The sequence below is a fragment of the Canis lupus genome, chromosome 14, assembly GCF_048164855.1.
Source record: "Canis lupus baileyi chromosome 14, mCanLup2.hap1, whole genome shotgun sequence".
Taxonomy (NCBI): domain Eukaryota; kingdom Metazoa; phylum Chordata; class Mammalia; order Carnivora; family Canidae; genus Canis; species Canis lupus.
In genome coordinates this window covers 4,516,019-4,660,197 of record NC_132851.1, presented here as the reverse complement: position 1 = coordinate 4,660,197, position 144,179 = coordinate 4,516,019, and the positions used below count along the sequence as shown (strand labels likewise).

Below are 144,179 nucleotides of genomic sequence, written 5' to 3'. Positions count from 1 at the left end.
TGGGCAGCCAGTCTGGAAAAGATGAAACTGGATCAGTACATGTGGATAAATTCTAAATGGATCAAAGATTTACATGTAAAAAATCTTTTAAAAACCTTCAACTTTCTCTAGGAGAAAACATAGATGAATTACTTTGTAATCTCTGCATGTAGAGGATTGTGCTAATCATGATTCGCCATCCAGAATCTATCAAAGAAAATATGTCTTTATTTATTTATTCATGAGAGACACACAGACAAAGACAGAGACACAGACAAAGGGAGAAGCAGGCTCCTTGCGGGGAGCCTGATGTGGAACTTGATCCCAGGACCCCAGGATCACGACCTGAGCCAAAGGCAGACGCTCAGCCACTGAGCCACCCAGGTGCCCCACAAAGAAAATATTTCTGAATATGACTACATATCAGTCAAAAATTTAGCAGAAAATAATAGCAATGACAAACAACAAACTGAAAAATAAAATTGCAATACAAAGGATTAATTTCCCTAAAGTGTAAAGAACTCCTGGAAATCAATAAGAAAAAGATACAAAAAAATTGGAATGTGGGCAAAGAACGTAATTACAGCATTCAGAAAAAAAGAATTCTAATAAGGCTCTTGAACATTTAAAAGATTCTTAATCTGACTCATAATGAGAACAGATGGACACTCATCAGATTAAAAAAGAACTCAAAAGTTTGACAACACTGTAGGAAAATAATCACTTTCACACAATTCTGATGGGAGAATAAGATGCTACAAACCCTGTGGAGAACAATTAGACATTATCTACCAATAGTATGAATATATTTGCCCTCTGACCTCTAGAAAGTTATCCCACAGCTTATGTGCACATAAATGAAATAACATATGTATAAAATTATTCATTTCAGCATTGTCGGTATTAGCAGAACATTGGAAACACCCCCAGCAACTAGTTAAAAAGTCAAAAATTTACTTTTTTTTTTTTAAGATTTTATTTATTTATTCGGGAGAGATGCAGAGAGAGAGGAAGAGACATAGGCAGAGGGAGGAGAAGCAGGTTCCCTACAGGGAGCCCCATGGGGAGCTCCATCCCAGATCCCAGGATCACAACCTGAGCCAAAGGCAGATGCTCAACCGCTGAAACACCCAGGCGTCCCAAGTCAAAAGTTTACTTTAAAAAATCTATCCCATGTCCCACCCCAGCCCCATCCTCAATTCTCAATTACCAGAAGCTTTAAAATTTGCTAATTGGTTTTTCAGATATTTGCCTATATATGTCTCTTTTAAAATGTTTATATTATTTCTCAAATTTAATTTTAAATTATTTTCAATTTAAGCATTATCTACTGATTTTCTAGTATAGAAGGGATTTAGCTCTATTATATATCCTCCACCTCTAATGCACACACAGAGCTATTCAGTATTCACTTTCATTTCCCCAAATGGTTACATTATAATTTTTAAAGATTTTATTTATTCATGAGAGACACAGAGAGGCAGAGACATAGGCAGAGGGAGAAGCAGGCTCCCCATGTTGGGAGCCCCATGCGGGACTCAATCCCGGAACCCCAGGATCACACCCTGAGTCGAAAGCAGATGCTGAACCACTGAGCCACCCAGGTGTCCCTTTATTTTATTTTTTAAAGATTTATTCATTTTAAAGAGAGAGTACATGAGCAGGGTGAGAGGCAGAGGGAGAGAGAGAATCTTCAATCAAATTCCATGCTGAGCACCGAGCCAAAAGCAGGGCTTGATCCCAGGACCTTGAGATTATGACCTGAGCTGAAATCAAGAGTCAACTGCCCAACTGACTGAGCCACCCAGGCACCCCTTTCTTGAACATTTTTAAATTTTTTGCTGAAGTTAATAACTGCTTTGTTTTTCATTTGACCATTTCATTTTCATTTGACCATTTTTAGTGTATTTATTAACAATTTATCCCCCAAATATTCAGTGTATCATAAATCTGAGATCCTCTATCAGTTCCTTTTTTTTCCCTAGAATTTTTCCCTTCATTCTTTTCCTGTGTGCACTTGTTTCCTGCTTCATAGCATCCATCTTAAAAATCTGTCTTTACTATCATCCTGAGTATTTCCTTTGGTCACTCCATCTGATGTGTTGGATCCATTCATCCATGTGTTCTGGATCCCAAGTCTCCTAGATTTGCTTACTTATTTTAGTAAAATACATTCTCTAGTAGATCCTTAAGAAAGAGTACATAGAAAAAATTTGAGATACTGCATTTCTGAAAATGTTTTCATTATACTTTTCACATTTGGTGTTAGTTTGGCTTTATAAATCAGTTCAGAAATTTGTTTTCCAAATGCTCCATTTCCTTCCAGCATCAGTGTTGCTGATGAGAAATCTGATGTCATCCTGTCTCTAGTCCTTTGCTGTGGTTTATTTCCTCTCTCAGGAAACCTCTCTGGAATCTTAATTCCTGATGTCCTGAAATTGCATGATGATATCCCTTAATGTGAAGTTCTATTTTACAATTATTTATTGTGTTGGGGCACTCATGAGATTTTTTGGATTATTTCTTTGGTAATTTTCTTTCCTCAGTTTTCTTTGTTCTCTCTTTCTGAATATGCTATCAGTGAATGTGAAACTCTTGAATCAATACTCTCAATTTCATATTGTTTCTCTCCTACTTTCCGAATCTGTATCTTCCATTTCCTTTCTATGAGATTTCATTAATTTCATCTACTAACCTTTCTATTGAATGTTATTCCATCATTGCACTTTTATTTATTTTTGATTTTTTGGAGAGAGAGAGCACACAAGCCAGGGGAGAGGCAGAGAGAGAAGGACAAAGAGTCTTAAGCAGGCTCCATGCTCAGTGTAGAGCCTGACACAGGGCTCAGTCTCATGACCCTGACTGAGATCATGACCTGAACCAAAACCAAAAGTCGGATGCTCAACTGACTGAGCCACCTGGTTCACTTCATCACTTTTCATTTCTAAGTGTCCTTTCTTGTTCTCTTATTTTTATAAATTGGCAGTGCTTTTGATTATTTCTGCTCCCTGACTTTTTTCCTGCTTCCTTTTTTTCATTTGGTTTCTGTCTTTCATGCAATCAAGCTGCCCATCCATGTTAAACATCCAGCTCTAGTCATTCTCAAATGTTGGAGTTTTCCAACTCCTAAATAGAAGTCACTTGTGTTTTTTCAGACTGCTGATTTTTTAACAAATAACAACATAAGCAATACATAAATGTATTCTCATTGTCAAAAATTCAAACACTATAAGAGCTCAGTCTTATAAGGGTGGCTCAGTCAGTTAAGCGTCTGCCTTCAGCTCAGGTCATGATCTTGGAGTCCTAGGATCAAGCCCCACATCTGGCTCCCTGCTCATTGGAAAGTCTGCTTCTTCCTCTGCCTTTCCCCTTGTTCATGTTCTTTCTCTTTCTCAAATAAAGAAAGAATTTTTTTAAAAATTCAAACACTATAAAAATATGCTGAGAAAAATGTAAAAGTCCCCATGTACTCCCACTCCTGTTCCTAAAGGTAACCACTGACAATAGTTTGGTGTGCCAAGATATTTTCTACCATAGAGTTTAGATTGTGTGTGTGTGTGTGTGTGTGTGTGTGTGTGTTCTATTTCTTTGGACTGCAAGAGTTATTTAATTGTTTTTAAAGATTTTATTTATTTATTCATGAGAGACACAGAGAGAGAGAGAGAGAGGCAGAGACACAGACAGAGGGAGAAGCAGGCTCAATGCAGAGAGCCTGATATGGGACTCGATCCCGGGTCTCCAGGATCACGCCCTGGGCTGAAGGCAGCGCTAAACCGCTGAGCCACCCGGGCTGCCCGAGTTATTTAATTTTGTAATTGATTACCCAACATTTGAATATTAGGAGATCATATAAAAATTCAGATTCCTAAACTCTCTCTAAAAGATTTGAAAATTCTGGCAACACTGGACCCGTATACCCATATTATGAAGCGGCATCTTTTCTATAGTTCTGTTAGTCCCTGCTTGGCCTGTGCCCACTCATATTACTTGCCGGGATCCTTTAAGCATTGGAGTTAGTGGTGCCTTGGTTAAGGTGTTGGTATACACTCTGAAAGTTGTAACACGTCCATCACTAAATAATAACAGGATAGTCTATCAGATCATAAGAAGATCTGTCAGATAGGAAAACCTAAAGGGGAAAGGCCTTCTCTTACAATGGCATGGGAATGAATGGGATGGAATGGATTGGACACCAGATCAGTGGAACTGTTGGACATGGAAAATAAGATGGCTTATTAACTGCTGATCCCTGAGTATTTTTTCCGCTAATCTTCCCCAATATAGATTCCATGGCTGCAAAATACACTTTCTGACTTCTACATAGAAGAATAGGTACAAGCTGGAGAGCATGTGAGGCAGGAAGCAGCAGACATGTTGATCTGCCAAAAGGAGAGGAGACACTAGGTATGAGCCGTCACCATGGCCATTGCATGAATGGCTGCCACTTACCCTCATATAGCTGGTTACCAAGGCTGACTCCTCATACTTTCTCTCATCAGGAACAGGACCCACTGTGCCATTTTTCCCTAAACAAATGCAAGGAAGCTTTTGGTACATGTAGCTCTGATCTCCCTCCATAATCCTATTTCCTCTCGTAGATAGCCACACACCCCTTCATCCAAGGCAAATCATGATTTTAATCTCCGATAAATGGTAAAGAATACAGATTTTATGAACCCTTTTATATTAAAAAGGGTTAAGGAGAATCTAATAAAATCATTTCTGTGGGTGGATACTTAGCTGTAAGAATACATTACCTATTTGTCAGCAGAAGCAAACATCTCTGCCCCATTTTAATTCACTGCTATATAGATATATTTTAGTGTTCCTTTTTTAAATTTTACAGGTGCATGGGATGGCTTGGGGGAAAAGAGATTGGCCAGACCTCATCATTTGTCTATAGAACACAGAGCAAAGGACCTTGAGGTCTTCCAGTCTCCAATCTAGTAAAGTCCTTGTGGAACATTCTTCACAGAAGAACAGTATGACCCCTGTTTTTGTCAGTCATCTCCCTACCCCACCTCCAACCTTTCTTCCTCTTTCCCACCAGCCTCCCACCCAAGGGTCCTAGAAGCAGTCCCCCATGGGCCCTTGCTCTGCAACCTGTACAGAAATCACAGAAACATTATTACAGTCATAGTTAATGTTTATTTTCTTGCTTCCAATGAGATATTAGCCTTTTCCTCCACTAAATTGCTTCATGATACTGTACTTGAGAAATGACAGGGTCATCTTTGGTCACATTTTCACCCTCAGCAGAAATAAAGGGGCATTTAATGGACAATACAGATGAAATGATTCAGGCTCCCTCCATAAACACTGTTTTAGGATGCAGCCAAGGAGAAAAGAAAGAGAGAGGAGTAAGGAGACAAATAATATGATATTCCTCTTTCTTCTCTCCCAAATTAAATTTATTCCTGCCCTGCTTGCATCTAATACTGCTATCATAATTTCTCTTGGATGCTTCCCATTATCACATAGAAAAATGGAATTCTGCGCCATGATTGAATCTAAATACTAAAATCATTTAAGATACACTACTCCTGGGACATACAGCAAAATGTAATAAGTTTCTCAAAATGTGACCTAATTATAACTGTCCTTTTAAGTTTCATTTCCTGCTGGGACCAAATGTCTGCAGTTAAAAATAATTCTTGAAACAGGTCCATGTTGCCACAAAACTTTTCAGAGTCACTTAAATGTTATCCATATACCCAGTTGATTTTTCTCCTCTGTTCCTATGTGATAAAAGCCAGACATCCAGGAGACACAGGAGGCCAAGCTACACTTCAGGCAGAGAACATGCTGGGCCAGAATTCTCACAATGGAAACCTTCCCATCTGCCTGGTTACCACTGTTTCACTGACACCCCGTGCAGCCATGACCCCATATCATAGGGCCTTGAATGCCAACAGTCCACCCATCTCTTCGTACGGCCTCAAGAGTATCAGGCTCCTATGCTCCGAGCTTCATTCTCATTTGCTGCCCTGAATGGTCTTTGTGAAGCTCAGGCCTCAATCCCCTCTCCGTCTCCATGGTCCATAGTGTTCACTCTCTCCTCCTAGTGCCCATTTCAGCCAATCTCCATTTAGAGGCAATACTGTCTTCCTAAACAGCAAAACCCCACTCTCTGGCTGGCCAGCTTCCCATTGCTTTATTCGTACTGACTCTGATGGACCTGACTCCTGACAGTGGGGTTTTCTAAGGACACTTCAGAAGCTGTTGCTTTTTCAATGACTCCATTTAACTCTCTCTGAAAAGGAACTAAAAACCAGGACTTTTGTGATCTAAGGCCACACACCTGGAAGGTTCAACACACATGCTCTGAAGTCAGACAGACCTAGGTTTGAATTTTAGCTCCTCCACCCATGCGGCTCCAGACGTGTGCTTGAACTCCCCATGTCTCAGTTTCCTCACCTGTGAAGTGAGGATGATAAAGGAATGACTTTATAAGGTTGTTGTGAGAATTAAAATTGATAAAGAATGCCAAGCAGTTATCATAGAGCCTAGCGTGTGGCAAACATTCAATAGATAAGAGCTCTTATTATTAGAGCATTTGAAAAAATAACTTCTTCCAGCTAAGATAATGCCATTAGTACAGATGCTATTTCTGTTGTCAGAGGGTGCCAGAAGGATTCAAGCCAAAGATGGCTAGAAACTAAATTACCTTAGTCCTCTGGATGCTCTTCCGTCTTGATCTCAGCTCATAGGAGAGGTAAACAGCCAAGCAAAGAGGAAGGCCACAGCCAGGTTCATACCCAAGAGGCCTGGGTAAGAACCCACAAGCAAAGACATGCCATTTCCAGGAGCTTCCCCAACCTGAGAAGAAGTAGTTGGGTTTTATATGACCAGATACATTTTCATTTTTAATTTCAGATATGCTCATTTGTTCTGTGCCAAATGGTATCCCTGGAGCCCTCACTGGGGTGGTGGCGACCAGGTGATGGGTGACCGAAGCTGGATATGTAATGCCAAGTCTGATGTTGGGAGCTTAAAAAATGATACAGACAGGCACTGAGAGCTCCCCACCCAGTCCTGGCCAAAAGCACTGCAGGCTTCCACCAAGAGAAATCAGAAGAAAAGAAACAAAAAAAGAACATAGCTGGCTGGGAGCAACAAAGAACAGGCAGGCAGAAAGGAAAGCTGCGGGAAGCCCTGTTTGGCAGTGAGCACAACAGAGGCCAGGAGGCAGGAAGAGAGATGGGGAAGGGGAGAGAGGAACCCAACGGTTCACCTGCTAGGTTTCTACACTGACCTGGGTGCCGTAAGAGCTGAGTCAGGAGATCTAGGCTCCATACAGCATTTGCTCCTGGCAGCGTTTCTGGCCTATGTATAAGGAGATAGTTGATTTAATGTATGATTATAGAGCTCACATGTAAAACAAATGTAATGGGAACATGAGATCCTTCCATTAAATATTCAAAAATGATATTAATAATAATGAGTTTCCTGTAACCAGCAAGGAGTGGGCTGATGGATGCTCAAGCTTTCTTACTCTTTCTTCAGTTTGTTGGAAGAGCCCCCGGGGCCGAGATGCACTGTTTTACATTGCCTTTATTGGCTTGCCGCCCTTCTGTGTCTCACTTCCTCACTCTATCCCTGTTCTAAGACCACAAGTCCACAGTCAAGGTGGTAGTTGCACTCCCTCAGAAGGTTTTAGAGGACTTTGCCTCTTCCAGCTTCTGGCAGCTCCAGGTGCTCCTTGGCTTATGGCTGTATCTCTCCAATCTCTGTCCTCATCTCGGTGTGGCTTTTTCCTCCTCTGTCCACATCTTCTCCTCTCCTGCCTCTTCTAAGGACACTGGTCGTTGAATTTAGGACTCGCCTAGATAATCCAGGATGATTTCACTATTTTTTTTTTTTTTAGAGATTTTTATTTATTCATTCATGAGAAACACAGAGACAAGAAACACAAGACAAGAAACACAAGAGACACAGGCAGAGGGAGAAGCAACTCAAACCCCGGGATCATGACCTGAGCCAAAGGCAGATGCTCAACCACTGAGCCACGCAGGTGCCCCCAGGATGATTTCACATCTTGAGTTCTTCAAATTAATCGCATCTGCAAAGACTCTTTTTTCCAAACATCACATTCACAGGTTGTGAGGCCTAGCACACCAACATATCTTTTTGAGGCCACCATTTTGTTGCCATTTTGTTGTCAAATAAACAACTCACATTCGTTCTCAGGCTTTGCTTTGCCTAGAACTCAAATAAAGCAAGCAGCCAATGAAATACAGGTTATCTAGTCTGTACCTCTATCCCCAGGCAGGTCAGACCAAACAAATTGCTTGTAAAGCTTATCAGACCTCAAAACTGTACCCTCAGGGTTTAGCATATAGTACCTGGCGCATAGTAAGACTCAAAAAAATATTTGCTGAATGAATAAAGTCTCATCATCAGATTCCCAGGTAGAGAAATGAACTTTAGGTTTTTCTTTAGCTTTGTTTTCAACACCTTTATTAAGGCATACTTTACATGCCACAAATTTTATCCACTATAAGTTTACAATGTGATAATTTTTAGTAAATTTATAGAGTTGTACAATCATCACCACAAACCAGTCTTAGAACATTTCCATCACCCCAGAAAGTGCTCTATGCTTGTTTGCAGTCAAACCCCACTTTCAATGCAGCCTTAGGCAATCCCTGATCTGCATTCCCTTTTCCCTTTCTGGATTGTTCACATAAATGAAATTACCTAATATGTGGTCTTTTGCTTCTAACTTCCTTTGTATAGCATACTGTTTCTGAGGTTGATCCACCCGGTAGCATATATATCAGTAGTTCATCCCTCATTGCTGAGTTGTGTTCTACTGAATAGACATGCCACGTTTTGTTTAATCCTTAACAACTGATGAGCATTTAGACTGGTTCCAGTTTGGAGCTATGATGAATAATGTTGCTACAAACATTCACATACAAATCCATGTATAGTCATATATTTTCATTTCTCTTGAGTAAATACCTAAGGGTGAAATCTAACCTTTTATTTTGAAATTTTTCAAATCTATAGGAAAGTTTCAAGAATTGCGCATTATAGGACATTCTTTAGCTTGATTTGCATTTGGCAACATTGGGCCATATTTGCTTTATCTCTATCTCTGTGCCATTTGATAGAAAGTTGCCAACATCATGACACATTGCCCCTGTATACTTTACCTCCTAATAATAAACCCATTGTCCTACATAACCACGATACCATTGTCACAGCTAAGACTTTTTTTCCCAACTATTTTGAAAATTTCAAAACTACCAAAAAAGTTGAAAGAATAAGACACTGAAGTGAACCTCAGCTTTGCCACTATTTTCCATATTATTGCTTTTACCTTTGTTTCTCAAATCTTCTCACTGTGACTGCACCTAAAACATTTGCCTTGGGCCGTCCTTGGTGCACCACCATGGAACATTCCTGACTTGTCACACACTTACTCCTCCTTTGTTTATTCCCTGTGTTTTCAGGGCTGTTTCACAAGGCTCCAGGATGCCTCTAGCATCTTGTCTTGAGGGATATTGGAAAACCCTCAAGACTTCCCTCACCTCCTCCTGGCTCAGATGTCTTCTTCTCAATGACACCTATCCTCCCAATGCTACTAAAAATCTCAACCCATCTCTTCCCTTCACCAGTATTTCTTAACCCCTAAACTATGCAGTAATTTTTCCCCCCAAAGTACCTATCACCTTTTAACATAACATAGAATTTATGTTTTTGTTATATTTACCCATTGCCTGTCCCTACTACAACATAAACTCTGTGAGGGCAGAGATGTTCTTTTTTGTTCATTGCTGTATCCCTAGGCCTGATTTTAGTGCCTGGCACATTGGGGGATCAATAAATACTCATAGAAGGACTGGCCGGATGATGCATGTATGCATATGCATGGGTGTGCATCTCGTAACCCATCACGAGGAGCAGCGACAGATTGACCCTGAGCCAATGGTCTCCCATAGGCAGCAGCGGTGGGAAGGGATCTGGGGTTTAGCCTCAATGAAGCCTTCAGAAAACCACCAACCAAACTACCAACTTTAAAAACTGCAACATGAACAACTCCTCCCCCAACTTCAGTAGAACAGACCAGAACTTTCCAAATAGGAAGTCTCCCAGTGCTTTTCTGAAGAAAGATATTTTTTGCCTCAGAGAGCAACTGCAAGCAAGTAAGTCTCCAGAGACCATAAAAGCTGGAAATCCAACCCTGGATTTCCGGGAGGAGGCAAATACCATGCTGTGCTGCCCCCCTGCCCCTCCCAAAGGCCCTTCCTAGAACACAACACACACCTGCCCCTGGCATCCAGGTCAGACCTCCTGGCCATCTCCACGTCCATCCTCTCCCGGGGCACACCTGACCCAAGGTAAGAGAAGCCAAGGGACCAGTTCTGCCTGACACAAAGCCAGTCTCATTCTCACTCCCCAGAGCCTGAATAGGAAGGAGAGGGGCCCTGCTATCAGCAGGACAGATGCTGAAAGGAAGCTGATAGAGGCTATGGGTCAGAGGTGGTGCTGGGGAGGCTGTGAACAAGCGGAAATCATGAGGAAACACAGCGTGGTAAAAGCTGTGAGAGAGGAAAGCCCTTCGAGGAATAGCAAGAGGGTGATGAATTCCACAAATCCCTGCCCCTGAGGTCCCTCCAGCTGCCCCCAGATTCCCCTTGATATTGGGTTCCAGTGTCTTCAAGGCCTGGCTAGTCCACAGATCCTGTATTCCAGAAGTCTCCATCACCCTCACTGCTTTGCCATTTCTTCACCACAAACCTCAGCACTTGAACTAAGCTGAATGACCCTTTATTCCTGGCAACCCAAAGAATCTAAGTAAAATAGAAAGACCTGAGTGTTTGTTGTGCATAAGAGATTACAGGGGAGAGCAAAATTCCTGGAGACGGCGTCTCCACTCAAGGAATTTACTGCTTACCCCTGTGTTTTTCTCCACAGCAGACATCCTCTTGCAGTGCTCTCCTGCCTTGTTACTCAAGATGTGGTCCAAAATCCACCCGCATGGACATAGCTTGGGAGATGGTTAAAAGGAGAACCCAGGCCCCCACCCCAGACCTATTCAACCTGGTAAATTGTGAGAACATTAAAATTGTTTAAGGAGCACTGCTTCCCCGCCCCCGCCCCCCCCCCCCCCCCAGATAATTGTCCCAAACCCATTGTCCCAGTCACTGTTCCACTCTCGGGTTTCCATCTGCCACCGATTTGATACCCAACGTCAATAATTCTATGGGTATCAAAGCTATTGTTTAACATGTTTGCCTGTAAAATGCAAGCTTCTTAAAGTTGTTTCTTTGCCTGTATCCTTTAGGTGTCTTTCATTAGATTTTTGTCTTAATGCTGATTTGTTTTTTTTCAGAGGTTCATCCTGTTTTGGTAAAACCTTGCTAGATAAATTCAAGGAGTAAGGGAGTCTGTTCCTCTAACCTGTTCTTTACAACTGTAGATGATCCCTAATGAGCATTTTAACTACATTCCTTCAACATACCGTCATCCTTGACAAGTATCTATAGTTCAAGTTACAGCATGTTTTCATCTCAGAACACTGGAGAAAGAAAAACCTCATCAAGAGATGAAACATCAAGAAATAAAATGAGACTATTTTTTCCAGGAGAGATTCATGTTTGGGGTTTCTCAACCATCTGCCCTGGAGGGTCGACCACGTGGGTCACCTGCAGGGCTGGGTCAGCCACACCCACCCACCTTGGCGACCCTGCCCACAGACTTCAGAGAGGAGATCCCCAACAGGACCAAGCTTTGAGTGCACCTTCCTCCAGCCCTCTGTTCTCCTGTGTGCCCTTTATTACTCTTTTCTTCCTCCCAAAATATGTACTGAGGGCTGACAATGGGCCACTCACCATGCTGGATGCTGGAGATGTAGCCCCGCCTACCTTGTAGAGTCTTCTAGCAGGGAAGAATGCACAGCTAAGCATCAACAAATCACTTCCTTTATGAGTGCTATGTAGGAGACTCACAGGGTGATAGGAGAGTGAATGAGGGCACTTGACCCTGCCTGCAATGGGGGATGCCTTGAAAAAATTAGGTCTGACCCCAGGCCCAAAGGATGCCCAGTGGTGAGCCAGGCAAAGAAAGAAGAGGGGTCTTCCTGTTCCCTGACTGGCCTCTTTACCCCTTCTGTCCGCCAACCAAGTACCCCTGTTCCCACTTGGCCTCTTGGGGTGTTGACCCCACACTGACCTTGCCCAGTGCCCTGTGGTGCTTGCAGCTCCACAGCCCCGGCTTGGACACTTGCCTCTGTTCTTGTCTGTGTCCGACCTTGGCTTGAGTCATTTTCCACCCCACTTCTCTGGTATTGGTGCTGACAGCTCACAGGATCCCCACCCAGCAGGGTAGCAAGATATGTGACGGAATCACTTTCCTTAGGTTATTAGAAAGCACTTCTTTCCAAACAATTATGTTTTGCTCTCAGGACAAGAACTCAGGGCTTCATGCAGGGTTTCTGTCTGTGGTGGTCGTACAGGAAACCAGGACTGACACAGCTGTGTCTTCTTAGTGTCAAGCATCCCACTGGGGCTCAGTGGCATGGTGAGCAGGACCATGTCTGCTGGGCTGGGTCAGGTGGCATCTTGCTGGTGCTCTCACTCAGGCTGATGGAGATGCAGTGAGTGATCCCACACACTTCTCTCCAGGTTAGACAAGCAGCTGCTAGATTCCTCTCTCACTCTGAATAAATTCAGTTGTTTTGCTAACCTGACTATAACTTTTTCCAGAATGTCACAGGCATATTTTGGGGTTTCTGTGAACAGGTGCTGCAGGAAACACGGTTCATTTGTTTATTAGGATGTAACCCTGTATTTTAAAAAACAATTGGAAGAGGAAAAATGACCTATCCAATGCCTTTTGCTTTTTTCAGCAGGCCCTAAGCTCTGAACAACTGCTATTACCTTTAGTTTACAGAATCTCCATCTGGTTAGGTACTTTGATTTATGTTGGCTGTAATCCAGAATGGCTGATTTAGTTTATTTTAAGAAACTTTTGACATTTAAGAATTTAATTGGAACAATCTGTACCGAGAAATTTTTAAATGCAATCTAGGATTAAAAGATGTTCTTCAGAGTATGTTAGGGTTCTGGAAGGGAGCAGGGCTCTCCACACCTGGATAGTCTTTGTACTTCAGAAGTTTGTTCAAGGTGTAGCAGGAGATGGGGCATCTGGCTGGCTCAGTCAGTAGAGCATGCGACTCGTCATCTTGGGGTTGTGAGGTCAAGCCTCAAATTGGATATCTAGCCTACTTTTAAAAATTAGGGGGAAAAAAAAGATGTGGTAGGTTGGAACTTCCACCAGTGCTGAGATATGAACAGTCTAAAAAAGACTATTCGGATTCTCAAATCCATTCTTTAAGCTAATGGAGCTTTGCTGGGGTGGACTATCTGCCATGGACCAGTTACAGGCAGATGAAGAGCATGTGTTTTCTCCTTTCAGATAGCTCTCATTGTGTGGGTGGTCAGGCCTAACTGGGATGGATTCAGGAAATCTGTCTCATTCTCTTAACCAAAGTTCAGGTTCTCCTGTTTTTTTTGTTTTTTTAAAGATTTATTTATTTATTTATTATAGACAGAGAGGGAGAGAGAGAGGCAGAGACACAGGAGGAGGGAGAAGCAGGCTCCATGCTGGGAGCCTGACGTGGGACTCGATCCCGGGACTCCAGGGTCGCTCCGTGGGCCAAAGGCAGGCACTAAACCATTGAGCCACCCAGGCGTCCCCGGGTTCTCCTGGTTTTGAGAGGCAGAAAGACTTGGTTCTGAGTTTTTCCACCCTGAAAACTGAAGTCATGACTGAAAGTTCAAGAACCTACTATGGTTTGATACTCCCAAGAACAATCCTAGCTTCTAGAGATTGGCCTAAACCTCCAGGGACATTATGTACAGTCCCCAGAATCCTTAGTACTTTGGGGGAACTACCATTGCTCTATGATCCCTAAAATTGCTATGGCCTCCCAGCCTCCAAGAGTGGAATGAGAAAGAGAGAAACCAGGGCCCTTCACACCTAATAGATCCTAAGAAATTGGAGGTGAAGGCACTGGGTGGATCAGTCAGTTAAGTGGTCAACTCTTTATTTCAGCTCAGGTCATCATCTCAGGGTCCTGAGATCTAGCTGAGCCCTGCTTCAGGCTCTGCACTCAGCAGGGAGTCGCTTGGGGATTCTCTTTCTGCCCCTCCCCCACTTGTGCTCCTGCACACAAGCTCTCTCTCTCTAAAGGAAAGAGAAAGAAAAGAAAGAAAGAAAGAAAGAAAGAAAGAAAGAAAGAAAGAAAGAAAGAAAGAAAGAAAGAAAGAAAGAAAGAAAAGAAAGAAAAGAAAAGAGAAAAGAAAAAAAGAAAAGAAAAGAAAAGAAAAGAAAAGAAAAGAAAAGAAAAGAAAAGAAAAGAAAAAAAGAAGAAAAGAAAGAAAAGAGAGGCTCCTGTTCACCAAGCTTTAATTGTGGCCTCCCAACTATACCTCTGGCCCCTTCTTCTCTCCCAAATTTCACTTTTGCTGCCAGGTCTCCCTTATACTCTACTCCCCGTTTCTGCAAATGGTACCCCCATCCTCCCAGTCACCATCTCAGAGTGATTATCCAGCTCACTTGGTTGCCAGAAGACTCAGTGATTAATTGCAGTTCTTGCCCAGTTTCTTAATCTTTCTGTTTCTCAGTCTCATCATTAAAAAAAAATCTCTCATAGGGTTTTTACAGAGAGCCTTAGATGTCAAAACTTTGATCTTTATTTGAGAAAGAAAAAGGAAAAGATGTTAACTTTTTCTAAGCACCTACTGTGTATCAGACTCTAAACATTTTATATGGAAGCTTTAGAATTAATTAATCTAGTCCTCCCTCAGCTTTTCAGCTGTAATTCCTATTATTCTCCTGTATATATCTTACTCCAGGCAGACTAGACTATTCTTTCTTACCTGAGTAAGTTTGAATTCTCTCCCAATTCTTTGTCTTCTTTTTTTTTAAGATTTTATTTATTCATGAGAGACACAGAGAGAAAGACAAAGACACAGGCAGAGGGAGAAGCAGACTCCATGCAGGGAGACCAATGCGGGACTCGATCCTGGGACTCCAGGATCACACCCTGAGCCAAAGGCAGGTGCTAAACTGCTGAGCCACCCAGGGATCCCCTTTGTCCTCAATCATACTCTTCTTTTACCTGGAACATCTCCTTTCTTCAGGATGAAATCTGACACATCTTTTAAGATCCATCAGTAGTGTGCTGGTAAATATTTATTAACCAGTTCTGTGAACAGAAAAGAGCTTGGATTTGTAGCGTTTTGCCAATTTTTGTGGTGTTAATACTCCCACCGAGGCCAGTTTCAAGCTACCAACCTGACTTCAACTGACTCACAAAATTTCTGAAAATTTCACTATCAGTTCTCAGAGACCAGAATGAGCTGGCTCTAGCACACCACTGGGCCTACAGTGTCAACTTTCTCGATACCCCCAATCTGTAGTCTGCTCTCCCTCCTCTGAACCTTGTTAATAATTTGTACTCTTTCATGAAAAGTATTCTTCATTGTATTATGGCTGTAACGAGTCCTTGCTATCATTAACTTTTCAAGGACATGAACCATGTCTTACTCATCTATGTTTTCAGAGTAATGCCTAGAACAACAGTGGTGTTCAATAAATATTTGCTGCATTAGACTGATGATGAAGATTATCACTAGGGCCTGACACACGGTTGTGGGGAAGATACAATGACATCATACATGTGAAGTGCTTCCCAGAGTGGTTGGCCCAGGGAGTGCTCAAGTAGTGACAGCTAATTTGGCTATCAGCTGTGGCTTCTTAAATGAAAGGAACACAAATTTTAAGAGCTAATAGTGGTTCTCAACAACTCCTCCAGCCCAAAATACACACACACATTATAATCACCTGAGGAACTTTAACAAATCCCAATGCCCAACCCAATAAATCAGTCATCAGTATTTTAAAATTTCCTTAAGTAATTTTAAGTTACTGTGCACCAAGTTTGAGAACCACTATTCAATATGCTTCCAAACCTTTCCCTGGCTGATGAGTCAAAAGTGCTAAGAAGGAAAGAGAACCATCTATCCCTTTAAAAATCCTCCTGTTCACTAAATAATTCCAGTAAATAGAAGGAAAAGTCACTTGCAGGATTGCCTTATTTGGTGATCATGTTGGGTGGAGTCACCTGGGAGTGGAAAGGCTGAGAATGAGTAATGTAGGCTTCTGTAGGGGCAGGAGAGAAATACCTCTTTGTCAGCAAACTCCTGTAAGTGAAGTTTTTCAAGCTGAAGAATTTTGGAGGCATCTCATTTAAATGAGATGTGATCCTTGTGATGATTTTGTGCAGATTACACCGAAGTAAACTATTTCAGTGAGCAACAGTGTATTCTAGAATTTTGTTGTATTAAAATAACCGAGCTATTCAGGGTCAAAATGATTCTCATTTTCACATTTGTAGTATGAAGATGGACTCCCTTTAAATCAAGACAATAATGCATCTCTATCTTCGAGAAGTGAGTATTGCTTTCTCCTTCAGAGTTGGCGAAGCTAAGCTAGTATGAAATCTGATTGATCCAGGGGATCCCTGGGTGGATCCCTGGATCGAGTCCCACATTGGGCTCCCTGCAGAGAGTCTGCTTCTCCCTCTGCCTGTGTCTCTGTCTCTCTCTCTCTCTCTGTGTCTCTCATGAATAAATAAATAAAATCTGAAAAAAAAAATGAAATCTGGTCCAAAGTGAGAGAAGGATGCCAAATAGGAGCCAAAGAGTCCTGTCTTAACCATTTGACATACTTCATCTTTTATGGATATTTAGCTGTTGTGGTTTTGGCATCTATCTCTCATGTTAAAGGTATTCACCAAAAAAAGAAGAGAAAAATACTTCAAGAGAATTTGATCTGAAGCAACTCTGCTTTACTAGGTTTCTTCCTTTGTTTGTTTTATGAGAATGATAGCCTGGTAGTTCATTTTAAAGGAGGGGGTGGGGGAAGAGAAGAGTGTGAGTGTAAGAGTATGTGTGTTACAGAGTCAGATTTTTAGAGATCCAACATTTCTTTAATGCTTCACTATAAATGAGTCTTTTAAAAATGATTTTTAAAGATTTTTTGAGGCATTAAAGAAAATGGAAGTGTGAGGTGGCTATGGAAATTGCTTTGAGCAGCGCCATTGGCTCTGTTGGACCACACCAGATGCTTTTGCAAGAGCCATGTTTATTCTACTCTTAGTCCAATTTGGAACTTTCTTATAGAGACTCTAGATTGTCTTTGAAATAAACATTTTTAGCTATGCTATTCAGTGGATTATAATTCTTTTTCTCCTATGGCGTATGCATAGAATATCATTTAAATATGTGGATTTTTTTTTTTACTGTTAAGTAAAATGAGCTTTTAAAAGAAATCTTGGCAGAACCTCAGATTTTAGATCAAGGCTCTGTAATACCATAAGCCCTTCAAATTCATGGCATCATCAGAACCCTGGCTGCTATGTGAATCACAGCCCCAAAACAATGCCTTGCCTTCCTATTACTTTTTCTCTAACAGTATAAATTTATGAAGGACATGTATGTCTGATATCAACTTGCAGTATATCAAGTTTGTTCCAAAATATTACCACCAGAGACTACTGAATACTACTATGGGTAGAGCCCTGAATCAAGAAGTCTACTATTACCCTCAAACATCATAGTGATTTCAAATTATGTGAATAAGTTACAATAGGATAGAATCAGACTGACTGAAAGATATAGCAGATTCTACTTGTTGTGGCAAATCTGAAAAGAGACAACAGCAGTAGAAATAGAAAATTTCAAAGAAAAGAAAAGAAAATTTCTATCTTCAGGTCTTACACATCATTCTTTGTCCTTTGCACAAGAATTCTGACGTAATCTTTCAGCCAGGCTGGTGATATGGCCATGCAAGGAGCATCTCAAAGTCCCCTTTTCCTGCGAGAATGGAAAGGGTTGTATGAGTTCCTTGGGTTCTTTAAAATCTGGGCCCTGCCCAGAATCCTAGCCACAGAAAGCCCCATTTTATAGCAGTGAAATGATGATAAGGATGATAAACCAAGGTCCAGTTTGGTTGCAAGGATGAATTGAGACTAGGAAAAGAGGGAGGGGACTATTGTTATTGTAAAAATTGTCTGAAGAGGAGAAGGGCAATGGATGGGTCCAATTCTCTGAGTGCCCGAGTCAGGAGCTTTGGAAGTCTCATTAACTGGGGCTACTAAGGAAGGAAGCATTTAATATACTAAAAGAGCAATTTGCTTGCAAATATACCCCCATTTTAACCCTGGGAATACCTAGACAGAAACTGGCCCGTTATTAGGTGTTCACCTATTATGGAAGATGTTAAGATGCCAAAATTCTAACCTCAGGAGATCTGGCATCCTATCAGATTTACAACAAATAAGGGCAGGATACCTAATGTCCACACGTGAGAGAAAGCCATGCTTATCAGTTAAGACTGACTTCAACTGCATAGAGCAAACAAATAACATTGGCTTAAAAAAGTCAGAAGTTTCCTTCTCTCTCATCCTGTAAAAGAACTGCTCTAGGGCTGTTATGGCAATTGCATGGTCTCAGGGACCCGGGCTCTGCTGTCCTTGGCACATGGTTCCACCTCACAGTTCAAGATGGCTGTTTGAAATCCACTCAACGGGAAGGAGGAAGGGAAAAAAGAGGAGATAGAATAGCTAAGGGCACATATCAGCTGTCTTTTTGGCAAGTTTTCCAGAAACTACCTTCCATTCATATTACTTGGACATAATTGAGTCCAGTTAACCGTATACAGCTGCAAGGGAGCTTGGAAGACAATGGTGTTTACAACAGGTGATCATGGTCAGGTTAAAAACTGGAAGTTCTGTTATGAGCAAGAAGAGGATAGATGCAGAGGTGGGAATCCAGCAGTCTGTCACAGTCTAAACAATGTCAGTGCTGATATTCAGGGTTGAGAGGCTGCCACAGGTAAGTGGAAAGCCTAGAATCCTAGTCAGTGAAAGGATTTAGCTTGAGGCCTAGGTCCTATCTCATTTCTAGCCAAGTATCCAAGTGACTTTAGTAATGTTATTATTTGTGAAATAATAGATACGCCATGACTAAAAACTAAATGGTGTGACACTGAACATTATAAGCATATAAGATTAGGATTAGTTTCAAGTGTCTGCTGAATTAATTACCTGATATAAAGCACATAATATATGAAATTAGACATAGGGACACCTGGGTGGCTCAGTGGTTGAGCATCTGCCTTTGGCTCGGGTCTTGAGGTCCGGGAATCAAGTCCCACATCAAGCTCCCCACAGGAAGCCTATTTCTCCCTCTGCCTATGTCTCTGCCTCTCTCTCTGTGTCTCTCATGAATAAATAAATAAAATCTTAGAAGAAGGAAAGAAAGAAAGAAAGAAAGAAAGAAAGAAAGAAAGAAAGAAAGAGAAAAAAAGAAAAGAAAGAAAAGAAAAGAAAGAAAAGAAAAGAAAAAAGAAATTCAGACATATCCACAGGAGCAAATAGAATGGTCAAATCTTTGAGTTGAAAGGGACATTCAAAGATGTCAAATTCAACTTCTCTCCCAATATAAGAAACTTTGCTGCAGTAACCCTGACAGACGGTCCCTTGTCTTAAACTTAAGCACTTTTAGAATGTGTTATTTTGCAGTTCTGTTGACAGACAGCTCCAATTGTCAGATAGTTTATCTGTGTAGCAATCTCAAAACTCCTTCCCTTGAACCCCTGTCTCCTGAAATAACAGAGAACAAAGCCATTCTCTCCTCTTCATGACAGACCTTCAACTATTGGAAGACAGCTCTATGTCACCCTGTAGTCTTTTCCCCTTCAAGCTAAATATTCCTGATTGTTACAACTGTTTCTTAAATAACCAGGTGTCCATCCCTCTCACCATCTGGATATCTCTCCCTAGATCAGCGTTTCTGGAGCTCTGTTGACTATGACCCACAGAAAGAAATGCATTTTACATCTCATCAATATGCATGTATATGCGTGTAAGTGAAGCAGAAGTTCCAGAAAACAATACCCTATCATGTTCTGTTTTACTTTTTGAAAGGCTAGTTGCTGTCCGCTAAGTAGATTTTATACTCACTCATAGGTGGCAACTCATAGTTTGGAAATCACTACTCCAGATGTGCTCTAGCCTGTAGATATTCTTAGAAAGTAGTGCCTTGATACAGCCAACTGATTTGAGTGAGCAAAAGGAGCTTCTACTTCCCGAGCCCCAGACTTGGTGTCTTTAAGGTAATCTAAATGCACTAACCTCTAAAGTCACACCATGACACCATTGGCTGAACATTTGAGTCAGTTATAATTGAGTTTCTCCATATGAATAGCTTCCAAGCCTACTTTCTCCCACCCTCTGCTTCAGCAATTGATTTTTTTTAACCTAAACACAGAGCTTTAATTTAATCCTGTCAAACTTCATCTTTTTTAGTTTCAACTTTTTTCAATGTTTCGAAAACTTTTTAGATGAGTGTTTGTCATCAGTCTGTCCAACTTTACAGTATATCCATGTTATATAAATAAACTTTCCATAGAATATAGGGTGTTTTCTTATGGTTTAGCTCTCAAAGATTACTGTTTACCTAAAACTCTGCCTCTATTGTAGCCATTCATAAACAAACCGTTGAAAAATAAACCCAAAAGATAGAGACCAAAGGTACTGGACAAGAAATAACATTTCTGAAAGGTGGAACTTGAGATTATTATTCTTCATACAGGTTTTCTACTTCAACTCAATTTAGATAGCGTCTACCCATTATGCAGCAGGAGGATGCCATCATTCTTCAGCTTGCTTCATTCAATTTATGAAGATCAAATATATACAGGCATACTACTAAGGCTTGGGGAAATCCTCACCCACCCCTGAAACCTAGGAGAGACCAAGATCCTCTGATATAGTGGCTAGGAGGTAAAGTTAGAGCAAGTGTACAAGATCTTCGTTCATGCATTTACTCATCTATTTATTCAAAAGATATTTGCTGTGCCAGACACTAAGGAGCGGAAATAGAGAGTCCTAAACCAGGCTGTGGGGTGTGGGGGGCAGAGGAAATGAAAAGCGGGGAGGTCAATCATTTTCTATTTAGGGAGGAGGCCTCCTGCACTTGTTAGCCACGAAGTCTCAGTGAGCTGGAGAAATAAGGCCCTTTATTTATTTATTTAGTTATTTAGTTTAAGATTTTTATTTATTTATTCATGAGAGACAGAGAGAGAGAGAGAGAGAGGCAGAGACACAGGCAGAGGGAGAAGCAGGCTCCATGCACCGGGAGCCCGACGTGGGACTCGCCCGAGTCTCCAGGATCGCGCCCTGGGCCAAAGGCAGGCGCCAAACCGCTGCGCCACCCAGGGATCCCAGGGCACGGTTTTAAACACACTGATTAGAAGATATTTACTTCGCTCATGTCCAGACTAGGGCTGTGATGAAGAAATCAGAAGAGGTGGCCTCCATCTGCTCTGTGGAGGACACTGGCTGTCTCCTGGGGATCCCGCAGAGCTTCGGGGCAGCTTGAGGATACTTAATGCATTTGCTACTTGTGAGTTCTAAATTCTCATTCAATCAATAGGAGCTAAAAGCGCTGGCCAGAGTAAAAGAAGGAATGAAGAAGTAGAAATGGAGGTGGCAAGAAAGGGAATGATCTTTGATCTTCACTCTAAGTCCCAGACTCAGACCAATGGAAAGTTTTTTTTTTCTTTGTTCTTGATTTTTCTTTTCTTTTCTTTTTTTTAAACTGACAGGTTTGTTTGTTGTTTTGTAGGTTTTTTGGTGTTTTTTTTTTTTTTTTTTCCAATTAGGTAAAGCATTCTTCACCGTCCAAAAATTCAAAAGATTCAAAAAAAGAGGAGTGGTCAAGTTTCCTTCCCTCTTCACCCTCTGCCACCCCATCTCTCTTCCTGAAGACAACCAATGTTAGTTACTAGGTCTTTTTGTATTTCCAGGAATAGTCTCTGCACATACAAACATATGTATACATAGAGAAGCCCACATCCTTTTTTTTAGTCTAATGGCTGCCTAATACACAGATAGTACTTTCTTTTTCCTTTTACAGAAATTTACCATACCAAAAGGGGAAAGGCATTTGTAGGTTGAAGAGAAGAGATTAGTCTTCAGGGAATAAGACAACTAATGGATATCAAGAAGGGGGGGTGGGGACGGACCCACCCTGCTTTCACCATTTCTATATCTCAGCTTCTCAGGTATAAAAAAGAATTTGTAGAGAAAAAAGTATTAAAAGGAAATATTATTGGCTCTTCTTCAAGATGTTTACTAAAATCCTTGAATTATAAAAACACTTGCAATTTTTTGCTGTCAAATAGAAAGAAAACATGATAAAAGGACACCAAGTAGAGTTATACTTTACTTAAAATATTATGCAAGCTTGAGAATTCAGAAAACTACACAAGTCTGGATACAACCTTCAGAAATATTAACAATCTGTACTGACAAACAGAGCCATCTAATTTCCTCTTCTATGCTACCAGATTGATGTAGAAACCAGGGAAAGAATGTTCAGGCTGAAATGAATAGAAAAAGCATTATTAAATGGGTAACAGAGTAATTAAAGCATGAAGCCTATACCTTAAGATAATGGTAATGGTTTTTTTTAGCTCATTAATTGGGTAAGAACAATTTCCTTAGTGACTCTCAGATATTTGAATATGGAATACTTTTTACTTTGCTAGAAATAGAGAGTGGAATTATCATGGAGCTTGTAAAACAAATAGGTTTTAGCCACCAAAAGTGTAATTACAAGTCAGAAAACCCAGGATGAATTGGTCCTACAGAGATAATTTTTTCCTCCATACTATAGAATTCATTAAGACTCATAGAGAGAGGGTAAATCTACCTTCTACTAAAAGATTTCCATTTCAAAACCTTTTCACCACATGCAAAAACATTTCATTACATTTGGGACACAACACGTTTTTACATGATTTATTATTTATTTATTTATTTATTTATTTATCTGTATCGAACGTGGGGCTCTAATTCACAACCCATGGGTCAAGAATCACATGCTCTTCTGACTGAGCCAGCCAGGCACCCCAACATGTTTTTGACGAAAAACATTGCCCAGCTTGTGGGATCATGTACCTTATTCATCATATCTGAATTCTGATCATTTTTGGCAATTTCTAAATATCAAATTCACCCTCAAAGTGAGAGAATTTGTCAATCTGATAATATTCAAAAGAAAGTGCCATAGACTCAGAAAGTAATTCCACAGCACAGGAGAAATTTCAGAAATATTGTGAGCTAAGTCTGCAAAAAGAAACATGGGGTGGTATCATGTCACTATCTCCCAAGATATCTTGAAGGGGACTTGCTCAGTTAAGTTCTGAGAGATTTGCTATAAATCAGGATCTTTTTAAAAAAATATTTTATTTATTTATCCATGAGAGACATACACAGGCAGAAACATAGGCAGAGGGAGAAGCAGGCTCCCACCGGGGAGCCTGATGAGAGACTCAATCCCAGGACCCTGTTATCAGGATCTGAGCAGAAGGCAGGTGCTCAACTACTGAGCCACCCAGATGCCCCTATAAATCAGGATCTTAGCCTTATAGTCATAAGTTATAAACTTTGGGAGGCCTGGGTGGCTCAGCGGTTTGGTGCGTGCCTTCGGCCCAGGGTGTGATCCTGGAGACCTAGGGCTCCCTGAATGGAGCCTGCTTCTCCCTCTGCCTGTGTCTCTGCCTCTTTGTCTCTCATGAATAAATAAATAAAAACTTATAAATAAATAAATAAAATGGATGAGGTTATAGGGGATTTTATCCTCTATTCCTTTAAAGTCTACTTCCTGCATTTTCCACAATGATTATGTAATATTATGGTAATCAAGATCAAAAAGAAGTTTAAAGCTGCAAAAAAAAAAAAAAAAAAAAGGTATGTTCCATCTTCACATGTATTTCTTTTCCCCTGTGTGGAAGGATATCATCCTAAACATTTGAGCTGGTTCAGGTTCCACTTATTGTTTGTTCTCAGTAGCAATTTCCTAAGTAAACAAGAAAACAAAATGAAAAATAAAAGCTAAAATACAAATCACCTTTTTGTAACATAGCTTTCCTTCTGCCTCTACTGCAAAGCAATCTAAATATGCCTTTACTCTCCGATTTTAGTATATGTGCTGCTGAAGCGACCACTCCCTTTACTCTCAACCTTTGAACCCAGGTGTCACCTTTGGTGTTTTCACTAAGGGGGAAATGGTCTCTGCCAGCCACTGTAAGCTTCTCTGCCCCCGCTCCCTTCTTCTCCCCCGCCCCTAGGACTTCAGCCCCTTTCCATTACCCATTCCCCCATCTCCATTTCCAGTATCCATCCATACCGGATATTTAGAGCCCTGAAGGGTCCTCTGCCTTTTGCCCAGGGAGTAATTTCTGCATTTTTAACCAATCCTGCCAGCCATTCAGGATAAACAGCTATTTCAGAAGGTGGCCTCAGGTTCTCCTTCCGTCTTGGTGGCATCCCTCTGAGGCCTCAGAGGCCTCCCTCGGGGGTCTTTGACACTGAGGGGGGTGGGCGCCGTTGGGGAGCCGCAGCTCTGGCCAGCTCCCCGGGCCCAGACACTCAAAGAGCAGGAAAATGATTCCAGGCCGCGTCACAGGGCACCGTGTTGACACCAAGGTGCATGCTGCCCTCCTCCTGGGGGCAATTCCCAGGCCCCTTTCTGCCCCCGGCGAATCCGGTAGGCGCAGCGCGGGAGTGACCTGGAGGAGTCTGCTCCGGCCCTTGGGGAGCGCGTGGCCTGCTCACCAAAAGCTCAGAAAGGCCGTGACTCCAATTCCAGTTTATCCCGAGGCGCCTCGGGATATCTGGGGACGCGCAGAGGACCTTCTCCCGGCCTCATTAGTAAGGAGAGTTAGTTGTGCCTTTCCAGGGCCCGGTCCGGTTTTGATCCAGGAATTTGGAATCTTGTACCGGTTCCGGCCTCTTGTTAGGAGGCTTAGCGAATCCGTAGCCTCCTTGCTCCTTGCTCGGCTGTACTGGGTACACTAACCTCGCTCTAGTTCCCAACTTACTTTACTACTTTTATTTCTTTACTGTCACTTCTCTTGTTTCATTGTAGCGTCCTTACTTGTCTTAGTCTTTGATATTGTATGTCCCTTTTAAAATTCCTTTTTTTTTTTTAAGATTTATTTATTTATTCATAAGAGACACACACAGAGAGGCAGAGACACAGGCAGAGGGAGAAGCAGGCTCCATGCAGGGAGCCCGATGCGAGACCCGATCCCAGATTCTGGGATCACTCCCTGGGCCGAAGGCAGATGCTCAACCGCTGAGCCACCCAGGTGTCCCCCTTTTAAAACTTCTTAACAGGGACGCCTGGGTGGTTCAGTGGTTCAGCGCCTGCCTTAGGCCCAGGGCATGATCCTGGAGTCGGGGTTTGAGTCTCGCATGAGTCTCGCATGGGGCACCTTGCATGGAGCCTGCTTCTCCCTCTGCCTGTGTCTCTGCCTCTCTCCCTCTCTATGTCTCTCATGAATAAATAAATAAAATCTTAAAAAAAAAAAAAAAGAAAACCTCTTAACATCTTTCTGGGGACAAAGTAGAAGATCAACAAAGCCAAATCAGTTTTTAAAATATCTGTGTTAGGGGTGTCCATTTTTCTGCTATTTCTGTCTTCTTATCAGCATCCCCCTAAATCCAAAAGCAGATCCCAACTCCATCAGTCTGATTATGCAAATATCTTAAACTTCAAAAATGTGGTATTAATCCAATTATATATACATCTTTAGCAGGCAGGGATCAGGTCAGCTGAGGCAGGCTGCAGCAGCAGAAAGCAGGAGGAGCCTAGGCTGGGAGTTTTTCGTTTCCAGCTCTGCCGAGCTCTAGGTGTTTGACCTTGGGCAGGGCCCTTCTCTCCGGATCTGTTTCCTTGTTTATAAAATGAAGGGGTTGGACCAGGTCACTGTTAAAATCCCTTCCAGCTCTGAAATTCATTGACTCTCTGACCCACTGTGGGCGCTTAATAAATAACAAGCACACTCACAGAACCTCAAGAATGACTTGTGTTCATTCAGATGCTTTGGTCAACAAATATTTACTTGGCACCCATCCGGAATGTGGATGTGGCTGCGGTGAGGGACAAATCAGAGATGGACCCCTGTGGGTCCCGCAGAGGCTCCAAACCTAACCAGGAGACTTAGACACTTGTTTGTCCTCACTGTCAGAGGATGCCAAGTTTTTACACGATCACTAGAAGCTGAACCTCCTTGCCAACAAAAAGAACTGAAGGCATGGGGGGGGAGAAAGTAGTATTCATGAGACAGGAAGTTATTTACCTTTAGAGAAAAAAAATCAGGGGATCCCTGGGTTGCTCAGCGGTTTAGCGCCTGCCTTCGGCCCAGGGCCTCATCCTGGAGACCAGGGATTGAGTTCCCATGTTGGGCTCCCTGCATGGAGCCTGCTTCTCCCTCTGCCTCTCTCTCTCTCTCTCTGTGTCTCTCATGAATAAATAAATAAAATCTTTAAAAAAATATGGAGTAGAGGGGGATAGAGGCTTTAAAAAATATAAAATCAATGGTTAATTTTCATACTCTATAAGTCAAAAAGAACCTATTTAAGAATATGAAAGACGTTATGGGTAATTTAGTTTTGCCACAAAATTATCACGCTTGGTATATTTTGCCTTTAAAATTAATCATTGCTAATTATAAATGTGCTGATTTTTGTTCTAAATTGTTTGCACTTTTTAACACACATGTAATTTTAAGCCGCTGATAGCATCTTTTAGGGTTTGCCAGTTCATGAGGAACTGGAGCCAAGTTAAGAATAAGCCATCAATACTATAAAAAAGCTGTGTCCATTAAGTGTCCCATAACTATAAGAAGTACCCACCCATTTTCAGAAAAAAGGCTGAGAAAGAAAGGAGGAGAAAGCCTGGCCAAATATAACCTTTTTCCATAAGCAATCTTCTCATATTCCTTGTTTTTGCAAACCGTTCAAGGAAGAGTTCTTAGTTATAATTGCTGCATTTTAATCATCTCAGGGGATCTCAAAATACTGAGGATTTCTCTTGGGACAACGCATCTTTACCTTCCTAAAGGCCATATTGTTGCATTTTTCCTCATAAGTATTGACAGACAGATGCAGATTCCTGTTCATGTTTTAGAGGGTCGATGTGTCAGAGGCAGAGCTGGACAAAGAACCTGTGGTCCGGATGATGCAGAATTCTAGACCAGGGGGATCCCTGGGTGGCTCAGCGGTTTAGCGCCTGCCTTTGGCCCAGGGCGCGATCCTGGAGTCCCGGGATCGAGTCCCGCATCGGGCTCCCTGCGTGGAGCCTGCTTCTCCCTCCTCCTGTGTCTCTGCCTCTCTCTCTCTCTCTCTCTCTCTCTCTCTATCATGAATAAATAAATAAAAATTAAAAAAAAAAAAGAATTCCAGACCAAATATCTGGACAAATCACCTGAAAATCTTTTCTTGTCCTGCAAAATGTAAAACCATATCCCCAACATTAGTGGCCACATGTGCTTTGTAATTAAAACAAATTCAGGAGGACCATAACTCATGCTCATGCCTTCTGGCCCAGGAGCTGTGCAGCACTCTGACTACTTCCTGCTTCTCAAAAAGCATTTCGATTTCCTTCCAACCTTCCAAATGGAAATAAACTTGAAGTCTTTTTTTTTTTTTATTGTATCCATCAAGGTCTTTGCCTGAGTGATAGCTGGCACAGGGGCACTTGGCTTTACACAAGACCTCTGGGAGATTAAAAAAGGCTGGAGTCACTTCCATTCTTTGAAGGTCCAGGTCTAATTGTCTTTTAATGGAGATGTTCAAAGTAGGGTAAACATATTTGGTAGTTTTTTGCAAACGCTTAGTTTTAATAAGCTGAAACTCTTTTTTTAAAAAAATATTTTATTTATATATTCATGAGAGACACAGAGAGAGGCAGAGACATAGACAGAGGGAGAGGCAATCTCTTCGCAAAGAGCCCCATGTGGGATTCCATCCCGATGTGAGATCATGACCTGAGCCAAAGGCAGAAGCTCAACCCCTGAGCCACCCAGGCGTCCCAATAAGCTGAAACTCTTAATGCGCGCGCGCGCGCACACACACACACACACACACACACACACACACACAAATACAACGCAGGGCACCTGGGTGGCTCAGCGGTTACGCGTCTGACTTTGGCTCAGGTTGTGATCCCAGGGTCCTGGGATTGAGCCCCATAGCAGGCTCCCTGCTCAGTGGGGAGCTTGCTTGTCCCTCTCCCTCTGCCTGCTGCTCCCCCTGCTCGTGTTCTCTCTCTCTCAAATAAATAAATAAAATATTTTTTAAAAAATATTCCATAAGAAATAATAATATAAATAATAATAGTGATGCAATAAAAAAAATAAGTCTAGACAATTGCAGAATTTATTAAAATATTACTTTATAGTACATAACTATTGGTGCAGCTTGTCACAGGGCTAAGTCAAAGTTGCATGAAGATTATTTTATTTTAATCCCATCAGGCTTTTCTATGACCTGTACTTTTAACTTCAACTGAAGATAAAGGCGAAACATTTAAACCCAAGGCACCAGTGCAATGCTTCCCACCCCCCAATCCCCACCTTTGAGTTGTGGCATAAAATGCACTTTCATTTTTTTTCTTTTTTTTTTAAGACTTTATTTATTTATTCATGAGAGACCAGAGGGAGAGAGAGAGGCAGAGACATAGGCAGAGGGAGAAGCAGGCTCCATACATGGAGGCCGATCTGGGACTCGATCCCTGGACCTGGATCATGACCTGAGCCAAAGTCAGACACTTAACCGCTGAGCCACCTAGGTGTCCTTAAAACCCACTTTCAAGTCTTCAGGCCCACTTGCAGACAGCATCCCCATCAGGTATAGATATTCTAAAACTAAGGAACTAAAATGTAGCCGCCCTAAACATAGGACTGTACCTCTCCTATCAGTTTGCTAGGGTTTTAAATGACATTGTTTTGGCCTACGCATTCTTTTCTTTTGAAGACAGCAGCTCTCCTATGAATAGCTTTTTATGTTCCTTATCCCTTTCTTGGATCTTCTGTAGCTCTGGAGAGCACCCAACTTGATGATGTCACAAGGAAGCAAGTTTGGGCCATGCAGAGAGCATCCTATTGTGGTCATCGGCAGCTCTCCTTCCTGTTGTCAACCATTCTGTTCAGTCAGCAAACCAGTCACCTCTCTCTCCCTGTCTTGTGCAGGGTCTCCCACACTGATAGCTGATATCTGCTCTCTTTCTGACTTCTACTCTCTGTGAAACAAGCTAACCAAAAATACGTTGGGGTGTTGATATCTTATAAACTGTGACCTCTCTATCCGTTAATCTGTAAATATTTTGAAAGATAATACTTGGCTGATTGCTACTTAAGCAGATTCCCTTCCCCAGTCATAGGCTAACTCTAAGGGAGACTTTTCTCAGAGTCTGTCTGCAAGGCAAACAGTATGTTGATCTTAATAATTAAAGCATTTCCTGCCAGGATGCATTTTCAGTTTGTAGGCTGTAAGTGCTCCAGAAAATACAAATTGGTCTAGTCATTACCCTTCCCTCAGCCCCTGAATCAGTGATGGACCCAGGAACATTTTTTATATGATAGCATCAGATATTTGATTTCTTGAGACTAATGATTAGATGCTCCTTGCAATGATGCATTGAAGAAAAAAAGAAGAAGAAGAAGGCAGCTGTGGGAGTTCTAGATCGAGAAGTACACATGGAAGAGATAAATGGATGGATGTAGGATTTTATTCATTGTAAGGATCTCACAATCACATTTTAACCTGTTATTTTGTTGAAGATACAGCTAAAAGTCTTATGAATATCTCATCTTAAACTGTATCTTATCTTTTTTAAGTATGCCAACACAAAACTATTTTTTTTTAATTTTAGGGTGGTTTTCAGGGAAAAAAATAAAAATAAAACTGGGCAAACGACCATAAATGGCTTCCTTTTATATTCTCAGGTGCTCTGCAGCTGCCCTCCTGTGAGTACCCTGGAGTTCTCATGTAGTGAGAACTCAAAACAAGTCAGGGCGAGGGTCAAATTCTGACCCAGCAGTCATTAGCAGTGAGACCCAGAGTACATTACTTGGCCATCTCATGCCTCTACTTACTCCTAGAGCTTTTGGGAGAATGAAAGAAATGAAAATACCTGGTTTTCCTGAGATAAATTTGTTGCAGACCGTGCTAATCCCCATTCCTCTGAGATGATGAAGGTTCTAGAGAATGTGAGGAGCTTCTTTGATGGTCTCAGTTTAATGTAATGTCTTAAGGGGAGGACAGAAGTACCACCATGAGGAGGAGCCCTTGACATTTTGTGGTGGGCAATACGGAGCACTTACCAGTGCCCACCTATATTTGTCTTTCCATCCCTCTACCTGGCTGCCAACTGCCACCTACTTCAGTCACCTGAGTTACAGGCATTTGACATCTCTTTGCTTCTTCTTCCAGGTTAACGAGTGGTCAAAAAGTAGGAGTAGTTTGTGCCACCATGTTCAGATAGACAAGAATTCTCAACCATGTAAGACGGACACTAAATACATTCAAAGTATCATGAAGTGGTCTTTTTTTTTTTTAAAGAAAAAAAGATTTTATTTATTTACTCATGAGAGACACACACAGAGAGAGACAGAGACACAGGCAGAGGGAGAAGCAGGCTCCATGCAGGGAGCCCGATGCGGGACTCAATCGTGGGACTCCAGGATCACACCCTGGGCTGAAGGCAGGCGCCAAACCGCTGAGCCACCCAGGGATCCCCTGAAGTGGTCTTTAAAAAGAGACCTCACCCTTGCTTTTTTGACTATTTTTGTGCAAAGCTTTCCATGTAGACCCAGTAAAATTTCTCATTTGTTTATTTGTATGGTCCACTGCTAACTTTCGTCAGCAAGGACTTGTGCTAACCCCATTGAGAACCCACCATGCCCACAGTCATTGCACTTCCTGACCCATCTGTCACAGACAAGTTTTGTCTAGCAGGTGTTCCTTTCCAAAGTTTCTCCTTCTGATGTCAAGGACTGTGAAGATTACTTGGGATCGTTGTAATAGGTGGGAGGAGATATAAGCTCTTACTTTCAGGAATAGTTACAATCAGTCAAAAATAGAAATAAATTGGGATTCTCTGCCTTGGGTTCCCTAGTGGAGGCTGCTTCTTCTCCCTGTTCCAAAGTCCTTTCTCCAGCTTTTTGAGCTGCATTAGAGTTAGGATCTGTAGGTTTCTCCTATCAAAGCGTTGGCTTTTTTTCTACCAATTCATTCTCTTCTACATTTTTCTCTGTTGTTTCTCCCTTGTTTCTGTTCATCACTTTCTGGTCTTTTTTTCTGATTCTGGCATTATTTCTTGCCTTCTAATTTCTCATTTCTCATCTTTTCCATAAAAGGAATAAGCTTCATCATTGCTGACCAAGTCTATTTTTTGTTCTCTGTGGGCTTCTGCTGTAGCTCCATTCAAAACTGCCAGTGTACAGTGGGGCCTGATAAAACCATAGAAAGCAGAGAACCCACCCCAAAAATAAATAGTTACTTCCTTCTTGGAAGGGCCTTTAGTAGTACAACCAATACATCTTTCATCAAAACTGTGAAGGGCAAACTTTTTCCATACCAAATGAGCTCCATGAAACTGGACTGCTGTGTGCAGTCAACAAATACTTCTTGAGCCTCAACAGGGCCAGACAGTATGAAAGGTAATGAGTCCAAGACACTTACTGGTTTGGTGTCTGTCCTTGTGAAGGCAAGCACAAAGGTACATCAATGACACCCCTTCTCCCACTTGTCCTACCCTTTATGCACAATATTTTCTCCTACCACTTATCATCATCTGATGTGTCTTGTATTTTACCATTTTATCATCAGTTTTCCCCCAACTAGAATGGAGCACCATGAGACAGGGATTTTTGCATTTTGATTCATGGCTGGATCCCTAGCACCTGAACACTGCCTAGCATTTGAAGGTCTCAAATATATATATGCTGAACAAATTAAATGCAACATGATGCATGTGGTATCAGAAATGTGGATGAAGTACTATGGAATTATAGGAATCCACTTGAAATTAAGAGTCACTGTGTGTGTGTGTGTGTGTGTGTGTGTGTAAATCAGATCCAAAGGAGCCCCAAATGGGCTGTTTACTCAGTGGGGAGTCTCCTTCTCCCTCTCTTTTTGCCCCTCCCCCCACTGCTCATGCTCTCTCTCAAATAAATAAATAAAATATTTTTAAAAAGATAAGATTCATAGAGAAATTTGATGCTTTTGGGTTTATGTAAGTAAAATATCAAAGAGTTCAGAAGAGGCATAGTCATCTGGTGCCAGGTCAAGATCTGTATAGGAGAGGGAAATGTGACATTTCCTACCCTTAGAGCTCATCGAGTTGTGTTACAAATGCCTACATTTCATTTAGAAAGAGGAATGGGGAGCATTCTCAGGGCTTCCTTAGAATACGAAAGGCAACCAAGGTCACAACTGTCAGAGGCACTTGGGAGAGGCCTAAAAACTCAGCTGTGAGGAGTCCTGGTTTCTTTCCCACTTCTACTATGTGACCTTGAGCATGTTATTTTACCTCTTGAGCCCTGCTTTCTCAGAATATAATAATATGGACCTTGTAGAGGTATCCTAGAATTAAATGAGGTAATGAATGTAGTTTTTAACACAGTATCTGCCTTTAAGCCCACAATAGAAAAGTTAGCTATTCTTATAATAACTGCGGTCACAAGAGGGAAAAACAGCTCAGATATGGATGCCACAGGGCGTAGGGACACCACATTGCTAAGGGTATATATGTAATTTCAAGTAAGATCTAAACTACTTCCTCTCCCCCCAGCTTGTTATTCCTATACAAAGTGACACTGAATGCAACATAAATATTAATATCTCCTCCCATTCCCAAACTTTCCCAAACCTAGTAAGAAACTGAGAAGAGAGAGACCACGCTCTCTTTTTTTCTCCTGCTGCTGAGCAGCTAGGATGATTTTCTTCCACTCAGAAGACAGTTGTTACCTAGGTGACAATGCCATCATCCTGCTCCTCCCCTCACACTCACACCTTTTCCACTCTCCATTACTTCTTCTGTAAAAGCTTTTAGCAGAAAAACTTGAAACCACAATTTTACAAGCTGCTATAGCCATCTATTTAAAACATTTTTTTTCTTTCCTGAATGCATGCAAACATATTTTTTAATATAGTGAAGAAAACACCTCTTGTCTAGGGCAAAAGAGGGGACTAAAAAAAGCACACATTGAAAGAGAAAGAAAGAAGGTGCTAGAAAGCAAGAAAGCCAGCAGGTCCACTGGGCCTAGGTGAATTTTTCTGGAGGTTGACTTCCTGGGGTTGAGTGGCTTTGTAAATTGGTGTTTGACTTCTGAAAAAAAAAATTGGGGTCCAAGGTCAGACTTGACCTCTGGGTCTTGCCCTGTGTGGACTACTTGGGCACTAGATGAAATTTTGATCCCATAAGGTAGAGCTCTTGCCTGTCCTATAAATTTTAGCTTAAGCTTGTCATCCTAGAGCAAGGTTTCTCAACTTTGGCACTGTTGCTATTTTGAATCAAATAATTTTTGTTTGGGAAGCAGTCCTGTTCATTGCTATAAGATGATTAGCAGGGATGCCTAGGTGGCTCAGCAATTAAGCCTTTGTCTCAGGGTCTGATCCTGGGGTTCCAGGATTGAGTCTCACATCAGGCTCCCTATAAGGAGCCTGCTTCTCCCTCTGCCTATGTCTCTTCCTCTCTGTCTCTCATGAATAAATAAAAAAAAAAAAAAAAAAAAAAAAGATGATTAGCAGAATACCTAGTCTTCACCCATTAGATACAAGCAGCAACTTCTCCTCCAATGCAATTGTCACAACTAAAAATGTTTCCAGACATTACCAAATGTACCCTGGGGTACAAAATTGTCTCCATTTAGAACCACTGCTCCAAAGGAAGAGAGATTAGAGGGATGCACAATACTTGGGTTCATAGCTGGTACAGAATTTTATAATATTTTAAAAATATTTGATTTATAAAACTCTAATCAACACAAATCTTATTTCTCCCCACCACCAAAAATAAGTGCTTAGTTAAGCAAAGTACACCTATATAAAAACAATCCTTCCTTATGGAGCCTGGCTGGCTCAGTTAGTAGAGCATGACTTTTGATCTTGGGGTCATGAGTTCAAATCTAACATTTGGTCTAGAACTTACTTTAAAAAAAAAACAAAAAACAAAAAACAAAAATACCACAATCCTTTCTTATACGTAAATGGCCCAGGGGTGCCTGAGTGGTTCAGTTGGTTGAGCAGGTAAGTGGCAGACTCTTGATTTTGGCTCAGGTCATGATCTCAAGATTGTGAGATGAGCCCCACAGTCTGGCTCCAGGCTCAGCACTTAATGGGGAATCTAGTTGAGATCATCTCCCTCTGCTTCTCCCCTACTTGCACTGTCTCTCTCTATCTCATAAATAAGTAAATCTTTTTTTAATGGCCCAATTAATACATAATTGTTAGGTTTGAAAAAGAGACAACACTATGACCAACTCAAGTTCAACCTTAGGATTTAAATAGAATATTGAGAAGGCAATTTCTCCCATGAGCCTCCCTTTAGAACAGAAACAGAAGTTGCTCTTACAGAAGACCAGTCCAAGAAACAAGTCTTCCTAGAATATGTATTTGCATTTCCTGTTCCCTCTAGCTAGTAAGTTTTCTCCAAAGAGCCATGTGTCTCCCTTGCTTACTTTCTTCAGGTATCTGTTTAAAGATGTCCTCATTAGAAAGGCCTTCCAAGACCAACCTTTAAAAATAGCACCTTCCCCAATCTGGCATACTTTATCCTGGATGGCACTTCTCACTATCAGATACACTGTCGATTTCATTTTTCATTGTTGTCTGCCCTCTCTGCCCCTAAAATGTCAGTTCCAGGTGATCAGGGGTTTTGTTTTCACCTTCAAGTAGTGCCTCGCACTAGATAGTTCTCAGTAAATATCTGTTGAATGAGCCTATGAATAGAGGTGGTGAGTGGTGGGCAAGGAGATGCCTGTCAGACCCAAGAAAGGCTCAAAGTGCTCCCCTGGGATGGGAGACTTTTCACTGCATATTGTATAGTACCTTTTTTTTTTTTTTAAAGGACCTTTTGAGTTTTGAATCCTGTGAAAATAATAGCTACCTAAAACAATTAAAATGCAAAAGAAAAACACTTTTTTCTGCTTTTTTCCTTTCACCAAATGGGGCAAATAATGCCTGCCCCACCATCTCCACATTGCTGTACAGGAGTATCCTACACTCGAGGTGTTTTCACTATGTCTCATTTACCCCTGGTGTAAAACTGACTTGCGTTTATTGTTTGCATAACATAAAATGACAGATTGTTTTAGATCCTCATTCCTCATTTTGAGAGCCTCTTGGCCTCTTTTAAATCATGCGTCGGTGTTTCTTCAGTTTTTCAAGTATTTTCAGCCATATAAAAGCAAAAAAGAAAAAAGAATAGCAAAGCTATCAGTATGTGTCATCTGCAATTATGAAGAGCAATTATTTCAAGCATGTTGTATCTACTTAACTTGATAGCTGCTTTCTGAGAAAAGTGAAGTGTAAATTCAAATTTTGTAAATCAAAAAGTTTAAATGCATCATGGACACATTCTAAGATGATCCTGTGGTGAAAATATTTTTACTTTTAAAAAAATGGAACAAAAATCCTTCTACACAGCAAATAATTATTCCTGTGGTCTTGTGATTTATAAGATGAAATATATATTTAGTCTTTGTCCTGCGTTTCTGCAACAGAGCTTCTAAAACTCTTGGAATTTCCAAACTGATGAGAATGTCTTTTGTTATATTAATAAGGTGACTTTTGGACTGTACCTAAGGATGGGGGCTGGTTGCCAGGGGAACCAACCTAGAGATCAGACTATTGGAACTTCTAATCCCACCTCCCTGATTTCCAGGGAAGGGGAGAGGGGCTGGAGGTAGAATCCATCACCAGTGGCTGATGATTTCATCAATCATGCCTATGTAATGAAGCCTCCTTAAAAACCCAAAAGGACAAGATTCAGAGAATATGTGGTCAACACATGGACATTTGGGGAGAGTGGCATACTCCCAGAGGGTGCAGAACCCCCTTGATCCTTTCCCCATACCCTATCCTATGCATTTCTGCCATCTGGCTGTTCCTAAATTCTCTCTCTTTATAATAAACTGGTGATCTAATAAGTGAAAGTTTAAGCCATTCCAGCAAACCATTCCTTTTCTTTTTTATTTTTTTAAAGATTTTATTTATTTATTTATTCATGAGAGACAGAGAGAGAGAGATAGGCAGAGGGAGAAGTGGGCTGCATGCAGGAAGCCTGATGTGGGACTTGATCCCGGGACTCCAGGATCATGTCCTGGGCCGAAGGCAGACACTCAACTGATGAGCCACCCAGGCGTCCCACCAGCAAGCCATTCCACCTAAGAAGGGTGTCATGGAACCTCTGACCTACAACCCATTTGTCAGAAGCACAGGTGATAACCTGAACTTGTGGCTGGAGTCTGAAGATGGGACAGAGCAGTCTTGTGGAGGTGAACCCTTAACACGTGGAAGCTTCCAGTACATAGTGTCAGAATTCAGTTGAATTGTAGGACATCCAGCTGATGTCCAAGAATTGCTTGCATGGTGGTATGGGGGGAAGCTCCATGCACACTGGAATTTGGTGTGGAACTGTAATCCTTTATTCTATCTGGCTTGGCCTTGTCATGTCCAAGCTACATACACATTTCACATCTGGCTCCTGAGTGGCATGACTGAGAGTATAAGGGGCAGGGAGAATCACAAAGATCCTGAAATACATCTGCTTACTCGATGTATTCGAACTCTTCAGACAGGCTACATATAAGGGTCAGGGTGGGGGTGGGGTGTGCAAAAATGAATAAACATAAATGAATGAATGAATGATGAAACAAACAGTGGGACTGCTTTATGGTGAAGCAAAAGTAGAAGTTTGCACAAGTTACTCTATCTTTTTGGAACTCGGGGCAAAGGAGCAAAATAATGCAGAAACATATTATGCAGAAAATAATCACTTTAGGAAATTTTTGGGTAGCCTGATAGTTTTTTGGAATGCCATAAAAGTACAGAAGGCAGAGTAGCCTACCATTCAAAGTTGAGAGATGGGACAGGTCCTGCTGTGGGCAAAATAACCACAGGGGGTGAGGAGGCAAGCTGGATATATTTAAGATGCACAAATTTGCCCAAACCAAGATCTACAGGACAGTTCTGCAAGGCTCAGGGCCAAGCCATCTTTTTACCTGCTTTTACAAAGAAGAAATAACCATCAGTGCTAATAATAACAATAATAATTATTTTATATATTATATATTATAATATAATAACAATAATAATAATTTCATCGTGAAATTTTTTTAAAGATTTTATTTATTTATTCATGAGAGAACAGAGAGAGAAAGAGAGGCAGAGACACAGGCAGAGGGATGATGACACAGGCAGGCTCCATAGAGGGAGCCCGACGTGGGACTCAATCCCAGGACTCCAGGATCACACCCTGGGCTGAAAGCAGGCACTTTAACTGCTGAGCCACCCAGGTGTCCCTCATCATGAAATTTAAAAAACAAACTCTTGGGGCATGTGGGTGGCTCAGTGGTTGAGCGTCTGCCTTTGACTCGGCGTGATCCCAGGGTCCTGGGATCGAGTCTCACATCAGGCTCTGTGTAGGGAGCCTGCTTCTCCCTCTGCTTATGTCTCTACCTCTCTCTCTGTGTCTCTCATGAATAAATAAATAAAATCTTCTAAAAAGAAAAAAAATACTCTTTAAGGAAGTGACATGCCCACATCACCTGTGATGATTGGGATTCACTACAAGGATATTGGGTAGCAAAGAACTTGTTGCTTCTTTAGAGCTTCTAGGTACCTCTGCTCCCTAGGCAGCTCAGTGCAGCAGGAGAGAAGAAGAACAGTAGCTTAGTGACCTTAGTATACAGCCTGAGCAGCCACTTCAACCTCTCCTTGTACACTTCATGTTTGAGCCTTCCAAAATGAGAGTGTTGAATTGGCTTGTCCCCATTTAAAATGGACAGTTTCACATCAAGCCACCTTCAGCCTACCTGTGGCTGCCTAGGGCTGTGGATCAATTCCCTGGCTAGCCCTATCAGTTGCAGCTAAAGAGCACGGTTAGTCACTCAACATAGAAGGCACAAGCCATGACAACTTCTACAGAAAAGAATTCGGCTGCTTTCAGTAAAAGGCAGCTGTGGGTATGGTGGGAAGAGGTTTTTTCCCAACCACGCTATATCTATTGATGGCAGTGCTGTTCTAGCCATGAGGGTTATCTGTAACCTCTTGCCTGTATATCTGACCAATCATCAAGACTTCTCAGGACTTCTTTGTCAGGTTCTTCCATTCGTCCCCATTCAGGGCAGACAGACATGTGTTGCTCAGAGCCCACTTCAGGAAATGACTCGCTGTCCAATGGTGGGGGTATGATTGTCCAAGAGCCTCCAGCTGTCGGCTCCGTCAGTCTCTGCCTCAGCTTTTCAGGTCAAGGTCACACTCTTCTTGGGAGGATCCCTGGTCAATAACTGAACAAGATGGTGGTGCACAGGCCTAGCCATTTCCCCTCAATGCAAGATTCCTCTAGCAAGCCATCTCTGCGACACCGCTGCTCCTGGGGCTGGCCAACGTGGTCAGGTCTGATGATTTGACTGCTCTGCCTGCCCAGTTCTGCTTTCTCCCCTTTTCCTTGGTAAGTCTTCCCTCCCAGTAAGCCTTTTGTACTCGCATCTCTTTCTCAGCCTCTATTTCTTAGAGAATCTAGGCTGTGATGTTGGCTCTCTTCTCTGAACCCTAAGGTGAGTCCCACCGCAGGATGTGTGGTGGTGTTTGAAAAAGTTTTCTGAGATCCTGCGCCTGTCCCAGTGATTCTCATATGTCCAGCTGGGAATGGTGGAAAGAGCCATTGACTTTTTCTGAGAGAGGAGAGGTGTAAAGGAAAACACAAATGATATGTTCAAAATTTGAATAACCATCATATGAAAAAAATGAAAAATGGGTACAAACTTCCAGGTTTGGGTTCAATATCGAAATTTTTTTCTTTCTTCTTTCTTTCACTTGAAAAAAATAACAATTAGAAGTATTCAACAGGGGGCACCTGGGGTGCTCAGAGGTTGAGTGTCCGCCTTTGGCTCAGGATGTGATCCTGGAGTCCTGGGATCAAGTTCCGCAGAGGCTCCCTATTGGGAGCCTGCCTCTCCCTCTGCCTGTGTCTCTGCCTTTCTCTCTGTGTCTCTCATGAATGAATAAATAAAATCTTAAAAAGAAAAGAAAAGAAAAGAAATATTCAACAGAAGTCAAATTAGTTGCTGTCTGAAATGGGAACATCCTGGCACTGGCCTATTCAAAAGGCTGTATTTATTGAATGAGCGGTTGGGCCACACGGATTGTAAAGTCTAGGTTCTATGATTCCAATAAGAATTCAAAATTCTTCACCTGCTTCAGGTGATACAAAGAAGAAAACTGTCCCTGACTCTAATAGTTCACAATCTAATTAGCAAGACCCTGTGTCAAGCAGATCTCATTCAAAATTATTCTATATAAATAGAACTGTGTACAATACCATTCATTCTATACCAAATATGTGCACTCCCCTAATATGTAAAGTCTTAAAAGCATACTTAAAAACTAGATTTGAGGGCAGCCCGAGGGGCTCAGTGGTTTAGCGCCGTCTTCAGCCCAGGGTGTGATTCTGGAGACCCTGGATCGAGTCCCATGTCAGGCTCCCTGCATGGAGCCTGCTTCTCCCTCTTGCCTGTGTCTCTGCCTCACTCTCTCTCTCTCTCTCTCTCTCTCATTAGTAAATAAATAAAATCTTTTTTAAAAAATAGATTTGAGGGATCCCTGGGTGGTGCAGCGGTTTAGCGCATGCCTTTGGCCCAGGGCGCGATCCTGGAGACCCGGGATCGAGTCCCACGTCGGGCTCCCGGTGCATGGAGCCTCCTTCTCCCTCTGCCTATGTCTCTGCTTCTCTCTCTCTCTCTGCGACTATCATAGCCCCTACTCCTGTAATTTCCTCCCTCTATTATAGGTTTGGAACTTTGTCCTTCAGGTCATGAACAAGAACCATCTATTTCTTTGAGGTAGGAGCCAGATTAAAATGGAAAAGGGGAACCACTAAGAGGTGTATTGCAGGGGATCTTAATTTTGAAACAAAATAAAAATTATGGTTTGAAAATTAAAATTTTAAAAAGCTCCAAAGTGAAAAGAAAAGAGATAAGCAAAAGTTATAAGGATAATACTCAAACTTGTTTGTTTCTTTTCAATATGTTAATTAAAAATTAATATTAGCAAATACCAATATTCATCCTTTACACTAATCCTTGGAAACTTTTGGATATTTTTTAATTGAATGAAATATCAATTGGAAGAAATCAGCTTTTAGATCTTAGGCCTATAGGGGAGGAAACCTAGGTATGCGTAACAGATCACATATTGTCCACATTTATACATGTTAGATTCCAATAAGTTTATAGGATAATATATGCAATGATATCTGCAAACATAGCTGAGGGCAGGTTTAAGGGCAAAGCGAGTTTTAGAGTAGTTCAAGCTTAGAAAACAAGTACAAATAATGATGGGAGGCAGGGGACCATAGTGGTTAACATACCATGTCAGAATCTGGCTTTGTTTGGATTCCAGTGCTGCCTCTTACTAACTGAAGACTCTTGAGTGAGTTACTTCAATTTTGTGTGTCTCTGTTTTCTGTAAAATAAGAATAAAGAAACTTACTTCATATTAGTTTTTTTTAAAAGATTTTATTTATTTATTCATGAGAGACACAGAAAGAGAGGCAGAGACACAGGCAGAGGGAGAAGCAGGCTCCATGCAGGGAGCCCGTTGTGGGACTCGATCCCAGATCTCCAGGATCACACCCTGGGCTGCAGGCTGTGCTAAACCCTAGGCCACCAGGACTGCCCTATACCCCATTCTTCTTACTATGCCAACTGCCTCTAAGAGTTGTGATGCAATCAAATTAACCTGTAAATAAAATTAAGATATTTTAAACAATCTAACCAATTGTAGACTTCCACATCATTCCTGTCAGATGTTATGCAACATTTGTGGGAATATTTCCAATGATGGGAAACCTACAGTCTTTGAGGCAGCACAGTTCACTACCAAAGAGGTTGATGCCTGAAGAATTCTTTATTTTAGTGAAATGTGCTTTAACGGTTGATTTATAGCAGTGAAAGTAGACAATTGCCCTCTATTTTAGCCAGTATGTTAACACTTTTTACAGTGTGATTAACCTGTACTCCTGGGTTGGCATCATATCTTGTAGTGCCTGGTGGACCCTGGTCTCAAATCTACTACCAGTCTTTAATCTACTGGATTGAAATGAAAAGCAAGATGGAAAACTCCACTTTCCTCCATCCCTCTCCAGTGCCATCACCTTCTGGATCTGTGGCATTTATTGCCACAAAGAGAAAAGCATGTCCCAACACACATCTTTTGCAACACAGGGTTTTCAAAGTTAGAAAAAAAGAATGGTATGAAAAATTACAAGAAGAGTTATTCACTAAAATGCTAAAACACTGGCTTAAAGCAGTTAATTCCTTCAACATTTAGTTAGTAGTATGACCAACAAAACATCACATTTACTTTAAGTCACCAAAGAATGAGCAGTAAGCACTATGTTTTTTTAGTTATATATCCTCCTTTTAACAACTTAGTACTGTACATGGAAATCCAAATATATACACCAGATAAATTACAATAGTTTTCTCTTTCTCTCTCTCTTTTCAATGAGAAGCAACTTTTGTTTTCTGAAAGACCTAGGATCCTTTGAACCTGGGAAGAACTACTTCAAGTTTTCTTTGAAGGTAAGCTCCCTCAAAACACTTATTTGGAGAAAAAAAACAACAACAACACTTATTTGGTGTTTTATAGAAACAAAACTAGTAAGACCAAAAAATTTAAAAATGAGAAAAAAGGTTAAGATGCACATAAAAAAAGTGCCTAACATCATCTGTCATTTAGGGAAATGCATTTTAAAACCACAATGAGATAGCACTACACACCCACTAGAGTGGCTATAATCAAAGAGAATGACAATAATACTAAGGTTTGACAAGGATGTAGAACAACTGGAGCTCTCACATTGCTTTTGGGGATGTAAAATAGTACAGCCACTTTGGAAAACAGTGTGACAATGTCTTATAAACTTTTTAAAAAGATTTTATTTATTCATGCAAGACACACAGAGAGAGGCAGAGACAGGCAGAGAGAGAAACAGGCTCCATGCAGGGAGCCCGATGTGGGACTCAATCCCAGAACTCTGGGATCACGCCCTGAGCCAAAGGCAGACGCTCAACCGCTGAGCCATACAGGCGTCCCAATTTCTTATAAAATTAAACATATACTTAGCATACAATCCTACAATTCCACTCGTAGATATTTATCCGAGAGAAAAAAAAGCATCTGTCCACATAAAAACTGGTATGTGTTCCCAGCAGCTTTATTCCTAACAGCCAAAAGCAAAAGCAAAAACGAAAACAAAGACAACAACCAAACGTCCAAAATCCAGTGAATGAATAAAGATATGTAGTATGTCCATACATGAAATACTATTCAGTAATAAAAAGAATGAACTATATAGACCCATACTAATATGCCCAACTGATTTTTGGCAAAAGTACAAAAGAAATTCAATGGAAGAAGGATAGCCTTTCCAAAAAATGGTTCTAGATCAATTGGACATCTATAGCCCCCCCAAAAAAAAAAGGCAGAAGAAGATGAATTTCAACCTTGAGGCATAGTATCCATGACAAGTATATAGAATAGATAACCATTTTAGGGCTATTTATATCATTATTGGTTAGGATTAGGCTTGACTTCAATGACATAAACCCCAAATTATCAGTGGGTAATTATAAGGTTCTACTCATTAACAACAATAACAAAAATGCTGATTAGGGCTAGTACCATAGTTCCCACATGTTGTGAGAGCCCCAAGCCATCTGTGCTTTGCTGTTCTTTCCTTAGAATTCCACCTCAGTCCAAGTTGGCTGCCTGAACCCTCCTTAGGTCCACATTCTGGCCATCAGGAAAGAGAAGGGACAGGAGATCCCTGGATGGCTCAGTGGTTTGGCACCTGCCTCCGGCCCAGGGCATGATCCTGAGGTCCTGGGATCGAGTCCCGCATCGGGCTCCCTGCATGGAGCCTGCTTCTCCCTCTGCCTGTGTCTCTGCCTCTCTCTCTCTCTCTGTCTCTCATGAATAAATAAAATCTTAAAAAAAAAAAAAAAAGGAAGGGGACAGAGCAGTGGGCATTCTTTCTTTTAGGGACACTTGCCAGGAATCTCACATGAAACCTCTTCTTTTCCTCTTGGCTATCACTTATCACTTAATTTACAAGGTTCATCTTGCTGAGTGGGCAGTGAGAAATATGGTCTTTATTCTGGGTAGCACTGTGTCCACTGTATATTAGAAATTGGATTACTATTACTAAGAAAAAAATACAAAAAAATTGTATTGATATTACTAAGAAAAAATATTAATTAGTATTGGTATTACTAAGTTTGATTTATTTATTTATTTATTTATTTATTTATTTATTTATTTATTTATTTATGATAGTCACACAGAGAGAGAGAGAGAGGCAGAGACATAGGCAGAGGGAGAAGCAGGCTCCATGCACCAGGAGCCCGACGTGGGACTTGATCCTGGGTCTCCAGGATCGTGCCCTGGGCCAAAGGCAGGCGCCAAACCGCTGTGCCACCCAGGGATCCCCAGTATTACTAAGTTTGGACAAAACTTACAGACTCCACAAGCCACATTTACATTTTCTTCTTCTTTTTCTTTTCTTTTTTTTTTTTTTTAAGATTTTATTTATCCATTCATGAGAGACACAGAGAATGAAAGCCAGAGACACAGGCAGAGAGAGAAGAGGCTCCATGCAGGGAGCCCAATGTGGGACTTGATCCTGGGTCTCCAGGATCACGCCCTGGGCCGAAGGCAGGTGCTAAACCACTGAGCCACCCAAGGATCCCTACATTTTCTTCTTAAAGGTTCTCAAGCCTTTGTCATCTTGAAAGCTCTGAACAAGAAATACAATTTTTCTATAAAAGAATCTAAAAACACCCAATACTCATTAATTGAGGTATCACTCATTCAGTAAACATAGAAATAATTTTTTCAAGAAACTGTGCTAGGTGCTAAATTATTAAGATAAAGACACATTGTTAGAAAAAAAAAAAGCCTCATTTTTAGTAGCAATTAAAAAACCCTTATTATTGGGGCACAGCCTGGCTCAGTCAGTGGAATGCACAATGCTTGATCTTGGGGTAGTGAGTTCAAGCCTCATGTTCAGCATAGAGATTACCTTTGAAAAAAAACTATTATTGATGTGGTTTGAAGGTTGAGGTTCAGAGCCGACAGCAAAGGAAGAATTGTTGAGATGTTTTCAGTGCAAAAAGGTGGTTCTATTACAGCAGGGGGACAGGAACCATGGGCAGAAAGAACAGCATGGGGTCATGAGGAGAGGCCTATTAAGTACTTTCAAGTTGGGAAGGGAGTTAGGGAAAGCACAGGCCTCCAAGATATTTTGGAAACAAGGTTTCCAGGACCCTGAGGGGGTTAGCTAGCTACTGTTAGGAAAAGGTCATTTATTAGTTTTTAGTAAATGATTATGAGATCCTTCAGATGTGTATCAGTGGGCCATATGCTTAAAGGATGATTCCTAACGTGTATTCTGGGGGTAGAGATAAACGAAATTTCCAGAATTTTTATTTATTTTATTTTATTTATTTTATATAATAAATAGAGTAGATTGGGAGTAGATTGGAAGAGAAAGGGGGAGAGAAGCAGATGCCTTTCTGAGCACAGAGCCTGACAGGGGCCGGATCTCTGGGACGCTGAGATGATGACCTGAGCCTAAATCAAGAGTCCAGTGCTTAACCAACTAAGCTACCCAGGCTCCCCTTCCAAAGGAATTTTTACATGTTGAAGACTTACAGGATGCTGGGGGTCAGGCTAAGATTATCGTTTGCCTTTAGCAAAGTGTCAACATCAAGGCAGCTGAGCTCCCAGGGTAAGGTCCCTATGCTATTTAAAGAACTTGTCAATGGGCTGTGGGCAGTAAGGAAATGTATTTTTTTTCTTTTTTCTTTGTTTCCCACATCATTATTATTGATATGTAGTTTTTAAGTATACCTGTTTTTTTTTTTTAATTCTATGGAAATGATCTAAGAAACAAGGGATTAAATTTTGGCTTTTATAAAATATTAGGTTTTGTTGTTATATATAATCTTTATATAGATTTTTTTTCAGAAATAGACATGAAGATGATATTTGAATTTTATGTTTTAAAATATTTTATTTATTTATTTGAGAGAGAGCACATCTGTGTGTGCGTGCATGAGTGGTGGAGGGGCAGAGGGAGAGGGAGAGAGAGAAGCAAACTCCCAGCTCAGCAAAATATCTTAATCCCAGGACCCTGGGACCCTGGGACCTGGGACCATGGGACCATGACCTGAGCCAAAGGCAGATGCTTAACCAACTGAGCCACCCAGGCACCCCGATATTTGAATTTTAGTGGCCCTTTAAATGTCTTGAATCTGTCCCCTGAATCAAGATAAATATTTCAAAAATCACAATATCCCATTTATTTTCAGTGTTTATACATAATTGGATTATCCAAGTCTTGTCTCACTTCTCCTTTTCTTCCTTATTTCATTTCATCAGTAACCAAATCTCTATCAGGATTCCTTGCAGAGGGATCCCTGGGTGGCGCAGTGGTTTGGCACCTGCCTTTGGCCCAGGGCGTGATCCTGGAGACCCGGGATCGAATCCCACGTCGGGTTCCCGGTGCATGGAGCCTGCTTCTCCCTCTGCCTGTGTCTCTGCCTCTCTCTCTCTCTGACTATCATTAAAAAAAAAAAAAAAAAAAAAAAAGGATTCCTTGCAGAGAAATCAACATAAAGAAAACTTACTCAGCTTTAATTAGTAGAGAAATAGTTCCTGGAATTTCTGGATTTAGATATATACTGAGAATGTGTTCATTGGTGAATTTCATTCATTCATGTTATTATTCATATGTAGTAGTATTGGTAATCTCCAAAATGCTATTCTCTTCTTATAAAATCCCATTTGTTCCTCTTCCTTCCATTCTTCCAGTCTTTACCAATTATTTATAAGAATGTGGCTAACAGAACATATGTACCTTTTCCACTAAAATATGACTCCATTGTGATCCAGAAGATTCTTTTTTGTTTCCATCTTTCCACTCTTAGCAGGTTATATCTGATATTTAAAGAGCTATTCAGGGGTACCTGGGTGACATGGTCAGTTAGGCAACGGACTCTTGGTTTCGACTCAGGTCATGATCTCAGGATTGTGAAGTGGAGCCCCAAAAGTCAGGCACCGTGCTCAGCACAGAATTTGTTTCAGATTCTTTCTCCCTCTCCTTCTGACCCTCCTGCTGGTGCTCTGGCTCTCTCTCAAATAAATAAATAAATGTTAAAAAAAAAAAGAGCTATTCGATAAACATCTGTTCAAGAATGAATGAAAGAATAAAAAGAATAAATGTGGTCTTTCCAGAATCCAGATCCATCGATAATGTTCTGTTTTCCCAAAGATGATGAAAGCTATCCATGGTCAATGTTGTATGTCTCACTGACATTCCAGAATCCCCTGGTCCTGATAATATTTACTTGCCCTTCTAGAAAGGCCATTGATAAGTTTCAGCAAAGGAGAACAGTGGGATATCACAACCAAGGCCTCATGATACTACATGCTCTCCTTTCTGTCTATGCAGAAGACATTAAATGCTTTCTCTGCGTTTAACATTCCCTTTATTTTTGGTCAAGTACAACACCCACTTCTCCTTCTCCCTGACCTCTGACTCTCAATTCAGTCCAATAAAACAATCAAGTCTTTTTTTGTCAGCAGCTCAGGGTTAATTGTTCCTTCTAAAGCTTGACCTTTGTACTGTTTTTAATCCTTACCCTCTCCTATCTACAGATGCTGCCTCGCTGATACATTTTGACTTATTTATGCTGTTTCCATGCATAAGCTATTGCTAGCTGTGCTGCTGTGATAGGAAAAGTCACAAAAGGAAGGTGACCTCTTCTTATAAACTGCTTAGATAGATCTTTTAACAAATGGTGGTTGAGAGTAATGGTTCTACTCCTGTGTCCTTTCCTTCTACTGATCGCTTACCAATTCAAATGTTCCTCTAGTTGTTACTTATTCATTGTTTAATTGTTCAAGCCTGAAGCCTACTAACTATATATTAGCCTGACTGAAAAAAAGTCAATGTTTAACAAATAAGTGGGGCATTAACTGTATGAAACTTAGTCATGTCAAAAACACACATCTCTGACTTACCCAGAATAACCATCTTATGTCCTAGAGAGTGGATTTGGTGTAAATTTCCTATTAAGTTGCTGAAATATTGAAATATTTCAGGGATCCTGAGGATTTCATGGCCAAGAAAGTGTGTGAACTCCTCCTAAAAATAATTTCAAGTTGAGAGCAATTGCCCCAGAGGAAGACCAGGAGAACTAGAAAACAGAAATTCTGCTCTTAGGTCCAGGAAAAATTTTATATCAGGTTCTGGGAAAACTGCCAGAAATTCACATTGCCCTTGATTCCTTTTCCAGATGCCTGTTTTACTAGAGGGGGGAATTTTTTTTTTTTTAAGTATCTTCTGATATATATGCATTCTTATTGTATTTTAAATCCTTAATGAATTCCAAATGTTCCCTTTGCTTATTCTTGGGTACTCCAGGACCAAAATACATGTCAGAAAGGAAAAAAATTATTTCTCTGAACTTTTACTCCATGATTGCCACTGATCACTTCTGAATTATAAATTATGCACTTTTGAAACTGTGAGCTCCCAGCAGCCTTTACGTTCCTTAAGCCATTGTCAACTAGTGACAAGCTCCACTGGATGAACAAACATGGTAGGACCTGTATTTTTTTCATTTTTCTTTGTGCATATGAGTACCTCTCAAATTAAATGACTCCTGAATTCAGACAAAATTCCTGGTACGTATTCTAAGCAAGCATCTTCATTTTTTGCACCACTAATCTCAGTGGTAACTTCCAAAAGCTCTTCTAATACATAACACCAAATTAAAATCTTTACCTTTGTTTTTACAAAATGTGACTCTATGATACATTAAAATACTTAACAGGTCAAGAGAATGAGAAGACAAGCTAGATACAAGAGAAAATATTTACAAAATACATATCTGATAAAGGACTATTATCCAAAAATACACAAGAACTCTTAAAACTTAACAGTCAGAAAACAACAACCAGATTAAAAAGTGGACCAAAGACTTTAAAAGACACCACATCAAAGAAGATATACAGATGGCAAATAAGCATATAAGATGCTCCACATCATATCTCATCAGGGAAATGCAAATTCAAAAAGCAGTGAGAAAAACAACAACAACGAAGCCGAAGACCAAGATACCACTACGGCCAAAACTAGAATGGCCATAATTGGGAAGCCTGAGTGGCTCCTGAGTCTGCCTTTTGCTCAGGTCTTGATCCCGGGGTTCTGGGATTGAGTTCCACATCAGGCTCCCTATGGGGAACCTACTTCTCCCTCTGCCTCTCTCTCTGCATCTCTCATGCATAAATAAATAAAATCTTAAAAAAAAAAATAGAATGACCAAAATCCAGAACAATGACTACATGAAATGCTGACAAAGATGTGGAGCAACAGGACCTCTCATTCATTGTTGGTGGGAATGCAAAATAGTATAGTCTCTGTGAAAGACAGTTTGGCAGTTTCTTATAGAACTAAACACACTTTTATTATATGATACAGCAATGGTGTTCCTTGGTATTTCTCCAGAGTAGATGAGTTTTATTCATAATTGGCAAAACCTGGAAACAAACGTAAATAAACTGTGGTACATCCAGACAATGGAATATTATTTAGCACTAAGAAGAAATAAAAAGCTATGAAGGAAAGCCATGAGAAGACTTGGAGGAATCTGTTTTGTTTTGTTTTTTTTTTCCATGAGAGACACACAGAGAGAGAGAGGCAGAGACACAGGCAGAGGGAGAAGCAGGCTTCTCGAAGGGAGCCCCATGCGGGACCCTATCCTGGGTCTCCAGGATCACACCCTGAGCCGAAGGCAGATGCTCAACCACTGAACCACTCAGGCGTCCTGACATAGAGGAATCTTAAATGCATATTACTAAGGAAAGAAGCCAATGTGAAAAGGCTACATATCCTATTATTGCAACTCTATGACACTCTGGAAAACAAAACTATGGAAACAATATAAAGATCAGTGGTTGCCATTGGATAAGAAGGAGACATGAACAGGCAGGGCATAGGTTTCTGTGTGATGCTGTATGGTGTGCATATATGCTATGACATGATTTGTATGTTACTGTAAGTGCACACATGTCATCATACGTTTGTCAAAACCCATAGGATGTATAACACCAAGAGTGAACCCTAATGTAAACTTTGGAGTTTGGCTGATAATGATTTGTGAATATATTTTGACAAAAATATACCATTCAATTTTAACAAAGCAATTTTATGAATTTTAACAGATATGCTACTCTGGTATGAGATGCTGAAAACAGAGGAGGCCGTGCATGAATTGGAGCTATGCAGGAGTATATGGGAAATCTCTGTACTTTCCTCTCCATTGTGCTGTGAATGTAAAACTGCAATAAAAAAAAATTCTACTAACTATATGTAAAAAAAACTCTATACATATATATTTAAAAACACACTTTGGGGCAGCCCGGGTGGCTTAGCGGTTTAGCACCGCCTTCAGCCCAGGGCCTGGTCCTGAAGACCCGGGATCGAGTCCCACATCGGGTCCCCTGCATGGAGCCTGCTTCTCCTTCTGCCTGTGTCTCTGCATCTCTCTCTCTGTGTGCGTCTCTCATAAATAAATAAATAAAATATTTAAAAAAAATAAAAAATAAATCAAAACACAATTTAACTGAGTAAATTTTAAAGATCCAATTGACTTTATTCAACAATTCATGAATTGGGTAGCACCCTATCTAGCATATAGAAAGAAGCTCCAGGGGCTACTGAGTGGCTCACTCAGTTGAGCATCTGCCTTTGGCTCAGGTCATGGTTCCAGAGTCCTGGGATTGAGCTCCCATATCTCATAGTGTTCTCTGCTCAGCGAGGAGCCTGCTTCTGCCTGTAATTCCCTGCTTGTGCTCCCTCTGTCAAATAAATAAAATCTTTATAAAAAATTAAAGAAAAAAAAAGAAAGAAAGAAGCTCCACTGAACTCTACAAAATGAAAGACTTTCCTAGGCAGAGAGGAAGGGATAAAACAAAAGGGGGTTAGAAGCAAAGAGTCCGCTGTTTCAGACAAGGTCACCTTCCTTTTGGGGATAGGGCAGGGGGGTCTATCAGGTAGATTCCCTCAGTAGTACTGACCAGGAAATTCCAGACTGACTGGTAAGATTACATTCTCGGGAAAAGTTGAATATACAACTACAAGGATGCCTGGGTGGCTCAGCGGTTGAGCTTCCGCCTTTGGCCCAGGGCCTGATCCTGGAATCCCAGGATCAAGTCCTGCATTGGGCTTCCTGCATGGAGCCTGCTTCTCCCTCTGTTTATGTCTCTGCCTCTCTCTCTCTCTGTCTCTCATGAGTAAGTAAATAAATTCTTAAAAAAAAAAAGAGAGAAAATGCAATTACATTAGGGATTGAGTCTTGGTTTAGTGACATGGGCTTAGCACAATTGACTCCATTTGGGGCCTGTTGGCTCTTTTTAAAATAAAATTATGTATGTGTGTGAGTGTGTATACACAATTGACTGGAGACTTACAGATGTTAAAAATGGTGTCAAGCTAAGATTCATCTTCCCATTAAAATGCCATGAAAGTGTTTGTGAAAAATAGGAGTCAACCATTAACAAGAGGAATTTTCACTTACAGTACGGAAAGCTAAACCTAGAAACTTTATCATGGATCATTTATCCTCTGAAAAAGAAGAACAGGGGTTTCTAGCTGGCTCAGTAGGTAGAGCACGTGACTCTTTTTTTTTTTTAATTTTATTTATTTATTCATGAGAGACACAGAGAGAGAGAGAGGGGCAGAGACATAGGCAGAGAGAGAGAAACAGGCTCCATGCAGGGAGCCCGATGTGGGATTTGATCTGGGATTCCAGGACCACGCCCTGGGCTGAAGGCAGGCATTCAACCGCTGAGCCACCCAGGCGTCCCAAGCATGTGACTCTTAATCTCAGGGGTTGTGAGTGCAAACCCCATGTTGAGTGTGAAGCCTACTTAAAATAAAAATTCAAAAAAATGTTTGGAAAAAGAAGAGCAGAGTTGCTAGGTAGAAGTTAAGCCTTCAAACTGTTATTCAGTCAGAATCTACAATCCCCAAAGAAGGCACAACAAAAGTACAGAGGGCTAGGGAGGCAGAGGTGGCTGGTCCTAAAATGTGATGGATTGGCCCCAGGAATAAGGAGTTGCAGACAAAGGAACATATGGAATCACAGTAAGAGCCCATAGTATCCATGCTTGTAGTTTTTACATTTATCACAGCTCATTAAAAAACAACCACAGGAAAAACAAAGCAAAACAACCACAGATAGCCTCTGATTCTTGACAACATAATTTTTGCTCATTGCAATCAACTGGACAGTGAGTCAGGACAAGATCTTGCCATGGTAGCTACTCAACAGGTGGTAAATGTAAACATCTCCTGGATTCTAGGTTTTCGCCAAAGGAGCATGTCTTTGCACCTTCCTACAACTTAAGACCTAACAGTTCTCAAGAGGATGGTAAAGAGAAGCAGAGGAAATTTCATCTATCAGTTGGCCAACTCAGACTGGAAGGAACTTCCCTCATTGACATGTAATAGGAAAACAATCATCACTACAACATAAAAGCAACCAAAAATTCTACAGTTCAAGGAAACAGAGCACTAACTGAAGATTTCAATGAAGAGCATATATCTAAAGTAACTTACTATAGGAAAAGAATACTCTAGAAAATGTCTGTGTCCTTAATAGAATGCAAGAGACATGATGTCTATCATATAGTGACCTATCAATTAAGAATTCAAGGAAACTAAAAATTTCACTGGGGAATTAAACGTCTCATTGGAGACAAGAAAGGATTAAAATAGACTCTGTTGATAATCAAATCAGTAATTTATAGCTTGAGTATGAGTTTTTTTTTTCAGGGAAACTTCCTCACCTTTCTATGGATAGTGCTTACAGCTCAGATTCAAACACAACTAGCTGTTACTTCACTGTGCTTCACTGTTACTGCATTTGGTGTCAATGTCTGTCCTGATAACTGTGAGCTCTTTCAGGGAGGGACCATGATCTACACATTTTTATCCCTAGTGAGCAACATAACCCCTAACCTGTGAGTCCTCATTAAGTGCTTGATGAATGTATGAAATGAGAGCTCAAAATTAGTTTGGTTCTGTTAACATTTTTGTTTTTTTTTAAATCATTGCGCAGAAAACCCCATCTATGACTAAAATATCATAGAACATAGGGCTAGAGTGTGTTGATTATCAACAGTCTATTTTTTTTTAATTTTATTTATTCATGATAGGCACACAGTGAGAGAGAGAGAGAGAGAGAGGCAGAGACACAGGCAGAGGGAGAAACAGGCTCCATGCACCGGGAGCTCGACTTGGGATTCGATCCTGGGTCTCCAGGATCGCGCCCTGGGCCAAAGGCAGGCGCTAAACCGCTGCACCACCCAGGGTTCCCCAATCGAGTCTATTTTAATGCTTTCTTGTCTCCAGTGAGATTTTACTTAAAAAAAAAAAATGATTTTTATTTATTCATGAGAGACACAGAGAGGCAGAGACACAGGCAGAGGGAGAAGCAGGCTCCGTGCAGGGAGCTCGATGCGAGACTTGATCACGGAACTCTGGGATGACGCTCTGAGCCAAAGGCAGAAGTTCAACCACTGAGCCACCCAGGTGTCCCTCCTGTTGTGTTTCTTAAATTCCACATATGAGTGAAATCATATGGTATTTGTTTTTCTCTGATTTATTTTGCTTAGCATTACACACTCTAGATTCATCTATGTTGCTGTAAATGGGAGGATTTTATTCTCCTTTATGGCTAAGTAACATCCCTTCTTGAATCCACTTCTTTTTCCTCCATTTATTTATCTATGGCTATTTGGGTTGGTTCCATATCTTGGTTATTGTAAATAAGGCTGCAATTAACATAGGGGTGCATATATCATTTCAAATTAGCGTTTTTGTATTCTTTGGGTAAATATCCAGTGGTGTGATTACTGGATCATATGGTAGCTCTATTTTTCTTTTTTTTTTTGTACATAAATAGTAAATTTTTAAAAGAGAGTAAGTAGTGAGACTATCAGTTTGATTTAGAATTGAGAAGAAATGCTACTTTTACTTACTCCTTAACTTCATTTCTTTTTCCTCCCTTTTTTTTTTTCCTTTCTTTTTCTTTTTTAATGTTTCCCATGCTTTGGACTGCCAATGGCATTTACATGTATTATAGTGATAGCTGTTACAAGAGATAAACCTAAATCTCAATGGCTTAAAAATTAGAAGTTATCCCTCAATAAAGTCTAAAATGATCAGGGAATAGGTTTTCAGAGATTCAGCTCCTTTCATTTCATGTTCCCACTCTCCTCTAAAGCCTTGAGATCCTCTCGATTCACTTGGCAGACAGTTCTTTTCAGGGACTGAACAGAGGTTCAAATCAGAAGATTTTATGGCACAGGCTTACAAGTGGACCATATCACTTTGGTCATATAACATTAGTTAGTGCTTACTCACATGGCCACACAGAACAGCAAGGGAGACCCATGCCATGGAATCCAGCGTGGCTCTGAAAGAGCAGAATGGGTTTGGTGAAGAACTAACTAGTTTGTCTCTACCACAAACTCCAGATTATTCCAACAATAGGTGATTGTGATCTAGAGCACTATGTGGAGCTCTCTCCTTACTTTCTACCTAATGCTTGCAATAATCTGATGGAATTGGGTATTAGTATGTCCAATTTAGCCTAAGGTCACATAGCTCTTATAGACAAACCAAGATTTGTACCCAATTCTGATTCCAAAGCCCGCTGCACTATGCTGCATTTCTCCAATTAAATCATAATGTTAAGAGTGAGATTATAACCTGACCAAATTGTAATTAAACTTAAAAGATCATGTAACTGCTGTTTCATCAGTAGAGTACATCTTTTGAGGTTTTTCCAATTTGAATAATGCGCCTTTGCAAATTCCCCTGAACTCTTATTTTAATGTATAACATAGATCTGAAGAGGTCATGACTGTCCCTTGTAGGTGAGTGGAGCCTATTTATTGTCTCATCCCTTAAGTCTCATTAGTGCTAAGAAACTAACACAAGCTTGTGTTTCCAGAGGGAACACCTTTATATCCCACTTTAAAAAAAAAAAGATTTTTATTTATTTATTTGAGAGAGAAAGCACAACTGGTAGGGGCATTGGGAGAGGGAGAATCTCAAGCAGGGTGTACCTTGAGCAGAGTCCCACAAGGGGCTCAATCTCACGATCTTAAGATCACGACCTGTGCAGAAACCAAGAGTCAGACGCTTAACTGATTGTACCATCCAGGTGCCCTCACTTTTTAAGGACATTTCAAATATATCATTCATTTTATCTTCACAACTCTGAACAGTAGAGACATCAGATATGTCCACTTATAAATGAATAATCATAGTTCAATTACTTTGTGCAAGGAATGTTGCTAAGCTATATATATATGATTATAATTACTTGTATATCTCTTATAATTATGTAATAAGATAGGTCCTACATAATTATAATTACTTATATAAGATACCTATATCTTATATATTACACATATAGAAAATTGCATTTAATCCTCAACACCACTTGACAAGTTAAGTGTTTTTATTACCAGTATTTTATTGATGTGGCAATTAAGGCATAGAAGGTTGAGCAAGTTGACTGAAGCAACAAAGTTGAGCAGGGAAGAAAATAAAACAGGTGAGGCTACATGAAATTCTCTGAGTAGTTTTCCTTAGTTCAAGTTCATAGGGCCTCTTTATTGTTTTGCCATTATCCTTGCCATTATGTTCCTATTCCTCAAAATACTTATCACGTGGGGCCTTCATGACTTTCTCTATTCTTGTTTCCCTGCAACCTTATTACACCTTTATTTCATGAGCTCAAATTCCTTGAGTATGTAAAATCCAGTAATTCCTATTGTTTCACACGCACATGCCTTGTTAGTTAAAACAAGAAGCAAACACCTAATTTAACTGTTTCCTAAAGCAAATCCACAATTTATTGGTGCAGAGAGATCCCTAAATGTCCTCTAAAACAAAAAAGGCATATATTCTATCTAGACACATAATTGAGATTAGAGAAACAACTTCCATTTTAAGTAAGATTTAATATCTTTTTTATTTTTTTATTTTATTATTTTTTAATATCTTTTTTAAAAAAAGTTTTATTTATTTAAGTAATCACTGTACCCCACATGGGGCTTGAACTCATTACCTGGAGATCAAGAGTTATGTGCTCTTCAGACTGAGCCAGCCAGGCACCCCTAATTTCTGTCAAATTTCTGGTGCCGCGTCTAGCAGAAAACCAAAGACAAATTTTAAAAGGGGAGGGTGTTGAAATATTATTTTAAGTGAGTCACTCTCTGAAAAAATTTACTTGGGAGTCAAAGTACCATGACTCTAATGTCTCAGAAAAAATAACCCTGATCAATTTGTTCATCCATTAAGTCTAGTATGAATCTGCTCTGATGCAGAAAATTGGGAGAAAATAAAACACCCTGAACTGAACTGGCCACTGGAAAACTCTCTTCTGGGTTTATACTTTACTATCTAAATGCCAGCTGGAACCTCAGGCAAAACTAATTTGTAAAATGGTCTGTGGCAGAAAGTGTGTCCAACAACATACAGAACAGACAAGGAGCTGGAAGAGTGAGGAAAGATTTTATGTGTCTGCTGGTGATAAATTCAATCCTCTGCACAACTTGAGGCTGAACTGTTTTGTGAGTCTTCTTTGTCAGTTGTGCCTTACGGCAGGCCCCCTACTAGATGCTCAATAAAGATATGTTGGGGGGGGGGGGAAGAGACCAACCAAGAAACCCACTTTTGACTACCGAGAACAACAAACTGATAGTTACGATGGGGGAGGTAGATGGGAGACGGCGGAAATAAAAGGATGGGCATTAAAGAGTACACTTATTAGGATGAAAGGATTTTTTAAAAGGGTATGTTGGAAAAATCAGTAAGACCAAATGGAGTTTGCCAAGGATAGTAGGCAGAGTTCTGAGCTCTCATTGCTAACTATAAACTCTAGGTGAGATTTGCAACTGGTTTTGCAGGTCATCCAAGCACATCTTAGCTCCAACATTTAAAGGGAGGAGAGGCAGAGGCATTTTACACTGTGCATGTCTCCCTTTGAACTTCCTTAAGTTGACTGGGTGGAGGCTCTGCCGGTTTGGGTTGGCCCGTTGGTATGGCACCTGCAATATCCGCTCTCCTCTTTCCCCCTCTTCTCGGCTCCAGGTCCCTGCTCCTGGCCCTGCCTGCAGCCCTCTTCCACTGCCCGCCGAGTTACCCGGGGCGCTGGGAACTACCACGTCCCTCACACCCTGCTTCAGGAGAAACCCGGCAATAATCTGTGTTTAAATCACTGCAACACGATGTCTTCAAGCGGACGCTTTATTTGGATAGAGACCATCGAGTCTCCAAGAAACGAGTCGGTACCGTCCGACCTCTGCTCGCTGCCTCTCTTCGCGCTGAGGCCTCCACGATCACCCGAACCCTCCACCCGAGAAGGGAGCCGCTTCCCCGCAGGAGCTGCAGGCTTTCTCCAAGCGGCGGCCTCTCCTCCCAGGCCTCACCTCCCGCCAGCCCCGCCCCACCCGCCCCACCTCGCGCCGCCATTGTCCCCCCGCAGCTGTCACTGCGCACGGATCCCGAGTCTCGGATTGGAAACCTTTCCCGTCACTCAACCCATCCTGCGGGGCCGGACTCCTCACTTTCTGTCCCGAGCCTTAAAAGGTCTAAGGCCGCTCTCGGCGCGCCAGCAGGTAAAGCCGCGGCGGCGAGGCAGGGAGGGGCCGCGCGCTCAGGTCGGCCCCGCCTGGCGACGGGGCGCGGCGGGCTGCGGGGCGCGGGGGAAGCGCGCCACACCGCCCCTCCCGGCCGCCGGACCGCGCCCTCCCCCGCCACCCCCACATCCGGATCACAATGCCGGAGCTGCGGAGCCACCCGCGTAACCCAGCCCCGGGCCGGCCCGGGAGGCAGTTACCCCCGCGAAGCACGGAGGGCGGGGCGGGCCTGGGCGCGGGGAGGGGTGGGGGGTGTGAAAGGTCCCGGATGTTGCCGAACCCGAGCCCCTTCGAGAGGGAGTGACTGGCGCAGGCGCAGAAGGGCCGCACGAAAGCTAAGGTGGGGGTGGGGAGGAATCTCCTTGCTGGTGTAGAGGAAGAGCGAGCCCGTGGAGGTTGGGGGGATTCGAGAAGGGGAGGTAGGAAGGTAGTGGTGGAGAGGAGGGAAAAGAAAGGAAGGAGCTTCCCGGCCGGGCTCCCTCGCCCAAGAGCAGAGAAGCTGGAAGCTGAGCGCGGCGGGGAGGAGCGTTGGTAGCAGGAGAGGCGGCGCGCTCCCCCGCTCGCCCTCTAGCGCGGGCGGGCAGGACGCGCGCGCCAGGGAGCGGCGGTTGCACTGGGCCCCCGGAGCTGTGGGCACCAATCAACGGTTGCCATAGCAGCGTTTGACGTCATCGTGCGTGTGGTGCCCCTGCTGTCGGGGCTGGTGATTGGAGGAAACCCCGTGTCTGCGGAGCCGCTGTAGCCTGTGAGCAGCCAGATCCGCGGACAGAGTCTCAGCCTCGCCGCTGCCGCCCAGAGACTGCTGAGCGCCCGTCCGTCCGCCGCCACCCACTCCGGACACAGGTACGAGACCGGGCCGCCGCCGCCCCGTCCCGCTTCTTCCCTTCCCGGACCTGCCTCCTGAAAGCGTGGGGGCCGTCCCCGCCGCGCAGCCCCTCAGCCCCGCTCGCCCGGCGGTAGCGGCGCTGGGCTGAGGCGGAGTCTCCTCAGGCGGAGACGGGCGGCGGCTTCTTTTCCGCTGGGTTCGGGCAGGCGGCTCGGGCTCCTCGGGCTGCCTCGGGCTACTTGCTTCCGGATCGACGCCTTGGCCCCGGTAGCGCCGGCTCCCGGTCCTCGTCCCCGGGGGTGGAAGGGGCACCCACACGCGAGATCCCCAGGGACCCGCCCGGCCGCCGGCTCCCGGCGGTGACCGAGGCTCCGCGGGGCGCGACCCGTTCCCCGGCGCCCCCGGAGCCCCCTTCCTTGTCGCCGCCCGGCTCCCCGCTTCCGCCCGAGATAAAGGCTCGGCGGCTGCGGGCATTGCAGTGGCGCAGGTGAGGCCGCCCCCTCCCCTCGCCGCCCTCCCCTCCCCTCCCCTCCCCCTGCCTCTCCCGCCCGCTCCTCGGCGCAGCCTCCGCGCCCCGCGTTGCGGCGGCGGCTCCCAGCCCTCCCCGCCCTCCCCCACCCGGGCGGCGGCGCGGCGGCAGGGCAGGGCCTGGGGACCCGGCCGCGAGCCGAGGCCGGCCCGGCGGCGCCCGCCAGGTACTCGAGGCGAGGCCTCGTCGTGGCCCGATGGGGAGCCGGCTCCGGGGTGGGGCTGGCTTGGGACCGGGGCCGAATTTCCTGGGTTCCTCGGTGGGGTGGGGGATGGGGCTGAGTGGCTTTTTGTTTTTCGTTTTTTTTTCTCCTCGGGGTGAGTGGGGGGCTCCGAGCCCCGGTGGGGATGGAGAGGGGAGGGGGTGGGGAAGGCGGTGGGCTGGCGTCTTGCTCGCCTGCCGGGTGGGCTTGAACGTGAGGGTCCCTGTGCTCGCTCCTGAGCCCGTGGCCCCCTTGGGGGCGGGCGAGGCCGAGCCGAACAGCCGGCGGTGGCCCAGCTCGCCTGGGTGTGGCTCTCGCCCCCTCCCCCACCTGCTGCAGCTGTCCGTCCTTCTGGACAAAATGAGCCCCAGCGGTGTCCGGTGGCGGCGGAGACGCGGGTGGGAGAGTGGGGTGTGTCCGCCGCCCGGCCGGCCGCGGTTCCGCTTCTGCGGGCGGCGCTGGCGTCTCTGCCCCCGGGGCGGGCGGGCGGCTCCCCCCCCGTTCCCCCTGCTTGGGCGGGGGCGCGCTGCTCCTCCCTCTCGCTCTGGTGGGGGGAATTAACGCTCAGCAGTAGGTTGGGCTCCTTGACACAGATCCGCCATGACAAAGAGGGAGAATCGGGGACTTGGGCGGAGCCAAGGAAGGGTGGCTGCGGAGAGCGCGCACGGAAGGGTTTGCACTTGAAAGTCAAGGTCTGTCCGCATTCGTTTCACCTCGCTCGACGTCTCACGTCGGTTAAGGGTTAAATGGGTGCGGTGAGTGCTCGCCGCAAGACCGAGGCGAGGCCTTGGAGCCCTGGTTACTCTGTGAGAAGCCTGCTGCACTTCCCTCGTACTCGAGGGGCTGGGGAGACAAACCTTTGTACTTGTGTTTGATAATTTTTCGTTAGAAGCACCATTAATCTGAAAGCATTTTGAGTTCCTAAGGGGGAAATTTGTAATTTCAGGGTGTGTGTGTGTGTGTGTGGGTGGCGGGTATGTATGTGATCTTACATTTTAAATAGGTTTGCATTGATACGGTATATCTCGCAAGTAAGCAAGCTGTTCTGGTTTGACTTTAAAAGAAAAGTATTATGGGATTTCCCTGGGAAGGTAAAGGTTGTGACACTGGGTTGTCAGTTCTCAGAGGGGCATTGGCTCTTCTGTTCACCTTTTAATAGAGCACTTCAGGCTGTATATTTATCTTAAAATAATTTATTTTGTGGGATCAGTTACGGGTTAGTATCTTTCTGTGCTATTTTAGCACCTTTCAAAAGGATATCTTTCAGAAAAATAGGGTAAATGGAAAGGTCTGGGGAGCTTTAAAATGAGAGAGCTAGGTGAGAAGTTATGGTAAAGGCAGCTTAAGTGATAATTAAATTTTGGCTACTAGAAACAATGCAGTGATTCTACATGTAGACTGGAAACAGTTACATGGAAAACAGTATTCACACTAGAAGCTCTTACTTAATATACACATTTTAGTGCTCCTATATATATGATGGTAAAGAAGTTGCACAACTCATAGATGTAATTTTTAAGCATCTATGCATGTAATAAGGTACAGGTAAATGAGACTTTAGGGTCTGCTACGATTGTGGGTGCTTGTTTTATGTTCACAGTGCCTTAAATCAAGCAGTTTGGCCCATTCTCCCAGAAAATTGTCACGCTGTGATCAGCTGGCAAGTGTTGCAGAGATCAATGGGTTTGGGGTGGGGGTAATACCGATAACATTTAAACTTAAACACTTCTGACAACAATAGTATGTATTATTAAAGTAAAAAGCCATGAATTACATTAAACTGACCTGAATCATGATTCTGGAAGTACGGTAGAGGTTGTAATGTTCGTCAACAATGCTTTCACTAAAAAAAAAAACTGCTTAATTTTGGACTACTTACGATATTGGAATTGAGATTTTGGCCAGGTAAGGTAAGGGTTGGATTTTGAGCCAATATACATTGGCTTTATGTGAAATTAGAATCTTCTGAACAAAGGTGATTTCATGCAATTATAGTTTTGCTTCTCTTTTGCTTTATGTTAATGGCTTTAAATTTGTCCCCTGAATGCTGAGTATGTCTGGCTCCCCCATTCTAGTCAGTCATACTTTTGTGAGGTATTAAATTCCTCGTGTGAAGACTCTTCTATAGGCAGTGAGGTTTGAGGTATTAATAGTTATTTACAAAAGGTATAACTTTGAGCCTTTCATTTTGATGGAAAAAAAAATGTCTAAATGCTACTTTTTTCCCCCTACAGAGCATCCAGTCATGGATAAAAATGAGCTGGTGCAGAAGGCCAAACTGGCCGAGCAGGCTGAGCGATATGATGACATGGCAGCCTGCATGAAGTCCGTAACTGAGCAAGGAGCTGAATTATCCAATGAGGAGAGGAATCTTCTCTCAGTTGCTTATAAAAATGTTGTAGGAGCCCGTAGGTCATCTTGGAGGGTCGTCTCAAGTATTGAGCAAAAGACGGAAGGTGCTGAGAAAAAACAGCAGATGGCTCGAGAATACAGAGAGAAAATTGAGACCGAGCTAAGAGATATCTGCAATGATGTACTGGTGAGAAACATTCAGTCCAGCTTCGTTATAAGCTAGGGTTCCTATAATGATTATCAGATGTTACTCTCAACTTTTTTCTTTTGGTTTTTCCTTTCTTTAAAAAAAATTGAGTGTTCTAAATTTTGAAGTCTTCTAGGAGTCCTTACTAAAAGATATTAAAAACAGTTGTAGTTAAATTTGTATAAAATAAATCCAGTACTGATTATCAGTTCAGGTAGACTGAAAAAGACTGGTAGTGTATTTTCTATTAAATGAAATAAATAAAACTTATTTCATTTGTGGTTAAAACATTTGCAGTAGTTTTAGAGCTCATTTTCTTAACTACGTCAGTAGATGCAGGAGTTTTACACATCTTGTCGTAAGAGACGTAATGGGAGACTCATTGTAGACAAAATACCCTTCCCTGGTTTTGCCACTATAGTGTAAAGTATCAGTTATGCAGAAAATTGTGGCTTCAGAGTTGCTTTTTGCCTCTTTCTGCATTTAAGTGTTAAAATCAACTTTGAACACTGACAACCACAATAAAAGAGTAAATCAAATGATTTTTCTAGTTTCAAATATTTTAAGAATTTAGTAAATACTGTGTTGAAGCACTGCTTCTCTAAAAAACTTTAAAAAATTGAACATTGCATTTTAATTCATATTAATCTTTCTTAAAATGATAGATTTCTCAGAAAAGTTTAAATCTTAGGATAAATGGTAGAAGATCCAATCATTTAACATATAACATATATACATTAATAGTTTTTCTTTTTTAATGAACCAGGAGTGATTTTACTAAATTACCTGCAGGACTTCACGTTACACATTGGGTCTCAATATGGTAGGGCTCTTGTATTGACTGTCCCATTTTCTCTGGACAGGTTATTGATTCTGGGACTCAGAAATCCAGGTGCACATTTACTTTGAAACTTCTTCGTGGAAAGACTAATGAGCAATATAGGATTATTTATGATGGGGTTTTAGGTTTGGGGCTTTGTTAAGCTGGTGTTGGTATTAAGATTCTTTTATACAAGTTTTTAATTATTAATGGGATAGCTTTAAGTCCTAAATTAAAATACTTTTCTCAAATGATATTTTCTTCAGGGTGTCTTTTAAAGAGTGATTATTTTTTAACTTAACATGGGCTCACAGAGCCTTACGTAATGTCTCCTGGTTTTTTGTTTTCGTTTTTTAAATTTTTACATTTATACGTATCATTTATTTAAGATGGGAAAGGAATTCCATGTTTTTATTGAGGCTAAATAACAAATGTTTCTCCTGTGGTTTGCTAAGGTAATAAGAATATTTAAAACTCAAAAATATATCTTTCTATAATAAAAAAATGTGCTGGGTTTTTTCTCCTTTGCTCTCTTTAGTGACTAATAGCTGTGTATATGTTACTGAATTTTGTTTGCTCTGGTGTTTTTCCTCCAATTATTGCACCTGATCAGATAATACAAGAGTTTGTTGTAAGTTATAATTTAAGACAAAAGCCAATCTTAGGAATAAAAGGGCATATAGTAATAACATTTACTCTTTACTAACAAGCTTCTTTGCTATCCCAGGTAGGTATTTGCATGTTTTCCCCAGACAAGGTATAAAAATTCCGTCATTGCAAGGATTTTCCTAGGAAAAGACTGTAGCAGTTTTAACTTTGTTTCCCTTTGGTTTCCTTATCCAAAAAACAAAAATACTGCATAGGGTCAGTGGATGGGAATACTTAGATTGATCTGTAAATAGCTTCTTTGTTGATATGATTATTAAGGGGATTTGATATTGGTGCCTACCCGTGTTCTCCATCAGAATAGTACATTCATTTTACCAAGTCTAAATGAAGTTTCCACCTTAAGACTATAGATACATGAAAATTTAATTCCTTTACCATACAAAAGCTAAACAAATTTTTGCTTCCAGCCTTGGTCTTTTAGTGATCTAAAAGCAAATCTTTCAGCTCTGCTCTAGTGATACTTGTATAGTTTATACTTCCTAACATATAGTATCTATTCAAGTATTTGCTGGGTAAATAAAGAAAAAGGCTTCTTATGAAAAAGAGGGTAATAGAACTAGGTCAGCAGCACTGCTGATTTTCCAAGGCCTTTTCTGTTTCATCTTGGACAATTCAGATTATTATTATTTACAGATGTTGTTCTTTTTCATGTAGGCCTATCTTTTTTTCATACAGGTCATGTTGGCTCTGGAAACATCTTGCATAGAATTCCTTTTCCCCTTTTTGAGTAAAATGTAAGAATAAAATATAGCAGAACTGACCTTTCTCCTAGAGAAAAAAATTTTTTGATGTACTTGATGATTAGTGAAAGTTTATATTTTAAGATCTTATATGGTAAAAATCATAATCATATTTTTCTGGGTTTTTTTTTTTTTTTTTTGAACTTTGGTTTTTTTCCATTTGAGAAAAATAAGTGGGTAATCCCTTTTCAGAATTAAACTTACTGGTCTGTTGTGTTAGTGATAAACTAGACTGCATTGTTCTGTTGAGCACCTATATCATACTAGCCAAGACCTCTTCCCATAAAAAGGAGCTAAGTTTTTCTGAAGAACTCTTTAGTCTCTTCTCAAATGGTTACTGCCGTTCTGGTTACGTGGATTTATCAAGTGTTTATATCATTTACTAAGTGGAGAAAGGGTAGTCTTGTACTTTGTACAAGAGTTTTAGAGCATTACTGTGGAAAATGGTCACAAGTGTATTCTTCACAACATGGACTTTTCTTTTTGCAAGAGAACTTGGGGCTCTTCCCTGTGTTATTAATTGAAGTTTGCAGTATGTGAACCAATGCTATCTGCCTTTCCTGCCGATAGATCTTAGACCAAAAGCTCTCTTGGTAGTGGGGCAAGGACTCCACACTAGTGATCTCTACTACCCTCCTCTGTATAAACCCACAAGAAGAAGCCAAAAACTGGATAGTTTTGTCTTGAGCATGAGATGACAAAATACATACTAGAAAACCTAATTCCAGCTCAAAAAAGAATGTAGTGGTGTAAGAAGAACACCACCTTTTTAAGTCAGAGTAGCTTTTTACCATCTAATCGTTGCAAGGCCTAAGGAAATCATTTAGTCCCTTTGAGAGACTACCCCATAGGATTATGGGGTAATAGGTATGTCTACCGCATAGGATTGTTATGGAAAATGAAAATCAGGAGTCTCCTAACTCCGGAGTCCAGAAATAGGATTTAAAAGATCCAAGAAGCCATAAAAACTGTGTTTTTGTGGGGTTGAGATTCCATACTGACCAGTATATTTTCCAGAGTTTACTTAAAAAATCTGAAAACACTGCTTATAGGAGGTGAAGCAGTAAAATCTTGATTCTATCATTTCAAACACTTGGCAACGGTAGTTGAGTAATAATAAATTACTCAGTTAACTTGAGTTCCATTTTTTATGCTTCTCTACATTTTTATTTGTCCAAGACAGTTTTAAGGTGTGGTTGCTGGGCATTGGTTTTTATCTATAGCCTACAAACTGCCATTAAGCAGGAACAAGCCAGGAAACCAGGTAACTTTTGGGCCTTTGCTGCTCTGAATATATTAATACGTGCCTTGGGCTTTAAAAACCGCTACATGGAATTGTAAGCTGAAAATCACTAGGCAGCTCTTTTATTGGAATAAGGGCTTCTCGGGTAGCCCTGGTGGCCCAGCAGTTTAGCGCTGTCTTCAGCCCAGGGTGTGATCCTGGAGACCCGGGATCGAGTCCCATGTCGAGCTCCCTGCATGGAGCCTGCTTCTTCTGCCTGTGTCTCTGACCCCCCCCTCCCCGCCGTGTGTCTCATGAATAAATAAATAAAATCTTAAAAGAAAAAAGAAAGGAATAAGGGCTTCTCAAAAGAATTCTAGTGTTACACTCATCTTTACTACTTAATATATTTACATGTTTTTGTCAAATGGCTTTGGTATGTTTGAAAATACGAAGACCTTCTGTGGCATATAGATATCTACAGTCTCTTCCAGGGAGGAATATATTGGACAGAACCTTTTTGGTAATAAAATTCAGTATTTTTTGAAGAGTTACTATGATAAGCAGTAAGTATTTCACCTGTTGAGGTGTTTTATATAGTTGGAAAGTCTGAGGTATATGATGTGGAAATTGAAGAAAATAAAAGAATGGAAATAGAAAGGCAAGTGTTTGCTTTTTGGTGGGAAGGGGAAGAATAACCAACAATTTGATTAAGAGCAGCAGGCTTCTTCCTATCCTTCAGTATAGTAGTATTTCACTAAGAATCTTTTCACCTGTGCTAGTAAGATAGCTAACTTGGAGATGTTTAGTTTTAGTGATGAGCTGTGAAGATTATTATTATTAGCGTGTTAAGAGTGAGCTAAGGAAAAGATAAAAGGGTTCAAAAGTGGAATTAGAGTGTGTTAAAATCTCAAGTATAGGTAGTACAGGCACACTTAGGAAATAATGATTCAACTCTTAATCTATTCAAGAAAAAGGAAGAAATTGTATGCAGCCCCCACAGAGGCATTTTGAACTAGAAAGGTGAAAAATAAGCTATAAGCTACCTTAGAGTTTTAATAGCTCACCAAGAGTAATTTTGCTCTTCACTTTTTCTCTTTTAAGAACACTCAACTTTGGGCAGCCTGGGTGGCTCAGTGGTTTAGGGCCACCTTCAGCCCAGAGCATGATCCTGGAGACCCGGATCGAGTCCCACGTCAGGCTCCCTGCATGGAGCCTGCTTCTCCCTCTGCCTGTGTCTCTGCCTCTCTCTCTCTCTGTGTGTATCTCATGAATAAATAAAATAAAATAAAAGACGCTCAACTTTATTAGTAAAGAAATCCTAGCGGTATACCTCAATAGTGGTACGGTGGAAGCATCCTAATTAATTGGTTAAATGAAAAAGAGTTTAAGTATGTGGTCATACTTGCTTTAAATATTTGATTTATTTATTTATTTATTTATTTATTTTAAATACTTGTTTTAAATTAAAACATGTTCTTTTGTCCATTTTTAATGTGAGGCCAAAGTGTTTTCACATGATTTGCTAACTACCCCTAAAAGTGTGTCCTTTATAAAATAGTTTGAGTTTGCATAGTAGAGTGAGAACCTAATGTTTGCTAAGCAGTTGGTTAGTTAAGATTCCCTCTAGAAATGTCTAATTTTTCTAAACTTTTAGTTTTCAACTCAAGTGATTTTTCTGTATAGAACTCCTTTGAAAACTAGTTGTTACAAAAAAAAAAAAAACCCACCTTAGTTATCCAAAGCACTCAATTTTGTTTTCATAGTAACGTACTTTTTCACACTTGTATTTCCTATCATGTAAATAATATTTTAAGTAATTACAGCCAGTATAGTCGCATGGTTTTGGAAACAAATACTGGACTGTTAATCAGGTATCTTAAGAAATAGTAACTGCTGATAGAAACTGAGGGGGGGAGATTCCAGAGAGTAGCTGAAAAATCTGTCCTCAAGCATTTAGGCCTAAATCATGAGTGTTTATCATGTTTGCTTACCTAGGAGTGAAGAGCATAGTATAATCCAGGTTATCAATTAAGTGAAATTGGTTAATCTAGCACATTAAGCTTTTATAGAAGAGTTGTTGCATTCTAGATCTTTTTATTAGAACATTAAATGGGAACATTGCTTCCTTTATTTAAAAGCCTTTTTCAGGTATCCCTGGGTGGCTCAGTGGTTTGGCGCCTGCCTTTGGCCCAGGGCGTGATCCTGGAGTCCCGGGATCGAGTCCCGCGTCAGGCTCCCGGAGCCTGCTTCTCCCTCTGCCTCTCTCTCTCTCTGTCTATCATGAATAAATAAATATTTTTTAAAAAGAAGCCTTTTTCGATAATTTTGCAAGAGATGAGACTAGGAGGGATGGGTACTGGTTAGATCGTACTGTACTAATATGTATGCCTAGTATAATGCCTAGTTAATGTTACAAACTAAAGAGTGAGGGACTTGAAAGCCCATGGAAAGTGACACCAAATTTTGCCTCTTAAAAAGTGGGTTGGTAGACATGCAAAAATTCTTGTTTTTATAAGGAAAATCCGCTTTTATAATTTTACAGATTTTTTGAAGATTTGATCTTTTATAGTCTGGTTCTTTTTTTTTTTTTTTTTTTTTAAGATTTTATTTATTTATTCATGAGAGAGAGAAAGGCAGAGAGACACAGGCAGAGGGAGAAGCAGGCTCTACATGGGAGCCTGATATGGGACTTGATCCCAGGACTCCACAATCACGCCCTGAGCCAAAGGCAGACGCTCAATCTGCCAAGCCACCCAGACGTCCCATATAGTCTGGTTTTTTGGACTCATTTTCTTTTACTATTATCAGAATAGATTCTCAGTGTCCTCCATTATATAGTTTGTTAATCATTGTTTATATTTTAATCTTGTTTTTGTAATTGAGGCTTTAACCTATGAAAGATTTAGGGTTTTTCCTCCCATGAATATAGTGTTTTTTCATAGCTGATAAGTATTTCTAGCATATAAGGGGAACCCAATATATGAAATAGTTTTGCCTTTATAGTGTTACTGGGCTATTGAGATTAATTTGACTACACATTTTTGATCCCAAAGTAGGTGATCCTTGGTATATTCATAGTGAAGAATATATGTGTGTATGAGAAATTTTCTTTTAAAAAGTTGTAGATGTTCTGATGTGAAACACTTAAAAACTTATTATCATCCATTGAAATTATAATAGGTTTTAGGAATTTCATCCTGGTTCTTGTAGTTCTTTAGTATGATAGTTTTACATTGAGAACACTGCTTTTTAGGGGATTTAAAATTGCTGTAAGTTTCAGTATGCTAAAAGCCAGAGTTCTCTTTTTTTTTTTTAAGTTACCTGTCTTTTCTGTCGACTTAATTTTAGCAGTTCTGTGCTGCATACAGCTCTGATTATTTCTGTGAAACACTGATTTCTTTCTGTTCCAGTTGATTTTGCCAAAATCCAATAGAGCCTTTGGCTCTAGTTGTTCTTACTATGTCCTAAGGCAAACCACTGGAATTCTCATATTTATGGCCTGAGGGTTTCTGCTTCATTACTCTGATTTAGAATTTAATCTTGTTCATTTTTTTTTAAAGATTTTATTTATTTATTCATGAGAAACACACACAACAGAGGCAGAGACACAGGTAGAAGGAGAAGCAGGCTCCATGCAGGGAGCCTGATGTGGGACTCGATCCCAGGACTGGGGGATCATGCCCTGAGCTGAAGGCAGATGCTCAACCGCTGAGCCACCCAGGCATCCCAGTCTTGTTCTTTTTTTTTTTTTTTCAACTTCAGAGGATTAGCTTCATTCTCCTTGAAAACAGGACAGACCACTGAAATTTGTGGTATTTAATTTGATATTAAGCATATCCATATTTTTTAACACAAATTTGAATTTGGCTTGGGAGGAATGGCATGTTTAGCCACAGCATCTCACATTTTTGTGCAGTAGGTCATTCTTCATTTATCCTTTCTGAATGAAAAACTTCTATCAGAAAAATGTAGTACCACTTGTCATTGATTTAGTTGTGCATTTTCTGGTAAGATAATGTGACATAAGTAGTAATGTTATAGAATAGTCTTTTTTTCTTAAGATTTTATTTATTTATTTGACAGTGCAAGCATGCGCACACACAAGCAAGGGGAGTTGCAGGCAGAGGGAGAAGGAGAAGCAGGCTCCCTGCTGAGCTTAATGGGATCCTAAAATGATGACCTGAGCAGAAGGCAGAACTTAACCAACTGAGCCATTCAGGAGCCCTATGGAATAGTCTTGTATCTTGCCAGAGTTTTCTTTTGTGTTCTCTTGGATTATTTATTGCTGCAGTGTGACTCTTGAGGCAACAAAGTATGGATGTATAGCTGATTTGATATCAGTATGATTCTGTGATACGCACATTTGTTTATATTGGAATAGATTACTAAAAGGTTTCAGCATATTAACTTTTTGTGACTTTCTTTTCATGGAATTTTTTTTAAAGATTTTTATTTATTCATTCATGAGAGAGACAGAGAAAGGGGAGCAGAGACACCGGCAAAGGGAGAAGCAGGCCCCATGCAGGGAGCCTGACGTGGGACTCAATCTTGTGTCTCCAGGATCAGGCCCTGGGCTGAAGTTAGTGCCAAACCGCTGAGCCATCCGGGCTGCCCCTTCCTTTTTTTTTTTTTTTTTTTTTAAATTTTTTATTTATTTATGATAGTCACACACACAGAGAGAGACAGAGAGAGAGGCAGAGACACAGGAAGAGGGAGAAGCAGGCTCCATGCACCGGGAGCCCGACGTGGGATTCGATCCTGGGTCTCCAGGATCGCGCCCTGGGCCAAAGGCAGGTGCCAAACCGCTGCGCCACCCAGGGGTCCCTGCCCCTTCTTTTCACAGGATTTATTGTGAGCATTCTTCCTTTCTCCCCCAAATAAAAATAATGGCTTACAGTGGTGTTAACTGTAGAGAATGTAAGGACCATCTCTCAAATGTTAGTGTGTAGAGTTAAGTAGACCAAAATAAAAATAAGACTTTGCTGGGGATGCCTGGGTGGCTCAGCGGTTGAGCGCGTCTGCCTTCGGCTTAGGGTGTGATCCTGGAGTACCAGGATGCAGTCCCACATCGGGCTCCCTGCATGGAATTTGCTTCTCCCTCTGCCTGTTTCTCTGCCTCTCTCTTTCTGTATCTCTCATCAATCAATAAATAAAATCTTTAAACAAAATAAAAGAAGACTTTGCTCACTGGGTTGACCTGCAGGTAGATACGCTTGTTGATTTATTTATTTTAATATAGGAAAGACTCAATTGAATTTAATTTGCAAGGAGTGTTCAATTTTTCTTGTATTGGGATTTCATTTACTTGAATTGTTTTTTAAAAGATTTTACTTATTTATTCATGAGAGACAGAGAGAGAGAGGCAGAGACACAGGCAGAGGGAGAAGCAGGCTCCATGCAGGGAGCCCAATGCGGGACTCAATCGTGGGACTCCAGGATCACGCTCTGGGCTGAGGGCGGCGCTAAACCACTGAGCCACCCGGGCTGCCCTACAAATGCTTTTCTGAAAAACACCTGCATGCTGATCCAAGACTGATGAACTTGTCTGCTCATATTTTTTTTTGCTTCTGAAAACATAATAAACACCATTGCCCAGAGTTTAGAACGTAGACCTGCTTGGACCACATTTAACCCAGGGACATTAAAATCTTACCTCCAAATGCATTATTTTTAAAATGCAGTTCTATGGAATTGACAGTTGAGGGCAGTATTATGTATAGGAAGGCTCTAATATACTTAACAAGTTCTCAATTCAGTAATTTGAGTACTTTACTAAGGTGTTTGGAAGATGTTTAGAAATAGTGATATATTGAGGACTACTTTTCAGTTTCCCCTTTGGTTGTTTTTATTTGATAGGCTTATCAGGCAAAGTAATTGGATCAAAGGGATAAGACTTGAAGAATAATCGTGTAATTTTTCTAAAAATAAAGGAAACTGGGGCAGCCCTGGTGGTGCAGCGGTTTGGCACCGCCTGCAGCCTGGGGTGTGATCCTGGAGACCCAGGATCAAGTCCCACATCGGGCTCCCTGCTTCTCCCTCTGCCTCTCTCTCTCTGTGTCTATGAATGAATAAATAAAATCTTTAAAAAAAATAAAAATAAAGGAAACTAAAATATGTACTACCTTTTAAAGGTATGGTAGAATCTAGCACAAGCTGTGCAAACTTTTGGAGTTTGAAATTTTTATTCATTTTATGACTTTGAGCTAGTTATTCCATCTCTAGCTTTATTTCCCCATCTTCAAAATGGCAGTGAGGATCTACCTTGAGGATGTTTTGAGAATTACTGACTGAATACACACCCATGGTGATATTAAATAACAAATATACTGCTTAACCTTTTTTTGTATCTCTGATGGTCACTTCAGTGTTGTTTAATTTTGAGGTTAAATATAAGAATTTTGATTAACTGCTTAAACTTCTTATATTTAATGTTTATTTTATAAGCTCCCTGTGCTATTAAAAAGTATAATAAATATTAAAAGCCCCCCCCCCTTTAAAGATTTTATTTATTTATTAGAGACAGAGAGAGAAAGAGGCGCAAAGGCAGAGGGAGAAGCAGGCTCCATGCAGGGAGCCCGACCTGGGAGACTCACATCCTGGGCTGAAGGTGGCACTAAACCGCTGAGCCACCTGGGCTGCCCAAAAGCCCCTTTTCTTAAAAAAATCTTGACAACTTAAGAAAATGAACACAACCACAAATAACAAAGACTTCATGTTGGTTGAATGTGAAAGACTTCACCTTTTTTAAAAAAGCAACGGATAATATCTAGTCCCACTAGGAAGTTCATAATAATATAGAGTGTGCATGTGCAAATTAAAAAACTATGAAAAATGAGGCATTTTAAACAAGTGTTTTGTGGTGGAAATACTTGGTTAGCGACCAGCCCAGGTCACGGTTGATGCCAACTCTAAAAAGGGTTCTGCGTCAGAGGAGGAAGAGGAAAGCCCCTAAGCATGTCAGAACAATTTTAGCAGTTAACACCTAGTGCTCTGTAAATTCTCCTACCATTTACTTTTTTTTTTTTTTTTAATTTTATTTATTCATGAGACACAGAGACACAGACAGGCATAGGGAGAAGCAGGCTCCATTCAGGAAGCCCGATAATGGCACTTGGTCCCGGGACTCCAGATCACAGGACTCCAGGATCACACCCTGAGCCAAAGGGTAGACGCTCAACCACTGAGCCACCCAGACGTTCCTCTGAACCTGATTTAACTTAGCAATTCCTCATCCCACTTAACTGTGAGTCCTTTCAACCAGCTGATTTTTCAGAAATGCATACAAAATGTTCTAGAACACCAGGCTGTCAGCATTTTCTGCAGATGTTTTTTGATTCATTTTGGGAGAAAACTTCAGGGAGCAACTACTATAGCTGTCAGCAGGAATTAGGATTACGTTTTTGATTTTTAATATTCCTTAAACACCAAGGTTAATATATCGTGGTTTTCTCTAATTCAGTTGTTGACTTTATAGAAGTTAAATGGTGAGGATTTGCCATTTATTTATTAATAGAAAATGTATTCAGTTAAGTGATTGATTAGAATTCATTGATTAGAATTCTCTCTGATCCCATCCTTGAAAGTTAAGTAGCTCTGTTTTTTCATACTAAATGACCTTATTCATAGGACACCTAAAATTTTATTCTTGTAGATCAATAAAGCATAGGAAGGTGAGTTTAAGTCAAAATGTCTGCAAATTAGTTCTTGAAACAGCCCGATTCATTAGCATTTTTGGTGAAGCATTTTTCTAATTGGTTGGTTGGAAGCAACTAAGTTGCAGTTCAAAGAAATAAGTCCATTCCAGCCACAAGGGGGAGCAAGAGACTAATTTCCAAGTTGATGGGCTCCTATTGGCAACAAAAAAGCCTGCTTTTTTTAGATCTAGGAATGATAAAAGGCTCCGTGGCTCTGCAGAGTAAAGTGAAAGTTCTGGGAATATTCTCTGCACAGAATTATTCTTGCTTAATTCGCAAGACTAGAAATTTGACTTTACGCAATGTGCTGTAATATTGGAATTAAATTTCCTGTTGAGGTTATTGCTAAAAATGACTTCAGAATGTTGCAAGTTTTATAATAATAAATTGGGAGTTGAACTTTATAGAATCATTGAACTTCAGGCTTGAAGAAGCATCCACCCTAGATTTTTTATTTTCACAGGTAAGAAACTGAAGCTCAGAGGTTCAGTGACTTCTATTAGGTCATACCCTAAACATAATATTTTCTATCTCTTACTGTATCACCTTAGTTGTAGACTGAGACATGATGTTTACTCTCCTACAAGTATGAGTTATTGGGGATTGTTGGGATAACTGGAAAAATTACCTCTTTAATTCCATTAAGAACAATGGCTTCAAATTTAGACTATATTTTAGGATTCTAATACTTAAATGGAAATAATGAGAATCTCATTTGAAAGCCTTTGTGCCTCAGCTTCCTGCCCCCTTTTCTCTTTTAACCACTGGAATTTTTCATGCATGATTTGTATGAAAGCCATTTATCTGTGTGTTAACCTCTCTTCATTTCTTTTCATGGAAGAGGGCCATGGTAGTACAGTCTAAAACAGAGGAATGGGTTATGAGAGCTTGATCTTTCCCATTCACATATTTGGTGAGGTCAAGTCAAAGGAGACATACTCCAGGCATATTTTCAAATTGCAGTCCATAAAAGTCTCATTAGGGGTTCATTTGCTTTGATATTCTGGGGGCTATTTACTGTTTGCTAATGACATTTTATGTATATTTTTCTTAATGGAAATTAAATTTGGCGCTATTGGTGGAATACTCTAAGAAAAAGTAAGAACCTCCTTTCTAACCCTTGTATTTTTGTTTATAAATGCATCAGCACTTACCAATCCAGTAAGGAAATTTGAAAAACACAATTGAGCACAAAAAGTATATGAGGATGGAGAACAAAATCACTGGTATTGTCATTGTTCTAGAAATACTATTAAAAAAGATTTTTTTTTTAAGATTTTTCTTTAAAACATATATTTTAAAGATTTTATTTATTGATTGATGAGAGACAGAGAGAGCAAGAGGCAGAGACACAAGCAGAGGGAGAAGCAGGCTCCATGCAGGGAGCCCGATGTAGGACTCGATCTCGGGTCTCCAGGATCACGCCCCTGGCTGAAGGTGGTGCTAAACCTCTGAGCCACCGGGGCTGCCCAAAACATATTTTATATAACATATTAACCCAAAGAGAAAATAACCTTTTTTTACATATGGTAATTAAATTTTAACTAGTTGTCTTTTTTAACTTCTCATTTTGAAATAATTTCAAACTTGGGAAAAAATTGGAAAAATATATGAGTATTTCCCATATATCCTTTACCTGATTCCCTAAATGTTAACATCTCCTATATAACCACAGTATAATTATCAATTTTTTGTGAAATAATTGTTGAAATAAAACTGTATAACCTGTAGAATTTATTCATCGATAGTACCACTATATCCTAATTCTGGTCCAGAATTCAACCCAGGATCACACTTTTCATTGTCCTGTCTCCTTATTCTCCTTTATTCTGGATCAATTTTTAACTGCTTTCCCTTTTGTGATTTTGCCACTTTTTTCAAGAGCACTAGCCTATTATTCTGTTGACTATCCCTCAATTTGATTTTCTCTGAGTTCTCGTAATTCAGATTGTGCATTTTGGGGGAAGAATTCCATTTCCTGGAAGTGATATTGTGCTCTCTAGGAGACACATATTATCATCCTGCCACTTTACCAATTAATATTTAGATGGGACATTAAACTGCTGAGGACTTCTAGAAACCCCCTGTGATACAAAAGAAAGTATCAATCAGTTGAATTTTTTTTAAAAGATAGACACCCCATAGTATGTTTTGCCAAAGGTTATGAACAGAATGTATTTTGCCAAAGTACTTTCTAAATGGGTTATGTCATTTTCTGATGAATGAATTAACTCTTTGAAAGGGGGAAGAGGGCAGCCCCCCGTGGCACAGCGGTTTAGCACCGCCTGCAGCCTGAGGTGTTATCCTGGAGACCCAGGATCAGGTCCCACGTCGGGTTCCCTGCATGGAGCCTGCTTCTCCCTCTGCCTGTGTCTCTGCCTCTCTCTCTCTCTCTCTCTCTGTCTGTCTCTATGAATAAATAAATAAAATCTTAAAAAAAAAAAAAAAAAAAGAAAGAAAAGAAAGGGGGAAGATATCCCAGTTCTGTAACTTATTTCCTTTGAAATACGTTGTTCATTAGCTGGCTTCATGTATAGTAATTGGCAAGCCCAAGTCACAGCACATAGACCAGTAAGTTAACTTAAGTGCATAGTGACTATTCTTTAGGGCTGAAATAAATGTATATATAAATACTTTATAATAGGTATTTGTTAATTTTTAAGAAAGTAAGGAAGAGGGAGGGACACCTCCCTGGGTGACTCAGTGGTTGAGCATCTGCCTTAGGCTCAGGGCGTGATCCTGGAGTCCCAGACCCCAGGATTGTGGACTCCCTGCAGGGAGCCTGCTACTCCCTCTGCCTATGTCTCTGCCTTTCTCTCTCTCTGTCTCTCTCATGAATAAATAAATACAATCTTCAAAAAAGGAAAAGAAAGGAAGAAAAAGTGACCTTGAATTTAAAGAAAATCTAAGGAATAGTGGTGGGGTAGGAAGTGTTCATGCATTAGAGACATTTTCCTGGGATAAAATTGGAAGGAGGGCTTTGAAATTAATGCTGTGATGAAACACAAGAAGACCCTATCTCTGTTGGATTTTTATCTCCCTTAGCCTCCTTTAGGGTCATAATTACATAAGAAACCTGGAGCTTTTCCAGGAGTCCTGCAACCATGTTAGGATATATATGTACCTAGCCTGCCCCTTGGCTGCTGTTTCTGAATATAGTTGACCCTTGCGCTATGTGAGGGATGGGGTGCAGTTGAAAATTGATAGACTCCCCCAAAACTTAACAGCCTACTGTTGACTGGAAGCCTTACCAGTAACAAATAATCTGTTAACATATTTTGTATGTTATATGTGTTGTACACTGTATTCTTAAAATTAGAAAAAAAATGTTATTAAGAAAATACATTTACAGTACTCTAAAAAAAACACTTATAGGTGGACTTGTGTAGTTCAAACGTGTTATTCAAGGGTTATTTGTATATGTGCTTACAGAAACCAAACACTTGTCATTTTTAGCAGTTTCTTAGGTATTTAGAGAAGCAATACATTGTTTTTACTCTTTGCAAAATAATCATTATCTAACAGTACCAACCTTAAGAATTTCTATCACGTTTTGTCTCAACTAGAAATTGGGTAAGATGATAAACTCTTGGGCAGCCCTGGTGGCCCAGTGGTTTAGCGCCTCCTTCGGCCCGGCGTGTGATCCACGTTAGGCTCCCTGCATGGAGCCTGCTTCTCCCTCTGCCTGTGTCTCTGCCTCTCTCTCTCTCTCTGTGTGTCTGTCAAGAATAAATAAATAAAATCTTTTAAAAAAATGATAAACTCTTGATAGTCTTCAGGTGGCTGAGCTAAGATTATTTCCTTTACTCTCAAGATTATTCTAGTTTTCTTATATTAAAATGAAGCTGTTCTAACTATGCATATGTAATTCAGCCTGGGGATTTAATGTTTAAGGACCTAATATGTTAATATGTATAAAACATGTGTCTTTAAAGAGCCTATAAGAAGGTTAAGAAAAGATTACATATGTGACAAGTTAAAGGTATAAACTTAGAACTTTTAATTTTAAATTATAATTACTCTGGATAATAATTTAGGTGTTATAGAGCATAGGATATGAAGCAAAAAAATAAGAATAAAAATTTTCTGATTTTTGTCCTATCTGCTCAGAGGTAATCTGTATTAGTCCTAGTCCTGTTTGTTGTATCCTGGGAATTTATGGTTCCCATGCAAACAATTCTGTCCTTGAAGAAGATACATGAATTAGGATCATAAAGTATTTTGGGAGCCCTTGGTTGACTCAGTCAGTAGATACAGGACTCCTGATTTCAGGGTTGTAAGTTAGAGCCCTACGTTGGGTGTAGAGATAACTTAAATATAAAATCTTTAAAAAACAAAACCCCCAAAACCCCAAGGTATGCTGTAAAGTGTGGACACAGCAGTGCACACACATATATACATGGTGCATGTCTTAATGCTTCATTCCATATCGACACACATTTTAAAAAATGTTTTCTAGTGTTATGTATGGGTGTAATATAATTTATTTAGCTAGTCCATTATTGACATTAGGATATTTCCTTTTTTCTTTAATTAAAAGCTCTTGGGGGTGTCTGGGTGGCTCAGTTGATTAAGCACCCAACTCTTGATTTCAGCACAGGTCATGATCTTAGGGTCGTGGGATTGAGCCCTGTGTTGGGCTCTTGCTTAAGCACAGTCTGCTTGTCCGTCTCCCTCTGCTCTTCCCTTGTTTGTGCTCCCTCATTTGTTTGCTCACTCCCTTGCTGTATCTCTAAAATAAAATCTTCTTTTTTAAAGAAGTCCTTTACTAAATTACTAGAGATACAGAAAACATAGGCCTAAACTGAGTAGTTTTGAGAATTAGCTTTAGGGAGAGCATGGAATTAGAGCTGGATATTGAAAGATGGGTGATATTTAGCACAGATTACTTTAAATCAACAGTTCTTTTTTTTTTTTTTTTTTAAGATTTATTTATTTTTCAGAGAGAAGGCACACAGGCGGGGGGAGTGGCAGGCAGAGGGAGAGGGAGAAGCTCACTGCCAAGCAGGGAGCCAGATGGGCCAGATGCAGGGCTCTATCCTAGGGCCCCAGGATCATGACCTGAGCCAAAGGTAGATGGTTAACCAGCTGAGCCACCCAGGCACTCCTACCTAAATCAGTAGTTCTTAAGAGTGATCTGTGGACGCCTTTTAGGGGATGAGGGGGTGGTCCATGAGGTCACAACTATTTTCCTGATAATATTTAAGTCACCGTTGACTCTTCACTGTGTGGACATTAGCACTCAAGCAAAAACTGCTGGTCTTGATGCTAATAAAGATAGTAGAGGCACCATTACTGTATTAGTAATTTATATAGTTCTCACCACTATACATCCAGTTTTTTGGGGGGGTGGGGAAGTGGAGACTGGCTTTACTGTCCTTGAAACTATATAAAATCATTAGTAGTCCTTAATGTAGGTAATCTCTTTCTCTCTTTTTTTAAGGTTTTATTTAATTGAGAAAGAGTGTACACAAGCAGAGGGAGAGAGAGACAAGGTGAAGCAGGCTTCCCGCTGAGCAGGGATCCCAATATGAGTTTTGATCCCAAGACCCAGAGAGCATGACCTGAGCCAAAGACAGACACTTAACCAACTGAGCCACTCAGGTGCCCCTATAGATATCTTTTAATATTTTGTGAGGCATAATGAGAAGTATAGCAGCTATTTCCAGGGAAAGTTTTATGATCATTTGAATGGTGAACTGAAAAAGCTGTCCCCTTGTCTTCCCCCACAGAACACTCCCAACAAATGACAGGCAAGCTATGATCATTTAGGCTTGAGTATTTGGCAGACATCTTGAAAATGAAGGAAGTGAACTTGTCAATTTAAGGAAAGAAAACAAATGGCATGATGTCTGGGCTGCCCCGCAGGATTATCAAGGAAACCCAGTGTTTGCTGGCAGAACCAGAACCTGGCATTAAAGCCAGATGAGAGCAACGCCTGTATTTTCATGTGGTCACTGCTGGCCCCCAGGATTCCCCCTTTGAGGGAGGGACTTTTAAACTTGAAGTATTCCTTCCAGAGGAATACCCGGTGGCAGCCCCTACAGTACGTTTCATGACCAAAATTTATCATCCTAATGTAGGCAAGTTGGGAAAAATATGTTTAGATATTTTGAAAGATAAGTGGTCCCCAGCACTGCAGGTCCGCACAGTTCTGCTATCGATCCAGGCTTTGTTAAGTGTTCCCAATCCAGATGATCCATTAGCAAATGATGTAGCGGAAGAGTGGAAGACCAGCGAAGCCCAAGCCATAGAAACAGCGAGAGCACGGACGAGGCTATATGCCGTGAATGATAAATTAAAATCTAGGGCGGCCCAGGTGGCTCAGCGGTTTAGTGTCGCCTTCGGCCCAGGGCCTGATCCTGGAGACCAGGGATCAGGTCCCATGTCGGGCTCCCTGCAAGGAGCCTGCTTCTCCCTCTGCCTGTGCCTCTGCCTGCCTCTCTCTCTCTCTCTCTCTCATAAATAATAAAATCTTAAAAAAAAAATGAAAATCGATCTGATCATCAAGTGTGCTCCTGTTCTGCCAAGACTTCTTCCTTTTTTGTTTGCATTTAATGGACACAGTCTTAGAAACATTACAGAATAAAAGCCCAGACATCTTCAGTCCTTTGGTGATTAAATGCACATTAGCAAATCTATATCTTGTCCTGATTCACTGTTGTAAAGCACGAGCAGAGGCTAGAAGTACCATCTGGATTGTTGTCAAACATTTAAAAGCAGTGGCCCCTCTGCTTTTATTCATTTCCCCCATCATGGTTTAAGTATAAAGCACTGTGAATGAAGGTAGTTGTCAGGGTTAGCTGCAGTTGTTTTTCTTTATTATTATTTTTTAAATTTTTTTGAGGGGGATTGGTAGTTTTATTTTTATGGGCTCCCCCCCCCTTTTAAAGATTTTACCTATTCATGAGAGAGAGAGAGAGAGAGAGAGAGGCAGAGACACAGGTAGAGGGAGAGAAGCAGGCTCCATGCAGGGAGCCGGACATGGGACTCGAACCCTGGGTCTCCAGGATCAGGCCCTGGGCTGAAGGTGGCGCTAAACCTCAGAGCCACCCGGGCTGCCCCTCCTTTCCCCCTTTTTATGGTGATCTAATTGCATTGGTTAAAAGCAGCTAGCCAGTTCTTTAGAATATGCTCTCTAGCCAAGTCTAACTCGATTTAGATGCTGTAGATGGACAAACTTGATTGAACCAAAATGGGAACATTAAACAAACATTACAGCCCTCACTAATAACATTGTGACTTTGCTGTCAAGTGTAGAATCCTTCCTTCAAGAAAAAGCTTGTGACCATTTTGTATGGGTTGTCTGGAAACTTGTTTAAATCTTATGTTTTAATAAAATATTTTTTGTTCTAAAAAAAAATAAGTACTATGGTTAGAGGAATAAGTTAGCATTTTTTAAACCTAAGGAAATTAGATCACATAAGAGGGGAGAGTCTTGGAACTAAGGTGGGTTTCTGGGACGGTGGTGGGTTGGTTGGTTAAGGTGATATTTTAAAGTTAGTGTTCTAGGGCACCTGTGGCTCAGTGGTGAAGCATCTGCTTTTGGCTCAGGGCGTGATCCTGAGGTCCTGGGATCTAGCTCCACATCGGGCTCCCCATAGGGAGCCTGCTTCTCCCTCTCCCTAGGTCTCTGCCTCTCTTTGTGTATCTCTCATGAGTAAATAAATAGTCTAAAAAAAATAAAGTTAGTATCTATAGTGCAAATGTTTCCTATGTGACTTCTTGATTAGTTTACACAGTACTTGAAAGAAAATAGTTGGTTAGAGAATGCTGGTTCAGATTAGACTGTTTTATTCTCCAAAGGTAACCCTTGTTCTGTTCTAAATCTTTCTATATATTAACTCATTTAATTCTCACAACAACCATGTATATTATATCTACTAATAATACCTACCTTTTACAAATGAGAAACCTGAGGCCCAGGGAGATTTCAGAATTTTGTCAAGATGTTGCAGCTAGTAAACAGTGAGCTAAGATTTGAATTTAGGCAGTTTACCTCCATAGTTTATGTGCTTTACAAGTCTGCCATAAAAAGAATAAGGAAAATGTTACCTTTCCTTTGATAAGACAGTCCTGTTTTAAAATGAAAGCCTTTTGTATGTTATTCCACACCTCTTGATAGTTACACAAATTTTAGATAACTGAACTCAGAATATTAAAAATGAGATTACAAGAGCACTAAAGCAGATTTTTGAATGTCAAGCTTTCATACCTTATATTTGAATAGAGTACCTCCTCTGTCAGGAACTGATTGGTGCTTTCTTTATTTTTATTTTTTTAAATTTTATTTATTTATTCATGAGAGACACAGAGAGCAAGAGGCAGAGACATAGGAAGAGAGAGGAGGAGAAGCAGGCTCCATGCAGGAAGCCCGATATGGAACTCTATCCAGGGACCCTGGGACCGCGCCCTGAGCCAAAAGCAGATGCTCAGCCCTTGAGCCACCCAGGCGTCCCTATGTGCTCTCCTATTTATACTCTCATTTAGACCTCATAGCAGCCTTTTGAAGTACTCATTTTGATCATTTTATGTAAGTAGATTTTCATTTAATTTTATAGATTAGCTCTGAGAGATTAATTTGCCTGATATTTCAAAATTAATGATGAGGGCAGCCCTGGTGGCTCAGTGGTTTAGCACCATCTTTGGCCCAGGGCCTGATCCTGGAGACCCAGGATCGAGTCCCATGTCAGGCTCCCTGCATGGAGCCTCTTCTCCCTCTGCCTGTGTTTCTGCCTCTCTCTCTCTCTCTGTGTCTCTCATGAATAAGTAAATAAAATCTTTAAAAAAAAAAATGTAATGAGAGGGACGTTCAGAGTCTGTCTGATTTAAGTTTATGCTTTATTTAAACCAAGCTGTTGCTCCAAAGAAGTACTTGGATACCTAGAGATTAGGGTCTGGTTCTACCAATTCAGGTAGTAGTGTTTTAGTTGGTTTCTAGTGTAATTGTTATCTAAAGTTTTGCTTTTTTCCTCTTAATTTCAGTCTATAATCATACTAAAGCACCAATGATCTAATATATCAGAGATAGATTTTTCAGTTTATAACCTTTTATTAGAATTATTTGACCAAAAAAAAAAATATTAGACCATAGTCAGGATTGAATGTTTAAGTTCTTGTTAGTAGAGGCAGGTTGAGCCTACCCCAGAAAGGGCAGTCAGAACTAGATAACATGTGAGTTTATATGGTTCCTTATTTTGAATACATGCCAAAGTCAAAGCATTGATGATATGATACATAGATCATCCTTCGATCAAAGCATGAGTTAGAAACTTGCTAATGTATTCTGCCCTGGTAAATTGACTGATTTGGGGGGAAAGGTCATTACTTGATGCCATATATCATAAGTGTTTTCACAACCTAAGAGGTTAATTGTACCTGTAGAGAAAAATTTTTATCTCTTAAGATCTCAAGGATCATACAATTTATCCATTGATTAGATAAGGGTTTTTTTTTTTTTTAAGATTTTATTTATTTATTCATGAGAGACAGAGAGAGAGAGGCAGAGACACAGGCAGAGTGAGAAGCAGGTTCCATGCAGGGAGCCCAACATGGGACTCGATCCCGGAACTCCGGGATCACGCCCTGGGCGGAAGGCAGGCGCTAAACTGCTGAGCCACCCAGGCATCCCTCGGTGCCTTCTCTTAACCATATCATTTAGCACTAGATTATGAACCATTTACACAAAGATGTTGGATACAGGCTCCTAGTAGCATCTTGCTGCTTCCTATCCTACTTAACACTATTAGGATGACTACTGTATAAAGTCAGAATATGCATTAACTCTGATTCCACAGATTAATCGTAGATATTTTTGAAAATATTGGCCATGATATTTTTAAAAGACAATGATTGTCATTAAAAACAGATTTTTAAATTGCTGAGGCAATACTCTGAATTTTTAAATTTTAGCAAGATGGCATAGATTATAATGCAATTATAATCTATGTTGAGGCATAATGTAGCCTCAATGCAGAGTGTAAGATGTTCTTTAATTTGTGTTTGACTTAAATATCCTTTTCCATTTTAATTAGATTTAGATTAGAAAAGTTAATGTACTGGGATCCCTGGGTGGCGCAGCGGTTTGGCGCCTGCCTTTGGCCCAGGGCGCGATCCTGGAGACCTGGGATCGAATCCCACATCGGGCATCCCGGTGCATGGAGCCTGCTTATCCCTCTGCCTGTGTCTCTGCCTCTCTCTCTCTCTCTCTATCATAAATAAATGAAAATTGAAAAAAAAAATTAAAAAAAAAAAAGAAAAGTTAATGTACTACCTTATACAAAGGATTTTGTAGGTGGAGGTACATTAGTAGTCATCCTAACCTTTGTTTCATGGTTAGAAGTTGTAATGTCTCATACTATGTCCTTCTTTGAAATTAGATTCTCAGAGTATCCCAGAGTAATCCTCACTTTCATTGTACTGTAGTAGATGAATGAAATTTAGAAGGTTTCATTGTATATTTAGTTTTTGTATGTTTTGATAATAGCTTTTTGTTTGTTTTGATAATAGCTTTTTGTATGTTTTGATAATAGCTATTAGTTTCTTCTATTTGACTTTTAAATTTGCTCACCTCCAATTTTTTCCTTGTCATTACTGCTTTCTGAAAGTGCTGCTTCCTTTTTTCCTTTTGTTTGTATTTTTTTCCATCTTGGTCTTCTCCCTTATATTTGCCTCTTTTCTTGTAATTTCTAAATCTGGAAAATGTAGATTTTGTTTCTCTTTGGTCAATTTGACAAATTAACATACTTAATTGCCTCTTTAGTGCTAAAATTAACATAATTGAATAAACTCTGTATCTCCCATATCTTACATTAGAGTTGAATGAAACCACATCTGATTTATGAATCTCTATAAAATACCCAAGGATCACCTTATTTTTCCTTAAAATCTCTGTAAGAGTAGGTGGAGCTGACTTTTTGACTGACTAGCTGGCTTATTCCAAGTTTGGATCACTCATAAATTTATTGAGCAGAAGTCAGCCTCTTGTGAAACTTAACTAGTCTTGTCTAGAGCCATTCTTGTCATAATTCTTTCCATCTACACGGTATTTTCTAGTTTCTTTACCATTCTTGCTTTCCTGGATATTCCCGTTTGTCAGTCCTTGTCTTGATACATTTTTTTAAAGAAGCAGTATACTGTAGATTTTATCTCATCAGTACATTATTGAACTGAATAATTTTCCTTAATTTTGATTCCTAATTGTATTAAGATCTTGGAATGACATTATCCTTTTTAGTAGGCATAGCACACCCTATTGAGACAAAAAAAATGTACCATGATTTTAGTAGTATAGGTGAGATTGCCTAGTTGGAGTTGTACCTTCACAAGTTAATTGTGGCTTTGAGTACATTACATAATGTAGCTGGGCCCCATTGTCTTTTGTAGGGTAATTTAGTTTGGATCTCATGGTTAGGGTTATGGAAGGATCAAATTAAATAATTTACGTGTCAGAAGAGTCATCTTTATTATTGAAATAACCTTATAAATTTTTTTTCCTGCCTTGTTTTGCATAACTGTTCAAAACAGTAAACAGTATTTTTATAGTTACTTAAAACAGTGGTTTATTCTTGGGATCCTGTAATTTGCCTTCACTGCAGCTCTTCATATGGTATTGGCTGGAGTCACTCATTGCTGCATTTGGGTTCTGAAATATTCAAATGGCTTTACCTAACATTCCATTCCTGGGCCATCTTGGCCTTTTTCTTCAGTAGGGTAGTTTGACTTTTTATATGCTGACATAGGGTTCCAACAGCAAAAAAGGGAAGCTGGCAGTCCTCTTAAGGATTTTAGGCTCAGAAATGGAACTCAGTCACTTACAGATTCTCTTGGTCAAAGCAAGTCATCAGAGTTAGCTCAGATTCGGGAGAAAGGAAATAAATTCCACATGTTGATAGAAGGCATGGCATATGCGAACAGGGATGGCAAGGGAATTTTAGTGGATGCTATCTTTGGAGATTGTCTACCACAATTCTGTTTTTTCCTAGTCTGCTTTTTAAAATTTTTTAAAAGATTGTATTTACTTATTCATGAGAGACAGGCAGAGACAGGAGAAACGGGCTCCATGCAAGGAACCCGATACAGGACTAGATCCTGGGACTCACACTGGGGATCACACCCGGAGCCCGAAGGCAGATGCTCAACCCCTGAGACACCCAGGCGTCCCTTTTCCTAGTCTGTTGAAACAAGTGTTAACCTCTTTATTTAATCTTTAATATCCAGTCTACTTGTTTCTTAAGGTTTTTTTTTTTTTTTTTTTTTTTAAGATTTTATTTATTTATTCATGAGAGACAGAGAGAGTCAGAGACACAGGCAGAGGGAGAAACAGGCTCCAAGCAGGGAGCCAGATGTGGTACTCCATACCCAGTCTCCAGGATCAGGCCCTGGGCTTAAGGTGGCGCTAAAACGCTGAGCCACCCAGGCTGCCCCTTGTTTTTTAAGTTTTAACGGTTCTTAGTGAATGTCATCAAAAGATACAGACAAAAGTATGCCATTCATCTCATTCTCTGCTTTTTACTTGTAACAGCTTTATTGAGGTATAACTGACATAGAATTGCTCATAGTCTGTAGCGTACAGTTTAATGAGCTTGCTTTCTCAACCTGTAGTCCGCATTTCACTAGAAACATTCTCCACTGTTGATACTTAACTGTTGGTCCTTTTGGTCTTTCATTAGGCCAATAAGCTGTTTGACTTTTTTTTTTTTTTTTTTTTTGACTATTATTGTCTTGCTATTATTGACTAAGCTGTTTTGCCTTCTTATTACTTGTGGTTTTTGGTTAATATCTTTTAAAGTTTTTTTTTGTTGTTTTTTTTTAAAGATTTTATTTATTTATTCATGAGAAACAGAGAGGTAGAGACACAGGCCAGAGGGAGAAGCAGGCTCCATGCAGGGAACCTAACGTGGGACTCGATCCCAGATTTCCACGATCATGCCCTGGGCCAAAGCCGGCTCTAAACCACTGAGCCACCCAGGCTGCCCTTAAAGTTGTTTTTGTTAGTTTTTGATATTATGGCCAATACAGTGCTCACTTTGGGGGAAGAAGTGCTTAACTACAGTTTAAAATTTTTTCCTTGTGAGAAAAGGAAAAAATTTCCTTATTCTAGTGTAAGACAATGTTTTTAGGGATTCATAAAAGGTGGATAGCTAAAGATGGGTTGTAACATTTCTTGACACACTGCCTAAGTAACTTCTGTAAGTTGGTGTACCTTAAAGTTTTACATCTTAAGGAATTCACTCTTAATTGCATGTGTTTGTGGCCTTAATCTTGACATAGAATGGGTTAAAGTCCTTGAAAAGTGAAGGATGTGATTAGGTAATGTTATTCTTAGTTTCGTTTGTCTTCCTTGCTAGACTAGACCACTTATCCACAAAGTTAAAGACAATCTTGCCCACCATTACAATCTCAGTGCTTAGCACAGGGGCGTTTAAGTGAAGACTCAAGTGAATATGAAAAATACGTTGAAGTAGTGAAATATGAAATAGAAGTGCATACGTGAAAAATAACTTCCATGGTTGGGCTCAGTTATTGTCACTTGTTTTATTTGAAAATATTTTAGTATAATCTTATATATGTAAATGAGCCAAAGACTTGTTTATGGAGCCTTCTTTATTTTTTTTTTTAAAGATTTTATTTATTTATTCATGAGACACACACACACACACACACAGAGAGGCAGAGACACAGGCTGAGGGAGAAGCAGGCTCCATGCAAGGAGCCTGACGTGGAACCTGATTCCGGGTCTCCAGGATCACACCCTGGGCTGCAGGCGGCACTAAACCGCTGTGCCACCAGGGCTGCCCTGGAGCCTTCTTTAAATTTATATATTTTTGATTTATTGTTGATTTGAAGTTACTTGTGAATTCTGGTTAGTCATATTATACTTTTTCTCTAGTTAGACTTCATTGTCTAACCTTTAACCAGTCAGAAATAGGATTTACCCTTTTGAACTGTGGAATGCCACTATTTAAACCTAGACTGACTCCAAAACTGTTATGCTATACTATCTTCCAGAGTTGGATGAATGATGTATTTTGTGTTAAGATAAAAATTTTGAAAAGGCCTGGTCATTTGTTTCTTAAATGAAAAATTGATATTAAGTTAAAAATCCACTTATTATATTAAATTGAACTATCTTCTGTTTTTGAGACATATCCCAAAAGAGCTGCCATAGTCAGTGGTGTAATAAAGTTTTTGTTATCCTAACGAAAGTGTTCATCTGATTTTTAGGCCAATAGTTTCAAATATTGGTTAATTAACCACAGGAAATAATGGTAAATTGACTTCTCATCTTGCACCCCTTCCTATAATGCAGTGCAATTTGGCCCTACTGCCATGTTACTCCTACCCACATCTGGGTACCTGTAACTTCAAACTATTTTGGATATAAGTAGATGCTATACAGACTAAACTGACTGCCAGAAGGATGAAACCAAGAATTAGATAACTCTTCTTTGTTAAAAGGGACTAGTTTGGGGCTAAGCTAGATTGAAAATTGACTCACCTTGATTCCTGGGGTATTTTTAGTTAGGAAAATTGGGCATGGGGAAAATGGTTTTGTTTCTTGAATATTTCTATTAACATTTACCTAATTGTACTACTGGAATTATCTTTTTTCCCCTTAAGAGAAAAAAAAATCACCAGTATATTGGGCCATCTCCCCTTAATAAAATGATCTGAATATTTTTTCAGATTGTTAATAGTTTTAGAATTATATAGGATGGAATTTTATCTTGTGTGATCTGTAAATATGTATTTTATTAATTCAAAATCACTTTAAAGAAATTAAAGGTTTATTCTTCAGATCTGTAAATCTCATAAACCTGTCTACCACTATATTTTTTTAAAAAGATTTATTTATTTGAGAGAGAACAAGTGGGAGAGGAAGAGAAAATCTCCAGCAGGCCCTGGCTGAGCTAGGAAAGCCTGGTGCAGGGTTTGATCTCACAACCCTGAGATTATGACCTGTGTCAAAAACAGGAGTGCTATGCTTAACTGATTGTGCCACCCAGGTGCTCCATACCACTCTCTTACTTAGGAACAATATAACTTTGACTTTGAACAACTTTTTACCTGTTGTGAGGTTTTGCTTGAATTGTATTCTTCTAAATGAAGTGAATTTTGTTCTGCTTTCTCTGTTAGGGACTCTGGTAGTGTCTATTAACATTGTTGGTTTTTGCTTGAGTCATAATCCCAGAAGTTTCCCCTCTTGTGTTCTTTCCATTCTAATGACTACCTTGAAAATAGAAAATTTGTCAACTTGTTAGAAAAAGCTTGTTGTGAGCTCCCATGGCTTCACATTCAGTGAAGCATGTGATCTTTATCAGTATGTAAATAGCAAGCAGTATGTGGGGAAGGTTACATATTCAAAATGTATCCTTAATAAACTCAACACTAACTTCACATTTCAAGTATTGCTATCCAAAGCATTCAGCTTTTAAACCACAAATTATGAGCCTATTGCATTCAACAGTTGTATTACTGGCAATAATTGGGTATTAAAATTTTATAACAGGCTACATACAGTATGCAATTGAGAAATTAAGTTTTTTCCAGTCTTGTAAATAATTTAGACTTATTGTGACTTTCTTTTCTTGCAAAGTCTCTTTTGGAAAAGTTTTTGATCCCCAATGCTTCACAAGCAGAGAGCAAAGTCTTCTATTTGAAAATGAAGGGAGACTACTACCGTTACTTGGCCGAAGTTGCTGCTGGTGATGACAAGAAAGGTATACTGTGTTTTTCAACGTGTTTCTTGAACTTGTATCAAATAACAGTATGGAAGTAGTGTCACTGAAATGCAAACAGTTGTGGGTTTTTTGTTTAATTGCTTAGAGCACTAAATGAAGAATAGTAATTTTTCACTGTTTTAGAGAGGTAAGAGGGGCAGAAAGAGGGAGAGAGAAAATCTTATTAAACAGGCCTCACGTAGGCTCGATCTCACAACACTGAGATCATTACTTGAGCTGAAATCAGGTCAGATACTTAACCAACTGAGCCACCTGTGCACCCCAGTAATTAACTTTTTATAAAGTCCTAAGAATGTACAGCTACTGTTTAATATTGGTATTTTAAAGTGCATGCTTGCTGAAAAGCCAATTTTGGGCATAGGAATGTTTACTCAAATTTTAAGAGATAGTGATCACAGCATAACTGTAGAGTAGTGCACACTAGTTACTTTTTTTAAAAGATTTTATTTATTCATGAGAGAGAGAGGCAGAGACATAAGCAGAGGGAGAAGCAGACTCCCCGTAAGGATCCCAGTGTGGGACTTGATCCCAGACCCCGGGATGGCGCCCTGATCTGAAGTCAGAAGCTTAACCACTGAGCCACCCAGGCGTCCTGTGCACACAAGTTATTAAAAAACAATAATTCTGAGATGCTCGCAAGAGTTATTTTTGTGTTGACATTGACCAATGGCTAGTGTAGTGTTCCTGGAGAAGTTTTTTGTTTTGTTTTGTTTTTGTTTTTTTTTTAAGATTCTCATTTAATTAAGGTTGTTACAGCTTAATATTTCAGAGGATATTGTTGGATGGTAAAGGGTATTGTTGGTGTGAGAGGTGAAGATGAAGTACAAAGTTTGTCAGTATGTTTTGGAATGTTTTATTTTCCAGGGATTGTGGATCAGTCACAACAAGCATACCAAGAAGCTTTTGAAATCAGCAAAAAGGAAATGCAACCAACACATCCTATCAGATTGGGTCTGGCCCTTAACTTCTCTGTGTTCTATTACGAAATTCTCAACTCCCCGGAGAAAGCCTGCTCTCTTGCAAAGACAGTATGTATTTTACTTGTTTTGTGAAAATTTAGTAATCCTTATTATTTGAGCACTGAAATGTACTTTTTTTTTTTTATCATAGGCTTTTGATGAAGCCATTGCTGAACTTGATACATTAAGTGAAGAGTCATACAAAGACAGCACGCTAATAATGCAATTACTGAGAGACAACTTGACAGTAAGTACATTACAGCATCGTGAATGGCCACTGTGGTTGAAATTATGTTTTATAGATTATTATAAGGCATATTTCTAGTTTCTTTATTGAATGTAAAATTGTATCTGCTATTAAAGCTATGAAGAAAAACCACCTTATAGAAACAAATCTTAGATCAAGGACCAAAAATGTATATTTTGATTAGTTACATATCTATTGTTAAAGATTTTATGTATGTATTCATGAGGCACACAGACAGGCAGAGATATAGGCAGAGGGAGAAATAGGCTCCCTGTGGGGAAACCTGATAGAGGACTCGATCCCAGGACCCCGGGATCACGACATGAGCCAAAGATAGATGCTCAACCACTGAGCCACCCAGGTGCCCTTGACACTAATTTTAAAATGACACCTTAACCAACCAACCCACCACTGTCCCAGAAACCCACCTTAGTTCCAGACTCCCCTCATATGTGATAGGGTGTTTTTATTTTCCATTTCAATTTGGGTGTTCTCATTTCTTCCATTTTAGCCATAGAATAGAATAGTTTCATTATCAAAAATATACAGGTTTACATTGTTTATATTCCATTAAAAATGGTATTCTTGACCGTAAAGTTGCTTCCATATTGATACAGCTATGGTACTCTGTCAGTAACCTCAGTTAACAAAATTTCACATATTCTATGTGAAATTCAAATAGAATTCTATTTTGCCTAGCTAGCCTCTTAGTAAAAAATAATGACTTGTTATGGGATGTCATGCTTATTGTTCTTAGCATACTACAGACTGAAAAAAAAAAAAACCCACCACAGCCATTATTACATTGAAAAAATTGACAGTAATTCCTTAATAATGTTTAATATCTAAATAGTATTCAAATTCCAGTTGTTTCTTTTTTAAAAAAATTTTTATTTGAATTGGGATCCAAATAGTCTACACCTTGCAAAGTGGTTGATATGTCTCTTTAGTCCCACAGGTTTCTCCATGCTCCTTCAGATAAATATTAACTTTGAAGTTTTGAGGCTTAGGTGAAAAAATTATGAAGTATCTGCGGTGCCCAGGTAGTAAGAGCTAGGAGTGAAGACTGCAGTGTAGAGCTTGAAAACTGTATCATTTTATACATGTCACTTTCAGCTTTATTCTAGTTTATTGCGTTTTCCAAACCAGGTCTATATTCTAGTGTTGAGAATTCTCAGCAAAGAGTTTTTTGGAACCACATTGTGTAAGAACTATGGGACATTTCACTTTTTACCTCTTAGAAGATTGGGTTCTGACCATATTGTTTGTTGTTCGGCTATTTATTTTGAATCTTACAGATACACAAAATGTGTTTTTCTAAGCTAAAAACATAAGAAAAATTAAATTAGGAATTTAATTTAGACTTGATATTTTCATTCTTGGATTTCATGGAATGTGAAATTCTCTTTGAAGTGGTAATCTTAAATTTTACTGAGGGAAAGTAGTCAGTCTGAGCTTGAACATGGGTTGAATTAAGATGATTATAGTTATGTACATTAAATTTAAACATTAATTTAAACATCCATTGCTCATATTGGGGCTCTTCAGAGCAGTCTGATATTCTTGTAGCTATTAATACTTAGTATTTTAAAGCTTTTTTGTGTTTTTTATTTTCTCTCTTCTATGTATAATAATCCAAGAATTTCTTATATCTGACTTTGTTATTTGAAGACAACTTGCTTTGTACTTAGGATGTTTATACAGTGGTTAGGGAGAAAATGAGGGTGTTTTTGTATCTTTGAAGTTACCTTCATTGCTATGATCTTTTAAAGAAAGCTTTCAGCAAAAGCTGTGGTTACATTCTGATACCATAACAAATCTATTAAGATTTTTTTCAAAATGAAACATGCTGAAAAATCTTTCCTTCTTTTACCAGTTGTGGACATCGGATACCCAAGGAGATGAAGCTGAAGCAGGAGAAGGAGGGGAAAATTAACCGGCCTTCCAACTTTTGTCTGCCTCATTCTAAAATTTACACAGTAGACCATTTGTCATTCATGCTGTCCCACAAATAGTTTTTTTTGTTTACGATTTATGACAGGTTTATGTTACTTCTATTTGAATTTCTATATTTCCCATGTGGTTTTTATGTTGAATATTAGGGGAGTAGAGCCAGTTAACATTTAGGGAGTTATCTGTTTTCATCTTGAGGTGGCCAATATGGGGATGTGGAATTTTTATACTAGTTATAAATGTTTGGCATAGTACTTTTGGTACATTGTGGCTTCACAAGGGCCAGTGTTAAAACTGCTTCCATGTCTAAGCAAAGAAAACTGCCTACATATTGGTTTGTCCTGGTGGGGAGTAAAAGGGATAATTGGTTCCAGATAACAGGTGTAGTTATTGTGGATACTTTAAGGTTTAGAGCACTTACAAGGCTGTAGTAGAAATGGGTATCCCATAGATACTACATGTGAACCACAAGTATCTGTGGAATACTCATTCTCAATGTGCACACCTTTGACTACAGTTTCAGAAGTGTTCCTTTAGTTGTGACCCAATTTACTCTGGATAAGGGCAGAAACGGTTCACATTCCATTATTTGTAAAGTTACCTGCTGTTTGCTTTCATTATTTTTGCTACACTCCTTTTATTTGTATTTAAATGTTTTAGACAACCTAAGAACAAATGTACAAGTAAAGATGCAGTAAAAATGAATTGCTTGATATCCATTACTTTATGTATATCAAGCATAGCAGCAAAACAAAAATCCCATGTATTTAACTTTTTTTTTTTTTTTAGGGTTTTTTTTTGTTTGTTTTGTTTTGGTTTTTTGCTTTTGTGATTTTTTTTTTTTTTGATACTTGCCTAACATGCATGTGCTGTAAAAATAGTTAACAGGGAAATAACTTGAGATGATGGCTAGCTTTGTTTAATGTCTTATGAAATTTTCATGAACAATCCAAGCATAATTGTTAAGAACACGTGTATTAAGTTCATGTAAGTGGAATAAAAGTTTTATGAATGGACTTTTCAACTACTTTCTCTACAGCTTTTCATGTAAATTAGTTTCTTGGTTCTGAAACTTCTTTAAAGGAAATTGTACATTTTTGGAAATTTATTCCTTATTCCCTCTTGGCAGCTAATGGGCTTTTACCAAGTTTAAATACAAAGTTTATCATAACAAAATACTACTAATATAACTACTACTGTTCCCAACCATGTCCCATATTCCTCCCCTACCCTGGGGGGGGGGGGGGGAGCTTTTTTTCAGAGACAGGGGATTGATTGGAAAAAAGTAATGCGTTCCATTTAAAATTTTGGTATATGGTATTTTCTAACTTAGGAAGCCACAATGTTCTTGGCCCATCATGACATTGGGTAGCATTAACTAAGTTTTGTGCTTCCAAATCACTTTGGTTTTAAGAATTTCTTGATATTGTTATAGCCTGCCTTCAATTTTGATCCTTTATTCTTTCTGTCAGGTGCACAGGATTACCTTTTTTAGCCTTCTGTCTTGTCACCAACCATTCCTACTTGGTGGCCATGTACTTGGATAAAAGGCCGCATGATCTTTCTGGCTCCACTCAATGTCTAAGGATACCTTGCTTCCTTTGCTTGCATCCCACAAACTATTTCCCTCATCCTATTTACTGCAGCAAATCTCTCCTTAGTTGATGAGATTGTGTTTATCTCCTTGTAAGCCCTACCTATCCTGAATGGTCTGTCATTGTCTGCCTTTAAAATCCTTCCTCTTCCTCTCTTTAAATAATGATGGGGCTAAGTTATACCCAAAGCTCACCCTACAGACTATTTCCTCAGTACCTTGCAGAAAACACCAAACAAAAATACCATTTTAAAAGAGGTGTATTTTTTTTTTCTTTTAGAATGTAAGCTCCACAAGAGCAGGGACAATGTTTTCTGTATGTTCTATTGTGCCTAGTACACTGTAAATGCTCAATAAATATTGATGATGGGAGGCAGTGAGTCTTGATGATAAGGTTGAGAAACTGAAATCCCAAACACTGTTTTGTTGCTTGTTTTATTATGACCTCAGATTAAATTGGGAAATATCAGCCCTTTGGCACAGTTGTCCCACTACATTCAAATAAAAGTGCAATGGTGGCCTTGGGGTCTTTCAAGGAGAAAAAAAGTCTCTTATGCATTGGGGCAAAATAATCATCTTAATGGCTTTTTTTTACTGATTTCTCCTGACCCCCAGGCCAAGGACACGAAGTAATCATTTACAGCTGAGGAGCATTAAACTAGACTTGAGGAGATGGATCTCATTCAAGTATAAATTATAAATAAAATCTAAAGCTTGTCACATTTGCCTATTTATGTGCATTAGTCTTCTAAAACTAGTTTGATTCTGAAATTGTGATAATACTTAATAAATAATAGCTGCTAATGTTTCTACGTACTAGTGCCCAATAGATGAAGGAGGATTCCAACCTGAGATTTTTTTGCCTTGGGATTTGAATAATAAATTTTTATAACATTTTTTTAATTGTCCCAAATCCAGGCTTCATGTCTGTTTTTGTCAATATAATGGTAATATTTCCAGGAATTTGGAGAATCCAGCAATGTATTTTCTGTGTGTGTAGTACTGGAGTTGTTAAAAGAAAAAAGATACATGTCCACTTCACACTTCTCCTTTGAGACAGGAGCCAGCATTGAGAGCAGGATCACTGAGGTTGGACTTGGCTGAAGCTCTGGCCTATGGTCCTTTTAGCTTTTTTGTTTAATAGCTCTGCTATTACTTCATGCTTTAGAGATCATAGAAATGGTGTGTGGGGACTGGGGGAGGGTAGTATAAGAGGATTTAGAGGAACGTTTGTCAAGTAGCTTAACTGTAGGGTGTCCATATTTTTTCCTTCCTGTCTTCCCTACAAAATAGTAACAATCCTGCCATACCCAAAGCATATTTAAAGCTAATAATGGCCAATTTGGAATCTGCAATCTTAGATTATTTATGATTAGACCTCAGTTTGCAAGTGAAACCTTGATTAATTGAACTCTTAACATGTTGAAAAGTCTTACATAGCCTTTGGGTATAAATCCAAGAATTTTGGAGACTTTTCAGTAGTGGCCGCGTCATTGAAACAGTTTCATATCTACATTAGGGGAGAATGGCACTTCATTTGAATGGAAGTACATCATAGTCCCTGCATGAGACCCTACAATATGTTAGGAACTTTCTAAATAGTGCTATGTGCTCAGAGATAGTCTGACACATTCCTGTAGGGAAAGATCAAGGAAGCATAAATTGCTTTATTTTGTTGTATGTAGGAAACTAAGTGGTGGAATTGAAACATCTACAGTTTTGTTTTTTTTGTTTTTTTTTTTCTTATAAGATTTTATTTATTCATGAGAGACACAGAGAGAGGCAGCTCTCCTTGCAGAGGGAGAAGCAGGCTCCATGCAGGGAGCTCGATGCAGGACTCAATTGTGGGACTCCAGGATCACGCCCTGGGCTGAAGGTGGCGCTAAACCGCTGAGCCACCTGGGCTGCCCACATCTACAGTTTCAAAGTGGTGGCTGAAATTGGGGGTGGAAGGTGGCTAGACTGAGTCTTCTCCCAAATGTGAAATTAATATCAATAAAATATTCTTCTGTTCTCTATAGTACAACTTAAAGCAGCTACAGTCCTACTGGTTAATCTAGCTCTCCTCAAGAGACTAAATGTCTAAAAATAAGGTACTGCTGGGTCTGTGTAGATATTTTAAGAAACTTCACAACAGGCCTCTTAGGAAAACGGTACTTGACAAACATTGAACGTCTCATCATGATAGATCTGCTTTAAAAACTTGAAAACCGAAAAATTCGTAGAGTTCATCATAATCTGATCATGCTATTCAACCTCAATTTTTTAGTCTATTTTATTTATGACTGTCAACCCCCAAGTATTTCAGAACTTGAAAGTTACCGACACATCAAGGCTCAGCATGCTAACTTTTTGGAAGACCTCTGTGCCTGGCCTGTATCATTACCATAAATTACTTCCATAGTTACTCAGTTTATAAGAATGTCTAACCATCATCCTGGACAAGCAAGCCTATGTGTCCTTTGGATATAGAAAACAAATTGAAAGTGGATAGATTTAGGCAAAGCTGTTATTGATCTCATGATGCCAGAAACTGAGTTGATAATGACTATTTTTTTTCCATATTTAAGCGCATTCTGTCAAATTTCTTAAAGCCCAAGCTTAACCAGTCAAGTGTTCCAATTCCAGACGTTAGAACCTATCAGTATTTTAAGGAAGATGCTTGAGATTTTTTTTTTATGCTTGAGATTTTTTTGTCACTGGATGTTGGTTTGGGCCAGCCACTTTTCTGATTTATGTTTGAGTCAAGGCTTTTGCAGAATGAATGGGATCCAGACAAAGGTTATAGCATGTATGAAGGCATCAAGTCATGAGAACTTCAAAGACCACTTACACGCACCCACAAGTGAGGGACTGTAGAAAGAATAGGCTCCCGTGTGCTGTAGTGATTGTGCATACTACTGAAGTCTATGGGAATGGGGAACACTATTTGGCAAAAGGAAGGTGTGTGAGACTACATTTTGAGTCAAGGCTATTTCTAAAACTACAGTCTGGAAAACAAGTTTGTGGATCTGCTCAGCAGATGAATCCCAAAGCAAGGCGATTAAGGATAAAGTTTACCTATTTTTTAACAGGTTCTCTACATTAATGACTGGTTTAGTTTGGAAGCAGGTACTATTGGGCAGCCTGGGTGGCTCAGTGGTGTAGCACCACCTTCGGCCCAGGGCATGATCCCGGAGTCCCACTTTGGGCTCCCTGCATGGAGCCTGCCTGTGTCTCTGCCTCTGTTTCTCATGAATAAAAATAAAGTCTTAAAAAGAAAAAAAAAAAAAAAAAAAAACAGGTACTATTTCAGTATTTTATATCAAGACGAGAAAAAGAATTTAGGATTTTGTGTATTTTTTTTAAAAATGCCATTTGCGCTTGTAAATCATGGCATGTACAAAATCAAATCCAGAAAAATGAGTTAAGAATATTCTAAGATGTAGGTGATAACTTCGTGAGGAAGTTCGTGAGGAAACCTCTCAAAATGGATGCAGAAAATTCAACTAGGAAAATTATATGTAAACTCAGACTCAGATGAACCTTAATATAAATTTAACTGTATAAAAATTTACTAGATAGCTGCAAGTAAAAAGTAACCTATATGCCTATATAAAGTGGGCAAAGATTTTGAACAGGCATTTTTGTGGAAGAGGAAATACATGACTAGGAAATATATGACTAGTAAATACATGAAAGGTTTAACCAGGAAAATGCAAACAGGACCACAGCACCATTTTACCCCCCAATTAGTATAATTTGGAAGTCTGGTCATACCAAATTTTTGTTTTTGTTTTTGAGACGGGAGTTTAATTAGTATATCCTTTTGGAAGGGATGGGAGTTTAGAAAATAATTTGGCATTATCTCGTAAAGTTGACATACACATCCTTATAGTTCAGCAATTCTCTCCTGGGTGTATCTCCTAGAACACTTGGGTATGTACACCCGGAAATTCACAGCTGCACTATTTGAATAAGCAAAACAATGAAAATCCAAGTCTCCATTGAACAAAGTTATTTTACCCAATGATAACAATCTTCATTAGTGAAAAATCAACTGGGGGCACCTGGGTGGCTCAGTGGTTTAGCATCTGACTTCTGCTCAAGTCGTGAGCCTGGGATCCTGGGGTCGAGTTCTGTATCAGGCTTCTCAGTGAGCCTGTTTCTCCCTCTGCCTATGTCTCTGCCTCTTTCTGTGTCTCATTAATAAAGTTTTAAAAAATCAATTATGGCCAAGTTGTTAACATTTTAATAACTACTTAGCATACGGTATGGTACCCTTATAAAGCTCAAAAATGAGCAGATCCTTTGCTTAGGCATACATATATGTGATGAAACTTTACCATAGATAAGAGTGAGACAAAATTTAGAATAGAGGTTACTAATGGAGAAGCAGGGAGACAGGCTAGGGCAGGACCTTGGTAAATGTAAGTTATTAGGTAATGTTAGCATGGGAACGGTGTGGTGAGTTCACAAATACTCATTAGAAAGCAATCTGTTGAAGAATGGATAAAACAAGGATTATGTTAATCCAGCTCAGGGCACTAGAGGTCACAAAGAAAGGAACTAAAGGGGAACGGTGGGCCAGTAAATTCGGGAGTCAAAGGGTTGATGGTAATGAGATTAGCAGAGAAAATATGAAAAATAGTCACCAAGTTTGTTTAATTGAAATAGCACACAAGATGGTCAATTGCTGTCCTGTTCATTACACACTAAAATTGTCCTACGGTCCTTTCCATTTGACTCTGGAGGAGCTGGAAGCAAGAACTGGAGATTTGGCTAGAGGAAGGACAGCTGGGAAGGCTTCATCAGGAAACACTGAAAAAAGTGAAAAGTACAGCTCTCCAAAATGAAAGGCCGGAAAGCCTGTAAGAAGTTTTAGTAGCACATGGCCTATCCTTGTGGGGCCTGAAGAATTTTTTTATCCTACAAGCCAAACCACTTCAGCGAATTCAGACTATCTGAAGGTTCTGCACTTTTTAACCTTTAGTGGAAATGCACTGCATTTAGTCCTGGATCCCTGAGACATCTATCACACCTCATGTATAGCCAAGTCTTAAGATTTTCATTATTTGTTTCTTATATTCCTCTGGGACTATTCAGGAATCTAACTGAATTTTTCTGTAAGAAAAATCTGACCATGAGAGTTTAAAAGTACAGAATTTTTTTTTTGAATTTTTATTTATTTATGATAGTCACACAGAGAGAGAGAGAGAGAGAGAGAGGCAGAGACACAGGCAGAGGGAGGAGCAGGCTCCATGCACCGGGAGCCCGACGTGGGATTCGATCCCGGGTCTCCAGGATCGCGCCCTGGGCCAAAGGCAGGCGCCAAACCGCTGCGCCACCCAGGGATCCCAAAAGTACAGAATTTATAATCCTTAAATAGTACTAGGTAAAATATAATATGGTTGTTATTTTTTTTCTTTCCCAGGATTTGCAAGGGAGCTGTCCAGAAAGTAATTTTTAGAGACCTTATTCCATTCTTAGAGAACTTTGTAAGGGGTCGAAGTTAAAGAGCCAAAAAATTTGGAAATGAAAAAATTTGGAGAAAGCTTTGGCGTGCTAGGCATTCCTCTGCATCATCACCTGACTGCTCAGTGAAGGAGGGGAGGGTGTTCCAATGGGGCCACTTCACAGAATATTCTGAAATCTAATCTGTGACACAGTGACACTACCTCGGCTCATTGGACATTCTCCAGTCAAAAGATTGTGTCTAGCTGGCTTTGCTGACTGCAGAGGGGAGAAGTAACTGTTAGAAATGGCCTGCTCTCTCCAGGTTTGTGGAGGCAAAGGTGGACGGACATGTTTCTAGTGAGCGAGGGGCAGGACCAGAAACTTCTTAAAAGGGATGCCTGGATGGAATCCTCATGCTGGAGTCTGAGGGACAGTCCAGCAGCAGCTGTCAGATAACTGGTGAGTGGCCTCCAAAGGATCAGTGAGTGACTGAGAAAGTAGGCTTTAATATCTGTCCCGGGCAGAGGAGAACAATGGCCAGTTCCCTTCCAGTCAAGTTAGGCCTTTCTGGTCCCCACAGAATACAACTCGGGTGGAAGCATGCAGCAGCCGCTGCAGGAGGAAGAGGCCGTGGAGAAGGAAGCTGACCACAGCCCCCAGCCACCGGACACAGGGAGGAGATGTTGCACAGGAAGGGCACCTAGGTTTCCATCCTCCCTTGTCAACAAGCTCAGCTCTGGTGGAAAGTGACAATGGCCAGTCTGTAAATGATAAACCGAAGGATTAGTACACTGAGAACTGAGTGAAAGAGTCCTCTGAAAGAAACCGTAACACAAATGCGTCTGATATGAAGAGGATGAAAGAAAGAATGGAAGCCAAAATGAAAAAAAATAGGACACTGAAAAAAACAAAAACAAAATGACACTAGGTAATTGAATAATATGGCAGGTAGTCCGATTTAGAACTGAAATCCAGCTCTATAAACTAAGACATATTCCTACTCCCTACTTGTTGGTTGATTGGCTTGTTTTTCAAAGAACCCTAACCATTAGGAATTATATATATTCAAAGAATGAAATCTTTTCATTCTCTTACCAAGAAACAAAAATTCATATTTTAAGATCTTAATATAGTCTGTGCATCTTATTTTAAGTAACTTGATTGGATCATATAATGGATTGAGAGTGGCTCCTCTTCAAAGGAAGTTATATTCAAAATTGTGGAATTTTAGGTGATTAGCAGTTAAAGGCCTTCTTTGGTTGTGTATTCTAAACTATCATAGGAAATATTAATATTCTTTTTTATTTAAAAACATTTTAGACCTACAGAAAAGTTGCAGAAATAGTACAAAGAAGTGTACATATCCCTTTACCCAGATTTTCCACATCAAAACCTATTACTGTTTATATACAAGTATCTTTTCCTGAATCATTTGAGAGTAAATTGTAGATATGAGGCCTCTTTACTTCTATATACTTCAGTGTTTATTTCTTTAAAACAAGATAGTTTCATATAAAACCATATAATTATCAAAACCAGAAAGTTTACGCTGATGCAATACTAGTATCTAATCTACAGACCAGGAATGCCTGGGTGGCTCAGTGGTTGAGCATCTGCCTTCGGCCCAGGGCATGATCCTGGAGACCAGGATCGAATCCCACATCGGGCTCCTGCAGGGAGCCTGCTTCTCCCTCTGCCTGTGTCCCTGCCTCTCTCTCTGTCTCTCATGAGTAAGTAAATAAAATCTAAAAAAAAAAAAAAATCTACAGACCTTATTCAAACCTGGGATTGTCCTATTGGTGTCCTTCGTGGCTGAAGAAAGAAAACTTCCCCTGGGTCTAAGGTCCAGTCTAGGATCTTTAGCTGCATATAATTGTTTATGTCTCCTTAGTCTCCATTAATATGAAACAATTCCTCAGTTTTGTCTTTCATGACCAATTAATTTATAGAACGTCCCATTGTTTTGTCCTGTTTTGTTTTATCCTGATGTTTCCCCGACCAGTTTCAGGTTATGCACTTTTCCCAGGAATGCTACTGAAGTGATGTCCTTAGAGCATTGCAAAATGAGGCACATGATATCTCTTTGTTCCATTATTGATGCTACTAAAGAAAAATAGCTTCTCAAGAAAATGGAGGACACATTATCTATTCAACATTTTCATTGGCTTAAAATTATACACGTAAAACTGCTAGACCACCGCACTCCCCTTGTTAACAGCAGACCACTTGTGCCAGCAGGAACTCCTGATGGCAAAAACTGCCCGCAGCTAGAGCCTGCATGTGCGAGAGGATCCCACGATGAAGTGCACCCTGCCTCCGCAGGGGGGGCATTCTGCAGACCCTCCAGCCAGGTCCTGTCTCTAGTCCAGACTGCAATCAAAGCTTCTAGAGGCAGCAACTATGTCCTTTTTGATCCTGTTTTGTTGATCATTCTGCTCTCAGCACTCGGCATAGAAGCTGGCACAGACTAGACACTTAGTGTAAATAAACCACAACCCCCCTGTGTGCTAACAGAAAAGATTTCCCTTTTTAAAAAATTTGTAAATATGGGATGCCTGGGTGGCTCAGCGGTTGAGCGTCTGCCTTTGGCTAAAGGCGTGATCCCCGGATCTGGGATGGAGGCTTGCATCGGGTTCCCTGCAGGCAGCCTGCTTCTCCCTCTGCCTGTGACTCTGCCTCCCTCTCTGTGTCTCTTATGAATAAATAAAATCTTTTAAAAAAATAAAAATAAAAATTTGTAAATAGCTAACATAGGACTTAGAATAGGTGCTAACAAAATGTTGAGTTGGACAGAGTGAATCTCATGTGGTAATCTGCTCCCAAGGCCCTATTTCCAGAATAATTTTGTATTTTAACAGCTATTTGGTTTTTAATATTTAAAAATGTTTTTAGGGATATTGATAACTAATAGCCCTTCAAGTTATTAATTTGGAAGGGACTTTAAAGATAAATGCACTTGGCTTCTAGTCCACGGTCAGTTTTATTGTAAATGTCCATCTTCTCGTTGGTGGGGCCTGTTCTTGTTCACCGGGGGGCATAGAATTGTGGCCCCCTCTGCTCCCTGATGTCCACGAGGACATTTAACCTACATTTTGCTCATTTAACCTACAACCGTCATGCGGTATCTACCTTCACATGCTTGCAATAGTTCTGATGCTTGTTTGTGTCTCAGGATTCTGTTGCGACTTAGTCTTCGTTGAGAATGTAGAGCTCATCTCTAAGTATGACCTGATCAGCCTGGGACTAGAGCCACATTTAGCTGGTGAAAGGCACGGATGCAAACGAAGCTTCTAGGGCCGGCGTCTGTGTGCCCGTGCGCATGCGCGCGCGGGCGTGTGTGCATAAAAGCGAGACGGGGTCGGAGACGGAGGAGAGGACGCAGCAGACCCAGCGGCGGTTTGCCGGCTCTGATTCGGAAAAAGCAGTTTCAGGTGGGGGAGAAGCAGTCCCCAGCTGTTCCCACACTGACCGTGAGTCCTCGAATCTTAAGAAATAAAAACTCCGGAACGGGGCTCCTGGACTCGGCTGCCCGTCGGAAGCCCCAGCAGCCCTAGCCCTGCGGCGTCGGCGTCGGCGTCGGGGTCGGCGTCGGGGTCGGGCCCTGGCAGCAGTCTTTGAAGCTCCCCTGTGTTTAGATTATAAGGGAATAAAACAGCCTTTGAAAGAATCTAGTACGCGGTGTTCAGCGTTCCTCCGAGGCCACTGGGGCCATCAGGCCTCGGTCCCACCTCCCACGGCTGGCTTCTGAGTTTGCACAAGTGACGACTCTCCTGTGAGCCCAGTTTCCTCATGTGTTAAAAGGATTCCTACAGGGCAGCCCCGGTGGCGCCGCGGGTTAGCGCCGCCTGCAGCCCGGGGCGTGATCCTGCGGACCTGGGATCGAGTCGGGCTCCCTGCTTGGAGCCTGCTTCTCCCTCTGCCTGTCTCTCTCTCTCTCATGAATAAATAAATAAAATCCTTAAAAAAAAAAAAAAAGGATTCTAACAATGGGCTTTGGGATCAGACATCCTTCCAGAAGCGGAACGGGATTTGTAAGAAGCTGCGATCCCCACAGACAGGACTGGGGGTTCTCAAGCAACTAATGGCTTTTGCTCTCACTGCTTTGGGCCTCTTGTCCTTCAGGTGTACAAGCTGGAGACAGAAACACAGAGAGAAAAAAGTCATTGCTTATTCATATCATCTTTCTAGAACTTCAGATACAATGTTTTCCATGTCAAAGACTCTTGGCCTGGAAGAAAGAAAAACTCCACTGTGGGTCTATCCAGCAAAGTCCAGAGGAACTATTATTAGATTTTCATGATAAAAATGGAACAAGGTAAAAGTACCAAAGGCTCTTCTCCCCTTCTCACATTTAACATATCTGCCTTGCGGGGAAGTGATGGGACACCTTTCACACAGGCACAATTTTACAGAATTAGCAATCCCATGAACCAAATTCCTTCTAAGACATCACAACAGACTTTAAATATTCAAGATTACCTTATGTGCCTGTGTTTGCTCGTCCTTTAACACCAGTATTATGGTAATCCTTTACGTTTGTGTGGCACTTGGACATTTTAAACCAGTTTTACAATCGGGAACTTCTCACTACGACCTTGTGAGGTTAATGCGGCTGATAAATTCTTCATCTTGACAGAGAAAATTGTTTAGATTAATTAATTGGCTTGCTCCACATCAGACATCCCAGCTGGCCAAATGGAGCTGGAGCCTGAATTTGCAAAGGGAGAGCAGGCCTGGTGAAGGGGAAAGCACGAACAGACAGGGAGGAGAAGGTGGAAAGCATGTCTGGAGAAATCAAGGTTTCAGCATGGAAGCAGAGGGCAAGCAATGGGCATGGAGAGGCAGACTGAGAAGGGACCCCAGAAGACACGAAGTGACCCCAGAAAATGCAGAGGGCATTGGATGTTCCCCTGGGGAGTCACAAATATCCTCTAGCACCAGGGAGCTGGTTCTGGAGCATCAGGGGGAGAAAGAGCTGTTTATTTCAGGCACTGGGGCCCTGAGGCGTGAGCTGCTTCTGCTGCCCTCTGCTTCCATCCATGAACTGAGGAGCCTGAGGCTGCTGGTGCCCCCAGATTTATATGCACCGTGACAGAGAACTCCTAAAATTAGACAATCCTTCAGGACACGAAGGAGTGCTTAATGCACCCCTAACGATGGGATTTCAGGCAGTGGTGGGGGAGATAGTTTGTGACTGCTCTAGCATCTCACAAGGCATGCCACTGATTTTCTACCGCTCTTGTTGTGAGGGGTCTTGGAGAGGAGAGGCCTCTGGTTGACCCGAGAGCTGGACCCCAATCATCAGAGGCTCCTCACTCCCTCCTGTGTCCTTGCAGTGTGGGCTCCTCTTGCCTTCCCCACTCCCAGAGGCTGCTCCAAGGACACAGTCTTAAGATAGTGCTGTGATGTGGAGAACCCTTACAGGTCTACGTGACTGAGCCCAGTTAAGGCCATTGTATACATTTTTAAGATTTGGCTGGCCGGGGACGCCTGGGTGGCTCAGTGGTTGAGCCTCTGCCTTTGGCTCAGGGAGTGATCCTGGGGTCCTGGGATGGAGTCCCACATCGGGCTTCCTGCATGGAGCCTGTTTCTCCCTCTGCTTCCCTCTCTCTGTGTCTCTCATGAATAAATAAAATCTTAAAAAAAAAAAAAAAAAAAAAAAGATTTAGCTGGCCGGTGCGGAGCTCTACTCATTTTTTTTCTTAAGATTTTATTTATTTATTCATGAGAGACACACAGAAAGAGAGGCAGAGACACAGGCAGAGGGAGAAGCAGGCTCCATGCAGGGAGCCCGATGTGGGACTCGATCCCAGGACCACAGGATCACACCATGAGCTGAAGGCAGACGCTCAACCGCTGAGCCACCCAGGCATCCCAAGATCTACACCTCTTGCAGCCACCCAAGACAAGCCTTGTAGGTAAGTTCCCCTGCTTATTAGAGCTGCTGCCCACCATCTGGCATAGCTGGGCTCTGTCTTCTGTGTCTCTCTACCATTCATTTGTGTGCTGGGGCCAGTTTCACATTACATCGAGGAAGCTCTCTTTGCTCTTTAGTTGTGGGTCCCATCGTGACATACATTTTGTTAGGTTGGGGAAGGCATATCCAGTTTGGTTTCCCCTCATTGATTTATTTAAAAGGAACATCCACAGATTAATCCCTTGTCTTAATCTAAGGCTCCAGTGACTTTTACCTACAGAAGTCAAGACTTAGTTACAGCTCCTTTTTTTTTTTAGTTACAGCTCCTTAAATGAGCAATCAGTATGCAGTTTATCTTTGGTCTTTGTCATACACTCGCTTCTAATTTCCTTCACACTCCCTTGTGGATCCTCAGAAGAGATTTACTTCCTTTATCTTCTATTGCTTTAGATTAACTATAGAACTCCACGAAGCAAGCGACCCCCCCTGCCCTCGCTCCACAAAATACACTCTTTGGCCACAGAGGAAGATAACTGGAAGCCTGCGGGCCTGAAACCTTTCGTGTCTTAACTCGTATCTCTTCGCTTGCCCAAAGGGAGCAGCCACTTCTTGGTTGTGCAGGCAGCTCTAGATCTGGTTTCCAGCCTCCTCATACCACGCACTGTACAGATCGTGGAATGCAAACCCAAGGGTAGGAAGAAGACTCTTGAAAGTACCTGGAAACTTCCAAGAGCTTCCTTCCCCAGAATGTACTATCCAAGTACATTCAGAGAATTTTCACATCAATGCCGTAAGTGTTCCAAGGGATCTTCAACCCCTTCATCTTACAAATGAGGGAACAGAACCAAAGAATGGGAGTGACTGGCTCATGGCCATGTAGCTGGTGGGCAGAGTGCAAGGTGAGTCAAGGCTTTCCTGAGGACTGGACTAGAGTACCAGGTACATCCCTGCTCCCCCTGGACCTGTGCTGTCTTTGCAGAGCCTTCCAGCTCACATACGAACCCTGGATGTCTCAAGCTACCTTTATTTGTTGGCCATATTCTGTTACTTCTAAGGAGAGAGTCACTGCCCTGTTTAATATGGTAGCAGCCACCACCATGTGTAACTATTAAGAACTTGTAATGTAGCTAGTCCAAAGTGAGATGTACTATATTTTTGAAGGCTGGGAAAAGAATATAAAATATTTCATTGATGATGTTTTAATCTTGTTGACATGTAGAAACGATCATCTTTGAGGTATATCGAGTTGGATAACATACACTTTTAAAATTAATTTTACTTTTAAAAAAATATTTTATTTATTCATGAAAGATACACAGAGAGAGGCAGAGACACAGGCAGAAGGAGAAGCAGGCTCCCTGTGGGGAGCCTGATGCAGGACTCGATCCCAGAACCCCAGGATCACGACCTGAGCCAAAGGCAGACATTCAACCACTGAGCCACCCAGGCTTAAAATTAATTATGACTTTCAACTTTAATTTTAACTTTTTAATGTGACTGCTAGAAAATTCTAAATTACACATGTAGCTTACATTCTGTTTCTATTGGTGCTATTTTAAAAGATAACAATCACAAATCTTAGACAAATATAAAATGAAGATGGATTGAGAATTTTTGAAGACTCATTCATTAATGAAGGAACCAATAAGATATTATGACCAGTACAAAGGACATATGAAAAGCTAAGCTATTTGTAGGCAAATTAACAATAAAATATCAAGATACATTTGCTTGGTTAGATATAAAACTAGTTAATGTTTCACAGGCCATAAATCTAAGGGGTTTTCTGTTCTAGTTAACAGAAATTACCTGCATCTCTACTGGACAAAAATATACAAATTAGCAAGTGACCTCACTCTAAGCCTGGAACTGCTGATCAATTGGAAAAAAAATGAAATGCACCACAGTGTACTGGACCGATGTTTCCAATAGACATATGATGCAAACCACATTATAGCTTTACATTTTCTAGTTGCTGCATTTTAAAAAAGAAATAAAAGAAACAGGTGAAATTAATTTTAGTAATGTATCTTATTCCACCCAGAATATTCAAAATATTATCACTTCAACGTGTAATCAACATAAGTTATCATATAGGTTACAATTTTTTTTCCATACTAAGTCTTTGAAATCCAATGTAGATTTTTCACCAACAGCACATCTCAATTCAGACCATCCACATTTTGGAGCTCAACTGCCACAGCTGGCTAATGGCAATGGTACTGGACAGCACCATTCTGGACAATCCTCGGAGGGTCTTTGCCTGCTCTGATACTGAAAGGATTGAAAGGCAGCCATCCACCTCAGCTGCCTTATTTCCAAGTGTTGGATGTTTTTATGACTGTACCCAGATCTTCCTATGAATTAGGTGGGCTCTGAGGATGTTAGGAATGGGAAGTCCATGTAGTGGATCCGCATGTGGGCTGTGGAACCAGAGCATTGGGACAGAATCCTCACCGGGTATATGGGATGATTGAATAAGATGATGTCCATGGCAGCTCGCAACAGTGCCTGGGACATAGGAAATGCTCTGCAAGTACCAGTTGCCACTCCCCTGGCCCCCACCCCTCCTCACTCAGCTGCAGATAGGCTGGCTTCCCCCAAGGAGGCAGAGAGGAACTCCGATGAGTCATCTGTACGAACAGCCAGGGCCAGAGGCTGAGAAGCTTTGTCAGAAACTTCCCACGCTTGAGTTACTGACTCACGCAGAACTCGCTGTGGCCTCCAGTGGGGCCCCGACACTCAGCTCCCTCCTTCTCTTAATTCTCAGAAAGCCTGAGAAAGGGAAGAGCAGCTTCTAAACATCCTCAGCCAGACCAAGACCCCTAGACACAGGAAGCAACCAGACGCGTTTTATAATAAAGGCAGGCCCGACCTTCAGGCATTTCGGCCGCGCAGCTGTTCACAGCCGTTGCTTGCTCTGCCTGGCTGGTGCCCTGGTGGTTGTCAGATGTATAGTTAGTTCAGACGGTGCCTCGGCAGGAAGGCGGCCCTCCCCGAGCCTCCCCGGGAGCCCCCAGCAGCCTCGAGCCTTCCACCTCCAGGCTTTCCCATGCGCGGCTCTCTTGCTAGGGGTGCCCTCCTTCCGTTCCATCTCTCTTCTTGTCCCTTCCCTACCAGATTAAACAACAACTCCACCAACGCTCCTGGGTAACTTGCCTGGCCCATAGCCCTTGGAAGAGGGAGTCCCAAATACCATCTCTCTGGCGATGGGACTAGAGGTGGGTCACCTGAGCCCCAAATAGCTAACTGCCGGCTGGCTAGTGACTTTGGTGTCCTGAATTGAAGAATTCAGCTGGATCAATCAGATTGCTCTTTCCTTCTAGCATTTGAACTAATTCTGTCAATTGTGGCTAGGTACTGATCAAACAAAGACAAAGCAAAACAAAACAAAAAATGGAACTAGAACTTTATCTGGATTCTAGGCTTGAAGCCTATGGCAGCCGTATTGGGACTATTTACAAGCTGATGAACAAGCAGAAGAAGCTGATCTACAGAAAAAGGAAGAGACACAGAGGGAATGAGAAATGAGAGAGAGAGAGGAGGGGAGAAGAAGGAGGGGAAGGGGGTTGGGGAGGTACCGGGCTTCTAGTCTTTTCAGGGACTCGTTCTAATTTAACAACCCAGGGCTGCATAGCTCATTTCCTGAGCTTGGGTTCGTGAGATTCCTCATTCAACACTGCAAAAGCTTCTTTTTCACTTTAACTAGTTTGAAGAGACTCTACTGCTTGAAGCCACAAGAGCCTTGGCTGGAATATATCCTTTGAGACTCAGACCGAATGAGTGTCCCAGGCTCTGCACAAGTGCAACACCAACGTGGCCCCCAGCTGTCATGGCATGTGCTGCTCTCCCTCTCCCAGTTCCAGACTCTCCAAGGAGGGGCTTATCCTAGTTTCTCTGTATCCCCAGCACCCAGCACAGAGCTCACTGAAGATCTGTTGCCTCACTCATGATTGTTTACCAAGAGAATTAAATGTGCCTGCGTTTTCAAGCTCCCGTAAAAATTCCTTACCTTTGCATACTCTCTATAGTTTATAAAACATGCTTGAGGAGGGGCAGGATGGCGGAAGAGTAGGGTCCCCAAGTCACCTGTCTCCACCAAATTACCTAGAAAACCTTCAAATCATCCTGAAAATCTATGAATTCGGCCTGAGAATTAAAGAGAGACCAGCTGGAATGCTACAGTGAGAAGAGTTCGTGCTTCTATCAAGGTAGGAAGACGGGGAAAAAGAAATAAAGAAACAAAGGCCTCCAAGGGGGAGGGGCCCCGCGAGGAGCCGGGCTGAGGCCGGGGCGAGTGTCCCCAGGACAGGAGAGCCCCGTCCCGGAGGAGCAGGAGCTGCACCGACCTTCCCGGGCGGAAAGGGGCTCCAGGGAGGTGGAGCAGGACCCAGGAGGGAGCAGATGCCCTCGGGCTCCCGGGGACACTAACAGGCACCTGCGCCCCGGGACAGTGCGCCGAGCTCCCTAAGGGCTGCAGCGCACGGCGGGACCCAGAGCAGCTCAGGGGGGCTCGGGGGCGGCTCCGCGGAGGGGGCTGCGGGCCGGGAGCGCAAATCCAACAGCGCAGGCCCCGCAGCACAGGGCGCGGGGACACAGCCCAGGATCCGGCCTCCCCCGGGACAGGCAGAGGCCGGGAGGGCCCAGGACAGCAAGGACGCTCCTGCCCCAGCTGAGCAGATCAGCGGCCCCGCCCCGGAGCCTCCAGGCCCTGCAGACGGAGAGCTCCGGAGTTACTGTGGGGGCTGACTCCAGGGCTCCAGAGCTGCCGCTGCCACGGTGGTGGTTCCTCCTGCGGCCTCACGGGGTGAACAACCCCCACTGGGCCCTGCACCAGGCAGGGGCACAGCAGCTCCCCCAAGTGCTAACACCTGAAAATCAGCACAACAGGCCCCTCCCCCAGAACACCAGCTGGACGGACCAGTTCCGGGGGAAGTCAAGGGACTTAAAGTACACAGAAGCAGAAGATACTCCCCCGTGGTTCTTTTTTTCTTTTTCTTTTTTCTTTTTTTTGTTTTGTTTTGCTTTGCTTTTTGATTTGTTTCCTTCCCCCACCCTTTTTTCCCCTTTCTTTCTTTTTCTTTCTCTTTTTCTTTTTTCTTCTTCTTTTTTTTTTTCTCTTTCTCTTTTCTTTCCTTCTTTCTCTCCTTTTTCTCCTTTTCCCAATACAACTTGTTTTTGGCCACTCTGCACTGAGCAAAATGACTAGAAGGAAAACCTCCCCTCAAAAGAAAGAATCGGAAACAGTCCTCTCTCCCACAGAGTTACAAAATCTGGATTACAATTCAATGTCAGCCAATTCAGAAGCACTATTATACAGATACTGGTGGCTCTAGAAAAAAGCATAAAGACTCAAGAGACTTCATCACTGCAGAATTTAGAGCTAATCAGGCAGAAATTAAAAATCAATTGAATGAGATGCAATCCAAACTAGAAGTCCTAACGACGAGGGTTAACGAGGTGGAAGAACGAGTGAGTGACATAGAAGACAAGTTGATGGCAAAGAGGGAAACTGAGGAAAAAAGAAACAAACAAAAGACCATGAAGATAGATTAAGGGAAATAAACGACAGCCTGAGGAAGAGAAACCTACGTTTAATTGGTGTTCCCGAGGGCGCCGAAAGGGCCAGAGGGTCAGAATATGTATTTGAACAAATTCTAGCTGAAAACTTTCCTAATCTGGGAAGGGAAACAGGCATTCAGATCCAGGAAATAGAGAGATCCCCCCCTAAAATCAATAAAAACCGTTCAACACCTCGACATTTAATAGTGAAGCTTGCAAATTCCAAAGATAAAGAGAAGATCCTTAAAGCAGCAAGAGACAAGAAATGCCTGACTTTTATGGGGAGGAGTATTAGGGTAACAGCAGACCTCTCCACAGAGACCTGGCAGGCCAGAAAGGGCTGGCAGGATATATTCAGGGTCCTAAATGAGAAGAACATGCAACCAAGAATACTTTATCCAGCAAGGCTCTCATTCAAAATGGAAGGAGAGATAAAGAGCTTCCAAGACAGGCAGGAACTGAAAGAATATGTGACCTCCAAACCAGCTCTGCAAGAAATTTTAAGGGGGACTCTTAAAATTCCCCTTTAAGAAGAAGTTCAGTGGAACAGTCCACAAAAACAAGGACTGAACAGTTATCATGATGACACTAAATTCATATCTCTCAATAGTAACTCTGAATGTGAACGGGCTTAATGACCCCATCAAAAGGCGCAGGGTTTCAGACTGGATAAAAAAGCAGGACCCATCTATTTGCCGTCTACAAGAGACTCATTTTAGACAGAAGGACACCTACAGCCTGAAAATAAAAGGTTGGAGAACCATTTACCATTCGAATGGTCCTCAAAAGAAAGCAGGGGTAGCCATCCTTATATCAGATAAACTAAAATTTACCCCAAAGACTGTAGTGAGAGATGAAGAGGGACACTATATCATACTTAAAGGATCTATCCAACAAGAGGACTTAACAATCCTCAATATATATGCCCCGAATGTGGGAGCTGCCAAATATATAAATCAATTATTAACCAAAGTGAAGAAATACTTAGATAATAATACACTTATACTTGGTGACTTCAATCTAGCTCTTTCTATACTCGATAGGTCTTCTAAGCACAACATCTCCAAAGAAACGAGAGCTTTAAATGATACACTGGACCAGATGGATTTCACAGATATCTACAGAACTTTACATCCAAACTCAACTGAATACACATTCTTCTCAAGTGCACATGGAACTTTCTCCAGAATAGACCACCTACTGGGTCACAAATCGGGTCTGAACCGATACCAGAAGATTGGGATCGTCCCCTGCATATTCTCAGACCATAATGCCTTGAAATTAGAACTAAATCACAACAAGAAGTTTGGAAGGACCTCAAACACGTGGAGGTGAAGGACCATCCTGCTAAAAGATGAAAGGGTCAACCAGGAAATTAAGGAAGAATTAAAAAGATTCATGGAAACTAATGAGAATGAAGATACAACCGTTCAAAATCTTTGGGATGCAGCAAAAGCAGTCCTAAGGGGGAAATACATCGCAATACAAGCATCCATTCAAAAACTGGAAAGAACTCAAATACAAAAGCTAACCTTACACATAAAGGAGCTAGAGAAAAAACAGCAGATAGATCCAACACCCAGCAGAAGAAGAGAGTTAATAAAGATTTGAGCAGAACTCAACGAAATCGAGACCAGAAGAACTGTGGAACAGATCAACAGAACCAGGAGTTGGTTCTTTGAAAGAATTAATAAGATAGATAAACCATTAGCCAGCCTTATTAAAAAGAAGAGAGAGAAGACTCAAATTAATAAAATCATGAATGAGAAAGGAGAGATCACTACCAACACCAAGGAAATACAAACGATTTTAAAAGCATATTATGAACAGCTATACGCCAATAAATTAGGCAATCTAGAAGAAATGGACGCATTCCTGGAAAGCCACAAACTACCAAAACTGGAACAGGAAGAAATAGAAAACCTGAACAGGCCAATAACCAGGGAGGAAATTGAAGCAGTCATCAAAAACCTCCCAAGACACAAGAGTCCAGGGCCAGATGGCTTCCCAGGGTAATTCTATCAAATGTTTAAAGAAGAAACCATACCTATTCTACTAAAGCTATTCGGAAAGATAGAAAGAGATGGAGTACTTCCAAATTTCTATGAGGCCAGCATCACCTTAATTCCAAAACCAGACAAATACCCCACCAAAAAGGAGATTTACAGACCCATATCCCCGATGAACATGGATGGATGCAAAAATTCTCAACAAGATACTAGTCAATAGGATCCAACAATACACTAAGAAAATTATTCACCATGACCAAGTAGGATTTATCCCTGGGACACAAGGCTGGTTCAACACTCGTAAAACAATCAATGTGATTCATCACATCAGCAAGAGAAAAACCAAGAACCATATGATCCTCTCATTAGATGCAGAGAAAGCATTTGACAAAATACAGCATCCATTCCTGATCAAAACTCTTCAGAGTGTAGGGATAGAGGGAACATTCCTCGACATCTTAAAAGCCATCTACGAAAAGCCCACAGCAAATATCATTCTCAATGGGGAAGCACTGGGAGCCTTTCCCCTAAGATCAGGAACAAGACAGGGATGTCCACTCTCACCACTGCTGTTCAACATAGTACTGGAAGTCCTAGCCTCAGCAATCAGACAACAAAAAGACATTAAAGGCATTAAAATTGGCAAAGAAGAAGTCAAACTCTCCCTCTTCGTCGATGACATGATACTCTACATAGAAAACCCAAAAGCCTCCACCCCAAGATTGCTAGAACTCATACAGCAATTCGGTAGCGTGGCAGGATACAAAATCAATGCCCAGAAATCAATGGCATTTCTATACACTAACAATGAGACTGAAGAAAGAGAAATTAAGGAGTCAATCCCATTTACAATTGCATCCAAAAGCATAAGATACCTAGGAATAAACCTAACCAAAGATGTAAAGGATCTATACCCTCAAAACTATAGAACACTTCTGAAAGAGATTGAGGAAGACACAAAGAGATGGAAAAATATTCCATGCTCATGGACTGGCAGAATTAATATTGTGAAAATGTCAACGTTACCCAGGGCAATGTACACATTTAATGCAATCCCTATCAAAATACCATGGACTTTCTTCAGAGAGTTAGAACAAATTATTTTAAGATTTGTGTGGAATCAGGAAAGACCCCGAATAGCCAGGGGAATTTTAAAAAAGAAAACCATATTTGGGGGCATCACAATGCCAGATTTCAGGGTGTACCACAAAGCTGTGGTCATCAAGACAGTGTGGTCCTGGCACAAAAACAGACACATAGATCAATGGAACAGAATAGAGAATCCAGAAGTGGACCCTGAACTTTATGGTCAACTAATATTCGATAAAGGAGGAATGACTATCCATTGGAAGAAAGACAGTCTCTTCAATAAATGATGCTGGGAAAATTGCACATCCACATGCAGAAGAATGAAACTAGACCACTCTCTTGCACCAGACACAAAGATAAACTCAAAATGGATGAAAGATCTAAATGTGAGACAAGATTCCATGAAAATCCTAGAGGAGAACACAGGCAACACCCTTTTTGAACTCGGCCACAGTAACTTCTTGCAAGATACAGCCATGAAGGCAAAAGAAACAAAAGCAAAAATTAACTATTGGGACTTCATCAAGATAAGAAGCTTTTGCACAGCAAAGGATACAGTCAACAAAACTAAAAGACAACCTACAGAATGGGAGAAGATATTTGCAAATGACGTATCCGATAAAGGGCTAGTTTCCAAGATCTATAAAGAACTTATTAAACTCAACAGCAAAGAAACAAACAATCCAATCATGAAATGGGCAAAAGACATGAAGAGAAATCTCACAGAGGAAGACATAGACATGGCCAACACGCACATGAGAAAATGCTCTGCATCACTTGCCATCAGGGAAATACAAATCAAAACCACAATGAGATACCACCTCACACCAGTGAGAATGGGACAAATTAACAAGGCAGGAAACCACAAATGTTGGAGAGGATGCGGAGAAAAGGGAACCCTCTTACACTGTTGGTGGGAATGTGACCTGGTGCAGCCACTCTGGAAAACTGTGTGGAGGTTCCTCAAAGAGTTAAAACTAGACCTGCCCTACGACCCAGCAATTGCACTGCTGGGGATTTACCCCAAAGATACAGATGCAGTGAAACGCCGGGACACCTGCACCCCGATGTTTATAGCAGCAATGGCCACGATAGCCAAACTGTGGAAGGAGCCTCGGTGTCCAACGAAAGATGAATGGATAAAGAAGATGTGGTCTGTGTATACAATGGAATATTCCTCAGCCATTAGAAACGACAAATACCCACTATTTGCTTCCACGTGGATGGAACTGGAGGGTATTATGCTGAGTGAAGTAAGTCAGTCGGAGAAGGACAAACATTATATGTTCTCATTCATGTGGGGAATATAAATAATAGTGAAAGGGAATATAAGGGAAGGGAGAAGAAATGTGTGGGCAATATCAGAAAGGGAGACAGAACGTAAAGACTCCTAACTCTGGGAAACGAACTAGGGGTGGTGGAAGGGGAGGAGGACGGGGGGTGGGAGTGATTGGGTGACGGGCACTGGGGGTTATTCTGTATGTTGGTAAATTGAACACCAATAAAAAATAAATTAAAAAAATAAAAAATAAAACATGCTCATCCCCAGGCTTCTAGCTTATAGATGACCCGATCGGCCTAACTGTGTGTTTCTTAGAACGATGCAAATGTGACATTGGTTGCTGGTGAAGATGTTTGGGGCTGCCCCTCGCTTGACAGAGGTGGGCAGCGGAGAAATTCAGTGACTTGCCTGACACTGCCCAGTTGGTCACATAACTAGGCTGTAAGTCAGGTCCCCTGACCCTGAATCGGAGTATTCCTGTATCCTTGCATTTACCTCCACCTTTATGAAATAAGTTGTGTGATCCCCAAAATACCAAGGCAATCCTCGAAGAAAGCTTTTAGTGCCACCCCTGAGAGCCCTCATCTCACTCTAGGGATGGATCAGCAAATCTAGTGCAAAGTTTTAAAGGACATTGGCTCTCTGGAATGAGGGCAGCACTGTCCTCAAAGTATGCACCAGCGCTTGTTTCCCTGGTGCTCTCCTGGGTCCATGACCCCTCACAAAACCATGAGTGTCAGGCCTCAGAACTCTGTGGTGTCCCCATTCCCTGAACTCCCCCTCAACTCCCCAAGCTCATTGCCAAAGCATTCCCAGTGACTCCCACCTACCTCAACCTTCCTCAGCACCACGGAGAATGCTGAATGCAACAGAAGCAAACTTCATTCCTTCCCTGCTCCTATTAGCCACTTCCCCCCCACCCCCCCCCAAGCATTAACATGTGGGATGTCTTTTCTTCAAAGTGTTTTCCTCTAATCAACACGCTCCTAACGAGAAAACAGTTCTCTGCAGAATCCTAAGCGGAATCTCCAAATTTTAAGTGTTCACATTTAGTGGAGACAGAATATATATACATATGGCCAATATTCTGGGTATATACCAATAATTAATATGATAAAAATCATTTTAGCATTTTGCTCAAAGAAAATGGCTTATTCTCATATTCTGCCCTCAGTCTCGTGACAGGCCAGCATGTGTCATTTTTGACAAATGTAAAATGTTTCTGGAAGCCCTATGTGAGCGGGGAAGAAAAGATCCCCAAACTATGATTAGTACTTTTTTATGCTCCACAAAAGCAACTACATTTACTCTTTCTATTGATGTGAAATTCGCATAACATAAAATTAATCATTTTTAAGTGATTAGTTTGGTGTTTATTTTTTTAGAAAAGATTTTATTTATTTATGAGAAACACAGAGAGAGAGGCAGAGACACAGGCAGAGGGAGGAGCAGGCTCCATGCAGGGAGCCCGACATGGGACTGGATCCCGGGTCTCCAGGATCACAGCCTGGGCTGAAGGCGGCGCTAAACCGCTGAACCACCGGGGCTGGCCCTAGTTTGGTGTTTAAAGCGAACAATTCAGCGGCACTTAGGATATTTATAATGATATGTAACTGCTACGTCTATGTAGTTCCACAACATTTTTATCACCCCAAAAGGAAATCCCAGACCCATCAAGCAGTTTTCTCCATTCCTCTCTCCCTCCAGCCCCTGGCGGCCACCGACCTGCTTTTTATCTTTGTGGATTTGCCTAAGGAATCGGCAGGTCCACGGAATCATAGATGATGTGACCATTTGAGTCTGGCTTCTTTCACTTACCAATGGGATTTTCAAGGTTCATCCATGTGTAGTATGTATCAGTGCTTCACTCCATAGGCTAAATACTATTCCTTTGTGTGGATATTCAGAGCCTGCCCAAGGGGACACAGAACCCACCTACCTATGGGAGGAGTGTCAAAGAGTTTGTGGCCATCCATAATTCACCAAAATAAGTAAAATAGAATCCTTTTTTCCTCTTCACTTTTTTCTTGGAGGGGGGATGGTGATCAGAGATAATTGAATTAGCACAATCTCAGTGTGACTAAGTAGGTCTCCGCTGTACAGCTACTCATGGCTTCTGTGCACAGAGGGGCCTCCTCTAAGCCAAGCACCTGCATGATTTCTCATAACCACAATGCCTTGAAGTGCAGATTCTGTTATACCCATTTCACAGGAGAGACCCAGAGAGATTCAGGAACTTGTCCAGTGGCCAGGTACTACCAAGTCCCTGACCGCCACCTCATCATGCTATTTCTACAGCTGCATTCTCTTCTTGGCTCCTATCTTAGTCCAGCTGGGTTGCTATGGTGAAATACCATCTGGCAGGTAACTTATAAACAGCAGAAATTTATTTCTCATGGTTCTGGAAGCTGGAAGTCCTAGATCAGGGTGCTAGCATGATCAGGTAGGGGCCCTCTTCCAGGTTGTATACTTCTCCATTGAGCTTTACTTGGTGGAAGGGGAAAGAGAGCTCTGAGGGTCTCTTTTGCACCAATCCCACTCATGAGCGCTCCACCCTCATGCCCTGTGGACCTCCACATACCATCACATTGGGCATGAAGGTGCAACACATGAATCTGGGGGTGAAGAAGGGGGAGACACAAACATTTAGACTCAGTGACTCCTTGTCTTTCCACTTGCATCATTTTGAGTAGTGCTCCACCTGGATTACAAACCTCACTGAGTCCTCCTCAAGTAACAGTCCAAAGCTCTCAGCCTGACCTCATTGCCTGCTCCTTCGCACCTTGAGCCGTGCAGCACAGCCACACTGAACTGCTTCTGGTTGATAGAATGTTCAGGGCTCCTTGGCACGTGCTGTCCTTTGGCGGGAGGTCCTCCTTGTTTTTCTACTTGGAGAACACCTATTTATTCTCCAAGTCTCAACTTCTTTGTGAAAGCTTCCTGATGCTCCCATGTAGGCTCATTTCTGTGGGTCCCAGAGTGGCCGTGGAGTCTCTGTGACAGCCTTGCCGGCAGGTGGAGACCCTGCCTTCCCATCTTCGCCTCCCCAATACCAGCACTGCACTGCCCCTTGGCTTCCAATACCTGCTTCCCCCAGTGAAGTTGTACCCCATCCCCTGCCAGCCCCGAGGCACTTATCCAGAGAAGGAGGGAGGTCTTGGGACCCAGGGCCGGGTGAAGCAATTCTGAAAGGCGGAGCATCTAAAGGGTAGTTGTGCAAGGGCTTGGCCGGGCAGGGAGAGGCTAGAGTGTTCCAGTTCTCTTCTGTAGAGATGCCAGTTGTACATAATTTTCTCCCTTTCCTGGTAAAGGGGAAAAACTCTCCAGAACTCTGTTAATCATTCTCCAGTCCATTCCTTTCCTCGGCCTCTATCTCTCCCGTACTTGTCCCACCTTCTCATTTTTCTCTCCCTGGGCGGCAGAAGGGGGGCTGCTTCTAGAAGCTGGGAGAGGCACAACAAAGAGAAGTTGTAGAAGGAGAAAGAAAATCTCAGGGTTTTTTTTTTTTTAATCATTGGGGGATGTTTTTGTTCTCTTGAATTCTGCCCCTTACACACAAGTACACTGATGCCATGCCCCAGTGTTTCCCTCACTTCCCGTGTTTTTCCCCTTTCTTGGGAAATTTTCCTGGGATGGGGCCATGGTTAAATGCTAGAGTTTCCCATGCTTTAGCCATTGAGTCAATGCCAGAGAGAGCGGGTGTGTCTACACAAAAACAAGTGAGCAGTAGCTGGGAAAAGAGTAGCAGAGGAACGGGAAGACAAAATTTGTTTCAGGAAAGCCTTCGGTGGAGATCTCCCGGCCAGGATCCCTAACCTCAGGTTCCCCAGTCTGTCTATTTGGGTGGTCAACACGACCGTAGGAAATCCTTCTCCTCAGACTTGTCATTGACCAGGTAAAAACTTTGGAACTTATGAAAAACATTATCAAACATCTATGACTTTCATTAATTCATTGATCCTTCTAGTTAGTCAACAAATATCAGTTGGGTATCTTTCACACTCTAGGCAGTGTGCTGGACCTGCCCCTTGGGAAAACATATCACTAGGCATCACACATACTTCCTGCTTGATTTCTGCCTGCCTGTCCTAATTCTTAGTGCTGAAGAGCTTAGAGATACCTAGTTCAGTGCACATGTTTTGTAGATGAGGGAAGGAAGTTCCGGAGAGGTTATGTGATTTGCTCAAAGTCACTCAGATGATTATCAGTGGGAGCTGGGATCAGTACACAAGTCCTTTGAGGGCTAGCTCTGTGCTCTGGTGGTGACCTCGGGGGCTGAGAAAATCCAGGACTTTTTGCTAGCCTGTGAGACAACATGCATATTGTAGCAAATACACTTCCATGATGTTGACTGTTACCCTTTAGACCTTCTGTGAGGTCCAGCATTTTGACTGGGCTGGTTCCTGCACATAGTATGTATCCAGGAGTGGTCTGAGTCCTTGAGAGGCTGGCAAGATTGATGACAATGACATGGTGTTCCATATTGTCAAGGATCCTGGGCCTTCAGGGTTGGAGCACTCACTTGAGTGGGCATTATGAAGCCAGGGCCAGGGAACAGATGAGGCATGGAGCTCCAGGAGTGACCAGGATGCCCCTGGTTTGGGGCCAAGAGATAGGTAGAATGTAGAGTCTTCTACATTGATGGGGACCAGGAGTCAGTGCAGAGAAAACAAAGCCAGGTCGGGTATAAAGGGCTTGGTTACAGATTGAATTGTATCCTCACAAAAGATGTTGAAGCCCTAACCACCCCCAGTCCCACAAATGTGATTGTCCTTGGTAATGGGTTCATTATTTTTTCCTGCCTCTTTTTCCCCAGCTTTGTTGAGATATAATTGACATATAACATTGTGTAAAATTAAGGTGTACAATGTGTTGATTTGATATCTATTGCAAAATGAGTAGAATCTTTTGGACTCTTATTTGGACAATTATTTGAAAACAGAATCATCAAACACTTGACCAAGTTAAGGTGAGGTCATGGAGTGGGCCCTAGTGCAACATGACTGTGTTCTTATGAGAAGGGGAAAGGCATGTACCCATCTAGAAATATCAAAGATTGCCAACAAACCATTAGTGTCGAAGAAAAAACCTTGGAACAGAACCTCCCTCAGAGGGAACCAACCCTCCTGACACCTCGATCTCAGATTTCCAGCCTCCTGAATTGAACCAATAGAGCTCTGTTGTTTGAGCCATCCAGGTTGTGGTTCTTTGTTATGGAAGCCCCAGCTCCAACCAGAAGTCAGCCAGACCCAGCAGACCCCAGTGGGGCATGGAGCTGTAGAGAAATGCTCAAATACGTGGAGGAACTAACAGGAGTCCCCAGGGACTCACACATAAGTAAGAAATGGCACTGGGTAAGCCCAGGCTCTGGCCAATGTCTCCTCAGGGAGAGTTATGGACCCTTGGAAAACCAGGACCCCCTCACCATCTCTGCCCGGGGGCTTGAGCATCTCTGAAAATCAGAAAGTGGCCTCCACTTTATTGGGGCCAGAATCAATTTCAATTGCTGTCGGCTTGTCTTCCAGCTGTCAGCTCAGGCCACAACATCGCATATTTTCCATCAATAATTCAACTATCTCAGGAATAGAGGCTTCAGGGATTCCTCGGGGAGCTGACTGGTTCCATTCATTATTAAGCAGGCACTTACAGCCTTGCCCCTGAGTGCTGGAGAATCCTGCTCCGGGCTGGATGCCTTCCCCTTCACTCCTTCTCCTTGCGCCCCTGCCTTCGGGGGCATTTACTTTTTCTACTCTTTCTCTGAGGCTGCTTCCTGTTATCTGGTGTGGACACCTTCTAGCTTTTGCAGTTTTCCGCATCTGTATCTTGCTGGCCAGCATGGACATAGATGCAAAAGTCTAAGACGAAAGATGTATTTAAGAATTCTTTTAGTTCTCCACCATGCGCAAAAGGTTTTGTGTGTAGGAACACATATAGGTTTTTGTTTGTTGCTTTTTTTGGTAAGATGCTTATGAATTGTTCAAACAGGGCATCTTGGCTAGGCAGCTGGGAGAAGGATCATGGCATTCCTCTGATGGCTCCTTTGCACCCCCGGGTTGCCCTGGCACTGCTGGTTTGTACATGGTAGAGAGAGAAACAGTAGGGTGGCTGCATATTGTGTAGCAGCCCCTAGCAACAGTACCCAGAGATGGCCCCTGTGACAAGACCAGTGAGGCTGTGGTGGTGAGCAGTTTTTGGTGGTATCTCAGGCAGAAGACGGGAATGAGTGGTACTTAGAGCACAAGAGAAGTAACATTGAACACCTCATGGTGACTGATACTAACACACTGGTTTGAGGGCACCTATGGGCTCCTTGAAGTAACTTGGGAGAACTGATCGGAGTAAGGATGATGACAGGGTCTACAGAGTTGCAATCAAGGGGCTGGGGGCTCAGAGCTACTGTATTTCGACATTGATGTTGATCTGATTTGGAACTAATAGGCTATAGAAGCCTGAGCTGTGACTTATATCCCAAATACAGGGCAATTTAAACAATAATTGTTGTCCACTGTGAAATATTTGTTATTCAGTATTCTGGTGATCTACAGCTGGGAGACAAAATGCCTGACACGGAATGGTTTAAAACAACCATTTATTTTGCAAGTCAGGACTTCATGGATGGTGTGGCTGAATGGTTTATCTCTGTTCTATATGGTGTCATGTGGTGCCACTGGAGGATTCACTACCAAAAGGACTTTTTACTCAAATGTGTGGCCCACTTTGGTTTCTCTCTTCCCAGGTAGTGTCTCGTCCTTTAGGGCCCGTGCATGTAGCTGACTTCCCACAGTGGTCTCAGCAAGGCTGCATTTCTTACATGGTGGCTAGCTTCCAAAGGGGCAGGAGGTGGAAAAAGCCAGACCATCCAAGGCACTGGAACAAGAACTGGCATTTGGATCATTTCCACCGTGTAATATTGAACAAAGCTTATTATACCCTACAGTAACAAGGTCCCCTGAAATCTCAGTTGCTTAATATCACTAGAGTCCATTTCTTTTTTTTTTAAGATTTTATTATGAGAGACACACACAGAGAGAAGAGAGAGATAGAGATAGAGATAGAGATAGAGAGAGAGAGAGAGAGAGAGAGAGAGGCAGAGACATGGTCAGAGAGAGAAGCAGGCTCCATGCAGGGAGCCCTGTGTGGGACTCGATCGCGGGACTCCAGGATCACACCCTGGGCCGAAGGCAGGCGCCAAACCACTGAGCCACCCAGGGATCCCCCTAGAGTCCATTTCTTACTCATGCAAAGAAGTCTACTGTGGAGATATCTTCCAGGGAAGCTGTTCTCCATGGGTTGGTTCATTTTTCCAAGGTGCCTTGGTCTTAAGGCACTGCTTCCAAGATCTCTGTAGGAAGAAAAGACAGAGCTCGCATGGGAGTAAATGTGTCCCTTTCACTCACATATCATTGGCCAAAGCAAGTTAAGTGGCCAAACCTTCTTTCAAGGGGGCAACGAAGCATAATCCTCCTTGCCAGAAAGACAGGAGAATCTGGCATACTGGAGGAGCAGTGATGTCACTCCGTTCCTCCAGAGGGTGATGTGGGGATTGAAAAAGATCAAGTCAGAATTGGGAACGCCAGAGCCACACTGAGAAGGGCCTTCTAGGGGCCCAGTCAGCGCCACATAGCACTAAGCGTCTAACTCGCGCCCTCCAGCCTCAGGGAGACAACTTTAACTGAGGAGTCATCAGTCACGCACATTTTGGGATTTCCATGTTTTCTGGCTGCTATAACAAAATGCCATAGACTAGGTGGCGAATAAGCAACGGAAATTTAGTTCTCACTGTTCTGGAAGCTGCACATCCAGATCAAGGCACTAACAGATTCAGTGTCTATTGAGGGTTTGTTTCCTCAGAGACGGTGGTCTTGTCACTGTAACCTCTCAGGGCAGAAGGAGCAAGCAAGCTCTCTGTTCTCTTTCTCAAGGTCCCTGATCCCACCCATGAGGGCTCCACCCTCACCAACCAGGTACTTCCCCAGGTTCTGCCTCCTAACACCATCGCTTTGGGGGTTAAGATTTCAGCATAGGAAATTTGCAGTGACACAAACATTCAGACCATTGCACATGTTTATTTTTAAGGAGTAGGGACTCTTTTAAGTATTAAGTTTAAAAACAAAAATTCAATTTGTGTGAAGTGAATAGACATAATGATTTCAAACAACTCACAAGTTCTATTCCAACGTTTGTTTTGCTTCCCTATGTTTTCACCCCTTCCCCGGAACAATAACCCAAACAGAGCACGGTTCTCTAATCTGTAAGGCCAGAGACACTCAAAAAACAGCCCTCTCCGGTGTGTAGCGCCTCCGCGGTGGCTCCCCACCTAGCTTCGACTTTCCCTAGGAAGGATGTCAGTGGGGCTGAAGGCACATTCCTACCACATCAAACTCTTTGGGCGCAAGAGGGGTTATTTTGGTTTAAATTGTACATTTTCCACTCTCGTTCCCTTTGGAGAGATTTAAAACCCCTCACTAGTTTCCAGGCCTGCGTGACCTAATGGGGAGATAGCTACGCACAATTTTAAAGGTCTTCAGTGTTCTTGGGAAAGGCTACTTATTTTCTCAACCACTTATTTTCTCTTAATCTCTGCAATGATCTTTTTGTAAGAAGAGGCAGGAGGAGGGCTGGCGGCCGGCCGAACAAACCCTACAGGTGAAAGCGATATTACGAAGAGAAGGGAACATTAACCAATGAGAGCGCGGCGGGGAGGCAGACCCAGTGCCTAAGCACTGCCCGGGCCTAGGGGCTCCGGGGGCGGGGCCAGACGGGGCGGGGCCAGACGGGGCGGAGCCAGACGGGGGCGGGGCCAGACGGGGCGGAGCCAGACGGGGGCGGGCCAGACGGGGGCGGGGCCAGACGGGAGCGCAGATATTCGGAGTGGTTGGGTTTTCTGGGTGAGATTTAAAAAGAAATTTAACCTTTTAGCAAAAAGTTCTCCAGGAAATGTATACGTTCTTGCTTTCATACAGGGAACATGCAGGCAATAACGCAATCGGTGATAGCTGACTCGCCCTTAGATTACTACCTACATCAGCCTGCGACTGTGCTCTCCTTTGTAGGCTCACTGGGCTGGGGGCTCCCTGAGACAAGGCCCCCGCCCAGGCAAGCTCTGAGTTCATCTCAGCCGACCAAACGAATCCACAGGTTTCTTACAAACAGGTGGGACGGTGCCCAAGGTTGCTTATTCAGAACACACATTCTTATTGCTCAGTCCTTGGGTGCGGATGGTATAGGAGGCGGAGTATGGCAGGCAGTTCCTCTGCCTTTCTTTGTTTTTCATGGGATTGACACGTTCAAAGAATACATACTGGCCAGTTCGTCTGTAGAATGTCTTTCAATTTGGGTTTATGTGGTGTTTCCTCATTACCTCCAGACTATACATTTTTGGCAGGAATATGAGAGAAGGGATCAGGTGATGTTAAATTTGAATGTGGCTGTGATGGTGTTCTGATGGTTTTGTCCATATAAACGTACTATAGTTTTCTTTCTAATTAATAATGGTATGTTTTGTTTTGTTTGTGGGTTTTGTTTGTTGTTTTTTTAAAATATTTTATTTATTTGAGAGAGATAGACGGCACAGCAGGTGTGAGGGGCAGAGGAGGAGGGAGACCTCTGGCTGAGCAGGGAACCTGATGCAGGGCTCTATCCCAGGACCTGGGGATCATGACCTGAGCCCAAGGCAGATGCTTAACCAACTGAGCTACCCAGGTAGCCCTCACAGAGTGGTATGTTGAGACCACGTGAATATCCTGTTTCTCATGACACTGATACACTAGCTTTAGTATCTATTGATGATTCAGTTGATGAACCAGTTATTGCCATGATGACTGCCAAATGTTAACATTCTAATTTTCATCATTCCTTATAATATTCTACTGTAAGTTTTCCTTTTACCCCATTTAATCAGTTTTAACAAATTAATTTTATTTGAATCAATAATCTATTACTGTCATGAATTATTCTGATGCTTAAATTGTCCCAGATTTGGCCTTTGGGGGCTATCATGTTTGATTGCTCCTGCTCCACCCAGCCTTGGAATCAACCATTTTCCTAAGCTGCCCTGTTTATTTTTTAAAAAGATTTTCTTTATTTATTCATGAGAAACAGAGAGAAAGAGAGAGAGAGAGAGAGAGGCAGAGACACAGGCAGAGGGAGAAGCAGCTCCATACAGGGAGCCTGGCGTGGGACTTGATTCCAGGTCTCCAGGATCACGCCCTGGACTGAAGGCGGCGCTAAACCACTGAACCCCCCGGGCTGCCCTGCCCTGTTTGTTTTTAGTGGGGAAGGTATTTAGAAACCAAGATCTGGGTGCCAGGGAAGCCTATTGCTTATTGGAGTGTCATTGCTTTTTGGCTGTACAGACCTTGGAAGTATCTGTCTGTATACACAGGTACATACACACATACACACTTTATTTTATAACTGTCTCTCTGTATTAAAAACCATTAATTCAAACCATAAGTTTATATTGGTATCTCTAATTCCAATCCAACATCACAGAGCTTCATTTTAACTCTCTCTTTTTCCATATTTATGACTTCCTTTTCCAATAGTGAAAAACCTGGCTCCTATCATACATGATATATTGTCTTCTTTTCATCTCTTTTTAAAAGATTTTATTTATTTATTCATGAGACACACAAAGAGAGGCACATAGGCAGAGAGAGACTTCTTGCAGGGAGCCCGATGCAGGACTCGATCCCAGGACTCCGGTATCACACCCTGAGCCAAAGGTAGATGCCCATGAGCCACCCAGGTGCCCCTGTCTTATTTTCTTAATCCTAGAATATAGAGAGTAGTTTCAAAATTGCTAACCCATACATACCTCTGCAGAAAAAAAAGCAAAACGACTTGAGTTCAATGTTTACAGATAATTTTTGTCTCTAGCTTCAGAATAGATGGTTCAAATAGCTAATTCAAAAGTTACTCAAGATAGCTATGATTGTTGTTTAACCACTAAGTTTGGGGTGGTTTATTTTGCAAGGGATTGTAGAATGAGTTAGAAAATGTGCATTTTATCACAGGTCCAATGTGAAGATGTCAGGCAGAACCTGAATGACATCAAGGTCTGGGGAAAGAAGTTTCACCTGACCCTTGTAGAAATAGGCCTTTGTTAGCTTAGGCACATCTTGGGTGAGTCTGGAAAGAGAAATAATGGCCTTGGACTTAAATATGGATAAGGTGAAGTTTGTCTTAGACATCCTGTCTCTCTCCTTTCTCCATCATTCCCATCTGGTGGGAGCCTCAGTCCCCGGATACTCACTGCTCTCTGGCTGCCCTGAGCAAGGGGCTGCTATGGTTTCCCAGTTTTGCTTAGGGCTTCCTTTCAATCCTCCAATTAATCTTTCTAGTCTCTCAGCTGTGAATGACCTGTGAGCCTCTGGGAGGATAGCTGTCTAGTTAAACACATTCACAAGAGAGAGTGAGACAATTACCCAGCTAGTTAGGTACCCTCCCCTAGGGTACATGTGTACTGCAATTATTAAACTCAGGCTCTGGGGAAGCATAGAAGGGACATGTGTTTGGATCAAGCCCTTCCTATCATGACCCCTTACTCCTGTCTCCTTAATCTGTGGACTAGAATTGTCTTGCTGGGAAGAGCTGGAGGAAATGTATGTAATGTATGCTGACATGAAATCATTACAGGTCATTTATCACTTGAATGGTTTAATACATAAGTAAATACATTGTATTTATATACTTATGTTCCTGAATAGTGAGCTTATGAGCAATTCTATTCCATAGATCCTGATTCGGTGGAATGTCTTTACTATCTATCACTTGAGTAATACATAAAGCAATGTGTTATCTGGAAGAACTGATCAATGGAAATGATGATTAAGATCCCCATGCATCGCTGCAGCCATGACCACAGGGTGGGATAATATCGGTGACTCTTCAAATTACGGAAACTCCTTACTGAACTGCTGACTTACTCAGGTGGAATAAGTTATATATGGAGCACTTCATATATTGACCAGCACAACAGCTGTCCAAGAAGGTGGTGGGGTGCTTTTTGAAGCCCAAAAAGCAGCTAGAAGGATTGATTGTAGATTGTGTAACCATTTCTCAGGGGTTTCAGAAATTATTTGGGGTAGGACAACCTTTTAATAAGAACAGAGTTTCCATTATAATCAGGATGAGGGCTTGAACTTGAATTTTCAGAGATACATTAGTCTGTACCCCAGGCAGGGCATACTCCTGATATAATCCCATGTCAGGTGAGAAATAGTGCCTGCCCATCCAAATCAGTCTCTACAGCTAATTTCATAAGTGTCTCAAGGGCAGAGCATAATCAGAAAGGGTATGAATTTCAGTATTACAGAGAAATATCCTCTCTGTAAGGAGTTACATTACAAATTAATAGGCTGAGCCTGAATTTGGAAGGATGATTAAAGTACCTGGCTGGTCTAGCTTCTGTGGCAGAGCTTCTTAACTTGGGATTCAGGGATGGGCTTCAGGGGATCCCTGCCCTTCCCAAACTACATGGGATTTTATGTAGTCCTGCACCTTAATGTGCATTTTAATGAGGACAGAGGCAGCAGCTTTCCCTGAATTCTCAAGGGGTCCCTTGACCCCTCAAGGTTAAGAATCTTGATTGAGCTAAGTAGTTCTGAGACTGGGTCTCCTGAGACAAGCATTGTAGGCACAATAGAGCACCAGGATGGCTCATAAGTGCCATAACCACCTCTGCTCCCTTAGTAGGACTCACTTTCCTCCTCATAAGAGAGTATTTGAATGCAAGGGAGGGTCGGTGAAGGCGCCAACTGCTCTAATTTGTTTTAAAGAGCGAATCAGTCCCAAGTAAGTCCTGCTCGACATACCTCACACGGTGCTGAGACGGGCTTGGGAAGCAATGCTCAGTTGAATCGCAAGATACACTCTGGAAGAACAGTGAAAAACCAGAGTTGAGATGAGGGCCTTTCAAGACCCATATCTTTGACATTTCACTTTCTGAATTAATGAGAATTTATTACACACTGTGCCAGGCAGTGGGCTAAATGTTCCCCGAGAGTTTGAGCCAGAAGGGGGACACTTTATGCCAAGACTGCCTAGGCTCAGATCCTGCTAGGAATAGGAAGAATAATAGGAGCAATAATGGTTTCTACCTCACAGGATTGTTATAAAATTTAATGTATGTGAGGCACTTAGAATAGTGCTGAGCATACAGTAGGTGCTCAATAAGTTATTATTCATGGGTAAAGATAACATTCCTCCAACATGAAGACACATGGGTACCCTAAGGAATCTAATGATTTGGTGACCCTTCAAATATTATTTAGTATCTGAATTTACTTAGGCAATGGTTTGCAACCTGTGGCAGGCACCAGAATCATCTGGAGGCTCTAAAAACAGCTGGGCCTCACCCCCAAAGTGTCTGATTCAGTAGGTCCTGTATTGCCTTAGGATTTGAATTTCTTTTTTATCTTATTTTTAAATTCCTATTTTATTGTTGTAAGAACACTTAACATGAGATGAGATCTACCCTCTTAACAAATGTTTAAGTGTATAATATAGTATTATTTTATTATGATAATAGTACAATATAACATTACATGTTAATTATAGACACAGTATTGTACAGAAGATCTCTGGAACTTACCCATCTTGTATACGGAGGCTTTATGCCCATTGATTAGCAACTCCCCATTTCTCTCTTCCCTGCCCTTTGTAATCACAATTCTACTCTCTGGTTCTATGAATTTGACTATTTTAGATACCTAATATTAGTGGAATCATGCAATATTTATCTTTCTATTACTGCTGATTTCAATTAGCATAAGGTCCTCAAGGTTCATCCATGTTATCACAAATTGCAGGACTTCCTTCTTTCTTTTTAAGGTTGAATAATATTTCATTGTATGTATATACCACATACTCTCCATCCATTCATCCGTCAGTGGACATTTAGGTGACTCCCACATCCACTATTGTGGGTAGTGCTGCAATGAACATTAGAGTACTAGTTAATATCTTTTTGAGATTCTGATTTTAATTCTTTTGGATAAATACTTACAAGTGGGCTTACTGGGTCACATGGTAGTTCTAGTTGTAATTTTTTGAGAACTCTCCATACTGTCTTCCATAGTGGCTACACTGTTTTGCATTGCACCAGCAGTGTCCAGGGTTCCAGTTTTTTCATATTTTTGGCCAAAACTTTTTGCCCCTCCCCTCTTCATTTTTTTTTTTTTTTTTTTTTTTTTACTAATAGCAATCCTAACAGGTGTGAGCTGATACCCTATTGTGGGTTTATTTGCATGTTCCTGATGGTTTGTTGAAGAAACTATCATTTCCCCATTGTCTATTCTTGGCACCCTTGTCAAAGATCAGTTGACTGTGTATGTATTTTCTATTCTGTTTCTATGCCTGTCTTTATGCCAGTCCATACTTTTTTTTTATTACTGTAGCATTGTAACATATTTCAAAATTAGAGAGTGTGATACTTTCAGCTTTGTTCTTCTTGATCAAGATTGTTTTGGCTATTCTTGGTCTTTGTGGCTCCATATGAATATTTTATTATTATTTTTTATTTCTGTAAAAAATACCATTGGGATTTTGATAGGGATTGCATTGAATCTGTAGACTGTTTTGGATAGTATGGGTGTTTTAACAATATTAAAACTGTTCCAGTTCATGAACAGAGGATGTCTTTAATTTATTTGTGTCTTCTTTAATATCTGTCATCAATGTTTTGTAGTTTTCAAGATAGAAGTCTTTTATCAAAAAAAAAAAAAAAAGAAGTCTTTTATCTCCTTAGTTGTTTATTCCTAAGTATTTTATTCTTTTTAGTGCTCTTATAAGTGGGATTATTTTACTAATCTCCTTTTCAGATTGTTCATTATTAGTGTACAAAAATGCAATGTATTTTTGCATGTTGATTTTATGTCCTGCAACTTTACTGAATTCATTTATTAATTCTAATGTATATGAGTGTATATGCACACACATACACTTTATTTATTTATTTATTTATTTATTTAGTTAGTTAGTTAGTTATTTAAAAATTTTATTTATTTATTCATGAGAGACACAGAGAGAGAGGCAGGGACACAGGCAGAGGGAGAAGTAGGCTCCCTGCAGGGAGCCCAATGTGGGACTCTATCCCAGGACCTCAGTATCATGGCCTGAGCCAAAGGCAGACACTCAACCACTAAGTCACTCAGGTGTCCCTGTGTGTGGTCTTTAGAGTTTTCTATATATAATATCATGTCATCTGCAAACAGACATTTTCCTATTTCCTATTTGGATATCTTTTACTTGCCAAATTGCTCTTGCTAAAAATTCTAGTGCTATGTTGAATAGAAGTAGCAAGAATTAGCAAGCGTCTTTGCTTTGTTTCCTTATCTTAGAGGAAAAGCTTTCAGTTTTTCACTATTGAGTATGATATTAGCTTTGATGATACATATGCAAAAATCCTCAATAAAATACCAGCAAAGTGAATTTAACAGCACATTAAAAAGAGCATGCACCAGGATTAGGTGGGATTTACTCCTGGGATGCAATGAATGGTTCAATATATGAAAATCAACTACTACATTTCACATTAACAGGATGAAGGATAAAAATCACATGATCATCTCAAAAATGCAGGAAAAGTATTTGAATACAGTGCCCTTTCTTGATAAAAACTCCCAACAAACTGAGAATAGAAGGAAATTGCCTGAAAATAATAAAAGCCATATAGGATTTGTATTTGTAGCAAGTTATTAGGTGATGCTGATTTGCTGGGGACTAAACTTTAGGAACTACCTTATTTAGAGGGTTGCCTGGGTGGCTTTTTCCATTGAGTGTCTGACTCTTGATTTCAGCTCAGATCATCTCAGGGTCTTGGGATGGAGCTCCGCATTTGGCTTCATGTTCACCAGGGAGTCGGCTTGAGGATTCTTTCTCTCTCTCTTCCTCTGCCCCTCCCTCCCACTTGCATGCATGAGTGCTTACATGCACGTGTGCTCACTCGCTCTCTTTATCTTCAATCAATCAATCTTTTAAAAAATGAACCACCTATTTAGAGCCATGGTTCACAACCTTGGCTGTACATTAGAACTGCTAGGAGAACTTTTTTTAAAAACATTATTTATTTATTCATGAAAGACACACACAGAGAAAGTGAGGCAGAGACAGAAGCAGAGGGAGAAGCAGGCTACCCACAGGGAACCTGATGTGGGACTCGATCCAGACCCCAGGATCAAGCCCTGAACCAAAGGCAGATGCTCAAAAAAAAAAAAAAAAAAGGCAGATGCTCAACCACTGAGCCACCCAGGCCTCCCAGAACTTTAAAAAACCCCTGATTCCTGAGCTGCATCCTGTGAAAGTAAGTGAAGAACAATCAAATAAAGTCAAAGGCTATTTATTCAGAGCTTGCACCAGCAAGAGAATCAAACACTACCATCACTTTCATTTGTTAGAGACTCAAAGGCAGGTGGAGGAGTGGAGAAAAAGGAAGGCTTTCAGATATGCCCTGTTTGGGGTTTTTAAAGTGGGGAAGCTGGAAGTAGGCTAACTAGAAGTGGGGCATCCAATGCGATTGGTTAGGGATACATATTTGACTTTCCCTGTTTGATTTTAAGTTGGAAGCAGGGGCTAAAATTAAGAAAGTTGGCAGACATTGAATAAGTTCTGAGTGTTTGGGGCCAGTTGCTACAAAGGTTGTGGTTTGGTTTTCTTGGCTGGTTGCTGAAGATGGTAGGTCAGAGTTCTATTGTCTGTGTAAGGTCTGGCTGTTGTCCATTAGTATTTGAGTCTCTCAACTCAGACCAGTTAAATCAGAATTGCTAAGAGCAGGCTTACTTGAACACACACACACACACACACACACACACACACACACACACACACAAACTCTCCAAATGATTCCAATGAGAGCCAAGGTTAAGAAATATGATTTTGAGAGAGAGCCTGAGTACTCTGCAGGGCAAGGGTGGAGAGTGAGGAAGGACAGTAGTATTGTTCTTCTCTCCTCCCTTTTCCCCAGGAACAGATCCTCTAGGTGAAGTGATTCACTTCCTAACAAGTTAGTGATCATCTTTATAGCTGGAGGGGCCTGGATGATGGGTTCTCACCTCCAGTACAGAAACTTATTGAAAATATGACAGCTAGCAGGATTTGCCCTCTGTGTTAGCATGTCTCATAAATTGGCTTCCACTGAAATTAGAATAAAAACTAAACTCATCAAGACCTACAAAGTCCCTGCTAATTCCCTGGCCCATCTCCTGCCCCTGTTCCCTAGATCTTCACACTCTCCCATTGCCATACCCAGGTCAGCCTGTTCCTGCCACGGGGCATGATCCTCTCCACAACCATGCTCTTCTCTAAGAGAAGTTTCCCCCAATGCCCCTTATTGGGGCAATTCTCTCCTTTCTCTGTCCCTTTTAGTCCCGTTGCTCTATTTTCTTCATCACTTATCTATCTGAGATGAATCGGTTTATATTTTTATTGCCTCTCTCTCCCAACAACAGCACAAGCTTCCCCAAGGCAGAAGTGTTATCTGTCAACAAGACATAGCTGTATTCTTAGTGCTCAGTAGACATTTGTTGAGTGAGTTAAGGGGGCCAGGACTTTGCACTTAATCCAGCCCTCTGTCATTTACTAACTCTGTGACTTTGGGCCAGTCACTTCAGCCTTTCTGAGCCTCAATTTCCCCTCCATAAGAGGGAGAAATGATACAATGATACTTTCCTAGGCTTTTTCCAGAGCTGCTGTCCTGGTGCAATCAAATTTCAAGGGATTTAAGTTGAAATGTGCTCTTCAGTTTGGGAGATGCTATCATTATATCCGCACTGCAAAAGGGACTTCACCCAACATGATGGCTTAAAGGTCCAAGAGCAGATCTGGTGACGGTTGGGGATGTTTTGAGAGAATCGGACACTTCCAGGTCCTCAGATCCTGCCACCTAATCATCTCTGACTATGCCCAGAGACAGCAAATGGGCTACCATCCAACAGAGTCTGTATCCCCCTTGATAAGGGTGCTATAATTTGGGGGGGGGGTGTCATTTGGGTGAAATCAATTGAATCAAGAGTGTGGGTGTGGCAGCCAAGTGTGTTCCCCTCTCTTTTGCTTTCAAAAGAACCGTGAGGTGCTTAAGATCACTGACAGCTTCCAGCTGCCCTTTCTTGAGCACCATGGTGCTCACTCCAGGAGCACACTTTGACAGGGCTGTTCCCATGTAGTGATGAGCATGACCGAGATTGTGGAGTTGGGCATGCCTGCCCAGAGGGCCACCTTGCTTGGGAGCTCCTCATTGCCCGGCCAAGACTGCACTGCAGTCTGAAGGTATTGTGTCTCCACTCTTCCTCCCGCTGTGCTTTCTCAGGTGTCAGACCTGTGCCTGGTCTGAAGCCTCCCCGGCTTACTCCTTATCCCTCCCCTTTATCCTTTACAGATATTTCCTGTAATATGCTGCTGGTGCATCTAATCCCATTGTATTCATTTTTTAAAGATTTTGTTTATTTTTTTAAAGATTTTATTTATTCATTTCAGAGAGAATGAATGAGAGAGAGCATGAGCAGGGTGGGGAGGAGGAGCAGAGGGAGAAGGAGAAGCAGACTCCCCACAGAGCAGGGAGCCCAAAGCTGGGCTGGATCCAGGGACTCTGGGATCATGACCTGAGCTATCCAGGCACCCTTATTTATTTATCTGAGAGAAAGAGAGAGAGAGAGAGAGAGAGAGCGCTCATGAGCAGGGGGAGAAACAGACTCCCTGCTGAGCAGGGAGCTCAATCCCAGGACCCTGAGATTGTGACCTGAGCCGAAGGCAGACACTTAACCACCTGAGCGGCCCAGGTACCCCTAATCCATTTTGGTATCTCCCTCTGAGAAGACTCAAACTGATACAGAAGAGTTGGAGACAATCCTTTATTTCTCCCTGTAGCCATAACCTCCTGATTTTGATTTAGGTCCCATAGCAGCTTGCAAGGTATAAAAGTTTAATAAAGGGATCATTGATCAGGAAACACTTGTCTCCTCCTCCTTTAATGGGGTTCGAAGCAGGCTTAACTGATAGAGTAAATAGTACTCTTCCACTTCAGGGCTGAGGGAGGTGGCCCAAGGGCTTCTGGTAGAGAAGGGTCATGGGAATCGCAAAAATGTATACTTTGGGAGTCCCTTCTTTTTAGAATCCCCAATGGACATAGGCATCATTGCCCTCAAGCCAGCTCATCCTAGGAGGAAAGAAGAATTTGGCAGAGAGGTTTGGAAATTAAGACAAAGTTGCCAAGTAGCACTAATCAATGACAGGATGCGGGGAGAAATCAGGGAGGAGGAAGTAGCAGTGTACTTAGGAGGAAAATGTGCCTGGTGGACATTATCCAGGAGCAATTTCCATTTATCAACTGAAAGTATTCAGTAAGCACCCAAGTGCAGAAAATACTGCTTGAAGGGGTTGTCTGGAGCAAGTGAGAGATAGGACCGCAGGCCTTTCTGGTACATCTTCTAGTGCAGTGGATTTCAAACAGGTCCCTGGCGTCACCTCTGGGATTTCCTGGAAGGAGAAGTGGGGTCCCTAAGGATATGGGGCTCCTTGTCTTCCCATCCTTCAATCAGGATGCCTCCACCACAAAGGTTCTGCCTCTCAAAACCAGGTCTGAAACTGTTAATGTAGCTTCACCCCTTCCTTTTGTCCTCAGGAAAATGGAAGTCCGGAGAGGTTGTAGGATTTATTCAAGGTCACACAAGTTCATAGCACAGGTGGATGGGATTAGAACCCAGGACTCTTCATTTTAGTCCTGTTCTCTTGCTGCTTCGTAATGCCACCCCCTCAAGGAACTTAGAATCTCTATGTCAGCTCAGTGGCTATGTCAGTCTGGACATAATCTGAAAGCTTTATTGGCAAATACCTCAGGCAAATGTGCAGGCTGGCGCTGGGTCGGTGTGACAATCTCCTGTTTAGAGGAGATACCAAAGAGATTTCCCTGTTTTTCCTTCAAGCTGTCATGTATACAGGTATTACTTATATTTCCTCATGGTTATTTATTTATTTAATTTTTTAAAAAGATTTTATTTATTTATTCATGAGCGAGAGAGAGAGAGAGGGTAAGAGAGTGTTAGGCAGAGGGAGAAGCAGGCTCCATGCAGGGAGCCCGACGTGGGACTCTATCCCGGGTCTCCAGGATCAGGCCCTGGGCTGAAGGCTGCGCTAAACCGCCGAGCCACCTGAGCTGCCCTACTTATTCATTTTTAAAGATTTTATTTATTTACTCATGAGAGACACACACGCACGGAGAGGCAGAGACACAGGCAGAGGGAGAAGTGGGCTCCATGCAAGGAACCTGAGGCAGGATTCCATCACGGGACCCCAGGATCATGCCCTGAGCCGAAGGCAGATGCTCAACTACTGAGCTGCCCAGGTGCCCCTCCTCATGGATATTTAAATCTTCATCATTTGAGAAATGTTCTACTGCAGGGGCAGCATCAAGTGGTGGAGCAAGTATGGGTTTGGGACCCAGACAGATCTGGGGCTGAGCCCTGATCCTACACTAGGACCTCAGATAAGCTTATGTGGTCTTCTAGAGCCTCCATTCCTTTGTGCAGTGTGGACAGCCTCTGTTACAGGTTGCTCTGAGGATTAGAAATAACAGAAATGAAGCACCTAGCCAGTGCCCAGCACATTGGACATGTTCCATAATTGGCAGAGAGTGATAGAAGGGTGAGAACACCTGTCCTTAGGACCCTTAAGGAGTCTGTGTAGAGGAGAAAATAACACTTGTGGCAGTGGGGGACAATGAGCTACTAAGATGAGGGGGAAGTAGGTGTGATCGGAATTAATCCCCAAGGGGCGCCAGGGTGGCTTAGCTGGTTAATCAGTTAAGCGTCTGCCTTCACCTCAGGTCATGATCCCAGGGTCCTGGGATGGAGCCCCTGCTTTGGGCTCCCTGTTCAGCAGGGAGCCTGCTTCTCCCTCTCCCTCTTTCCCAACCCCCTGCTTGTACTCTCTCTCTCTCTGTCTCAAATAAATAAATAAAATCTTAAAAAAGACAAAGGATTTAATCCCCAAAATTGGTTTAGGGGAGGAGGGACTTGCCTTGACATTTAAGGGATGGGCAGTGGTTGGGAAGGTGGAGGTCCCATGAGGAGGGCATAATAACATGAGCAAAGAGGCAGAGGAAGAAGAATCAGAGCTGTGGAGTTATCAGGAGTAGACTCTAGTAAATCACTGAATTATCAAGAGAAGCTTTAGAAATAAATGCATGTCACTGCTCCAACAGGAAGGAAAATTCTGGAAATAGTTCATAGTTCTTGATGAGGGCTCAGATGGTTTAAGAGCTGAGGAACAAGTAAACCCCAGGTTTTCTCATTTTCGTACCTCTGGGCCCTTTCCCTAGCTCTTTAGGGGTGTGGAAACTGAGAGCCAAGGGACTTAAGTGACTTCCCCAAAGTCACACAGCTGGGAAGTGGCAAAGTTGGGCCCAAACCGTTTGACTACCTAGATCCTTTGTTCCTTCCAGTTTCATATTTCTTTGTTTTTTTTTTTTTGTAGAGACCAATACAGGACTGGGCAGATGATAAGAAATACTTGGGGGAAAAGCTGTAAATCTTGACAGCAGTTTGAACAAATAGACACTACAATAGCATTTTTCAGCACTATGTGCTCACTGAAATCATCCAGGGAGCTTTAAAAAAAAGAAATCTTGAAATCAGGTCTGATGCACCACTTACATCAGTGTCCCAGGCAAGGCCTGGGCATCGGTATGTTTTAAGGCTCCACAGGTGGTTCTGGTGCGGCCAGGACCATGAATCATCAGGTTGGACTGTGCAGCACACCTGGTCCAACCTACATTGGCATTTCTGAGAAGAGCTCCTGAATGGCAACGCCATCTGTGTAATCCACGTGCCTTCTGTAGTCTTCTGTGCCTTCTCATTGGCAGGCGAGATCTCCCTCCCTCTCTCTTTTTCTGCCATATTGCCTCTTGATTTGGACTTGGTACTCATGGTGGTGACTAATTAATCCTCCTAGAACAATCAAAGGAGACCTGATCGTGGGTGAGCCATCTGGAGATCCTGGTTAACTTGGACTTCGGAAGGCTGAGGGGAAGAAAGTGGGAAATGATTCATACTCCAGATGAAACACAAAAATTGCACTTATTCAAGAAGGGCTGTGGTACTTGGGCTGTAACTTTTCCTCCTGTCTCTCAATGGTTCCAGATGCTCCCTTTGCTCTTTCTACGCACCCCTGTGCCCCTACTCACCGCTGTCTGTAGGGAGGCATGGACTCTGGGCCATTCCTGTTCCAGTTCACAGAGTGAGTCTGGTGTTCCTCAAAAACGTATGTCCACAAAATGCTTTATGAGGACGAGTGAGAGAACTTCCACAGCGGTAGCTTTTACAGTGGTAGTCTCTTTTATGTAGAAGGGGTCAATCCATCACAAACATTTATTGAACATTTGTTTTGCGGAAGACAAGGCTAGTATTATAGTCCTGCCCATATCCCCCTTGCCTGGGTCCAGGTGCTCGTCCCACAGCAGCTACGTGTGGTGGCTGCAAATGGCTTACAGCTGCCACCCTCTCTGGAGAAGTGTCCTCGACCAACAGGCACCTCATCACCCAGGAAGTGGCACACTCAGGGTGGCCCATGATCCATGGCTGACTGTCAAGCATATAAGTTACCAACCCCTTGACTTCGATGGGCTATGGTTTATGCTCCTCAAAATCATGGCTAGCACTGACCTGAACCATATCCTTGCTTAGTACTTTTTCCTTCTCTGTGTCCTGTCTTCCCCAATGTTTTCCCTTAGGGCACTGCCTCAAAAATAAATAAATAAATAAATAAAATAAATAAATCAGAAGCTCTGAAATCCTTTTTCAAAATACTTTCTAGGAAACTGACCAGAGATAGGAAGTTTCCTAGGTAGTGCGAGAGCTGCAAAGATGTTTAAGATACGATTTTTATTTGCAAGATGCTTCTTGGTCCATTACAAAGGCAAAGCATTAACATGCATAAAGTATAAAGGAAAAGAAGTAAATAACAAGGGAGACACTTTGTGACGTATCACAGTCACTACACAATATTTAGATGAATTTTAGAGGTACAATGGTTCGAAGGAGGGTGGCAGAGACACATGAGAAGCATCTGGGAGGAGGAAATAGCATGAACAAATTTATAAAGGCAAGAAAAAAACAAGGTGTAGGATGCAGAGCTGTGGTGCGGGGCTCACAAACCTCGCGGTGCATCGTGATTACCTGGAGGGAGTGGAGAATCGCTCACCACCAGCCCCACGCAGCTTCTGATCAGTAGGTGTGCGTTGGGAAGGAAATGATTGCATTTCTAACAAGTCCCCAGGGGATGCTGTTGCTGCTGGTCTGTGGACCACACTTTGAGAACCAGGGCAATAGTGGGCTAAGAGCTGAGAGACCAGGAATTGTTCTCTCCCGGCATGCATCCTTACGCCAGGGACCCTCTGCCCCACTAGGGTAGCAGAATTCAGGGCAGATGGGGCACATCCTGGCAGGACCGGGCGCCAAATTCTTGTCCTCTGATTTTTAAGGAGGCATTCTTAAATCCCAGTAGAGAAGCAGTAACCTTAAAGCCTGGGCTTAAAGATGCGAGGACCAGGGCTTGAGGGAGACAAGGGTCCTGTGGATTCCAAACCCTGGTTCTAAGTAGGAGAAGCTGAAGTCTCCAAGACTGAGGTCAAAGGGTTTATACCATAAACCAAGGGTTGGCAAACTAGAGCCTGCCACCTACATAAATTTATTGGAGCATAGCTGCTCCTACTCATTTACACATCGTACGCACTGCTCTCCTTCAGCAGCAGAGTCAAGCAGTTGCCACAGTGACAGAATGTTCCACAAAAGCAGTATTTCATATCTGGCCCTTTGTAGACAAAATATGCCAAGCCCTGGCACAAACCACAGAGTAAGGAAAATGTGGGGAAGGGGGCGGTGCTGAAGAGCAGCTTCCCTGTCTCCGAGGATGGAGGTCAATGTCTACTAGCTGGTGGGGAGGAAAACGTCATTAAGGTGGGGGTGAATTGGTCTCTCAGACCAGAAATGAGGATATGAACCAAGTTATGTTCAGTAGAATAAACTTCCCTTTTTGCAGTTCGGAGTTGTCTGTGACATTCTCGTTGCTGGGGGTGATTTAGCAGCGTCAGCATGGGAGGGGTGACCAGGAGAGAAGGGACGCACACCGTGGGGCGCTTTCACACCTGAGAGGCAGGGGCCAGGCCTGTCCGTCCAGTGTCCCTGTGGCAGAGCCAGGTCTCTGCCGGGTCTCTGTGGAGAGATGGAGAACCACAAACCATAATCGTCCCAAAGTCATCCTCCGGAGGCCACGCCGCATGCTCACCAGGCTGTTTGCAGGCGCCTGACCTCTGGGCCTCACAACACCTCTGGACGTGTGCCTCTCATTCCCCTAGAGAAGAGGCACCCGGAGCTCCTGAGGGTCTGACTTGTCTTGGGACTCAGGGTGCGCACTTCGGGGCTCCCTCAACATGCTGCCCAAGAAAGGGAGCAGGCACCCCATGGGGATGGCGGAGGTGGGCCACAGGGTAGGAAGGAAGAGAAAACTCACGAGGAAGCAGTGGTGGGTGGCTCTGTTTGTAATACGGCGAGCACATTCATATACCCACTCACACATTCATTTTCTAGCTCCAGAGGGCATGCATATTCCCCCCAGCTTTCTGAGAAGAAACGCCTTTTGGCTCTTTTTTCCTTCCTCATAGCCTTGAAGTCCTTAAAAGGTGTCAAGGATCCTTGGTAGTTGCCCGGCCACATTTGTTCAGTAAGGCAGCGAGCACATGGAATAAAGCAGTAAGACTTTACAGTCAGATAACTTTGGATTTCAATCCCAGTCTCATCGCTTAATGACCAGGACCCGGGATAAGGCACTTAACCTCTGTACCTCAGGCTGCCCCTGTATAAATCAGGGGTCATAAGATCTGCTTTCTGACCTTCAGAGGGGAGCAGGCATAGGAGGAGAGACCTGTAGGACTGTCTGCTGCGTGGCCCGGTGCACCTGCATGTTGCTGGGTGCTGTCAAGTCCCTGTGCGACCCCGGGAAGCCCTGCCCTGCTAGCAGGCCCGCTCTCGTGACTGCAGGCATCATGCAGTGCCAAGCAGGCTGTGTCTTTCCTGATCCTACTTGTCCTGCACCAGGGATTGGGGTCAATGCCACAGTTCACATGGCATTGATTAAGGAATATGTTGATTCTTTTAAAGATTTTAATTTTTAAAATCTTTTTTAAAGATGAATTTATTTATTCATGAGAGATGCAGAGAGAGGAGCAGAGACACAGGCAGAGGGAGAAGCAGGCTCCATGTAGGGAGTCCGATGTGGGACTCGATCCCGGGACCCCAGGATCACGCCCTGAGCTACCCAGGTGCCCTTAAGGAACATGCTTTGTCAGAGGAAGGGGCAGCTTGCAGTGAACAACAGATAACCAGAGAAGAGGAATTGCAGGTGTCCACATTCTCCCCATCAGCCATAGAAAGGTGTGTGCAGACCTAGGCTCTGCAGGCCCTTCCGTTTGATCTGCGTTCCATGAAGAGCCCTTTCCCCCCACCGGTTCCCCTTCCTATGAGTAAACTTAGGAAAGCAGCTTCATGGGTGGGCAATACCCCAAGGCAGCTTGGACCAGAGGCCTGGGGGGCGGGAGGCCGTAGCCTGGGACCGAGAGCGTGTTTCCGGGCCTAGGAAGCCAGCGCTAGCCCTGCCCTTTCTCCTGGGCCAGGGGAGCCAGGAAGAGGAGGTGACGCTGCCACCCTGTCCCTCTACATTAAAACTGCACGCGACCACATCTTCAACACTTGGCACTGGATCCCAAGGAGGAGAGAGAGGCAGGCTGCCTAACACCGAGTGACACGAAACATTCACAGAGCAGAGTCGGCTCTCAGCTGAATCACAGGTCTCATTGGGGGATCAAATAGACATCTCCCTCCGGAAGAGGCGACTTGAACTAGAAGTGCTTTATTTTGACTTGGGTGACAGAGTGACAAGTGTGGGCGAGTTCAGATGACTAAGGCTGGTACACAGAGGATGTTTGTCCTCCAAAGCCGAGGCTGCTGACCCCTCTGACGGCTCTCCCGGGACGGAGGGCAGTGCCGCGGGGGAGCCGAGCGGCCGCGTCTGGCCGCGGTCCCGGGGGAGCTAAGGCAACCGATGGTGTCCACTCTGGAGTAAAAGGGCTCGACGGGGGGCCCGAGCCCTGTTCTGAAAGGAACACTGTATGTAAAAGTAGACTAGCCTGGGAAGAGAAGGCAAGCAGCTCCCGATTCCGGGGCGGGCGTCTGGAGGGAAGGCCGCGTCCGCGGAGGCTCGGCCGGCGGCGGGGGTGGGGGTGGGGGTGGCGGTGGGGTGGGGATGGGGTGGAGTGGGGTGGGGGTGGAGGTGGGGGTGGGGGTGGAGGTGGGGGTGGGGATGGGGTGGAGGTGGGGTGGAGGTGGGGTGGAGGTGGGGTGGAGGTGGGGTGGGGGTGGGGTGGAGGTGGGGGTGGGGGTGGAGTGGAGGTGGGGGTGGGGATGGGGTGGAGGTGGGGTGGAGGTGGGGTGGGGATGGGGTGGAGGTGGGGGTGGGGGTGGAGTGGGGTGGGGTGGGCCTCCCGCAGCGCCGGGGGTGGGGGGTCGGAGCCGCTGCGGCCCCGGGCCCCCGCCTGGCGGACGACGAGGCTGCGAGCGCTTCTGCGGAGTGGATTCCGGCGGTGGAATCGCGGAGTCAAAGCTTCAAACCTTTGGTGCAGCCGACGCTGCCACCGCCGCCCGGCGCCTCCCCCTGCGCTCCCCGCGACCGTGCCGGGCGCCCCTCGCCCCTGCCCCCCTCGGGTTACCCGGGGTCGCCCCCGGGGCTGCTGCGGCCCGGAGGTCGGAAGGTCAGCGGCCTCCCGCCGTGTCTCCCCCTCGCGTGGGCGTTCACCGTGTCACACGGTCCCCGCGGGGCGGGTCCGCCGGCCGCGCTGCCTCGGGGTCCGCGTTCCCGCCACGTCCCCCAGAGCGTGGCTGCCCGCGCCGCGGCCGGTGCGGCTGCTGGTCTGGCGGCGCGGGCCCGGCGACCCGGGGGGGCGGGGACCGGGGGGCGGGGGCGGGGCCTGCGCTCGGCCCGCGTGCGGCCGCGGAATCCCGGGTTCTTCCGGGCGAGGACGGAGCACGTGGTGTGGCGCGCTCGTCCCCTGTTCGCGAACCGGCCTGGCTGTCGCCGCCGGGCGGGCCGCCCTTCTCGGGGCTGCCCCACCGCCCCTCCCCCCCCGGCACTGGCCCGGCAGAAGCGGTCCTTGGCGCATCACGAACATTCTGCTGTGACGATTTATGCCCTTCAGCCCGAGGACATTATTTCTCCTCACGTGATCCCTTTCTGCCCTGTTTTCCGAGCGCTCTGATTTGGGAACTTCCCGACCAGCCTGAAGTCCCGAGGCAGGCGTCGGGAGGTCACGGACCGGGGCGGCGGCGGCGGGGCGGGGGGAGACGAAGCGGGGCGGGGGGCGGGGCGGGGCGAGGAGAGGCGGGGCGGGGCGGGGCGGGGGGAGGCCGGGCGGGGCGGGGCGGGGCGGGGCGGGGCGCTGCAGCCCTGCGGCGGTGCTCAGCCCGCGGAGGAGCCGGCGGGACTCCCGAGCCGAGCCGAGCCGAGCCGAGCCGAGCCGAGCCGAGCCGAGCCGAGCCGAGCCGAGCCGAGCCGAGCCGAGCCGAGCCGAGCCGAGCCGAGCCGAGCCGAGCCGCGCCGCGCCGCGCCGCGCCGCGCCGCACGCAGGGAGCCGAGCCCCCGCCCCCGCCGGTCCTTGCTGCAGACTCTCCCTCGTGGCCGCTCTAAGCAGAGCCCGCAGCCAAGGAAGTCCTGGGAAATGTAGTTCAGCCTAGCCTTGCGGACGCGTCGGAAGGCCACCATGACTCCCTTGAAACCTTACTTAAAACTCACATACTGCGCTTAACAGTCCTCTAACACGCACACATCGCTATGTGCCAGCTACTTTTCTAAGCATCTTTTTTTAAAGATTTTATTTATTCATTCATGAGAAACACAGGGAGACCGAGGCAGAGGAGAAGCAGGGGAGAGGCAGAGGGAGAAGCAGGCTCCCTGCGGGGATCCCGACTCGGGACTCCATCCTGGGACCCCAGGATCACGCCCTGGGCCGCCGAAGGCAGGCGCTAAACTGCTGGGCCTCCCAGGGATCCCACTACTTTTCTAAGCATCTTATGAATATTTACTCATTTCATTTTTATGATGCCCCTGGGGGGCGGCTATTATTAACAACCCTGTTTTACAGAGCGAGAAACAGACCAGAGAGGTTAGTGAACTAAGGTCTCGCCGCTGGTGGATGGCAGAGCTGGGCTTCAAACGCGGATAGCCTGACTCCAGGGTTTGGATGCTCCACCATCCCACTCTGCAAAGACAGTATTGCCCTCTAGCCAAATGGACACTTAAAAGTGAAAACTGGTAAGCTGTAGAACTTTGTTTTGGGAATTGTTTTCCTGGTTGTTTTTATTTTGAACTCTCCCGATGGAAATGCTGCTAAGGAATCTGTTCCGGTAAATAGAGGGTCAGGATGAAGACCAACTGCTCAGACACTCTGCATTCTGTGCTCATTTGGTTCCTCTGCTGGAGCATCATGACTGCAGGTCCTGCCCTCTGAGTGATGTGGGCCCTCCGGAGGAGGTGCAGGTGCGACCTCTGTGCTCCTCTGTCTCTCTAGGCTCTTGGACTCCTGGGGGCTGAGTCACCTCTGCTGGGTGTAGTCCGACAGACTGCTTCTGCGTCTTGGAGCTGATAAAGTCTGCTCTGCCCCTGTACTGCTCCCCTGGCTCTAGGCGAAAGCACAGGGTGCCCCATGGCTAGTCAAAGCCTGGGGTCTTTAGCAGGGAACATTAATCCTGCCTCAGCCACCAGGAAGTCACAGAAATGTCAGGCCACCTTCCCTGTTCCTTTATCTCGGATTAAGTGGGCCACCGGAAGGGGTGAGGGAAGCAGGTTTTCCTGCCTGCATTTGTAACCCCACCTTCCTGCCCAGAAGCCCCTTGGCCACATCTTCCTTGAGGACCTGGACGAGTGCAGGGTCGCCCAGTCTCCTCAGCTCCTGGAGCTGAGACCAGCGTACGCCTCAGGCACACAGCCTTCCCACTTACACTCCTGAGTCCCACCACCCGTGGCTGCTGTGGGCAGGGCAGGGTGAAGAGATAACCTTTTGGCCTGTGCTGATCCCCAACAGTGAAAGCTGGGTAGCTGTGTGATTTGGGGGGAATCTTGCAATTGCACAACTAGATCCTTGCCTGCCCACAGGAGCCCCCAAGGCACATGGAGGAGGCAGGCTAGGTAGGACATGACTGTGGGGCCCATCTCAGTGATTCCCAAACTGGAGTGCATCAGAATCCCCTGGGAGGACTAGTACACCACGCCGCAACCCCAGAGCTTCTGCTTCAGTGCGCCTGCGTGGGCCTGAGCATGTGCATCTCTTGCAAGTTCCCAGACGAAGCAGGTACCTGCGGGGAGGGCCTCTGCTTTACTGAGCATTGCCTTCTCCACTGAGGTGTGTCACTGTCCCAGTACAGACAAATCCTGCTGCCCACCCGGCCAGGGAGCAGCCTGGAGGCCCTTCTTTTCTGGCCGCCCCATCGCCGAGTTGGTCAGCATCAGCAAAACCACCTGGACGCCCGAAGCCAGACAGCCGGGAGGCCCCGGCCCTCTGACGCTGATCTGATGGCCTACACAAAGCGTTCACTGCAGCGTGAACTTGCTGACTAGCAGCACCCTGTGCGCTGGGGATGAACCAAATCTTGGTCATGTTAGACCTGTGGATTCCTGGCTGTGAAAGCTGATGAGAAAACTCACCCCCAACCCCAACCCCAGCTCTCTCAGCTAACCTGCCTCCCCGCCACTGTCCTCTCCAGCCTGGCCCGAGGTCTACCAGTTGCTTCCTGTGCTCGTCTCCCAAGACGTGACTTAAAAGTATGCCCCTCAGCTCCCCCAGCATGCTCTCCCTGGGCCCTAAACAGCCTGTGCCCCGACCTAGTATCTAAACCAGAGACACTGCCCAGACTGGCAGAGGGGGTGGCTCAGACCTGCGTTCAGGGATGTCAGCACTGCAGGCAAAGTGTGGAAGCCCGGGAACAGCCGGCTTCTCAGCTGTCCTGAGTCAGCTGAGACCTGAGTCGCCTTCTCAAAGCCTCCAATGGAGGCATAATGAATCCCCTCTCCTTGGCTTGCAGGTAGAGTCACAATTTTCCTATTGTTTCCCCCTCACACCCCTAATGCCATCACCTTGAACATCAGGTGAGGAGTGAGGCATTTGCATATAGGAA

At 42.4% G+C, this 144,179-nt stretch overlaps 2 protein-coding genes, 2 long non-coding RNA genes and 1 pseudogene across 9 annotated transcripts in view; 4 read left to right on the top strand and 1 right to left on the bottom strand.

The window, feature by feature from the left end:
• Positions 1–36,087: 36,087 nt before the first annotated feature.
• Positions 36,088–58,242, bottom strand: LOC140603631 (uncharacterized). 2 transcript variants are annotated; one of them, XR_012006547.1, is made up of 3 exons: positions 55,363–56,749; positions 40,512–40,606; positions 36,088–39,158 (listed from the first exon to the last, which is right to left on the bottom strand). XR_012006547.1 is itself a non-coding variant. In XM_072774057.1 (3 exons), the coding sequence occupies exon 1, from the start codon at positions 58,233–58,235 to the stop codon at positions 57,576–57,578; it is 660 nt and encodes a 219-aa protein (XP_072630158.1). In that variant the 5' UTR covers positions 58,236–58,242; the 3' UTR covers positions 36,088–39,158; positions 40,512–40,606; positions 56,756–57,575. The 2 variants fall into 2 exon arrangements, 1 of the variants encoding a protein (XP_072630158.1); XM_072774057.1 differs by lacking the exon at positions 55,363–56,749 and adding an exon at positions 56,756–58,242.
• LOC140603632 (uncharacterized) lies at positions 38,280–49,767 on the top strand. Its single transcript, XR_012006548.1, has 3 exons — positions 38,280–38,594; positions 41,658–41,727; positions 49,439–49,767. It is a non-coding gene; the product is annotated as an uncharacterized lncRNA (long non-coding RNA).
• Positions 56,759–93,047, top strand: YWHAZ (tyrosine 3-monooxygenase/tryptophan 5-monooxygenase activation protein zeta). 5 transcript variants are annotated; one of them, XM_072774052.1, is made up of 7 exons: positions 56,759–56,914; positions 57,595–57,778; positions 60,727–61,031; positions 87,778–87,901; positions 88,787–88,950; positions 89,033–89,128; positions 91,005–93,047. In XM_072774052.1, exons 3-7 carry the CDS (start codon positions 60,738–60,740, stop codon positions 91,062–91,064), a joined length of 738 nt encoding a protein of 245 aa, XP_072630153.1. In that variant the 5' UTR covers positions 56,759–56,914; positions 57,595–57,778; positions 60,727–60,737; the 3' UTR covers positions 91,065–93,047. The 5 variants fall into 5 exon arrangements, with proteins under 5 accessions (XP_072630153.1, XP_072630155.1, XP_072630152.1 ...); XM_072774054.1 differs by having other exon boundaries at positions 56,793–56,914; positions 57,592–57,778; XM_072774051.1 differs by lacking the exon at positions 56,759–56,914 and adding an exon at positions 57,124–57,275.
• On the top strand, positions 61,038–81,196 carry LOC140604320 (ubiquitin-conjugating enzyme E2 N-like; annotated as a pseudogene).
• A 46,840-nt stretch (positions 93,048–139,887) lies between the features above and the next one.
• LOC140603628 (uncharacterized) overlaps positions 139,888–144,179 on the top strand; it is a 4,815-nt gene continuing 523 nt past the window's right edge. Inside the window, exons 1-3 of the long non-coding RNA XR_012006545.1 lie at positions 139,888–140,123; positions 142,151–142,320; positions 142,577–144,179. The exon at positions 142,577–144,179 is cut by the window's right edge and continues 523 nt beyond it. This is a non-coding gene — a long non-coding RNA (uncharacterized lncRNA). The remainder of the gene's footprint in view (positions 140,124–142,150; positions 142,321–142,576) is intronic.

Bases quoted from the DNA above. Each gene is read 5' to 3' on its own strand.
- LOC140603631 (XM_072774057.1), bottom strand. From the start codon at position 58,235: ATGCCCGCAGCCGCCGAGCCTTTATCTCGGGCGGAAGCGGGGAGCCGG.
- YWHAZ (XM_072774052.1), top strand. From the start codon at position 60,738: ATGGATAAAAATGAGCTGGTGCAGAAGGCCAAACTGGCCGAGCAGGCT. The intron at 87,902-88,786 runs GTATACTGTGTT...TTTATTTTCCAG, and splicing joins TGCTGGTGATGACAAGAAAG to GGATTGTGGATCAGTCACAA. The intron at 89,129-91,004 runs GTAAGTACATTA...TTCTTTTACCAG, and splicing joins TACTGAGAGACAACTTGACA to TTGTGGACATCGGATACCCA.